Raw genomic sequence first — 108,859 nt, 5'->3', positions numbered from 1 at the left:
TGCCCTTGACCGGAATCGAACCCGGGACCCTTCAGTCCGCAGGCCGACGCTTTATCCACTGAGCCAAACCGGTTTCGGCTGACTATTCATTTTCAAAGTGATTTCAGAAATGGATCTGCTGGAAAACCTTGCATTTTTGTGTAAATCCAAGTTTCTCCTCTGTGGAGAGCGGCTAGAGTGCTTGGATAGGTTCAAGGCGCGGACTAATGAGAGGGCACAGTCCTCTTATGGCAAAGCCACGTGCAAGTCCCAGCTTGGAGGGCAAAGCCCTCCCAGCACAATTAGAGCCAAAGGCTACAGTTGTAAGCTTGACCTCATGGTCCGAACCTGTGGCCCCACGTGGCTGAGTGATATGGGCTGTGGGAGGTGCAGCAAGTAAACAAAGCTGGATCAGGTGCATCTAACTGAGTAGATTCAAAACCCGCGAGAACGTTGTAAGCACGCCCTTACTTTGCCTCGTGGGATCAGGCTATAAAATACAGACTCGCCTTGCAGGCTGTGGCGCTGTTTCTCCATCAGAGAGGGCAGCGTCCCACCCAGACCTAGCTTTTTTTCTTGTCTGTCTTTTCTAAACCCTTCACCCCCTCTCTGGTTCACCCATGGCCGTGCCAGCGAGGCACACTCTCCAGATTCCTTGCCATCTCCAGCCTAGGTCACTGGGATTAGGAAAATGATCTGGGCCTAGCAGGAGTGGCTCGGTTGAGTGTTGTCCTGTGCACTGAAGTGTTGCCGGTTTGATTTCCGGTCAGAGCTCATGCCTGGGTTGTGGGTTCAGTCCCTAATTAGGGCCCATACAGGAGGTAACAGATCGATGTTTCTCTCTCTCTCTCTCTAAACATGTCCTTGGGGGAGGTGAGGATTAGAAAAAAATAAGAAACTGATCTGGGGTCTATTTTTATATATGAAAGAGTTGAGATTATAACCTGCTCTTCAGTGATAACAGGTTTAGGCTAAGGGGCCAGGACTTGGAGATGGCATGGTGGTGAAGATAATGAAGAAAATAAATTTTTTTTAAAATGTCACATCTCACAAATCAAACATTTCTTTCACTGAGGATATTTTTTTTCATCGATTTTAGAGAAGGGGTGGGGGGGAAGCGAAAGACATCAATGAGAGAGAAACATCTATCGGTTGCCTCCCACATACGCCCCAACCGGGTATCGAACCCGGAACCTTTTGGTGCTCGGGACAGCGTTCCAACTGAGCCACCTGGCCGGGGGAAACCCATTTCTTGAGATAGAAATATAACTGTCATCCTTACAGTGTTCTACTCTGTAACCTCATAACTCTGCATATTCTCCCAATGCTTGTTGACACTGAAATTTGTAACACCAGAGAAGTGTTACATCTGACCTCTTAAGGGAAGCTTCACTATAACACTCGGATTTGGGGACGGGGTGGAGTAACAGTTCCTAACTGATGACAGAGGACCCCGTGTGTTATTTCCCTACAACAGGGTATTGGATACTACAGCCTAGTAACCACCCTGTGCTTTTCCTTCAATTCTAATAACAGCGTAATTAATGAGCACTCAGGCAATACTTCAGTTAGGCGAATTTAAATTTTAAAGCCACACTGTGCTTGATCCTGTTTACCCGTTAGTCTTAGGAGCTCACCTAGTTCATGGAAAAGCAGGTGGGGCTGCCTGTTTAACTGGAAACCTGAACACAAGGCTCTTTGAAAAGACTTGACAGAAATGATACCGTAGGGTGGGCCGGTGGGCTGTATCAAGGAATGAGATTAACCCTAACAAGTATTCAAATAGGTTAGCAGGGAAGTGAGGCTATCGATGCTATGCTATCGCCTCCCAAGGCAGTGCTGGGGGTTGTGAGTTTTTGGTTATCACAGTGGCTAGGCCCAGGGTGTTACTAGAACTTTTTAAAATGTAAATATTTTTATTGCCCTAGCCCCGTGGTCGGCAAACTGCGGCTTGCGAGCCACATGCGGCTCTTTGGCCCCTTGAGTGTGGCTCTTCCACAAAATACCATGGCCTGGGCGAGTCTATTTTGAAGAAGTGGCGTTAGGAGAAGTTTAAGTTTAAAAAATGTGGCTCTCGCCCTGACCGGTTTGGCTCAGTGGATAGAGCATCAGCCTGCGGACTGAAGGGTCCCAGGTTCGATTCCAGTCAAGGGCATGTACCTTGGTTGCGGGCATGTCCCCAGTAGCGGGTGTGCAGGAGGCAGCTGATCGATGTTTCTCTCTCATCAATGTTTCTAACTCTCTATCCCTCTCCCTTCCTCTCTGTAATAAATCAATAAAATATATATTAAAAAGTGGCTCTCAAAAGAAATTTCAATCGTTGTACTGTTGATATTTGGCTCTGTTGACTATGAGTTTGCCGACCACTGCCCTAGCTGGTTTGGCTCAGTGGATAGAACCTCGGCCTGTGGATCAAATTGTCCCAAGTTCAGTTCTGGTCAAGGGCATGTACCTTGGTTGTAGGTTCCTCCCCAGCCCCAGTCAGGGCATGTGCAGGAGGCAAACAATGTGTTTCTCTCATCGATATTTCTGTCTTTCCCTCTCTCTTCCACTCTCTAAAATTCAATGGAAAAATATCCTCAGGTGAGGATTAAAAAGAAAATGAAGTATGTGTCTGTCATTAAAAAATATATATATATTTTATTGATTTTAGAGAGGAAAGGAGGAGAGATAGAAACATCAATGATGAGAATCATTGATCTGCCTCCTGCATGCCCCCTGCTGGGGGCCTAAGCATGTGCCATGACTGGAAATCAAACCTTGACCACCTGGTTCATAGATCAATGCTCAACCACTGAGCCACACCAGCTGGGTGATGAGGCCACAGATGTTTGTAATCTTACAGGGACAAAGGATAGCCCCCCTCTCTTTTTGTAAAGGTTTTTTTGTATTTGATTTTTAGAGAGAAGGGAGAAGAAAGCACGAGAAACATTGATATGAGAGCAAGACATCCATCAGCTGCCTCCTGCACACCCCATACTGGGGATGGAGCCTCAAACACCAGCATATGCCCTCACGGGAAATCAAACCAGCAACCATTTGGCTCCAGGGACTGTTGTAGGCAGTTAGACTGACAGGAGCAGAGCAAGGATGATGGGCTAGGTAGGTCACCAGGTGGAAAGGCCCAGGTGCCTAGCATAGGACAATCACCTATAGGGTGGGCTCTCGCCCCAGGGTGACTTTTCTCCCCTAGCATAGCCCTGGTCTTGTGGTTTGGATCCCCTGACCTTTCCGCCCCGGAGATAACATCCATGCCTCAGTTGTATTTCAGCTCCAGGCTCAGAAAAACAACAAAACGAGGCACAGCTGACCTCAGGACCAACTGCATTAATGACCCCCTGCCCTGGTGCCTGCCAATCAATCAGTAGGGACCACACCCTGAAAGGATACACCTGGAAAGCTGCTGAATATTCTATTAAGATCTTCCCCTGGGCCCGGCCTGCGTGGCTCAGTCGTTGAGTATGGTTACCAGGAGATCACAGTTCACTTCCTAGTCAGGACACATGCCCGGGTTGCTGGCTCGATTCCCAGTGTGGGGCTTGCAGAAGGCAGCAGATCAATGATCCTCCCTCATCATTGATGTTTCTATCTCTCCTCCTTTCCTCTCTGAAATCAATATATTGAAAAAAACACAAACCCTTAGGACATGCCCTAGCCAGTGTTTCTCAGTGGTTAGAGAGTCAGCCCGAGGACTGAAAGGTTCTGGGTTCGATTCCAGTCAAGGGCACATACCTCTTGGGTTGAAGCCTCAATCCTCTGCCCTGGCCCTGCCCTGGTTGGAGTCTCTCTCTCTCTCTCTCTCTCTCTCTCATTCCCTTCCACTCTCTCTAAAAACCCATGGGAAAATGTCCTCGGTGAGGATTAACAAGAAATTTAAAAATAAAACCCTTAGGAGGGAGGACCCAGTGCGCTCTTCCTCCCGGGAGCATGCGGGTACCTTTCCCTCCCCCTTCCCTCTCCACCCCGCCCCTCTTCCTCCCTGCCCCAGGCACTTTACTGTTAGCTTCCTCACTCCCAAGCTCCAAGGGCCCTTCCTTTGCCTCCATAATTTGTCTCCCTAAACTCATTTCTTCTAGAAATTACTTTTTCTACCTCTGTGATTTACCCAATACATGTTCTCTTACAATTTGGGTCTTGGCTTTGAATTCTTTCCTAGCCAGAACCCACGTTCCGAGGTTGCTGAACCCAGGTTTGGTCTACCCCACCGGTCAGACACCTGGTGCTTTCCCCCCCCCCCCCCGCCCCCCCCCCACCCCAACAGGACAACACACAACTCAACCAACTGAGCCACACCGGCCAAGACAAGACAGGCCTTCTTAAGAAAGGGTTTTCCATTTCTTTTTAAAAAATGTATTTTTATTGATTTTAGAGAGGAAGGGAGAGGGAGAGATAGAAACATCGATGGTGAGAATCATTGATCAGCTGCCTCCTGCATGTCTCACACTGGGAATTGAGTCCAAAACCCGGGCACAGGCCCTGACTGGGAATCGAACCGTGAACTCCTGGTTCATAGGTCGATGCTCAACCACTGAGCCATGCCGGCCGGGCCATGTTCTTTTTTACTAGTAGAGGAAACATCCACCTCATGCCGTCTGCATTTCCTTTCTCTCCTCCTGTCCCTGGTGCCTTCTCAGGTTTTGTGGCTTGCTGGCACATCCCCCAGAAATACTTAGAGGGGGGGCCCTATGGGGTGGGGGCTTGGGTTGGAGGAAGCCAATCTGCAGTCTCTCCCTGGTCACTCCCGAGGCTCCCCAAACTGGGCATCATTAAGGCTCCCCGTTCTCTCTGGCTGCTGCCTTCTATCCTTTGTCTGCTTAGGTGCATCTCTAACTAAAAAAGGTGAAATAATTTAGTTTATCTTTTTTTTGCTAACAAAAATATACATAAAGATACATTTTATTTATTGATTTCAGAGAGGAAGGGAGAGGGGGAGAGAGAAACATCAATGATGAGAATCATTAATTGGCTGCCTCCTGCCTGGAGATCGAGCCCACAACCTGGGCCATGTGCCCTTGACCAGAATTGAACCTGGGACCTTTCCGTCTGCAGGCCTATGCTCTAGCCACCGAGCCAAGCCAGCTCGGGCTACCTAAAGATTAATTTAAACAACTGCTAAGGGGGGTTTTTGAGGCAGTGTGCTGGTAGCAGAAAGAGCCCTGGATTGGGAGGCCTGGGCTCTGTAATTACCCTAAGTAGTTGTATGACCTTGGCCAATGACCTAACACCATTTTATCTCCTCCTCCAGACCCTTACCTCTCTTATAGTAAGGGAGCCCATGTAGGTGGCCTCCTCAAAAACTATGTAGGGTGTTTTGTGACTTTTCTGCGCTCCCAGGTTAACAAGGGCATTTAGAATGAGAACAGGGAGATGTAGAATAAATCCCAGGGTCTCAGACACGCACTTCATCTAAGAGCTCATGCACCAGTCTGTACATGGTACACATCTCTTTAAGGAGCCCCTTGCTTCAAATCAGGAAGCATGCTAGGAATGACTCCACTCCCTTTCAAGTCTTCAAGACCCTGTCTTTAGGCTGCAGCCTTCGTCCCCTCAAGGCAGCCTGGGGTGGTGTGGAGGGCGGTGGAAGATGCCCCAATTTCCCCTTTCATAGATATTCAGAGAATTAACTGGACACAAGACTCTCGTTTACGTTAGGAGATGTGAATATCGTTTTTTTAAAAAAGAAAATCATCCAGCCGGTGTGGCTCAGTGGTTGAGTGTCAACCTATGAACCAGGAGGTCACGGTTCGATTCCTAGGTTGTGGGCATGATCCCGTGTGGGGCATACGGGAGGCAGCCAATCAGTGATTCTCCCTCATTATTGATATTTCTGTCTCTCTCTCCCTTCTCTGAAATCAATGAAAATATATTAAAAAAGAAATTGGTGCCGAAACCGGTTTGGCTCAGTGGATAGAGCGTTGGCCTGTGGACTGAAGGGTCCCGGGTTCAATTCCGGTCAAGGGCATGTACCTTGGTTGCGGGCACATCCCCAGTGGGAGGTGTGCAGGAGGCAGCTGATCGATGTTTCTCTCCCATCGATGTTTCTAACTCTCTATCCCTCTCCCTTCCTCTCTGTAAAAAATGAATAAAATATATTAAAAAAAAATTGGTGGAAACCACTCAATATTTCATAACCTAGGTTTACATAGCATGAACCTAGGCAAACACTCCTTGGCCTTCTTCCTTGTAAAAGAAAGTTGGGTAACACCATCTCCAGACCCATTTCCTGGTCAAACTTTGTTCAGAGCATCTTCATATACACTACTCATTTGAATCTCACACTATGATGACACAATGCAGTTGTCAATGTCTTCATTTAACAAAAGTGGAAAATGCCATTCAGGTCGGGAAACTGCCCCAAGTTCTACAGGCAGAGGAGGAGGGGATAGAGCAACAAAGCATCCCTGGGGCAACGCTCTCCACTTCCCCTCCTGGCATCTCTTTGGGCTGACAAAGTAACACACAGGTAAAATACGTACCCATTTAATTAAATGTTTATTCAGAGAAAGTATGTATAAAAACTTACAAATCTTAGAACTCAACTATACATGAAATAGGGTGATGGGATGGTCAGTTTTAACATATACGTACAGCATAGCTATTGTTCTTCCCTCTCCCCTTCGGTCCTTATTTCTGGCTCCTGTTTTGTCCCAAGGAAAGACTAATGGACCAATTTTACTGTTCTCAGGCCAATAGAGCAAACTTCAGGTGTTAAAAAAAAATTGGAGACTAATTATCAGTCACGTTTTTTCCCCAACAGTAATTAGGTTTTTTGGTCCTGATTTCTCTTTGCCATTTTTGATGTTTTCAATGAGTGTTGCCAGTAAGCTATTTAGCATTAATTTTAAAAACCCTTAAGGCTCCCATGTTCTGCTCACAGCTTCCCCTATAAGATCCTGTATCCTTTTTCCTGTAGTAGACACACTGATTTAAAAGCAGCAGGTCGGTGCTAAAACCGATTTACCACTGGCAACTGCTAGAACGGCATGTCAACTCTATTCAGAAAGACCATCGACAGAATAGTACTTTCAATCTGATTTTTAAAACCAACACGTTTATCAAAAATGAAAATACAGTACTCGGTTGTTCAACTTTGAAAGAAGCCAGCAGTTCGATAAGGCATGTGCATTAATTCACCTGTCTGTAGCAAGGATCACACGTTTTTCTCTTACAAACACACAAACTCACAGCTTGTCATGTTTTATCCAAAAATTAAGATTGCCATCACATTATTACTATTTTTCCTGTGTTTTGTTCAAGTAGGTTTCTTAACTAATGATTTTCCTTGACTGGACATAATCTCAAAGAATGCATTCTGAAATGAGACAGCTGGAGGATGCATCCTAAGAGTGTTCTCTTGGGTTTAAGGTTTTTCCACACCGAGATTTTGCATAGTAAAGAGCCCAGCTGTGTCTCCAAGAAGCATGCTGTATTTCCTGACATTGTTTTTCTGAGAAGGAAGACACTACCCAGGGAAGGTCATAATTTTAGCTTACCAAATTGCATTCTGGTTGTTTGGTTTTGTTAAATACCCTTCATTAGTTTCAAGCAAATATGCTTTTAAATAATCTAAGACTCAAAACCCATTTGAGTTTATAAGTACTACTGGCTATTATCTTTCCGATGTCCCCTGAATGAAAGCGAATGTTCCAGGTTTATAATGCACAGAGCCTTACGGAGGAGTGGGCGGAGGGGCTGGGGACACGGGCAAGGAGAGGGAAAGGGACCCGGGACCTCTCTGTATCATGCCATGGAGAACGACAGTTCTGAATCGGAAAAGGGAAGGAAGACAGTCCTTGTAAAAAATGACAGTTTAAAAAAGATAAGTAACATTCAGTCTAACAACACGGTTTCCTGTTCCTTTTTAATGCTCGCTAACACGGGGTGGTCGGGTTCCGTGACTTCCGAGTCCCCGCTGCCCAGGAGGATGGACCGCCCTTCGTCCAGGGCGAAGACGTCCGAGTTCTGGTTTTGGCAGGAGTGTTTGACAACCTCGTTGGGAGTCGAGAACGTTTTGTCGCACAGGTTGCACTTGTAGGGTTTGTTAGTTTGTACCAGCATGTTGTCCATCTGACTGCCCTCCTCGAACGTGCACAGCTCCAGGGTCTGCTTGTCCACCATGGTGTAGGTGTCGATGCTCTGGTTGAGGCACACGTGCCGGGCGGCCTGGTTGGCCCTGCAGAAGCTCTTGTCGCAGGTGCTGCACTTGAAGGGCTTCCCCGTGTGAATGTACATGTGCTCCCGCCAGTGGCTCTTCTGGATAAATTTGCGTCCACAGATCGTGCACTCATACTTGCGCCTCTTGACCTCCCTCTCTTGGTCCGCCTGCTCCAAGTTGTCAATGTCCGCAATGTCCGAGGGCGGCGGCGTCTCCGAGTGCTGCTGGCCGTCGATGATGGGGGAATCGGAGATGTGCTGCAGCTCGCTGTCGCTGATCATCCCGGCCTCGGGCACCTCCATGGCGTCTTTCCCTAGGTCCGCGGCATTGCTGCAGAGAGACAGGGGCACGCGGCCCTCCCCGGGCTGGCTGGCCGTGAAGGGCACCCCGGTGTGGATCTGCAGGTGTTCCCGCAGACTGCTCCGGAGGGTGAAGCGCCGCCCGCACAGGTGGCAGGCGTAGTACTTGGGGAAGCTGCCATTCCTCTTCATGATGCTCGGCTTGACGTGGGCGATGGTGAGGGATGTGGGCTGCTCATCAGAGGAAGAGGCTTCCAGGTTGGTCTCCTCCCCGGCGGCGGGGGGAGGAACAGGAGTGGAAACGAGTTCTGGAGACAGGGAGGTCTGCAGGGGGTCCGAGGGAGTCATGTGTGTCCGATTCACCTGGGGCAGATTTGAAGTCAACTGGGAGAGCTGTGTGGCTTCGGGCACCTGCTCCTGGCTCACCCTGGAGGTCTGGGGCCGGGGTTCTCGCCCAAGTTTCTCAGGCATCGGAGCAATCTTGGGGGCCTGTCTCAACTGATGGTCTGCGATCTGAATGCCATACAAGGAGGAAGCCAGCGGGAACACTTGGTCAGGGTGAGAGAAGGCTCCTTGGCTGGCCAGGCTGGCCTCCTGGATCAGAGGGTAAGCGTGTAGGAACTTGATCCCCTGCTCCAGGCGAACAGGGTCAATGAGCTGAGGCGCCATCTTCCCGGTGTACATCAGGTGTAAGAGGTAGCTGAAAATGTCGGGCTGGATGTCGGATGGTTTCAGACGGACACATTCACTGAAAGAAACAAACAAGTAAAAAGTCTGTCAGTCAATGTCAGTAATTGTCTCAAACGATAACATCAAGCCTGAGGAAAAAACAGGCACTTTTTAAAAAGGTGAATGAAGCACGCACATTTCCCATTTCTTACTGTTACTAAGTGTCATGAAATGGAATACTCAGAAGTTTACGGGAATCCATATAATTTAATGTTAATTAGATTAGGAACAGAGAGAAATACAATAAATATATCTTAAAGGACGGAGAAGGAAAAAGTTCATGTTAAACAAATGTGCTATCCTAACTCAGAGTCTTGAAGCAGTCTTTCTCCTAGTGATTTATGTCAGGTGTACCATATCAAATTCGTGTTTTATGGAGAGGATCATTCACTTCCTATCAGTCTGAGTGGCCTGTGGCCCAGTAATGGTTAGGAACCAATGACCCGGCACATCCTTTGGTTAAAGTCTAGGATTCTGTATGGATCCAAGGTCATCCGGCGTTCAACAGGAGACCTTTTTAAAGTAAATCAATCTACCTGATTTAAAAAATGTCTTCATTTCTAAAACGACATGGGGAGCTGGACTAGTAAGAACAAGTGGCTAAGAGCAAGACAACAAAAGTGGGAGGAAAACGAAGCCTCATTCTGTCTGTGTCTGCAACTCTCTGACCTACGTCCAGCAAGACGGTGACGGAGTCGAGGGCCAGCCTCGGCCCAGCTCTAGCGCAGTCAGGTCACCTTCCCGTGCTGCGAGACTGCACTCAAGGGTGGTTGCAGGCCCTGGCCAGGGGAGCTCAGCTGGTTACAACGTCGTTCTGATACTCCAGGGTTGCAGGTTCAATCCCTGGTCAGGGCACATGCAAGAATCAACAAACGAATGCATCAATAAGTGGGACCACAAATCTCTCTCTTTAAAAAAGAAAAAAGGTGGTTCCAGGACAACTCAGTTCCTTATCAAATGTCATCGTCGTCATCATCATCGGAACTGCAGCTGGGCTTTCCAGGAATTACTTCACGTTAACTCTCATGTTACAGATAAGGACCCAGGCTCAAAGGAATGCATACCTTGCTCAGTATCACAGACTTACTAAGTGGTGAAATTGGGAATTAAATCTGGGTCTAACTCCAAAGCCATGATACCAAGATTCCTTAGAGCATTGAAACGATCCTGTGTACAAACACACACACTCAAAGAAACCAATCCTGTGTAGATGAGGCAGATGTGATCATTCCACTTTGACAGACATGGAAACTGAGGTTTCAAACAGTTAAGTAATCTAAGGGAGGGACCTACGGCAGACGTGGGATTGTTGATTTCCAGCTCTTAGATTTCAGTGTTTGCATCACCCCTGAAAAGGCAGCCTGAGTGAAGCTGCAATAGTCAAGAGGTCCCCAAGAGCTCTTCCCGGACCACCAGCAGCGACAGAAGTTCTACTGCATCTTTAGAAACCAGGGAGATACAGCTCTGCATATTATGGGGCACGTGCTATCAGCCACTGAGTGATACACTCTACAGACAATGCATTTTCAGCTCCAAAGACACCTTCCTTAAATGCTTTTAGGTTTTATAATAATTTTAAAAAATTTTGTGAATAATTTCCTTTTCTTCTAAATTTTTTTATTTTTCAATTACAGTTGACACACAATATTATATTAGTTTCAGGTGTACAATCCAGTGATTAGACATTACATAACTAAGTGATCATCCCAATCTCACACCCATTGGACATCATACATAGCTATTAGAATATTATTGACTATACTATTCCCTATGCTGTACTTTACATTCCCATGACTATTCTGTAACTACCAATTTGTACTTCTTAATCCCCTCAACCTTTTTCACCCATTCCCCCAACCCTCTTCATCAAATGTTCTCTGTGTCTGTGCATATTTCTGTTTTATTTTGTTTTTCATATTCAATTGCTGATAGATATGTATTTATTGCCATTTTATTATTCATATTTTTTATCTTGTTCTTAAAGAAGACCCTTTAACATTTCATGTAATATTGGTTTGGTGTTGGTGAACTCTTTCAGCTTTTTCTTGTCTGGGAAGCTCTTTATCTGCCCTTCAATTCTAACAGCCTTGCTGCGTAGATTAATCTTGTTTGTAGGTCCTTGTTTTTCATCACTTTGAATATTTCTTGCCACTCCCTTCTGGCCTGCGAAGTTTCTGCTGAAAAATCAAGCTTACGGTCTTATGGGAACTCCTTGTAGGTAACGAACTTCTTTTCTCCTGCTGCTTTTAAGATTCTCTCGTTCTTTAACCTTTGGCAATTTAATGATGATGTGTCCTGGTGTGGGCCTCTTCGAGTTCATTTTGTTTGGGACTCCCTGAACTTATGTGTCTTTTTCCTTCACCAGGTTAGGGAAGTGTTCTGTCATTATTTTTTCAAATAGGTTTTCAATATTTTGCTCTTTCTCATCTCCTTCTGCACCCCCCGTGATACAAATGTTGGTATACTTGAAGTTGTCCCAGAGGCTCCTTACACAACTCTCATTTTTTTGTTATTCTGATTGGGTGTTTTTTGCTTCCTTATATTCCAAATTGCTGATTTGATTCTTTATTTTTATTTTTTTTTAAAGAGAGAGAAACATCAACATTGCTGCTTCCTGAACACCCCTGTTAGAGATTGAGCCCACAACCCAGGCACGTGCCTTGACCGGAAATCAAACTGGCAACCTCTTGGGTCGACGCTCAACCACTGAGTCACACTGGCCGGGCTGCTGATTTGGTTCTTGACTTCATCTTCTTTACTGTTGATTCCCTGTAAATTATTCATTTCAGTTAGTATATTCTTCATTTCTGACTGGCTCTGTTTTATGATTTCCATTTCCTTTTTTATGCTGTTGAAGTTCTAAGTTCCTTGAGCATCTTTAAAACTAATGATTTGAACTCTGTATGTTAGTTTGATTGCCTCCATTTCATTTAATTATTTTTCTTGTTTTTTTTCACACTCGGAACCTGTTTGTCTCCTCATTTTGGAAGCCTCCAAGTGTTTGTTTCTATGTATTAGGTAGAGCTGTTATGTCTCCCAGGCTTGGTAGAATGGCCGTATATAGCAGGTATTCTGTAAGGTCCACAGCCTCCTCGATCACGCAAGCTAGGCACTCAAAGTGGGCTCCCCACCCCCCTCGTGGGCTGTGTACACCCTCCTGTTGTAGTTGAGCCTTGATTGCTGTTGGCACGTCAATGGGAGGGATTTACTCCCCAGGCTGGTCAGCTGCAAGGACTGGCTGCTACCACCAACCACCGTAGAGGATCAGCTGTGCAGGAGGAGACCACCCCAGGGCAGGACTTCCTTCAGCAGGGCTCTGGTGCCCACTGAGCCTGCCCCTTGAGTGTGTCACTGAGGAAGTGGTTGGGTGGTGATGCTTCAGCATGGTCTGAAGCTGTCCACTGGGTGCCCTGGCTGTGGGGCTTCCCAGGAGGTGTAGGCCAAGGTCAGCTGCTGCCTGTGTTCTGCCCAGAGCCTCCCAGCATGAGCTACAGAGAGATCTGCAGACGGCTATTGGGCTTGGAGGTGCCCAGGAGAGGTCAAACTGTGAACCAAAGTCAGCTGCTGCTAGTGCCAGGCCTGGGGCCACTCAGGAGGTGGTACGGGGCACACTGAGGCCAAATTCTGCTTGAGATTTTAGGAACATCTGAAGCATAAGGCAAGAGAAGCCACTGTGTGAAAAACACTGGGAACAGTGTAAGTGGACCGAAAAGCTGGGTAGGGCAGGGTCTCAGGGAATCACCAGGGCAGGGCTAACAGGGCTCAGCCAGGTTAAGGGAGACTCAGAGATGGTGCCCACCTGCCAGCTCCTGGGGGAAGGGCTCAGAAAAGGAACGATAGCTCTGCCAGCACTGCCACCTGGGAGCACGCAGCCCTCCGGCTCTCACCCTGACGCCCAAGTGTCCCTGGAGCCTGTCGAGCTGCTGCCCCAGCACTGGAGCCCAGGAGTCCGCGTAAGTCTATGCACGGGCCCCTTAAGAGGAACGCCCGAGACTTCAGCAGCCTCTGTCTCCCTCAGCCTCAATTCCTGCTGGTTTTTACAGCCAGGGGTTCTGGGGACTTCTCTTCCGGGCACTGGAACCCTGGGCTGGGAGGCCTGGTGTGGGGCTGGAACCCCTTGCTCCACAGGGGAGACCTCTGTAGCTGAGATATCCAGCCACACACGAGTGTGGGACCAGCCAGTCCTTGTCTCTGCCCTTCCTACCAGTCTCGATGTGGCTTCTTTAAATCCTTAGTTATAGGAGTTCTATTCAGCTAGATTTCAGGTGGCTCTAAATGATGGTTGTTCTGTAGTTTAGTCGTAGTTTTGATGTGGTTGAGGGAGGATATGAGTACGGCATTTACCTATGCTGTCATCTTGACCAGATATAATAATTTTTTATTATACCACTTCTTACTATTATAACTCTTTTTGGCTCCTTTGGGTGTTTTATCTTATTAACAAATAGTTTCCAATATGCTAAACTATTAACAGTATACTCAGCTCTTCTAAATTAAATTTTTATTCTATTAAAAAAAGAGGAAAAATGACTTTAATTGGAATTTGTGACAGAGAAGATTTGAATAATTATTGTATTACTGTATTGATTATGTTTCAAGATGAATGCATACAAATAATCATTTGAGAAATATCTGACTATGAAGTGTGGAAGCCAAAGACTAAAGAATAAGCATAACAACTAGCATCCCTTGAGAGTATAAAGGGGAAGAGTTACATGACCATTAAAAAAAAAGATATACAGATCTTTCATATCTTTACTTGGCCTCTTTTTATAATCCTTTTAAATTATTTACAGTCCTTTAAATAGGAACGAAGACACAGGTGTCTTCCCATTAAGCACAAGGTGAGTGCCAGCAACACTGCGTGTCCTATAACATATCTGGATGCCCTTGGGAAGCTCAGCATTCGGAATAAGGCTTCAGAATGTGGTGACAAACACTTTCATAATGTAAACAGTCAACCCTAACCTGAAGACATAACCAGGGGGAATCCTTCCAGGGCCAGGCAGGGGCCGGTGAACTGGAAACCATAGACCCTTAGGGGTAAAAATCAGCCCCACAAGATATTGGGCACCTCTTGTTCTGCCCACACAGAATATTCCTTCAGGCGGAAGGAGGGCTCAGATAGTGAGCGCTCTGCCTCCCCAGGAAAGAAAAGCAGGGGACAAAATCCGAAACTGGGACTATGAATTTCAGCATCCATGAGAGGTACCAAGCAGAGGCCCTTTTCATGAAAGCTTTGTTGTAAGTTCCGTAACTTCCCCTCATTTGTTATTGTGTAGGTTGTCGTCTGTCCACAGTCTGTGAATGGGGGTGACTGCACAGTGCACATCTCAAATTTTAAAGAACTATCAGAGACTACACACTTTTCACTTTGCTCAAGCGTGTTTTGCGTAGTAACAATGTGAGTCTCTGATGGCAAAGAAGAGATGGGGCTGAGGAGACCCCAGTCTATATACTTCAGCCAGTTCTGGGGCCCCCAAGAGTTGGTGAGAAACCACCAGGACTAGGAAGGGAGGTCCCGGGGGTTACGGCCAGGGCCCAGGGCGGTTTCCAGACATAAACTTATCTTTGTTTCTTCACTGTAATTTTTCCCCTTAAAGCAGAATCACATACAGACACATATAGAAGTTGTTTTGAGAGGGTCCAGCCACCTTTATCCTTGACTGCTTTCCCTCCCAGGCAGCTGCTATGGGCCACGCTGGTCATTCCCAAGTCCTCTGGGAAGATCACAGCCCTCTACAACACGATTTCACCAAGGAGCCTGCTGTGCACATGTCTGTTCGACAGAACACTTTTATGTAGGAAAAACATAGTTTTAGCACAGCTACAAGCCTTCCGTATAAACTTTCACAGTCATTTAAAATTTCATTTTTTCCTTCACATTCTAGTATCTTAAGATGGGCTTAAAGAAGTTTGAGAAGAAAGAATGTCAAATGTTAGACATTGTCAGAAGCTGTACTTATTAGCAAGGCGTGTGTCCGTTGAGAGCTGCCAGCCTGCTGTCCTACATGATTTAAAGCCACTTCCAGTAGCGTTCACAGGACAGAGACACCTAGCGGCAACTACAGATAAAACACCCTCGAAGCCGGGGGTGGGGAATGTCTGGCCAGGATAAGGCCCACCAAATCATTTGGTCTGGCCCCGCCAAGGCATTAGGGGTGAGTTATTTACATGTTTGACCAACTATAACAGGCTAATTTTTAAGTTGATAATCTTGTATGGCCCGAGAATGATGTTATAAATATCCAAATGACCCTTGGCAGAAGACAGGTTCCCCACCCTGCAAAGTGAAAAAACTATGCTCTCAGACTCTCTCTTAAGCAGCCACACAGCAGTTCTTAGTGGCTTGAGAAAAAGGGACTGGTTTTCACCCAGTATTTGCCTTGTTCCAATGAGGTGGGCAGGGCCGCTGTGCGGGAGCCCACATGGCACGTGCCCCCTCTGGTGCAGTAACACACACGATAGCTTAAACTCGGGATTCCTATTTGCACAGACACCATATTCCCTTGTTGCAAAGTCCTTTACTTAAAGGTAAGTTTCTTGCATCTATTTAAAACTCATTACATTGTATTCTTCTACTCCCCCAGAATAAAATCTTCCCCCTTTCAAGATAGGTGTAATTCATTGTGTTGGGGCTTCTAAGTACACATTGGCGCGAGGTCAGTAAGTGAAGCAAGTCTCTGACAGTCAAGTAAAAGGGAGCATCCTTAGAGTCACAAGGTAAAACATCAAGTGCTATTATGTACAAATACCTAAACTACACACTCCGAGGTTAAAAAGGTTTGTAAACCCAGTCTCTGCCCCCAAGAATCATACATATGAGGAGGGGAGGCAAGTACACGGACAGCGAAGGGAAGATGGATAGATCTTACAAAAGGGCCCAGTGCTATGATGTGAGAGAGAAAGACAGCTTTTGATCCTTTCGGTTCATTGGGTTAGGGGAGGGGTGCTGGAGAGGTGAATTGGGAGGGGGGGTGGGCAGAATACGGCCAGCACAGTGTGGTTCAGGTGAAGGGTGGGGTATCCCACTAGGGTGCAGTTGGAGGTGAGGTGGGAAGAAGGTCAGGCTTCAAGCCTGTGGGACTCTGAAAGCCAGAATACGTTATTTTGGTATGCAGTGGGTACCCTCTAGGTTTCCAGTCACAGCAAGTGGATTTCTGATCCAAGGCACACTACACTGAGAGCAATGTTCAGGAATATGAAGCTGACACTAACCTGCAGATGATTATTAGTAAATGGAAGTGAAGAGGGGAAGGGAAGGACTATTAAAAGGTATTTTGAAATCCTGATTGGGAACTAAGATTTTAATTATGGGTTTCTCAAAGATAAAAAATGGGGAAACCAAGAAGGACCTCAGGCAAGGCTTAATTGCGTTTTAGATATGCTAAATGACATAAAAGGAGGAGATACAGTTGTAATTGCCTGGCAGGCAGCCTGGGGCCTTGGGAAATAAAGATCAAGGTCAGAGCTGGAATCTGGTTTTGGGCAGAGGTGAGATCCAGGAGACCAGTGAGCACCCGAGAGAACTGCACACAGAAAGGAAGAGCCCCAGACCAACACTCACCCCAACTCACAGAGGGCAGAAAAGCATGGGCTCAGAGCGACCAAATGCAGAGGAAGAAGCTGAGGAGGGAAGAAGACAGCAGCAAGGGCTGCAGAGGACAAGGACCACAGAGACAGGGGAGCAGAGGTTCTGAGGAAGAGGTGACCTTGGAGGGATGACTTCAGTGGCGTGACGTGGCAGAAACCACAGGGCCCACGGAGAGGAAGCGTGTGGGCTGAGGCCCGTACAAGAGAGGCCGTAGATCACCCTGGAGCACTTCCGTAGTCTAACAGCAGAGCGGCATCGTTACTCAGGCAGACAGCGTGTAAGGAAGCACTGACCCTTCATACACCGGGGGCTTAAACGTATAAAATCACAAGGACAGAATAAAAACTAAGGGATGGGATCTGGGGGCTTGAGGTCGGGAGGAAGAGCCTTTTCCTTAAACAATGAGGGGCCCTCTTCTCCAAGACAGAAGAGATGGGATGAAAAAAAACAACAAGGAAACGTACTGAGCTTGAGACAATTTAAAAGAGGAAAGGAGAAAATTGGGGGAGTGAATGCCATCAAGCTTCTCATTAGAGAAGGAGACGAGGATAAATCCTGGAAGCTGGGAGCTGAGCCGGATTAGGGAGAGGAGAAGATTAATGAGGTCAGGCAGCAGCCGGCTTCCTAATGGGATCTGGACATGCAGGTGACACTGGTGAGGGTCCCTGGAGGGGCTGCTTGGGGCTCCAAGGCCCATGATTCCCAAGTGCTACTGGAATGATGGGTTTAGAAGAAATGGGCTTGGAAAGTAAGTTGTAACCAAGAAGGGTGAGGGGGAAAGTGAGGTCACGAGGAAACTGGGAGCCCAGGAGCCCAGGGACAGGGAGGAGACCCGTGGTCCTGCTGAGGGCAAAGAGCAGGTTCAGCGGGACAGAGGGCCACGAAGTTCAGTCTGCAGTCATTCGATTATCACAACCACGTTAGTTACCTGGTCTGATGGACAAACAACATCTTAAAGTAATTGGAGAATGAAGCAAGAACTGATTTGTGTGCCTTGAAGTACACATCGCCGATGGCAACCGTGCAGTCACACAGGAAACCAAACTCTCGCTGAGCGTTTAACTGTTGCAGGAGAATAAGTCCATGGTTGGCCAAATCCATTTTTTTAAAAATCTGCAAAGCAAACAATTTTTTTTAAGAAAGATGATTCACAAACAAGTATGTGTCCTTACAGTCACCAATAGTAATGATCACAGGTAACATGCCAGGCGCTGCTGAGAACGTTCCCTAAATCCACTCATTTAGTCTCCCAGCGGCCCTTGGAGTAGCTGTCACAACTCCCACTCACAGAGGACGGCACTGCTGGGGATTCGGGGATTTCGGATTTGCCCAAGTTTACAAAGGCAGTTTAAGAGGAGGAGTCAGGAAATTAAGTTTGCCCTCCGGACAGCAAGCATCCCCAGGTCATTTAGTCTTTTAGTTTAGGATTCCAAATGCAAATTTTAATGATCAAATCTCCTTAGAGATAAATTAAGGTGCTGGGTGGGGCCACAGCAGGGGGCGGGGGTGAAGGTCGCACTAAGTTTGGGACTAAGGAAGCGGGGTGGGTGCTCACCCTTCTTTTTGTGGAGGAGGAAATGGGCTTCGAGGTGTAACATCGCCCAGGCCATGGAGCTAGAAGGCAGGAGAGCCGATATTTAAATCTGAGTGTTCTGACGCCAGATTCTAACATCTTCATTCCTCACAGGGCGCCCTAGCAATGAATCCATGTACAGCAGAACGGATTCTAGAGGAGCTGGTTCATCAAAGCTGTGGCGGGCTCCTCCTCAGTCAAACGGCATTTATAAAAGCCCATGACACATAGATCAGCACTGTGTTTAACAGAATACCTAATGCTAGAAAGATTCCTTCTCCGATTGGACCAAGGGAAGGATGTCCGCTTTCACTATTCAACATAGTCCCGGACGTTCTGGAGAGTGCAACAAAGCAGGAAAGGAACGAAAAGGCATTCAGACAGGAAAAGGAAAACGAACTCTCTATTTGCAGGTGACATGATTGTCACTTAAAAAATCCCAAGGGATGTACCCAAACTCCTAGGACTAATAACTGAGTTTGGCAATGCCACGGGATACCATCAAATAAACATAAAAATCAACTAATTCTACATGCTAACTTTGAACTTGTGGACCCTGAAATTAGAATAATTCCATTTACAATCACTAAAAAAAAAAAAAGAAATACAACACATAAATCTAATAACATAAGTCTTGTTTGTTGAAAACTACACGATGCTCATGGAAGAAATAAAAAAAAGATCTAAATAAATGGAGAGACATACTGTATTTACAGTTAGGTAGACTCAACATTGTAAAAATATCAGTGTTTTCCCAAAATGATATATAGATTTGATACAAATTTTATTTTAAAAATATATTTTTATTGATTTCAGAGAGGAAGGGAGAGAGAGCTAGAAACATCAATGATGAGATTGAATCATTGATCGGCTGCCTCCTGGACGCCCCAACTGGTGATTGAGCCTGCAACCTGGGCATTTGCCCTTGACCAGAATGGAACCCGGAACCCGGAACCCTTTAGTCCACAGGCTGACTCTCTATCCACTTAGCCAAACTGGCTAGGGCTTGATACAATTCTTATCAAAATCCAAGTAAGATTTTTTTTGAAGATTGATTGGTTTTATTAAGTGATTCATGAATCAAGCAGCACCTCCATTCAGCAATTAGAGATACCCTCCAAGGAAGAGTTTTTTGTAGACATAGACAGTCATCTAAAATGTATAGGTAAAGGCAAAGGAACTAGTACAGCTACAACAATTTCTAAAGAAGAGTAATGAAGGGGGAGTGTTGTAGGCAGCAGGAACAGCGCCGGTGTCTGACCCTCGTGCTCAGGTACTTGGGTTCTGGCTAGGAAAAAATCCAGAGCCAAGACCCAGCTGTAAGAGAACATTTATTTGGTAAATTACAGAGTTAGAAGTAATTCCTAGAAGAAATGGGCTTAGAAAACAAGTTGTAGAGGTAAAAGAAGGGCCCTTGGAACTGGGGAGTGAGGAAGCTAACAGTAATGTGCCTGGGGCAGGGGGGGAGAGGGAGGAAGGGAGAGCACACTGGGTCCTCTCGTAAGGCTTTAAGGGTGGAGATGTTAGGGGAGGTCCCAGGGGAAGATCTTAATAGACTATTCAGCGGCTTTCCAGGTGTGTCCTTTCAGGGTTGTGGTCACTGATTGATTGGCGGCACCAGGGCAGGGGGTCATTATCCAGTGCAGCTGGTCCTGAGGCTGGTTTTGTTGCTTAATGGGCCTGCAGCTGAAATACAACTTGAGGCAGAGATGTTATCTCTAGGTAGGAAAGGTCAGGGGTCCAAACTGCATGACCAGTGCTATGCTAGGGGAGAAAAGTCACCCAACAGTTGATTGTCCGTTGCTAGGCACCTTGGGGCTTTCCACCCTGGTGACCTTCTGTACCCGGCCCATCATCCTTGCTCTGCTCATGATTCCACAGGAGCAATCAGTGTATTTCATTTCAAGATGTATTATATAAGCTACAGTACTCAAGATTATGTGGTATCGGTGGAGGGATAAACACACAGATCAGTGGATCAGAAAAGAGAACTCAGAAGTAGACCCACACAAAGATGCACAATTGATTGTTTATAAAGGCACAAAAGCAATTCCATGGAGGAAGAATGGAAGAATAATCTTTTTAACAAATGGTCCTGAATCAGCTGAACTTCCATAGGCAAAAGGGGGAGATAGGAGAGGAAGAAGCTTGTCCTAAGACGAACCTTATATAAAAATTAACTCTAAGTGGCGTGGCTGGTGTAGATCAGCTGTTGGGCATGGACCCAGGAACCAAGAGGTCACCGGTCAGGGCACATACCCAGTTTGCGGGCTAGATCCCATGTGGGGGACCTGCAAGAGGCAGCCCCTCAATATTTCTCATTGATGTTTCTCTCTATCCCTTTCCCTTCCTCTCTCTAAAAAATCAATAAAAACATAATTTAAAAAAGCCCTAGCCAGTTTGGCTCAGTGAATAGAGCATTGGCCTGTGGACTGAAGGGTTCCAGGTTTAATTCTGGCCAAGGGCACATACCTGGGTTGCAGGCTCAGTCCCCAGGGGGAGGCGTGCAGGAGGCAGCCCATGAATGATTGATGAATGATTCTCTCTCATCATTGATGTTTCCTCTCTCTCTCTCTCTCTCTCTCTCCCCCTCCTCCCTCCCTCCCTCTCTGAAATCAATAAAAATATATTTAAAAAGAATTTAAAAAACATATTAAAAATAATTTAACTCAAAGTGGATCAAAGACTCACATTTAAGACACCAAAGCATAGCTTTTGAAAAAGAAAAAAGGGAGAAAACCTTTAGAGATCTATGGTTAGATATAGGGTTTTTATACTTGTCATCAAAAATACAATCCATAAAAGGAGAAATAGATAAATTAGACTTTATTAAAATTAAAAACTTTCATTCTGAGAAAATCCCTGTTAAGAAAATTAAAAAACAAAACAAAACGAAGCTAAAGACCAGGAGGAAAAATTTGAAAACCTTTGCAAACTAGCCCTTTGATAAAGAACTAGTCTCAAAAATATATGAAGAATTCTTAAAACTCAACAGTAAAAAACCAATTTGAGTTAGAAAGTGGGCAATAGATTTAAAGAGACCTTGCACCAAAGAGGATGTACAGAAGGCAAATAAACGCAAGAGAAGACGTTAAACACATTAGCAATCCAGAAAGCAAATTAAAACCACATGAGACTTCACTACATACCTATCAGGATGGCCAAAATACAAAGCAATGATAGTACCAAGTGCTGGCAAGGATGCTGATAAACTGGATTGCTCAAACACTGCTGGTGGGAGTGTAAAGCCCTGTAGACACTCTGGAGGGCAGTTAGCAGTTCCTAAAAAACTAAGTATGTAAACACCAACTACCCAGCAGTTACACTCATGGACATTTATTCTAGAGAAGTGACTTTCGCTCACAAAAAAACCACATGGATATACACAGCAGCTTTCTTCTTAATAGATAAAAACCAGAAACAATTCAGATGTCCTTTGATGGGTGAATAAAGTATGGTATGCCCATACAACAAAAACTATTTAGCCATAAGGAGAAATGAACTACAGATACACACAATGGTGAGTGGAAAAGCCAATCCCAATAGGTTATATACTGAACAATTCCACTTATATAACGTTCTTGAAAATCACAGTAATGAGAACAGATTGGTAGCAGAGGGGTGAGGGGAGCAGGAGGGAAATGGGTTCTGCTGTAGAAGGGCAACAGGAGGGATCCCCATGGTGACAGAAATGTTCTGTAGCTCAGCTGTGTCAATGTCAACATCCTGGCTGTGATACCATACTAGTTTTGCAAGATGTTTCCATTAGTGGAAAAAATGATAAAGGGCATATGGAGTTCCACTATCATTTCTTGCAATTGCATATGAATCTATAACTATCACAAAATAAAAAATTTAATTTATAAAAAAGCCCAACACATAAAAATTAATTAGCCAGATGAAAAAAAAATAGATAACTTCAGAATTATGGAAGCTACTGTGGAGAATGCATTACCAAAAAAACTTTAAAATATAGATTTTTTTTTATTGATTTCAGAGAGGAAGGGAGAGGGAGAGAGAGTAACACCAATGATAAGAGAGAATCATTGATTGGCTGCCTTCTGCATGCCCCACCCACACTGGGAATAGAGCCCCCAACCTAGGCATGTGTCTTGACCGGGAGTGACATCCTGGTCCATAGGTTGATGTTCAACCATTGAGCCACGCCGGCTGGGCTAAAGCAAACACTGACCCACAGCAATTCTGACTCAATAGGTTAACCACTCCTTCCTGTGCTAGGGATGAGCTGAGAGATTCAGAAACTAGCAAGTGAGCCCTAAAACGAAATAATACTTTAAGAATCAAACGAAATAATACTTTAAGAGACGGATCAGGTCACAAAGCAAGACTTTGTGTTTTCTACCAAGTTTCATGTTTTCTACCAAGAACTGGATCCACATCGCAGTAATTTGAGTGTAAAGACCTAGATTGCAGTCTCGCTGACGTGCGAACATGGATGGTATGGGTCCGGAACTTGGCTCCCCAGAGTTTTCTGTGTATGTCAGGAAGGTGAAAGCACTCAGATAAGGAAGGAGAGACAGAAAAGGCACGGGGTTCGTGATGAAGGCAGAGACGGAGCCAGGTGACGGCGCCAGGCTGCAGGGTAACCTGGATTACAAAGAAACACCGCTCTACCCTAACAACTTCAGAAGTTTGTCCTCAAGGCTGTGCCCTGAAAAGTGCAGAACGCCGCCTCTTCCACCTCACTAGCCTGCTTTTCTCCACAGAAAAAGTGGATCTTCTAAGAGCAAACTGGGATGAGCTGCTCCGTCACCTGCTCTGGCTCTGATGAAGATATCTACGCTAGGCAGCTTCAGGCGTCACTTCCACCGACAGAAGCTTCAACTGCACGAACACACTGCTATTACTGACGAGAGTGCTATTCTTTACGGAGTGTTTACTGTTATCCATCCATCTCCTGGTGCTATTCATTTAATTTCACATGAACTTATTTGAGCTTTTTGAGGTATTGCTACCTACATTTTATAAATGAGGAAATAGGCTTAGAGTGGTTAGGTAGCTTGCTCAAGATTATAGAATCCATAAGTGCAAATGGTCCCTTTGATGTGTCAGAGCATACAATTGCAAACGTGTTTGTTTATAATTAATGAGAAATAGTCTTGTTATTGCTGCTTTTAAGTATATGTATTTGTAATAAGAGATTCAAATATTATGGACACTTAAAATGTGGGAGCTGTCTACCCACCCCCACCATTTCCCCAAACTGGTGAACACCAGGCATAACTTTTAAAAAAAATTGATTTTGAGAGGGGGGAGAGAGAGAGAGAGAGAGAGAAAGAGAGAGAGAGAGAGAGATTTGTCTTTTAAAAATCAGGCCTAGCCGGTTTGGCTCTGTGGATAGAGCCAAAGGTCCCGGGTTCGATTCTGGTCAAGGGCATGTACCCTGCTTGTAGTCTCCTCCCTGGCCTGGGCCCTGGGCCCTGGACCCTGATCAGGGCTCATGCAGGAGGCAACCAATTGGTGTGTTTCTCTCACGTCGATGTTTCTCTCCGTCTTTAACTCTCTCTTCTACTCTCCCTAAAAAATCAATGGAAAAATATCGAGTGAAGATTAACAAAAAACACACAAAACGAAACAATAAATTAGGTTGCTTTTTTTTCTTGTAGATCTTTAAAATTCTTTGCATACAAGGAAAATGAGCCCTTTGTCACAGCTTTTACTAATATTTTTCTCTTCTGATTTTGTTTTATAGAGATTTTTGACATATATACTTTTGTTTTAATGGCATCAAACTTATCAGTATTTTATAGGATTTTCAGGTTTTGTATTAACAAATATATATCATCTCCTTGGACACAGCAAAATGTATGGCTCCCTCTCATTCCCTGAACTAACATAAGTATTTTATTCAGACCATAAGAATGAAGCCATGATTAAACTGTGAAATGTTTCTTTTCTAAGGGAGTCTACTGGTTATTTTAGTGTTTCAATTTTGGAACCTCTAGAATAGGAAACACACTGACACGCCTTTCAAATACAGAGGGAAGAACACGTGTACAGGAGTCTCAGAGAAGTGAGACAAATGAAAGGAGGAAAAAAGAAAAGAACAGTCGTATGTTCACAATTCACAAGGGGGGAAATTCCACACAGATGGATTTTTAAAAATCGTATTTGAGACATTAAAAAGTCTTTCTCAGGAAGAAAAACAACCACCCTAGACTCTTACATTGTGAATATCCTGAGATAAAGGGATGAGAGGCAGGAGGGAGCAGAAGTGGGAGGAGGGAGGGGAGAGAGGGAGGAGGGGGGGAAGGGGACCAGGCCTGGATTCTAGCTGAAGTGCATCACTGGCAATTCCCACCCCGGCCTGCCCAGCCCAGCCCAGCTGACAGTGCTGCCCTTTTCTAAACCTTCTTTCCTCATCATGGCCCCTTCGTAATCGTTCCCAAGCGGCTGTACTTGCAGAAGAATGCTGCGTAGGCTGAGGAGGCAGCATCTAACCGGGTCCGCCCTGCTCAAGGCTGCCCCCACCTCGTGGAAATGAATGTCTATTCTCCCACCTCCATCAACTGCTCAGCCAACCACATCAGCCCCCTGCACTGAAATGGCTCACCAAGGTCACCCAGGCTTGTTCCCCAGCCCCATGGACTCCACTCTGCGGCACTTAACACCCTTCCTCCTGCACCATAAATTCTGTCCCGGCTTCCTGGCCGCTGTGCTGGTTTGGGCTCGCCTCTGGCTATTCTATTTTAATCTCCATCGACGATTCCTCTTTTGCCGACGCTCCCCTCCTTTGGTCCACAGCCCATTTCTCATTCTGCAGGCTCTTTAGTGATCTGATCCACTTCCACTTGGCTGTCCCACAGGTACCCTTCATTCAATCTGGGTAAAACAACCCAAATCCTCCCCCCTTCCTTCCACCCCCTTTTCTCCGAAAGGACTGTAAAAGCCATAGACCCAAACCTGATCCTTCTGTTCCCCCAGCTTGGTGCCTGGCGCCATCATCCACCCCTTGATCAAGCCAGGAATCTAATCTCAGTTCAGCGTTCAGGCCTCCACTTCTCCCACCCCTCACATCAGTCAGTCACCCACGTCCCACCTGAACTCGACCTCCCCGCTCATCTCCTGTTTCTAGCTCTAGCGCCCCCCTAATCCATCCACAGTGATCTTCCCCGAGGTCAAATACGATGCCTCTATCCTGCTTACAATCCTCCTGTGACTCCCTACTGCCTTTGGGATGAAACCCACATTCCTCAGCATGGCTCACCCAGCCCGCATGACCCGCCCCTGCTGACTCTGCACCACAGGCTCTAGTGTGGACCTCATCTGACGGCTTCCGGACTTGGGATTTCACAGACCTTCTAAAAACCAAACAACCAGCCTCGAAACAGCGGCTCCAACAGTCTGTGGCTACATCTTTATTTTGCAAGAAAAGATAGAAATGCTTGGTAGGGATGGGAGGTTTTTATTTTATTTTTAAAATGTATTTCCGTTGATTTCAGAGAGGAAGGGAGAGGGGGAGATAGAAACATCAATGATGAGAGAGAGTCATTGATCGGCTGCTCGAGCACACCCCACACGGGGGAAACGAGTCCACAGCCTGGGCATGTGCCCTGACTGGGAATCAAACAGTGACCTCGTGGTTCATAGATCGACCCTCAACCACTGAGCTACCCCAGCTGGGCAGGGAGATTTTTAAAAATATAAATAGGTAGAAGGGACATAATGTCAGAATATCTTTCTAAAGGAAGGGCAAGTTTGGCACTAGATTTAATATATGAAAAAAATGGTTTTTTTCACACAGACATCACAACCTAAGGTTTTACTGTATGACATCAAGGTGTGCCTGATTGCTTTCTTTTTTTTTTTTTTTTTAATATATTTTATTGATTTTCTAAAGAGAGGAAGGGAGAGGGATAGAGAGTCAGAAACATCAATCACCTGCATCCTACACACTCCCCACTGGGGATGTGCCCGCAACCAAGGTACATGCCCTTGACCGGAATTGAACCTGGGACCCTTCAATCCGCAGGCCGACGCTCTATCCACTGAGCCAAACCGGTTAGGGCCTGATTGCTTTCTTGATACAAGATTGACCGCTGGGTGACCTCTACGAAGGGATCATTTAGGGTCCCAATTTGTTCTGAAGTCCAGGGATTTATCAAAAATCTAGTTTCACCCTGGCTGGGAGCTCTGTTGGTTAGAGTGTCGTTCCGATGCACCAAGCTTTCGGGTTCGATCCCGATCAGGGCACATGCAAGAAGCAACCAATGAATGCATAAATAAGTGGAACAACACATCCATGTTCCTCTCTCTCTTTCTCTCAAATCAATAAAGAAAAAAAAAGTTTCATGCAAGTATGTTAATAATAGTCACACAACGATGTTATTTCATTCACTTTGGCAATTCCGGATGGATTGAGAAGACGAAGAAGGGCAATTTTCTTTGCCCAGAAGGCTTTGAATGCCCAGGAAATTGCTGGGTCCTAACAGTCTGCACCACTCACTGCCGAGGCCTCGCTCTCAGTGCTGGGCGGCTCAGCAGCCTGATTTCTACAGACGTGGAGAGGGGCCTGCTTGAACAGGGCCTGAGGTCCTCGTGCAGGACGCACACTGCCACCTGCCTCCCTTCCCCAGCTCTACTTGTCCTCTGCAGAAATGTCCCGGTCCCCAGATAAGGAGGCTCTACCTGTCCCTGGGCATCAGTGAACAAGCCAGTTTACATGTGTCTGCCTGATGCTTCCGGAAAGCCAGCACTAAGCCTTATTTATCATTTATTACTTTGTCCATGTGCATAGCAAATGGTCGGGTGTTCAGTATTTGTTAAATAAATTAATAACTACATGTTTGGAGCGGAGAGTGTTGAGTCCCAGTCATGGCTTGGCCTTAGACTAGCTGGGTGATTTGGGGTAAAAGTTCAATTTCTATTGATCTTAGATTAACCTAAAACATTCTCATCAATTTACTGTGCACTACATTTTGGAAAAATATTTCAATTTTAAAATGTCACTTCATGTTAACAATTCAGTTCTGAATAGTGTTTTAGAGTTATGATAATCCTTTACACATAACAGGTAATCCTCAAAACCATGGTAAATCATTTTCTTACTATTAATTATAATAACTTCAGCATTAATTAAAAAATGACCACTTATGTGCCAAGGATCAGTTACCCTCTTTCCAGAAGAAGAAATTTAGACGTAGAGGAGTGAAGTACCTTGCCCACATGCAGGGCTAACTCTTTAAGCAGCAGATTTGGGAAGTGGCCAGCTATTTACTGAGAGCTTTCTAAGGTGCCAGGCAGAGGATGCAATGATACACAGAATACAGAGTTCCAGGGTGTCATCAAGTAAGTGTGCACATTTATAATAGCCAACTCTGATAAGAGCTATCAAAGAAAAATGTAAATAAATATGAGGTCATAAACTGGGGTCTAATTTGGGGTTTAGGGAAGGCTTTAGTGTTTTTTGTTTTTTTTTAAATATATATATTTTTATTGATTTTTTACAGAGAGGAAGGGAGAAACATCGATGAGAGAGAAACATCTATCAGCTGCCTCCTGCACACCCGCAACTGGGCATGTGTCCGCAGCCAAGGTACATGCCCTTGACCGGAATCGAACCTGGGACCTTTCAGTCCGCAGGCCGACGCTCTATCCACTGAGCCAAACCAGCTAGGGCTAGGGAGGGCTTTTGTAAGGAAATGCCAGTTAAGCGGATAAAGAATGAGAAGAGTTAACGGATCAGAATAGAGTATCCCGGGCAGAGGATCAGCATTTGCAAAGGCCCTAAGATAGGAGGGAGTGGAAAGGAGGTCAAAGTGGCTTTAGGGCAAAGAGACAGACAGAGCAGGATGAGGCAAGAGGAGGCGGGAGACTCAGGGCGGTTAAGGATCTTGGTTCCCATCTTAAAGGCGGTAGGAAGCCACTGAAGGGGGTTTCCAGCAGGGTGACATCATTAGATGTCTGCACTTGCAAAGGAACTATGCTGGGGTGGTGGAGGTGATAAAGAGGTGGGCGAGGGGAGACATGGTAGAAGTGGTGCAGAAAGGAGATGACAGACTGGGTGGTGGTGATGCAGACAAAGGGCGAGGGGGAGAGGATAGTTGGAAGATAAATCAAAGGACTGGCCGATGGATTCGATGGAGGAGGATGGGAAGATCCAGGTGTCCAAGATGACTCCTAGGTTTCTAACCTGTGTAGTTGGATAGATTGTGGGGCTCTCCGCCAGGAGAGGGAACCTGGGCAAAACCCCATTTTGTGGGGAAGATCATGAAGTGAGGTGTAGACAGGTTGGGGTTGAGATGCTTTACAGACACCCAAGGAGAGCTGTGCATTACATCTACATGTTCGCGGTAAAGATCTGGAGCTCTGACGCCTTGACTGTGATTTATGTCTGAGAGTCTTGGGAGAAGCCAGATATGTCTGACTCCAGAAGTCACATCCTTAAATCACTATATGATAGTTCAGAGAAGTAAAAACTGTAGAAAACAGGAGTTCATTGAACCGTGGTCTTCTGTGTGTAAATTTCATGCTTTTCTCACTACACTACCTTGCTATAGATCAGTCCTAAAAGTTTTTATCAATACTAGTCACAGAGGGTTGCTAATAAAGCCCCCAGCCATTTAACACTGTTAATGGAACTTAGAAAAAATCTAAATCAGAATAGTGAGCAGAGAACTAAAGTAGAGATGGAGAAGGGAGACAATTCTTTTTTTTTTTTTAGACTATGCATACTTCTTTTGTTTAAGGGAGGCAATTTTTTTCTTCTTTTTAAAAAAATTCTCACCCCAGGAGCCCTAGCCGGTTTGGCTCAGTGGATAGAGCGTCCACCTGCAGACTGAAGGGTCCTAGATTCAATTCTGGTCAAAAGCACATGCTTGAGTTGCAGGCTTGATCTCCAGTAGTGGGTGTGCAGGAGGCAGCTGATCAATGATTCTCTCTCATCGTTGATGTTTCTATCTTTCTACCTTTCCCTTCCTTTCTGAAGTCAATAAAAAAAAAAATTCTCACCTGAGGGTATTTTTTCGATTGATTTTTTTTTTTTTGGAAGAATGAGTGGATGGGAGGAAGGAAGGGGGGAGAGAGAGAAACACTGATGTGAGAGAGACACATAGATTGATTGCCTCCCGCGCGTGTCCTGATTGGGTGGGGATCGGGAATTGAACCAGAGACCCTTTGGTCCTTGGGCAGACACTCTAACCACTGAGCAACCGACCAGGGTGGAGGCAATTCTTAAAAGTGGGTTTTCATAGAATGCCTTCTTTATGCATGTTTAAATGTACGAAGTGGTTTTTCCCTTAAGTAAATTCAGAGACTATAAGATGTCATGTTGAAATAAGTGAAAAACACTTTCCAAAGCCAAATGTAAATGATTGTTTATATGGTGGAAAGCTCTGGCTTTGATCACCAGTTTCCCACACTGATAACGGATACTCCCCAGATGTCAAGGGCTTTCAGCTTCCATCACGTAGCACATGTGGGTTGATCCTTAAGTTACTCAGTTTTTGGAGGTGCAGCTGAATGGAACAAACATAATCGCACTGTATTCTGACAACTCAAGTTCCTCCTTCACTTTCAGTAGAGAAGAGGAGGCCAAAACAGCTTTTGGAATTGATGGTTTACTTTTTTTAATTTTATTGATTTTTACTGATTTTTAGAGGAAGGGAGAGGGAGAGTTAGAAACATCGATGAGAGAGAAACATCGATCAGCTGCCTCCTGCACACTCCCCACCGGGTATGTGCCCACAACCAAGGTACATGCCCTTGAGTAATGTAATTTATTTTAGTATTGAGTATTTAGTATTGGATCCCTTGAGTCCGCAGGCTGATGCTCTATCCACTGAGCCAAACCGGTTAGGGCTTGATGGTTTACTTTTTAAAGATAATAGCTCTCTGAAGATATGAAATACCACTTAGACTACCCATTTCAAGGGCACTCAAAGGTCCTCTGAAGTCCCTGATTTTATTTAAGTGAAGCATATATGAATATTGTAATACACAGCACACATTAGTAACAGAAAAGCACTTCCCACAAGTAAGACTGATTCTTCCAAGTGGTTTAGACCACTTACCAGGATGAAAAAACTGCTTTTTTCAGTATTATTAATAATTAATACTTAAAGGCCCATAAAGTAAACTTGAACGAGCCTGGTCATTTGAATTTTAATATATTTTAAAACTGTATTTTAAAGCTAGGAAATTCATCTTACTTAGTTGTGGTGACAGAATGGTATATATGTATATATTTTAACATTTCTTTAGTCAATCCTCTTCCATAGTAATTAAAAAAGTAGGGCCATAAACGAACCAATAGAACTTACTTTGACTTTGGAAAACAGGAATTTGTAAAAGATTTGTCTTTTCAATTGTATTTTGTTGACATTAAAATTAGTTTTTAATTTCTGAGTGTAAGTTGAGGCCAGTTCAGGAACAGTTTAGGTGTCAAAGAGAAGCAAGTCAGAGATGTATGGTGAATAAAGACTTGATATTAAAGTGATAACTCTAAAGGCATTATGCTACAATCAACTTTAAGGAAATCTACATATGAGCACACAGCAAAATTTAAAACCTAATCTAATTTGCTTATAATAGCCCACCAAAGCAGAGACTGCCTTTTTAAGAATGCTGTATGATTAGTAAAATCAATCTGAAGGAAATATAGTCACCTATAGAAATAGCGCAGTGTATGCCAGAGAAAGGAGCACCAAATGTGTTTTCATTCAAAGGCTTGAGTAATTTATGTTAGTACTTGAGGGCAGGGATTCTCATACTTTTGGGTATCAGGATGCCTTTTTAAGCCCACTTGCGCTAACGTAACACTTTTATTAAAAACATATTATATTTTCCAAAACAACAAATTAGTGAAGTGGCATCTTCTCATAATTTTACACATCTCTTTAGTAGAAGAGAGCTGGGTTCTGCATCTACTCTGCGCTCCACTGACTGTTGTGATATTTGTTTTGGTTGAGTATTTTTTTGTTGTTAATCCTCACCTGAGGTTATTTTTCCCACTGATTTTTAGAGAGAGTGGAAGGGACAGAGAGAGAGAGAGAGAAACATTGACGTGAGAGAGACACATCGATCGGTTGGCTCCTGTAGGTGCCCTCACTGGTGGCGGGGATGTGCCCTTGACTGGGACAGAACCCGCGACCTTTCAGTCCACGGGCCGACACTCTAACCACTGAGCAAGCTGGCTAGAGCTCGGTTGAGTATTGAAGAAAATCCAGCCTAACTCAACTGTATAGTGGGAAAGAGGAATTTTTAATGGCCATTTTAGGTAACTGTGGGTATTCTTTGATACTACCTCAAAATTTGACAAGTGTTAGTTTCTTAAGAGTTGTGTGACCTAAAAATATGTCAATAAATGCTATTTCCCTACTGTTACAGTAAAATTCATTGCCCTATCTTGCGCTTGGAACGGACTGTTTGCCTGCACGTGACTTTTACCATCCATCCACCGATCATTTGGAAGTATCAGCTCATTGCGTTAGGTGGCTCTTCCCAATGTGGACACGTTTTCAGCAGTGAAAAAGGCCAATAACATAATAGCATCATTATGAAAACAGCCCTGAAAGGGCCCTAGGTTTCACAGGGGACCGCAGACGACACTTAGACAACCCCTGTTCAAGAGTCACTTTGGGGATTTGGAGCATCTAAGTGGCGAGGCATGGTGTAGGAAAATACACACACACTTTGAGATGGTTCTCGAGGCCGTTTTGATGCTCACCTTTGCTTGGTGCAGAACGTGGGGGCGCACACCATTTAAAAGAACTGTATATAAAAGTTCTTGTAAAGCAAAACAGTGGTCTCGTAAGTACTGAACCTGGCACATGAGTGCTTTACAAATTCCTACCTCTGCACAGACTGCCTTGAAGTGAGGAAGTCACATGATACACACCTCATGCATGTGAACTGGGGATTATGTATTTGAGCAGATATTGGCCTCTAACTTGGCCTTTGCACCATAAAAAGAAAAAAAAGGTTGTGATTGTCTCGGACTGCCAACTCCTGATAAGTATTCTGTGGCTACTGACTCCATCCCTTAATGACCTATTAGCATTGTAAAACACTGGATCTTATTTACTATTGATTCAAGGTCATATTTTAATTATTTAAGTTTCATTTGCTTATAAGAATTATAACCTATTCGAGCATAAAAAAGGTTTAAAAAAATGTCCTCAATCTAATGCTTAGGATGTTTAACTTTGCCTTTTGTTTCTTCTTCAGGAAATAAAAATTCTCAACTTCCTTTTAGGTTTTCAGGGTCACGCTTTGCAACCTGAAGACTGTAAGGCAGTGGGTAAAACGATAAATGCCCTTTCACCAGGTGCATTCTGAAATGTATGGTACCGTCTCCAGCCAACCAGCAGTTCTTCCTTTACTGTGACAGCTTGGTGCCACACCACCTGCCCAGAGTCTCCCAGTTACTTCAGGGAAAGATGGCTGGGTCTAGAGCTGAGAGACAGGAGATGGCAGGAGGGGTTCCAGGTCTGAAGAAGCTGATCCAAGCCAATGTGACACACCGGCCTTAGATGTCTCCTTCAATTTCCTAACTCTATTTCAGTAATTCTCAAGCTGGGAAAGCATATCCCCTTATGCAGGTACATATTCTTAGAGGGTTGTTTTATAGAATTTTTATATTACAACTAGAGGCCCGGTGCACGACATTTGTGCACTGGGCTGGGGGGGGTCCCCCTCAGCCCAGCCTGCGCCCTCTCGCAGTTCGGGACCCTTTGGGGGATGTCCACCGAGGGGTCTTTAGCGCTGCCACAGAGGGGGGGAGAGGCTCCCGCCACCGCTACTGCACTCGCCAGCCGTGAGCCCAGCTTCTGGCTGAGTGGCACTCCCCCTATGGGAGAGCACTGACCACCAGGGGGCATCTCCTGCATTGAGTGTCTGCCCCCTGGTGGTCAGTGCACGTCATAGCCACTGGTCCTTCTGCCATTCGGTCAATTTGCATATTAGCCTTTTATTATATAGGAAAGTGTAGAATTTGGAGGACAGTGCAGTTTTATTTTATTAATCTTTAAAATAAAAAAGAAACTGTCACTGTGGAAGTTTTTATTCTGAGCTAAAACATGCCTAGTGTTTATTCTCTGCTGCTGGAGTATTTTGGTGGAAGTTTGTGGAGCACCTGTCTATTTGCATCCTCTTTGAAGAGAGGAGAAACTTTAAAACTCCAAAGCAAGCAGTTGGAGGGTACAATAAAGCTTTAGGGGTGGTTTATCTGCACTCTTTACGGACTCCTTCACTGTTGACTATTGGTGGCACTTAACAATGGTATATTACTTCTTGTACTTTGAGATCTCATGATGGTTTCAACATCAGGTCAATTCTTTGGCTAGAAGATAACCTTATGTAAACCACACATTTAAGTGAGAAACACCCAGTTTAAAGGAATGTAGTATTAGTTGTAATCTTTCTTTCTTAAAAATTACCTTTTAATGACTTCAAAACACCCTGGATAGACACCAAGGGTATTTAGAATGGAAAATAAAATTTAATAATTATTTCTGGTTTATAGTAAGTCAGAGAAATGAGGATTTAAAATGTCTTAATTCTGATTTTCTATTGAAATTTCAGGCCTCTCGGATTAAAACGCTAGTGCTATGTACACGCTGCTCCTGAGCTGGGTCGGGGGTCAACATAGATGGTCTGCCCTAGAAAGGGCAGGGTGGCCAAAATTAAGGAAACCCAGAGCACCTTGGGGTTCTGTGAGCCAGTGAGTCTGACCTTGTAATGTTTTATTTCACTAAGACAATAATGTATGAATACAATTGAGACTCACACACTAAGGGAGCCCACTTCATGATGAGCAAAAGAACACTGCAGATGGGTGGGGGAGCTAAGAGTCCTGGGCTATTTCCCGAAGGCATGATTAGTTCAGCAGTTCCAAGTTTCTGCAGTCAATGGCGTAGCAACAACTGTATTTCCCACTCTGCCCGCTTTCTTGCTTGCTCTGCTACCCTTGCTTTATTTCCTACCAGCTCCGAGCGATAAAAACCTTGCTTCCTAGCGTTTTCTGTACTTCCAGTTCTCTTTGCAGCCTTGTTTACACGTTAATGGTTTTGGGGGTTTCACTACACAGAGGCCATTCGGGGCTGGGGAGCAGCCTCAGCACCCCCGACCTCCCTCCCTTTTTCGGAGCCCTTTGGGGTGAGGGCTGTGCTGGCCCGGAGCGCGGCTCGCACGCCGCACCCGCGCCGCGAGGCAAAGCAGCCAGAAACCACAGCACAGCTCTGGGCCCTATCGGGGGCGCACATCGCCCGTGGGCCGGAAGCACGAGGCCTCCCGCTCAGCGCGCCCACACCCGCCGTCGGGGCCGCAGCGGCGCCCCAGGCGGCGCCCCGGAAGGCCTCCGTTTCCCCGGCCCGCAGGAGAGAGGGGCAATGGCCGCCCCGCCGGCTCCGCCCGCTCCAGGGGGCGGGGCCGGCCAGACCCGAGGGGGCCGGGAGGTCCGGGCGCCGCGCACCTCGGCCCGCCCCAGCCTCCAGGGACTGGGAGGGGAAGGGAGGGGAAGGCATGCGACGGGAGGGGCGACGCACTCGGGCTGCGCGGCCCCGCGTGCGCGCGCGCTCTCCCAAGTCCCGCGGAGTTTAACACAATGCCGACGCCTACGCCGTGCGCGACGCCCCGGCCGGCGCAACAGACCCGGCGCCAGGGGCGGGCGGTGGCCAGACTGGGAGCTGGAAGAGCGCGCGCGAGAGCCGGAGACAGCGCGAGACCCAGGGAGGCCGGAAGCGCGCGTGCGCGCCCCCGCCCGCGGCCGGGAGGCGGAGCCGCGGCAGTAGCGGCAGCAGCTGTAGGAGCCGCTGCAGCTGGGAGAAGCGCCAGAGAGGCCGGGCCTGCTCCGGTCGGACCGGATCCCTCCCCTCCCCCTCCCTTTCCCCGCTCCCCTCCCCCAAGCCCACTTCCGCAGCTCGCGGCCTGGCCGCCGAAGCAGCAGCGGCGGCAGCAGGAGGCGGCGGCAGGATTACGCACCTGACAGGCCAACCTCTCGGAGCTCCGGCGCGGGACGCTCACCGGCCGCCGCCGCCAGGACGCACTTCGCGGTGGCGGCGGGAAGGGAGGGACCGGCGATGGGGAACGGAACGCGAATCGCCCCCTCCTCTTTCTCCCTCCCTCCTCCCTCCGATCCGCCACCCGCCCTCTCGGCTTCCGTCCCCTCCCCCTCCCGCAAAGCCCCGGATGGAGCAGCCGCCGACTCGCCGCCGCCTGGCTCCGGGGGATGGTTTTGTCAGGCGGCCAGAGCCCGGCGCCAGGCGCAGCCGCCGCCGCCCCCAGGGCGCCCCTGCCCTCACTTCCCAGAACCGCGTTCCCGAGGGACCCGGGCCCTCCGCCTGCCTTCGCCCGGAGCCGGGCCGGGGGCATTCGTCGCCTTTGTTGCCACCGTCTCCGCCGGAACCGTTTGCGAGCCCGGTGCCCCCCGCCCCTCCGCCTTCCCGGAGCCCGGGCTGGGGGCGGCACGTGGGCGCCAGCCCGGGAACGGAGGCGGTGCGCGCTTACCTGTCGCCGGTGCTGCTGTGGCGCGGGGTGTGGAGGAGGCACCGCCGGGCGGCCTGGCCGTGCCCTGCCCGCCGCCGCCGCCGCCGCTTCTCGCTGCTGCTGCTGCTGCTGCCGCCGCGGTCGGTGTCTCCGGCGGCGGCGGCGGCGGGGCTTTTCCTGTCCGGTTACGTTAAGGTCACATGACCGAGGGAGCGGAGCGACTAGTGCAGAGGCTGCGAGCGGCTCCCGCCGGGGGGGAGGCGGCGAGCGCAGTGGCGGCAAGAGCCCCCTCCGCCCCCCTCCGCCGCCTCCCCTCCCCCTCGCCCGCCTCCGCCTCCGCCTCCTGCTGCTCGGCCGCCGCCGCCGCCGCCGCCTGCAGCGCTCGCTCCTCTGCCGCTCCCACCCAGGCTCCGCGCTCCGCTTCAGCCAAACTTCTGCAGACCATGTGCAGCCGAGGCGAGGAAACTTCTCTCCGCGCATCGGGGCCGGAGGCTTGAGTCACAGCCCCATGTTTACATGCAGGGTTTAGGTAGGAGGACCCGGGAGAGATGCTCGGGGGAGGGATGATGGAGAGCTGCTGGTCGGATCCCCCTGCAGGCTCCTGGTGCTTGACATCTCTCGGCCTGTCCCTCCCTTACTAACCTAAGTTTTAACTTTAGGACTTGAAATGGAGTGGACTTGAGAACCACAGAGATAATTACAAGTCACGAATACCCTTTATCACCAGTGGTAATGGAAAAGTCATACTGGAGTAGAAATGCCAGTTGGTGCTGTGTGTGGAGGTAGAGGTGCTAACAGTCTAGCTGGGTGTGATCTAAGTTTGTGTCAGGATTTAATTTGTTGTTTATTTCAGTCATTGGGTTTTAGCTTTTGAAGCTTTGGTCCAAAAATATCAGTCTGCAAAACCTGTTTGTTACTTAAGAACAGTTCACACTCCTGTTGAGTTTGGTTTCTGGGGTACTGTTGAGAGTGGATTCCAGAGTTGGCCATTCTGTAAATTCAGAGGTCCCGAAACCTTTTAGCAGGGAGGTCCTGAGATGCAAGCGGGCAGGCAAGGGGACTTTGGTAGTCATTCTTAACATTTTAAAGTTTACTGTTGTGTTGTTGCCATTTTGCTAGAGTTTTATATCTTTGGAAGCACCATGTAGTCCTTTGAGGACTGGATTTAATAACTTACATATATAATATTTTGAAGTCTTAAAAATGAATGCTGCTTGATGTTTAGGGGAATGGAGGCAGCAGTTTTCAGGATACTTTGGTTTAAAAGCGTGTTATCTTGGTTATAAGGTCGTTGATTTGTTGTCCAACCCATTTTGGTTGGGTTATAGCCCAGTGCCCTGGCACATAGTTCATAAATATTTAAGGCAAGCTGACTATCTTAAGACAGCTAATTTAACATACAGAAGTGTCCCTTCTAAAACTGCGTTTGATTTAGTGACCCAGTTAGTTATACCATGCTACTGATGACTGCTTCCTTCTGTGAAGACAGAATAGGCAGCGTGTCACTAGTGGTCCAAAAGCGGGTAATAGATTTAGTGCATACCTGCCTTGAACTTCTCTTGTTCTTTGATCAGCTAGATAAATGACTTGTTGAGTGGTTAAATGTCTGCCTACCAAACCAAATTCTGACCCTGATATAAGTATTTCTAGTGCTCTATCACTAAAACATCAAAGTTGGCCCTCAGACTGACATGCCTGTTTCTTGGATTGGCTCTCCAGTTGAGATCTGTTTCATCTGACTAGGAAACTGAAGTGATTTTGATTCCTTAGAAATCATAGTTAAAGTCATAGTAGAAAGTCATAGTTAAAGATCGTTGGGTCCTTAGTTCTTTTAGACCTTGACTCTGAACTTTCAGGTTTATGTGATGGAGTGCTTACATGGAGAGTGAACTGTTGTAAGAGAAACTAAAAAAAAGTGGGCAAAACTAATGCTAAAGTTTTAGATGAAAGCCCTGAAGTAGAAACTTGCCTATGTTGACTCAATTGGCTTTGAGTCAAAGAAACTAAGCTTTTTTAAAAAAATAGACTTTTATTGATTTCAGTCAAGGTAGAGAGAGAAACATCGGTGATGAGAATCATTGATCTGATGGGCTCTATCCTATACACCCCACACTGGAGTTCAAGCCTGCAAGTGGGCATGTGCCCTGATCAGGAATCAGACAGTGACTTCCTGGTTCATAGGTCCATGCTCAACCACTGAGTCACGCCAGCTGGGCAAAGCTGCTTATTCTTAAAATCAGTGAATAGTTTCTCAATACTGCATTTTATGTAATTGTATAAAAATAGACCCATTGGTTATTCCTGAAACTCAATCTCATTCCTAGAGAAAGTGCTGTCAAGGACTGCCCTAGACTTTTCTTCAGGAGCTGCTATTCTTTTTTTATTATTTTTTTATTTTTATTGGTTTCAGAGAAAAGAAGGGAGAGAGAGAGAAACATCAGTGATGAGAGAATCATTGATCGGCTGCCTCCTGCACACCCCACACGGAATTGAGCCCACAACCGAGGCATGTGCCCTGACGGAGAATTGAACCATGACCTCCTAATTCAGTGGTCGGCAAACTCATTAGTCAACAGAGCCAAATATCGACAGTACAACGATTGAAATTTCTTTTGAGAGCCAAATTTTTTAAACTTAAACTTCTTCTAACGCCACTTCTTCAAAATAGACTTGCCTAGGCCGTGGTATTTTGTGGAAGAGCCACACTCATGGGGCCAAAGAGCCGCATGTGGCTCGCGAGCCGTGGTTTGCCGACCACTGTCCTAATTCATAGGTCGACGCTCAACCACTGAGCCACGCCTGCTGGGCTAGAGCTGCTGTTCTTGCACTTAGAAATGGTCAGTTGTTTTGCTGCTAGTTCTCTCAAGGCATAGGCATGCATTCTTAGATTTTGTCAAGTATGCTAATTAGTTTGATTTTTAGTCACCATCAGGTCATAGTGTTATAAGAGATGCTGTACAGATTATATCTGCTTTCTACAACTTGAAGTAGAAATATTTAAATGGATGCATACGCAAAGGTTGGGGAGAAAACTGTCTTTGCAAGGACTAGTGTCCAGGGAAAGCTGTTAGTCTGGTTGTGGGAGAGCCACAAATAACCTGAATTAAGTAATAAGAAAAATAAGTTAAACTATCTGTTTAGTGTTTATGTGCTGATTTTGCATTTGGGAAATACATTTGGCAGATTAGGAGTTCAAAAATAGTTTCACACATTTCCCAAGAAAATCACAGTGCAAGCAAATAAATAATCTGAGTGGATTCATCAAAAGTTGCTATACATAAATACTCTGCAAACTCTTGTAGTGCTGAAAGTTTTGATATGTTTGCTGAGGTACATGAGAAAAATATGCGCTTGCTGTGCCCTGAAGATAGGTCCCGTGAGTCTTGGACTGTGGGCAGAAAGCAATTTAGTAATACTGTACTTGTTTTTCGCAGAAATTTGTGTGTATGCTCAGGTTGAAGATGGAATTTCCTTTAACATTGTTTATTAAAGTAATATACTAATCATTGTGGGTGTCTCCCAGAGCAGCCTTTTCACTACATAATTTTATGGGCAACCTCTTAGGTTTGGACAGTGACATGCTTTTACATGCTACACTTACAAGTCTGCCATGCCTTTTGTGTTTTATATCAAGCTTAACATATACGTCAGAAGATATGTATTTTGAGAGTCTCTTATTTTATTGGTTTGGCTATAAAGTCTATAGAAAATGCTCATTTTATAGTTGGTTGTTGTTGAGACCATATTCCCTCAATAGTTCCTATACTTTAGGGAACATTTTGTCTTAGGTGTAGGCTTGTGGGTTTCAAACTTTTTCAGTTGTGATTCTAAGACATATGCTTTGTTAAATGTACACAAATACATAGAATTGAAAAAACTTTAAGGAACTAGTACTTGTTATCAGTTAAAAACTCAGCTATCGTTTCTAACTAGTTCATTTATTTTTTTTAAAGCTGATTGTGGTGCCTTAAATTGATTTCATCAATCACAAATGGATCAGGGTTCAGAGTTTGAAGATCACTTGTTTATCTCATACAGTTTCTATGGATCAGGAATCTGGGAGCAGCTTAATTAGGTAGGTGGTTCTGGGTCAGGGTCTTTCACGAGGTTACTTACTGTCAATATGTTGACGGGGCCAGAGGATCTGCTTCTAAGGCGGCCCACACTCCAGCGGGTCAATGCTCGCAGTTGGCAAGTCTCAGTATTTTCCCATTGGATTCCTTGAGTGTCCTCACACTGGTGGTGCTTGGCCTCCCCCAGAAAGCGTGAAACAAGAAAGAGCCAAGGAGGAAGCCGCACCATCACTGCCACATGCTGTTAGTTAAAAGCAAGTCACTAAGTTCAGCCTATGGCCACTGGAGCAGTATTAAGTATCAAAGAATTCGGCTTTTTAAATAACCAACACAGTTCTATATTTTTTCCTGTTATGGATGAATTAGGGTTGAACCGAAAGCCTTGCTAAAATTACCGTGTTTAATTCATTTTTTTTCTCTGAGGGCACCTAGTCTCATTCTCTTCTCAATCTTAGAAGAGAGAAAGCGGGCTCATTCATTGTAGGGGAAAAACAACAGTTTTTCCCTGACTTTTGTCATGAATAATCTATGCTAATAAAGATGAGAAAATTGGCTGATTTTTAAGAAATCTTTTCTAAAGAAGTTATAGTGTATAACTGTTGTTCTCTAGTCTTCCAGTTTGCAAGCTTTTACATGATAGTAGTTATACTTTCAACTTTTAACTCTACATTCGGCCCTTCGAGTCTGGATTCAACCTATCGAAAACAGTGTTTTGATCCATGGTTGAGAATCCCTGGTTGGGAAACTGCTCTTGGGAGTGTGAAATACTGTTTTCGATCCATGGTTGGTTGAATGTGGAGATGGCTGGCTTCTTTAGTTGATGTGAAGTCTGTGGATACAAAGGGCCAACTATATTTATTGAAAAAAAATCAGCTTATAGATGGGCTGCGCGGTTTAAAGTTATGTTGTTCAAGGATCACCTGTACTTATTGAAAGAATTGAAACTACTTATTGTTAGCTTCTGATGCTGTCTATATGCTGACCACAAGATTGTACTACTGTTGTAACTATAGCAATTAGCACATTTCCAGAACCTAAAAGATGTTATAACTTAAAGATAATCAGGGTTTGAGTGTAAAGACAACTATACTACTTTCTGCTGTGAAATTTTCATGGATACTGGAGCTAGGGTTTGTTCTAAGACTGGTTTTGACTTAATGGTACAAGGAGCTGGAGGAGACCCTGACACTGGTGGTGTGAGTGAAGCTAGGATCAATTTCTAAGGCCTTCCTTGATTTTTTTTAATCCATTATGCTTTTCTGAGTAATAGGTGGGGATGCAGTAAATTATCTTACACTTTTACTATAACGGATTGGATAATGGCTGCTTTTTTTTTTTTTTTAATATATTTTATTGGTTTTTTACAGAGAGGAAGGGAAAGGGATAGAGAGCCAGAAACATTGATGTGAGAGAAACATCAATCAGCTGCCTCCTGCACACCCCCCACGGGGGATGTGCCCGCAACCAAGGTACACGCCCTTGACCGGAATCGAACCCGGAACCCCTGAGTCCGCAGGCTGACGCTCTATCCACTGAGCCAAACCAGCCAGGGCATGGCTGCTTTTTTCTTTTTCTTTTTTTTTATAAATACATTTTATTGATATTTTACAGAGAGGAAGGGAGAGGGATAGAGAGTTAGAAACATCAATGAGAGAGACACATCGATCAGCTGTCTCCTGCACACCTCCCACTGGGGATGTGCCTGCAACCAGTGTACATGCCCTTGACCGGAATCGAACCCGGGACCCCTCAGTCCGCAGGCCGACGCTCTATCCACTGAGCCAAACTGGTTTCGGCTGCTTTTTTCTTAAATACCTTTCCGGTTTCTCTTAACCACCAGGACTCGTGACAGTTCCCATTCTGCTCTAAAGCACTGGTTGTACCAGAAAATCTATGTTTTGTTTCATTGTGCAGAAGGATTGAGAATGCAGCATTTAAAAATTTCGTTTTGTTAACCCTCTGTGAGGAAATCTCCCTTGAGGAAAGGGAATTTGGAAGAGAGACTTTAAATCCTCTTTAAAAACAGCCAATTCAGAACTCTCAGAATTGCAACTAAATAGATTTGGACTGGAGGTACTCAAAATATTCCTCTTCTCCTTCTCATCACCTCCCAGCACAGAGACACACAGTTTGTAAAGGCAGGGAGATGGGAGTTTGAGAAGGTTGGTTGTGGAAAGGAGAATTGAGTCCCTGAGATTTAGTACTTAGTACATTAAGTGGAGCAAGAGGGTGCTAACGAATTACTTAATATCTGTGTAAGCAGTATAAACGAGTTAGTAGGCTCTAGGTTAGTGGTTCTCAGAGTTTAGTAAGCCTAAGAATCTCTTCGAGAGTTGTCAACAACAGGCTGGTGACTGCGGCCTCAGGCTCAGATTGTGGAACACAGGAATCGGTAATCCTGGACGCCCAGCTGTTTGCTGAAGCAGTGGTCTGAGCACTGGACTTTGGAAAAACTGCTCTAAGTGGTAGAAAGACAGGTCAGTAATTAAAAATAGGAGGATGTGATTATTTTGTCAAAACATAATAATTCTAAAAACTATTGATTTTGTATGGAGAAACATTTCTGCCTTTGACTGCTGCAGTAATCTAGGCACCCCAGAATGCCTGCTGGCCGCTACTTGGTATGTGTAAAATGTGTAGTTTAAAAAGCCTTTTAAACAGTGGAAATATTTATATTTAAACTGCTTTATATTTAAACTAGAGGCCTGATGCACAAGATTCGTGCACTGGTGGCAGGGGAGAGGGGGTCTCTCAGCCCGGCCTGCGCCTCTCGCAGTCCGGGACCTCTCGGGGGGGGATCGGGCCTAAGCTGGTAGTCAGACATCCCTCTCGCAGTCCGGGGCTCTTGCAGTCCGGGACCCCTTGCTCCTTACTGCCCACCTGCAGCGGAGGCGGGAGAGGCCCCCCCCCCCGACCGCCACTGTGCTTGCCAGCCATGAGCTCGGCTCTGGCTCAGCGGCACTCCCACTGTGGGAGCACACTGACCACCAGGGGGCAACTCCTGCGTTGAGCATTTGCCCCCTGGTGGTCAGTGCACATCATAGCAACCAGTTGTATGGTGGGAGGGACACTTAGCATATTAGCCTTTTACACACACACACACACACACACACACACACACACACACACTCTAGAGGCCCAGTGCATGAAATTCGTGCACGGTCAGGGTGGGGGAGGACCCCCTCAGCCCAGTCTGCACCCTCTCCAATCCAGGACCCCTTGGAATCTGGGACCTCTGGCTCCTAACCGCTCGCCTGCCTGCTCGCCCCCAACTGCCTCTCCCCCACTGGCCTTCTTGCCCCCAACTGCCCATAATCGCCTCCCTCTCCCTCTCCCTCTCCCCCCGCTTCCGGTCTGATCACCCCTAACTGCCCCCCCACCCCCCCGCTGGCCTTCTCGCCCTCAACTGCTTCCCCCACCAGCCTGCTTGCTCCCAACTGCCCCCCACTCCCTGCTGGCCTGATTGCCCCCAACTGGCCCCCCCTGCCGGCCTGCTTGCCCCCAACTGCCCCCTCTGCTGGCCTCATTGCCCCCAACTGCCCATAATCGCCCCTAACCGCCCATAGCCCCACCACCATGGCTTTGTCCGGAAGGATGTCCGGAAGGTCTCCCAGTCTAATTAGCATATTACCCTTTTATTAGTATAAACTAGAGGCCCGGTGCCTGAATTTGTGCTCGGGTGGGGAACCTCGGGGTGGTATGCGGGAATCGGGCCCCAGCCTTGCAGCCCCAGTTCATGCCCCCAGCCTCACAGCCCCACCTGGCACTCCGCCTTGGCCTGGTGCCACCCCCTCACCTGCTCCACCATCCCGTGCGGGGCGATTGATCGGGGCTGGGCTCTCCACCCAGCTCCGTCAGTGCCTGGGAGCTGGGCAGCAGCCCTGCTCCCCGCTGCCGGTCGCAGTCTGCGGGTGATCGACTGGGCGATGGGGCCCCACTCACACCCGCCTTGGCCTGGTGCTGCCTGCTCGCCTGGTCCACCGTCCCGCCACTGTCGTGCTCTCCTCGGGGCCCATCAGGGCTGGCAGCCCCTCCACTGCCAGCGCTGTGATGCCGATGCCTACCATGTTTCGAGCCGCCCCCTGGTGGTCAGCACGTCATAGCAAGCGGTTAAACTCCCGGTTGGACAATTAGGCTTTTATTATATAGACTAGAGGCCCGGTGCACGAAATTCGTGCATGGGGTGGGTGTCCCTCAGACCAGCCTGCACCCTCTCCAACCTGGGACCCCTCGAGGGATGTCCGACTGCCTGGGATCGGGCCTAAACAGGCAGTCGGACATCCCTCTCACAATCCAGGACTGCTGGCTCCCAAATGCTCACCTGCCTGCCTTCCTGATTGCCCCTAACCACTTCTACCTGCCAGCCTGATCATCCCCTAACCACTCCCCTGCCAGCCTGATTGCCCCTAACTGCCCTCCCCTGCAGGCCTGGGTCCCCCCCCAACTGCCCTTCCCTGCAGACCCAGTCACCCCCAACTTCCCTCCTCTGCCGGCTGGGTCACCCCTAACTGCCCTCCCCAGCAGGCTTGATCGCCCCCAACTGTCCTCCCTTGCAGGCCTGGTCCCTCCCAACTGTCCTCCCCTGCTGGCCTGATCGCCCACAACTGCCCTCCCCTGCTGGCCATCTTGTGGTGGCCATCTTGTGTCCACCTGGGGGCAGGATCTTTGACCACATGGGGGCAGCCATCTTGTGTGTTGGAGTGATGGTCAATCTGCATATTACTCTTTTATTAGATAGGATAGAGGCCTGGTGCACGGGTGGGGGCCGGCTGGTTTGCCCTGAAGGGTGTCCCGGATCAGGATGGGGGTTCCCTTGGGGTGTGGGGTGGCCTGGGCGAGCGGCCTGTGGCGACTGGCCACGGCCCCCGGCGACCCAAGCAGAGGTCCTGGGATCTGGGATTTATTTATCTTCTACAATTGAAACTTGGTAGCCCGGAGTGGACCAAGCCTTCTGCTCACTCCGTGGAGGCAGCCATTTCTGTTGGGATTTATGTATCTTCTATAATTGAAACGTAGCCTTAAGCAGAGGCCAAAGCAGGCCAGGGCTGCAGAAGCTTGGCTTCCTCCATCGCCACGGGCAACCCTAGCCTCCTGCTCTTTCCAGCTCTGTGGCTGCCCCCATTTCTGTTTGGGTTTATGTATCATCTATAATTGAAACTTTGTAGCCTTGAATGGAGGCCTAAGCCGGCAAGGGCAGGCGAAAAGCTTGGCTTCCTCCATTGCCAAGGAAACCCAAGCCTCCTTCCTGCTTTCTGTGGCTGCAGCCATCTTGGTTGGGTTTATTTGCATATTCGTTCCTGATTGGCTGGTGGGCGTAGTGGAGGTACGGTCAATTTGCATATTATTCTTTATTAGATAGGATGAACCACTTGCCATTCCTGTGCAGGATTCTTTAAGTCTCAGTAATGTTTCTGAACTATGGATTCAAATGGGGGGGCTTTTCCACCTCCATTTAATCTCATCCTATGTGGATTTTGAGCTGAGGTAGTACTGTAATTAAACCCATTATATAGATAAGGAAACAGGCCCAGAGAGGTTCAGTGATTTGCCCAAGGTGATGCAGCTATTTAAGGGGTAGTGGGAGCGAGAATTCAAATCAAGGTTGGTCTTAACCACTGTACTCTCATGAGTGCTAGAAATTGGATAAACTTTGAGGAGTGCTTTCAGAGCCACTGGAGAGTGTAAATTTAAGTAGTGGAAAAGATGTAATTTCTGATGTATCATAAACATTGATATTTAAATATAAAACTATTATATCCTGGCCCAGTGTGGCTCAGTTGATTGGAGGGTCATCCTATACACCAAAAGGTGGTGGGTTCAATTTCTGGGCACATAACGTAGGTTGCAGTTTCCAATCCCCAGTTGGGGGTGTGTGAGAGGCAACCGATTGATGTTTCTTTCTCTAAAAATCAATAATAAAAAACTATTATATCTAATGTATGCAGTGGAATGTATTACCATGAGTTGATGTCCACCATGATCCAATTAAACATAAGTAAATGATTCAAATTTAACATTGATCCTTTTTCTCCCTGGAAACCTATATTTATTAAATTTCCATCACAAAACATTACCCCAATAAACTTTTATGCTTGAAGGCCTTAATTGTTTCTTTGCAATGTATTTGTGTATAAGTTGAAATGTTAAATTTTAATTTGCTATGACCATAGGCACCACATGTTCATGTTTTTTTTATATTAAAATTGTATTATAATGAATGCACTTGAACCATACAGCAAATTGTTTGTTGATATTGGGTTAAGATTTTATTGGAAACTTGCCTTTTATGAAAAAAATTTTTTAAATATATTTTTATTGATTTGAGGGAGAGATGATGAGAATCACCAATCAGCTGCCTCCTGCATGCCCCCCCCCCCCCCCATTGGGGATCAAGCCCACAACCCAGGCATGTGCCCTTGAGCAGAATCGAAGCTGGGACCCTTCAGTCCATAGGCCGATGCCCTATCCGCTGAGTCGAACCCGGCTAGGGTGGAAACTCCCCACTTACTAGGTGGAGATATCATGGTCTCAGTTAAAGGAGGCTTCATTGACCAGTATTTCAAATTGTCCTGTTTGGCTTCCCAAAGGTTTTAACGTATAGGTTAAATATAACTAAAGGTTCTTAAATATAGTGGACACCAAACTCAGATTCAGGCTGGGTGAGAGATGCCTTCTGTACAGTTTTGATGGGAAGACTGATTGCATGTGTGTGCATGGGCACAGCAGTCTTATGGAGGTGCTTATGTGGACCTTGATCTAGAAAGCAGTTACTGCACTATCCAAACCCATGTGCTCCTTGGAACGTCTTTGATGCCCTTGGGGTATAAATACCCCAGAAGACTGCTACTTGAGAACTCTTGCCGTGTGCTGCAAAAGACACCAGGATGGTCACCTTCGCACTGGCACAGCAAATGGAGTCATCGGTAGGTGTAGAGATGTCTGTTCTTCTGGTAGAATACTATGTAGTAGTTAAACAAGTTGCAAAATGACACTGTCCCGATTTTAAATAGAAGAATCCTCTTCATCAATATGTATAGAATGTATGAAAAAGAACATTTAAATTTACTCTGGTGGGACAGTTATGCATAAAAAGGCAAATGAAGATAAGTGCTTTGTTTTTAAAAAAATTTATTGATTTTTAGGGGAGAGGGATACAGAAACGTTGATGAGAGAGAAACACATTGATTGGCTGCCTCTTGCATGCCCCACACTGGGGATCGAGTCACCACCTGGGCATGTGCTTTGACCAGGAATTGAACCGTGACTTCCTGCTTCATAGGTTGATGCTCAACCACAGAGCCACACTGGCTGTACTGCCTGTCTTACTTTATACTAGAGGCCCAGCATGCACAAAATTGTGCGCGGTTAGGGTCCCCAGGCCATCCGCCCGCTCACCGGTCCCTGCTGCACCCCCTGGTCTGCTGTGGTTCCCCGACTGCAGCGTGGCTCAGGTTCCCCGGAGCCTGTGGCGGGGGGGAGGGACCAAGAGGCTGCCATTCCACCCGCTCGCCAGTCCCGCCATGCTGCGATGGGAGACTGCGGGCCAGAGGGGAAGGGCCTGAGAGGTGTTCAGTCCACCTCATGGTGACGGGTCATTTGGTCGTCACGGACACTGGCTTTATATATACAGAGATAACATTCCTGAGTTCCTGCATGGTTTCCTAGCCAAGGCCATGATTGGGATTCCCTGGGGTAGGTTAGTAGCAGTGTCCAAAATCTAAGCCTTAGGCTTTAATGAGTATCTTTGCTTAGATTTCCTAGGTGCTAAGCATACCCAAAGTTCTTTAAATTAAAATCAACGTTTTTCTTTCAAATTATCAGTGTTAACAGTCCCAAACATTAGATTCTTCATAATTTTTATTCAAGCAGCAATACATGTAGAATGGAAGATTATAACTTCTTGATTAAAAAAAATTAAATACCTACTGAATAAGAGACTCCCTCCCCCCCGAACCGTGAACATTTATTTTTGATTGTAGAGCTGAATATGTCTTGCAATAACACTTTTCCTTTGGTCATCACTTGATTATAAAAATACGCGTCCCAACTCAAACATTACCTTAGGGTGAAAAAAAGGAGAGTTATTAATTTCATGGCTAATCACTGGTACAAGCTAAAATGACTCTTCCAAGTTTGCGATTAATGAGGAATTCTGAAGAAAGAGTAAATACGTGTCTTCCCCATGTGGCAGCTGCAGCTCTGCGGCTCAGGCACTTGCTGTGGGCTTTACATTGTATATTTTAAAACGTAGAACTTTTTAAAAAATCAGAATGCATTTACAAAATATTACCACAGTCACTTGAAACTTAACCTCACTTCCAAATACTTAGTGACTGCAACAAAGTCATGTTCTTTCTCCCTAGCATTTTCTTCTCTTTTCAATGAGAGAGAAACATCGATCAGCTGCCTCCTGCACACCTCCTACTGGAGATGTGCCCACAACCAGGGTACATGCCCCTGACCGGAATCGAACCTGGGACCCCTCAGTCCGCAGGCCGGCGCCCTATCCACTGAGCCAAACCGGTCAGGGCTCCCTAGCATTTTCATTGCCAACTTTTCATTTTCATGAAAAGGTGCCTTACCTCTATGGTGATGAGGATGACGATCATCCACTCCAGGCGGAGCGCCCTCTTCTCTGTCAGGTGATTCCGCATTAGATCTGTCAGCTCCATGCAGTGCTGAAGTTTTTCATTCATGACCTGCATTAGAAAAATAGTAAAAATAAAAAATATGGAAATAGTAAAGAATAAAAAGTATCCTGTACTTCAACACATTTAATTCGGCAAATAAGTAACACAGTCACATGCTTCAGAATTGTAAAGGTTCGAAATAGGTATCCAGTGAAAAAGCATCCTTTCAATTCTCGCTCCTCAGTTCTCTCCCCGAAGGCAGCCTGCCAATATTCCCTGTCTCGTGCATCCATCTAGAGACATTTTGTATGCACAGATTGAACTGCAAGAAGTACTTTGCATACTGAAGCTCTTATTGGTCAGGTTTGGATGGAAGATCTAAATATATATTATTTTCTGAGTCCTAGTTTTTTGGTGGCTGCCCATGGATTTTAGCAGTTATGAAAGGCAAACTTGAAACATGGTTCATTCAGCATGTCCTTAAGATAACAGAAACAATGATTAACTACCTTATACTACAAGTCACTGTGTCAAATCCCACAAAACACTTCCACGACCTGCTGCACACTCACCACTAGATGGCAGTGCTTTTAGCGCTGAACTGCAGAGCTTCTGCCGGCTGATGCCTTCCTCAGGTTGGTTGAGGAAGTTCATAGAACACAGAATCTTTGAATTTGAGACTTGAATGTGACCACTGGCAAGTTACACCTCCTAAATCTCTGTGTAGCTCTCTTTTGGAAATTGTTAAGTCTGGAAACATTTTAAGAAATAGTTTGATTCCCCTTGATTACTTATGGGGTGTGCTGAGAATGCAGGTTTGGTCAGTGGAAACTTGAGACAAGTTACAGATGCATGTTTGGGGTTTGACTGAAATGTGTTATGCGCTGTATAATAATAAAAGTGTAATATGCTAATTAGACTAAATGTCCTTCCTTCCGGACAAAGACGCAGTGGGCGGGGACTGAGGCAGAGGCGGCAGAGGCCCCGGCCGTGGTGGCGGGCAGTGGCTGGGGCCAAGGCCCTTGCATGAATTTTGTGCATCAGGCCTCTAGTAAAACCGTAATATGGTGCACTAACATCAACAGCCTTACTAATAAGACCGGGCACATGGAACCACACTGGTAACATGTTTCCAGACATTACAGTCTCCTGGTAGTATCTCTTATGTATAAATGTACAGAGCGATGGTTTTCCTTTTTTCTTCTTCCCTCCCTTTCTTCCTCTTCCTAGTTTTGTTGGCTGCTTGGTCTTGATTTATAACATGCAGCTCATCCAAGCTTACTTCTCTCTTCAAAATACTGACCCGCTCTAACCAGTTTGGCTCAGTGGATAGAGCATCAGCCTGCGGACTGAAGGTTCGATTCTGGTCAAGGGCATGTACCTTGGTTGTGGGCACATCCTCGGTGGGAGGTGTGCAGGAGGCAGCTGATCGATGCTTCTCTCTCATCGATGTTTCTAACTCTCTATCCCTTTCCCTTCCTCTCTGTAAAAATCAATAAAGTATATTTAAAAAAAAAATACTGACCCAACTCTCTGGAGTTGGAATGGGGACTGTCTTTCAACTTTGACTAAGGAACCTACATTTTCTTCCTCTTCCTCCTTATCCTCCAACTTATTCCTTAAGCTTTAGAAATTGTATATATTACCACCACTCCCCTGAAACTTCCAAGCCCCTAATACGAAATCTAACAACTTTTGGTTAGATTCTAAACCTCGGTTGGCTCAAGCGTTTGATACCACTTTGAAATGGATGCTTCCTTTCACTTTCCCTTCCCTAAGAACTAAGGTCTACCGCTCAACCGCCATTCTTTTTCTGAGTCTCCTCTACCTCATCTTGCCTTTGAGTGACATTTCCCAAAGGCCTGATAGTGTCTTGTCCTTCAGTTCTCTACTCTTATGTGATCTGACCTATTCTGGTTTGTGTAGACACTTACCAAATGTCAGTCATTTCTGTCCTACCATCACTACTTCTGTGATACGTGTGTCAAGTGTACTATTAAATTCCAGAAGACTATATGTAGAAATGTTTATTTAAAAAAACTACCAGCGCCATCAATGGAAAACCAGTGCTATGTGAAATAGTACTTGTTGTCTACACAAAACTGAGTCTGATGCCTGTGAAGACGGGATTTGAGCATCCAATAGAGGACCATTCAAGACCCACTAAAACCAAACAAAGCCTTTCTCCTCGACAGTAAACAGAAATGTTATGTGCTTCAGTGTTATCTCAGGGTCCATGTGTCACCTAAGTTAATCTGTTGTACAAGTGTATATCTCACACATTTTGGGAAAGACTAATATGAGTTACTATTTTATTTTTTCTTAAATTTCTTTTTTATTGAATTTATTTGGGTGCCACTGGTTAGAACTATTTACTTTTAAAAAAATACATTTTTATTGATTTCAGAGAGGAAAGGAGAGGGAGATAGAAACATCAATGATGAGAGAATCACTGATTGGCTGCCTCCTGCACACCTCCTACTGGGGATGGAGCTCACAACCTGGGCCTGTGCCCTTGACCGGAATCGAACCTGGGACCTTTCAGTCCGCAGGCCAACACTCTATCCACTGAGCCAAACGGGCCAGGGCTGAACTATTTTCTGATAAGTCTCAAATATAAATGCTTAATCCTGATTTCTCTGCCTGAATTTCTAATTGCCTGTAAAACATCTTTTGGGTTTCCTGCCAGCACCTTAAAATTTAGCATTTCTCAAACTAACACTGACCTACTGTTAAGTCTACCCTCTCGGGTTTCCTATCTCAAATCAGGTCACTATCTTCTCAGTCACCCAGGACAGAAACCTTTAATCTTTAATCCCCACCCCTACAGTTATCTGGGGCTCTCAGAGGCTCCAATCTGTCCTGCTTACCAGTCTTAATACTGGTAACCCCCAGGGGGTTTCCTTTTACAGTGGTTTCAACTTCTCATTCCAAACAGGTTAGATCATGTCAGTCCCCAGCTCAAGACTTTAAACCTCTACCATTGCCTTCATAACATCAAGCAATTCCGGATCATTTAGTCCAATCACACTTTAGTTGATGGCTTCCCCTTCAACCTGGAAGGCACAGCCTTTGTGACACCCCTCCAACCTTCTGCTCCTTCCCCTGTGCTCCGATGGCACTTCATTCTGCCTCAGAGTTATGTTGTCTTCCCAGCACTCTTCCCTCCCGCCCCCCTTCTTTCAGAGAGTTACCATATGATGCTGATCATGGTATCAACAGCCACCTGAAACCCTCCCCAACCTCCTGAGAAGCCAGAGGGTGCACGGGGTAGGTACAGACCCAGGCTCAGACACATGTCCCGATCCTTTGAAGTTGCCAGAGAGAGTGAAATGTCAGTTTGGATATTCCCTCTCCCCACAGCCCATTGTCCCCATCTCATGGAGAAGGAAAGAATGAGGCCAAACTGGTACAGAGTCTGCTGAGGAGGGAAGCAGTCCTGACGACCAGTTTGGGTCTGTGCAGCAGACAGTCCCCATTCCAAACAGCCCTGTTCTGTGGTGTGAGCCAGCACAGCTTACCTTAAATTTGCATTCTCACCTCCTCCTGTCCCCACCTCTCTCTGTGTTGCCATTTTTCTACCCAGCGTTCACAGACAAACACCAGTCATCCTTACTCTTTACTCTCCCTGGCCTTCCATGACCAAGTACTTGATTTGCTTAGACTCAGGATCCTTCTAAGAATGCATCTCTATTCTCACCGTCACTATTACAGTTCCAGACCCCATAGAATTGTTTGAAACTTGAGAACTTCCTTATGGGCCACTAGGCCTCCAAACTCACCAATCTTATCTAGTGTGCAGAGCAAATATCAGGATATGCTTTTACACAAAGAGTTGGAAATTATAGACAGGAAAGGGGAAATCTAGAGATCTGAACAGAATTCAAATATTTCTCCAAAAGCAATTAAATACAGTGTCTTAAATTTAAAGTTTGTCTTCACATAGTTATGCAAATTATAAGCAACACTGTGTCCCCTGTAAAAAGTGCAAATACATACCTTAACTCTACGAGTAATGCTTAGGAACTGACAAGTTTTATCATAAAGTTCTTCCAGGTTTTCTCTGTCCCAGTAGAAATCCGGAGTGATCAAGAAGTCTGAACTCAAGTTTATACGGTGTCTTAAAAAAAGGAAAATCATAACTTTATTTTCTATCTTGAATTAAGAATCATGGTCTCTATTATTTTTTATACTTGGTGCTTTATTGATAATTGCTGATCTTTGTAATATTTCTGAGAAACAAAAAATTTAAAAGAATTTTTAAAATTGCAAACTAATTCAATCTTTACTATTAGTATTATTTATGAAGTAATTCGAATACAAAATGAAACTTTTTTGTTTCTACTTTTTTTTTTACTAAAAAGTTTTACAGCATACCCAAACATTTTTTTTGTGTGTGGATAGGACTTAACATGGCTCAAAAGTAAAAAAGAAAAAGGTAAAGATTGACCACTTTTACTCCTCTTCTTATTCCCATCTTTCCCTCTCTCCTATCCCCTACCCCCTATAGGTAAACAATGTTAGTTTCCCCTGTAGCCTTCCAATGTACGTGTGTGAGAGACATTCTCTCCTAATTTCTGAGACATTCTCTCCTAATTTCTATTTTTACATAAGAGGTTTAAGCTTACTTTTAAATGAAACCTAAGTTGTAGAAGTAACATATAAACAGCTCACTATAAAAAATGAAAAAACCTAGAGAAGGATTCAGAAAAAAAGTGGTAAGGCCTGTTAACCCAACATACAACTCAAATCCTTCAGGCCCTGCAAACGTTGCTGTGTCCTTCCAGACCTTTTTCTGTGCATACACACATGCATGTGTGCACATGTATGTGTGGTATGTACACATATCAAGATGAATCTGGGTATTTATTTTTGTTGGTCTACACAAAGGCAATCATACCATATATAATTTGTGCATGTTTCTATTCACAGATTTACTACATTCCTTTTAATAACACGAGCACTTTTACTGTAAAGAGAAGAAAACTTTGGGTAAGAACAGCAGGACTCTACAGAAACTATTCACAAGGCTAAGCATATTTAGTCCTAACTTCCGAGTTTTGTACAGTAATTGGCTATATCAAATTCTGCTTGCATTCCCAAGACAAGAGGAGGGGCTCTCTCTACCCCACCTCTTAGAGAACCCAAAGCTTAGATCTGCTGTGGGTGCTGGTGGATGCAGCCTGAGTTAGGGTCCCTGAGCTATGAGAAATGCATAGATGACGAAACAGGGACCACCACTCTCCAGACCGAGTATCAGAAGAGAACGTGGAAAACAATCTCAGGTCAATGAACTCTAGTCTCATCCCATACACCAGAGGGGACAAGACACTGAACAAGGCGGCCTATTGAAAACAACGCCGAAGAACAAGATTTCCTTCCCATAAAAGGACAGTAATAATAAACTGGAACATTTAACATCTCTGAAAATGGGAGGCATCTTTAACACCGATGTTCTCTCACCGGTGGCAGCTGTGACTTGAAATGTCAATGCCTTAAACCATTTATTCCCCTTATGCTTTCCTTTTTATGTATGCCCAAGAAAGAATGTGATAGAATTTACACCCAAATAAAACTAAAAGAGCTATTTTAGCAAGTGCAAGATCAGAGTCCGTGATAAAAAAGCACTGTATCACAGCCCAGCCGGCCCGGCTCAGTGGCTGAGCATCAAGCTATGAACCAGGTCACTTCACGATTCCTGATCAGGCGACGTGCCGGGGTTGCAGGCTCAATCCCCAGTGTGGGGCGTGCAGGAGGCATCCAATCAACGATTCTCTCTCAACATTGATGTTTCTATCTCTCCTCCCTTCCTCTCTGAAGTCAATAAAAATAGACATATATATATTTTTAAAAGCACCATATCATAGTTTTAAGTGATAGCACCATCCCTCTCCTGGGGCATATTATGTCGCCTCCATCAATGAAATGTGGTACATAGCTTGTCTGGAGCAATTAGATCTATTTAGCATTATGATGCAGTGACATATTTTTACTGAGAATTCCCATTATCCAAATGCTAGAAGGTATCTTTCTACCTTCAAAGAACATCACATATGCTCTCTCATGTAGGTTTAATGTAGATTAACTATGATCTCTTTTGCACATGTAGACTTTCTTCAGTTTGGTCCTAATACAGCCCACTGCTTCTCATGGGTAAGAATTCTGCATGCTTATAAAGAACGAAATGAAGACAGCTCCAAGTCCCATAAAGGTGCAAATGTTGACTCTTCACTGTAGAACTACAGGAATGTCTTCTTGAGATCATTAAATATATGAAATATTTACTGGGAACATTTTACCTGAGGGCAAAGAGTTCACCCATTTTCTGCATAACTTCTTCATGAGATAGTTTCACTTTCCTCCCAGTTTTTAAAGCCTATTTGGGAGGGAAAAAGAAAACATACATGCGTACACATATATCTGCATAAGAAAACCATAAAGCAAATTCTGAAGCATTATCCAACGTAAACAACATCTCTTGGATAACTGTTTCGCAATCTAATAAAAAATACTTAATCTTATTAGGTAGAAATTTTATATTCCCCTTTTCATTTCCTTTCTTACCTGCATTTTCTACATTATACGTTTCTAATCTTTTATTAAAAATTCAAGACCTCTGCCCTGGCTCGTGTTTCTCAGTGGTTAGAGCATAGGCTCAAGCACTAAAAGGTCAAGGGCTCGATTCCTGATCAAGGGCACATACCTGGGTTTCGTGAACCCTCCCCGCCCCAGGGGCAGAGTTGGGGTGCATGTGCGGGGCGGGGGGCAACCAGTCAATGTGTCTCTCTCACATCAATGTTTTTCTTTCCCCCTCCTTCCCTTCCACTCTCTGAAAAGCAATGGAAAAATATCCTCATGTGAGGATTAACACACAAAAAATTCAGGACCTCTTATCCCAAGTATAATTAGATTTATTCTTCCACAGTAAATAGATTAATTAAAGCAAGCTTGATTTTTAATGTATTTTCAAGTATTGATATAACTATATGCATTTTTCATGCCACTATTTTTTTAAAATATTTTATTGGTTTTTACAGAAAGGAAAGGAGAGGGATAGAGAGTTAGAAACATCGGAGAAACATCGATCAGCTGCCTCCCGCACACCCCCCACTGGGGATGTGCCCGCAACCAAGGTACATGCCCCTGACTGGAATTGAACCTGGGACCCTTCAGTCCGCAGGCTGACGCTCTATCCACTGAGCCAAACCGGTTAGGGCGATGCCACTATTTTTTTTCACAATTCAGCAAAATTTTAATCAAGAAAAGTGGTCATAACCTCCTTCCTTAGAGAGGAAACACTTCACTTTTTTTTTTCTTTAATGCAGTTACACTAAGAATACTGCACCATCAGAGGAAAGTAATTTGAATTTTACACTTAAAAAGTAAAAACAGCCTGGCCGGTATGGCTCAGTGGTTGAGTGTCAACCCATGAACCAGGAGGTCATGGTTGATTCCTGTTCAGGGCACATGCCCGGGTTGCAGGCTTGATCCCTAGAGTAGGGCATGCAGGAGGCAGCAGATCAGTGATTCTCATTGATGTTTCTATCTCTGTCTCCCTCTCCCTTTCTCTCTCTGAAATCAATAAGAAAAGGAAAAAAAAGGAAACTAAAAAGAAAACAAATAGGAAGTTTCTTATTCATCATTTTATATGTAAGTGGGATTTTTTTTCCTTAAAGTATAGCTTTCCTAATGTTTATTATTATTTTATTGTACTCCTAAATATATGGGTATAGTGGAAAATTTGCATTTTTCCCCAAATAGAAATCAATCCTTGAAAGCAAGCATAAAATTGGTATAATTACCTCTGGAATTGACTGAATAGATTCCACAAATTGATCCAGTGATGCTTCCCAAATAGCCAGTTTCACTGGGGAAAAATTGCACAATGGATCATTTCTTTATCATCACCTTCACATTTATACAAAATGCAGAAGGGCACAGTACCTTTCCGCCACGTCAACAATACTCTAAGACAGCGGTCGCCTACCGGTGGCCCACGGACCACTGGTGGTCCGTGAGGTCTGAAAGGTTGGCGAACAGCTGCTCTAAGATGCAAATCTGCTAACAGTTTGGAAGTGAAATTTAAGAACAGTTCATCATAAGGGACAGCACTAAAGTGGCAAAAGATGGAGGGAATGAAGTTGATTTCCAAGCCCTGCTGGCAGTCCAAAGCTACATTTAATAGAATTCCTGATTTTCTAATATTGTAGCTTGGAAACCAGAGAGAATGAGCTACATCCTGGGACAAAGGGCGGCTGCGTAGGTGGGGCCGAGACAGGCTTCTCCGCCCCCTCAATCCCTTGGGGCTGTGAGTACCGCTCAGAAGTGCCTGAGCCCTCAGGGTGGTGTGGACAGGCCACAGTGCAGACTGAGGCCAAAAAATTCTTAAGGAATTTCTACAGTTTCATCAGGTGCTTGGACCTTTTGGAAAAACGGAGAGCCATGTGACCCTCCCATTTCTGTGAAAAACTAGTGTATTTCTCTCCAGAGGCCGGTGCCAGTCACCCAGGGCGGGGCTAGAGACAAGCTAACCATGATCACCACACAGACAGGAGGGAAAACGGGTAATAACTATTAACAATATAAAATGTTTTTGGAGGGGGTAAGCTTTATCCATACAATTAATAAGCAACGAGGAGCTTCAGCACAGGTATTTATATTCTATTTTTCTTTTGCAGAAAAAAAAGGAATGCTAACGCTTTGCTGAGTATGTTATAAAAACATGTACAAATCGTTACTAAATACTTCAACTTCCCTTGGAATGAAAACCATGCAGCCCTTTCTCCGATAAGTAGCAGTAACCTACCTGAAAGGCAGAGAGCGTTTGAGAAGGCGAATTTCTCTAGGATGGCGTCATCCACATCTAGCTCTGCATTTAACCGGATTTCTCCTCGGTGCAGTTTCGACTGCCCCCTGTGTAAAGGGAACATGTATCTTGTCAGTCTTAAAAAGCACTTAATTTTTTTCTTTTGAAAAAGTCACCTTAGAGTCTTTCTAGAGGTCATTTTGGTCATTTGTATCGAGTCTTATAAATGTTCTTATACCCTTTGAATTAAGTAATTCCACGTCTCGAAATTCATTCTAAGTAAATAAAAGATGTGAAGAGGGATGTGTGTACAAAAAACTTCATGGTCCAATGTTTAATAGTAAAAAATTAAGAAGAAATGAAATGTCCAACAGGAGAATGGTTCGTTTAGTATCCCACAAAAGAAGTTCGAGCCGAAACCGGTTTGGCTCAGTGGATAGAGCGTCGGCCTGCGGACTGAAGGGTCCCGGGTTCGATTCCGGTCAAGGGCATGTACCTGGGTTGCGGGCACATCCCCAGTGGGAGGTGTGCAGGAGGCAGCTGATCGGTGTTTCTCTCTCATCGATGTTTCTAGCTCTCTATCCCTCTCCCTTCCTCTCTCTGTAAAATATCAATAAAATATATTTAAAAAAAAAAAAGTTCGAAAGAGTATCGTCGAAAGATATTTAATGCAAAGGAAAAATAATCACAATAAACTGTTAACTGAAAAAAACGTTGACTTGCAAGTACAGACTGTAATTTAAAATCACACCGATGCAGTGTGGGTGGGAGGAAGACGGCAGCTGTGAGAACTACGGGGTCCTGGCCAGTGGCTCAGGTGGTTGCAGCGTCAGCCCATCCATCAACAGGCTGCGGGTTCCATCCCGGTAGGGGCATGTACGGAAGGCAAAGGATGGATGTTTCCCTCTTTCTCTCTCCCTTCCTCTCTAAAAAGTAATTAAAAACGTATCCTTGGGTGATGATTAAACAAACAAAAATAACTTGCACATGTAGAGACCTCTGGAAGGGACTGGGAGATGGGCAAATGGAGGAAAGGTGGGAACATAAACATTGGAAGTGGGAGAAGTAGAGGGTGAATCTTCCCACAGGATGTGAGACAAGAAGAGGTGGACACGGGTGGACGTGCACAATCTGCTCGACAACCTCAGGTGGAGGTAAACAAACAGACAAGGAAGAAGCCAGAGCTGACCAGGTGCTTTGTGAAGGAGCCCAGGCCTCGCCAGAGCTGGGGGAGACAGCAGAGCCAGGAGTCACAGCAGGGCTCACAAAACCACCACGCTGCTGGGCGGCTGGGCGGGTGAGGTGGTCTTACTGAACAAAACCAACTCACTGACGCTGGGGCCCAAGAGTGAAGGACCTGACCCCTCCTTAGACTAACAGTGAGAAAGAGTCCGGAGTGTGTGTGCGTGTGTGCATGTGGGTGGGTGGGGGAAGAGTATCTAGAAGCAACAGTTTGATCTGGAGGTAGAGCACAAAAGGGGGTTCACGGTAACCAGAGCCACAAGGCCAAGTGCTTAATGATTACTAAACTTCCATCAGCTCCTCATTTTGTAGTGTCTCTTAGGTTCACATCCGAATTTAGGTTCAACTACCGCTACCATGGACCCAGGTCCTCACTCGCTGGTCAGGTGCCCCTGAGCAACACAGGAAGCCGGTTAATCCCAATGACAGGGTTTCTGCCAGGATTCAATGACATGTGTGCAAAAAGCACGGAGATCAGTGTTGGCACGGGCAGTTTGTCTTTCCTGGTGATCACTACTCTCTCGTACCCATCCAGGCTTTCAGTGTCTCCTCCTAATGGTCCCGAAGCTCTGCTTTCATCTCTCCCTTTCTTAGTATTCCACCAGACAAGGAACTCCCTGGGAAAAAGACCTTCAACCAGGTTCCTGCTGCCTTCTCTTTACCCCTAACATCTCTCTTCATTACTCCCACCCCTTGCCGAGACAGCCCATACATCTCACCTGGGATAGTATGCCAGGACCCACCCCATTCTACAAGTGGTCCTCTTAGAGCACTCCCTCATTACATTCCTGTTAATGCCAAAAAGATATCAATAGGGAAAAATGGACTCAAGAGAAGACTACTAGGATACTCTGAGGGGTTCGTTCCGATGAAGGCAGACTATTTTACTGATTTAGGTGCTTTCCATTTTGGGGTTAGGCTATCTGCTTGTTTTAATTGATGAGTAGCCCAAGAAGGTAAAGAAGTAGTATTTATTATGCAGGGGTGGGCAAAAGTAGGTTTACTAGTGAGTACACAAAACAGAGTTTGTTCTTATTTATTAATTATTGTATTATTTTCCATACCAACAGCTGTGAACCCACCTTTGCCCACCCTGTATTTTAAAGCTTTGCATTTGTACCAACAACTGTTTTCTCAACACTAGTCTACGAACGAACGCATCTATCGCTTATCTCCCGCTCTTCCCCGGGGTCCCAGGGGCTCCTCCGTGAGCTGGTGGAGGTGGCTCACTCTGTTTTCGTGTAGTTGAGCTCTTCGTTCTCCCAGTGCACCAGCGCGGTCTCATAGGGCTGCACTTCGTGCTTCTCCAGAACCTGCATCACATGCTTCATCTGGAAGGAAAGGAAGATGAAGCTGAAATGACCCGGCTCCTCCGTGCAGCCGACTGACGTTTTCATTACGTGGATGGCATTTCTCCTGCCGTTCAGTTCACAAGGAAAAGGCAATTCACTGTGATAGTCAACTCACCAGGAAGATCTATTCATTTGCCTTTATATTTGGAAAACACAAAAGAGCATAAAGAAGAAAATAAAAATTATCATTATCCCACAACCCAAAGAAAACCATTAGTAAAATTAGTTTGTATTCTTTAAATTTAACTTTTAAAAAATGTTAAGTAACAGACTTTGAAACATTTAAACAGCACAGAGGTCCTGAAAGTGACAATCTCACCCTGCTCTCCTAAACTCCTAATGCCCCCGAGAACCATTGAACTCCGTGCACAGCCTGCCACCTTTTCCCCGTGTGTATGTAGTACATTTACTTTGTTTTTTTTATAGGAAACTAGAGGCCTGGGGCACAAATTCGTGCATGGGTGGGGTCCGTCGGCCTGGCCGGGGATCGGCCAGTCAGGGCCATCTTGCCCAGTCCTGATTGGGGCTGATGGGGGCCGGCCGGCTGGGGAGGGACTGCAGGAGGGCTCCAGGGCATGTCTGGCCCTCTCGCCCAGTCCCTATCGGCCAGACCCCAGCAGCAAGCTAATCTACTGGTCAGAGCATCTTCCCCCTGGTGGTCAGTGCACATCATAGCGACTGGTTGAGTGGTTGACCCAATGGTTGATTGTTCAGTAGGACACTTAGCATATTACACTTTTATTATATAGGATGGGATCATAGTGCGTATAGGAACGTTTTCATGCAGAAACTGCAGTCTGGTTAACCATCCTAAATGTGCACCCATGTGGGGGGTAGTTCTCTCTCCACTAGGATGAAGTGCACATCCATACATGTGTATCTTCATGGCCTTGAGGGAATATTTCTTTAGAAATCGCTAGATCAAAGACATGTACCCTTACAATTTTGGATAAATTTTGCAAAACCACTCTCCCAAATAGTTTTCCAATTTTATTTTATTTTTTAAAAATATATTTTATTGATTTTTTTTTTTTTTTAGAGAGAGGAAGGGAGAGGGAGAGTTAGAAACATCGATGAGAAACATTTATCAGCTGCCTCCTGCACACCTCCTACTGGGGATGTGCCCACAACCAAGGTACATGCCCTTGACCGGAATTGAACCTGGGACCCTTGAGTCCACAGGCCAACGCTCTATCCACTGAGCCAAACTGGTTAGGGGATAGTTTTCCAATTTTAGAATCCAAACATTTATGAGAGCATTCTTCAGCCTTTTACATCTTTGCTACTTCAAATAGCCAATCTGTATCATCTTTTTTTTTTTTTGGTCATTTATATTTCCCTTTCCTTCAGGAAACGCCCCCAGTTACCTCCATGCGTGCATGTGTGTTTACTCTTAGTAAAACTGGAATTATATGAGGTATATTTTTCTAACCAATTCTGTTATTATATTAGTTATAATTTGTAACCTGCTCTTTTAATTTAACTGTATCATACACACATTTTCCACCACTTCCTAGGAATATTTTTTCCACATGATTTTTAAGAGCTGTAGTATATTCTACATTTACTATAGTAGTAAACTTGCAAAAACTCGTAGTATTTAACGAACTTCCTACTATCATGTACTTTGGTTATTTTTCCCTTTTGCTATTGTAAACAATGTGTTGATGAACCTCATGCATCATCCACCATGCATAACTGCAACTGTTTCCTTTGGATAACTTTCTACATGTAAATCGCCGAGTTAAGTATAAAGCTTTGTTGTGTATGCTTAAACTGCCTCTAAAAAGGTTGTATTTTAAAATATATATATATTTTATTGATTTTTTTTTACAGAGAGGAAGGGAGAGGGATAGAGAGTTATAAACATCGATGAGAGAGAAACACCGATCAGCTGCCTCCTGCAAACCCCCTACTGGGGATGTGCCCACAACCAAGGTACATGCCCTTGACTAGAATCGAACCTGGGACCCTTCAGTCCACAGGCCAATGCTCTATCCACTGAGCCAAACCAGTTAGGGCAGGTTGTATTAAACAAATCCTGATTGGGGTACTGGAGAAATTGTTTTAATGCAGGGGGTCTTAATCCAGCATCTAGAAGGGTTCAGGAATCTAGAGAAGGGCTGCGTGTAAATTATTAAAGAGTCCAGAGATGAAACATAAATTTGGAAGGCATTTTGGGGAGTCAGAGAAGACTTAGCTAAAGAAACAAAGTTCTCTCGAATCTCCAGACCCCTTGCTCTTTATTAACACAAATTGTCCTAAGGCAAAGTAGATATACACATCAAAGGCCAAGGTTTGGTATACAGTAGGCATTGTTAGACTGGAGGAACTGCCTATAGCTATTCAGGTGTTTGGCCAGTAGGAGGCAATAACACGTAGATTGAGGTGCCCTCCGCTGTCTGGCAGCAAGCAATCATTTATGCATTCTTTTTAGGTTGGGGAAATGCCCTCAGCCATTCCAGCAGGCAATCCTCAAGGTTCCATCAACTTTTTGATGAAATTTCTTGCATTTATGACATGCTGGAATTAGCTTCTGGTATTGTTTCCTGTGAGTGATAAAATCCTAGAAAACTGATCTAAAAATAAGACTCAGAGGACCAGCTCCGGTGAACTGCGTGTACGTTATTCATTTTGTAGGTTACCATGTATGGAGTATACTTCCTTCTGACTGCAGTGTACCTAGGATTGTTCTGATTCTCCAAAAATTGCTGTATGCTCAGAGAATGCAGGAAATTTATAAGCCAAAATAGAACGTATTTTGGAAGATGAATCTGCTAGGATAAATATGACATAATGCACAGCAAACAAGTTGTAGATTACCTGTTAATTTATCTTCCAGTGGCTCAGATTGTTAAGCGTTAACAATTTATTCTCAGAAAACTATATTTTTATACTTTTACACCTTATTTATACTCACAGTTTTGTCTTTTACATTCCAGAACACAGCAGCTCCTTCCCTAATTTAAAAGAATAAAAGAATCAACGAAGTTAAAGCTAGAATACATCATTTAGGGCCATACATAAAGCCATGCTTGGGTGACTTCTAGATTGTATCCAGAATGCAATTTAAAAATATGTGATTTATTACTGATTTGACATGATGGCTCCTAGCTGGATATGCCAAAACAAAAGCTACTCTTTGAACTCTCAAGAAAACCTGACTCTCAACAATTCATGACTTCTCTCTTGGTTTGCAGGATAAATAACTCTTACTATAATACTATGGAACGACGTACCTAGACTGTTGTATACTTGCTTCAATTTTGATGTACAGAAATCAGAATAAGGACATTTTTGAGACTCGTCTTAGCTCTCCTACAGATTCTGCTATAGGAAAGGAACAGAGGGCCATGCTCTTCATAGCTGTGGAATAAAGAGGCCGAGATGAATGAAAGCCGCAGGCGGCACAGGCACCTGGGCAGTGAGGCCCCCATCCTCACAGTGCGTAAGGCAGAACTACAAGGAAGCCACAGGAGCCTCGGAATCCAGTTCTGGCTTTGACAGAATTTCAGGCCTAACAGCTATAAACGCACTTGTTTTGATTCCTGAAGTCTGCGTGTCGAGCTGTTTAAGCAGTACATAAAAAAGGGAGTTATGGCTCTGGGTTATTGCCCTGGAGGAAGGAAAAGTGGGAATGAAAGCAAGGTAAAAATATCCTGGCCCCCTAGCAGCCTTCAGACATTTCTTAAGCAATGCACTGAGCATCTGGGCTACAAAGATGAGGATGGCCTAGTTCCTATCCTCACGGAACGCCCAATCTGGGAAGACTGGTCCCATCACAATAGCCTGTGACCAGTGCTCTGACTGAATTAAGCAACATATACCTGGACGCGCACCGGACGGACAGTTCCCGAAGGACCAGCAAGCCAGCCAAAGGAGAGAAGGGGAGGGGCAACCAGCAGAGGGCACACCCTGGGCTCAGGGAGAAGGTGGGAGGGACAGGGCACCCTCTCAGAATAAACGGCTAGTAGTTTGCTTGGCTGTGGATGCGGGCCAGTAGTGGGCAATCAGGGTGGAGGCAGGGAGGAGCTTCGTGTTTTGATAAGTTGAGTCACATTCCATAGAACTTTAAGCAGGAGAGGGTAGTGACCAGAAAGGCCTATTGAACAATTATCCTGCCTGTGACAGACTGGTGGGGTGAGGACACAGGCAGGAAGCTTGCAGTAGGCCAGCACAGAGTCTCGGGACGCGGATTTGAGAGGTGTTTAAAGCCACAGCCAGAGCAGGCGTGCAGAGGGTCACTGTCAGGCACGCCAGAGGCCCTGGGCTGTGGCTGCTGAGCACCTGAAACAGGCCTGGTCCAAACTGAGACGCTGCGTTGTGACACACCAGGTCTCAAAGGCTCGGTATGAAGAGAAGAATGTAAAATGTCACACACCTGGACCTGACACAAAGTAATACTGAATGTAAACTATTGCTGAAAAATTTAAAATTATCCTGCCGTACTCTTAGGGGAAAAAAAGAATGTAAAATTTCATTTATTATTGATTACATGTTGAAATGGTAATATTTGAGGTATGTTGAATTAAATAAAATACACTATTAAATTTAATTTCAGGCATTATATGATCTTATTAGTGTTATTCAAAATTAAATTCATCTTTTTTTTTTTTACTTTAAAAATGTGGCTATTAGAAAATGTATTACTGCCGATGAGGCTTGTGTTTGTGGCTTGCATTGTTTCTAATGGACGGCACTGACCTCAGCATTCAAATTCCTCCCACTATTGTACTGGGACTACACGTTGAACTCTGAATTATCTTCAAAGTAACATCAAAAGGAAGATGAGTCATCGACAGAGGCAATGATAGGGCTTCCAGTTATCAACAACCACGGGGGGCGGGGGGGGGGCGTCCGGCCCGCAGGCCGTAGAAGGTCCACAAAATCATTTGGTCTGGCCCTGCCAAGGCATTAGCGGTGAGTTAACTGTTTGATCAAATACAGGAGGCTAATTTTTAAGTTGCTAATTGTGTATGGTCCAAGAATGATGTTATAAATATCTAACTGACCCGTGGCAGAAAAAGGGTTCCCTACCCTTGAACTACAAGGATGAAGACCACATTATCAAAGTTTGGGTTCTTACGGGATGCTCCATGTTTCTGTTCTGCCACTTGTAAGTCCCCTGATTGTGGATAATTCACTTAATTCCCCTAAACCCCGTTTCCTCAGCTGCGACATGGCAATAACAGACCTTTCTCAAATGTTGGGAGGGCAGTATGAAATTATTCTAAGTGGTTTCTATTATCGTCCCCCTTCCCCTCAGCCACTCGGCAGTATGTGACATTAAAACAACCTTTCAATAAAGGAGTAAGTGTGAGCCAGGTCGCAGTGAAAGTGTCTGGACAGGTAAAGCGGGCTAGAACATCAGTTAAAGAGCTGCAGAGGGAGAAGAAGAAAAGGGAGAAGAGGCAGCGGGGCAGGCTGCCTGAGTCTGTAAGCAAGGGCCCCTGAAGATGAATGGAAAATGGATGCTTTACCTGGACTTAGTAAATGCAAATCCAGACTTAAAGAGACAAACCAGGGGAAGATTATTTGCTGCTTTTAAAAATTATTTTACAGGAGGATTTACCGGAAGATTCCTAAAACGGACAAACCCTCCTGGATATAAGAAGAATCAAAGGATACATTTAAATCACAAACTCGCTACTGAGAGGAGGCACACCTGCCCCTTTAAAGACCACATTTCCCGCCCACGCGCCCGCCTCCCAGTGGGGTTCTTCCTTGTCTTACCTGAAGAAGAATATTGTTCCAGGATCACCTTCTTTTGCAGAGTTTTCCACACCCATCACCAAAATATTGGCTGCGTCTGTGATTTAAAGTAAATGACTGAAAAGCTATGTCGCGAGGTGACACAAGGTTTAAAAGGCACCTATAAACGTTTAAGCAAGAACTCATGATCATTTCTTCATACACCATTAAGCACTCTATTAACACGCTGTCCATCTTTCTACTAAGGTTTTCTGAACATGCTCAATGAGCATGAAAAGGCCATAGGAAATTACTTGCACAAAACATTCAACAACCTGTGAAACTGTTAGTGCTATTTAAACCTGCTCATTCATACCCATTTTGATTCAGTAATCACTAGTCCAGTTAATTATTATTAAAGTCTTAGTGTTAATACAACTAAAGCTCAAGAAATAAACTTCTACAAAATTAATTTAAAATAAAATGTGACGAACCATCTATATATTCTCATCCTTTAAATACAATTTTATTTCTAATTTTATATATTAATAATATAATTCTCAAATGCCTAATCTTCCTGAATTTTAAATGATACTGTGTAGCCCTAGCTGGTTTGGCTCAGTGGCTAGAGCATTGGACTCTGGACTGGAAGGTCCTGGGTTCGATTCTGGTCAAGGGCACATGCACCAGTTGCAGGCTCGATCCCCAGTAGGGGGCGTGCAGGAGGCAGCCGATCAATGATACTCTCTCATCATTGATGTTTCTATCTCTCTCCCTCTCCCTTCCTCTCTGAAATCAATAAAAAATATGTATTTAAAAAAAATGATACTGTGTAAATTGTCGGTAAAAAAAAAATACAGAAACAAAGCTACTGACCATTTCAAAGTTAATTATGAGAACTACCACCACAGTCACCTGTAATGTTGACATACTTTAACCTTTTAAATATTATTAAATAAATATCAATATACAAATACTCATTCATAAAAAGTTGTTACAAGTATATAAATATTCTATAAGTTGTAAATATATTAATGTATCAATTAATACACATACTAATATTAATATGTAAAAAGTTATAATTTCTTAACCTCAAATTAGGATCCTCAAAGTTTCAGAATTTCTGCTCGAAGCTAGGGAATTCAGATAGGGACCAAACCCTAAACCACCTTTTTTGGGTGAACTCTAACTTCCCTAACTCCTACAGAGGGCAAAGTTCACCTGAGCAGCCAAGAGCAGCATAAATGGAAGTGGAAGCCTGGGCAGGGAGAACGGTGCAAGCAGCCCAGGTGAGCCGTGCCCAGGCCACCCTGCCCGGCTGCCAAGGGCGACTTTCCGTTTTAGGGGCCCTGGACAGAGCTCCACTTTTCCAAGTCAATTAGCCTGTTTTTGCCATCAAATAGAACAGTCTGTTCAGCTCATCAAGGCTGAGGAAGCATCATGGTATGTGGACTATTTCACGTGGGGTCAATGACTCTTAAGAATTTTCTCTGTAGCAGGGGGTTTTCAACCTACACGTTTTGCTACTTTGAGGTAAATTCATGAATTCCCATCAAAGTGTTCCAAGTTACTTATTTTTTTAATATAGGGCAGGCTATTTTCTCAAGAATCCTCCCTGATCATCTAATATCCTCGGTTAAGGTTATTTTAATATTGTGTTCATCTTTTAACTCATTTTCTTAGTTTTAAAGTCTTGGATTATACTGGTGAATTTTTCTTTAAAGGCTCTCCCCAACATTTCTATAAATTTCCTGGTTCTGCAGAAATACTAAAAGAACATTTTAATGCGACAGCAGTGAACGGCCATGGCCTTCATCATCCAACGTACTGGTGATGCTATGCAGCTTAGTAGGTCTTATTGGTTTTAATCTGAGAACTGAGCTCTCATAAACTACCTTTTAATTTCTTATCTTTGTATGTTGTTTGTATGAAGAGGTTCAACCACCACTTTTATGATGCAATCCTTTAAATAGAACGTGAAACTTAAGCAAATGCAGACTTAAGACAGTATCAGAGGAAAAGTATTTTCTAATGCATTTTAACATACTTGGCCCCAGGTTCAAGAAGATGTACCTCTAGGCAAGCTTGTTACTTCAACATATCCTTGAGAGGCCAGGTCTTGAGAGAGGGCTCCAAGGTGATATTCGTCGGCAGTTGCAAACGCCGTGCAGTGCATCAGGTCCTGTTTGGGCGAGATTAGCATGACAGGGGTTACCGGGAGGCCGAAGTGTCGGCAATGGTTGCTGTCACCTTACAGGCTCCAGCTTGCAAAGCTGGTGTTTTTCCAAACATCTCAAAGACTCATACAAGGGATGTATTAAAGAGGAGGCTGAAGGGCAGCAGGCAGACAGGTTGCTGCTGAGTGTATGAAAGAACTTGCTCCTGCCAGCCAAAACGGCAGGATGGCTATCCGGAGAGGGAAGCCGCTCCCCTACTGGGAGTGTTTCAGGCACAGAGTGAGCGAAGATACAGAGGACTAAGGCATCATGTGGGTGCCTGGGTGACATGTTATTTATGTATTTATTTATGTATTTATTTATTTATTGGATGACATGCTATTCAAAAAGTCTCTCCAACCCCGAGTTTCCATGATTCTTATTCATAGCCACATTATTATTTAAGGTCATTTAATAACTTGCCACTAGCCTGTACAAGCCGAGATTATTTGAAATCTACAAAGGAATTATAGAACTTCTACTCTGGTTAATATTAAACACAGAGTTTCATATATCTGAGAATGCACCCAGGTTTGGTTCCTGCACCGAGTCTCGTCCGTGTGTACACGTAAACATTCATGATTTGTGTCTGTAGAGTACACACATGAAAAGACGGCCCAGTGCAGTGTTTTTCTCAAACTGTCCGTCACAACCCATTAGTGAGTCCTGAAATCAGTTTAGTGGCCCAAACCAGCTTAAAAACAAAACGAAGCAGAATAAAATAGAACATATTAGAGTACACCATTCATAGTAAGGATACATTTTATTTTGTGAAGTTTTCTGTCACTTAGATATGTCTAAGTATGTATACAGGGTCACTATGTATATCCTATCTAATAAAAGGCTAATATGCAAATTGACCAAGCAGCAGAACGACAGGTCTATGACACACACTGACCACCAGGGGGCAGAGGCTCAACGCAGGAGCTGCCCCCTGGTGGTCAGTGTGCTCCCACCACAGGGGGAGCACCGCTGAGCCAGAAGCCTGGCTCACGGCAGCCCTACGGATGACCATCTGCCAGCTTAGGCCAGCTCCCCTGGAGGGCTCCTGGACTGCGCGAGGGCAGGCCAGGCTGAGGGGACCCCCCCTCCCCCAAGGGGAACCCCCTCCCCACCCCAGCACCACTGAGCCAGAAGCCCAGCTCCACAGCAGCCCTATGGATGTCCAACTGCTGGTTTAGGCCGGCTCTGCAGGCCTAAGCTGTCAGTCAGACATCCCTTGAGGGCTCCTGGACTGTGAGAGGGCGGGTGCAGGCCGGGCTGAGGCCCTACCCCAGTCCCCATGCATGAATTTCATGCACCAGGCCTCTAGTATAATATAAAATACGTTTCTCACTTTGGGACAAGGTCAATTAAAATCAAAAGCTATTGGCACAGGTGCTAAGGGTTCAGGCACAGAATTTGATTAATTTTTAAAAATCAGAATAATAATAATGCCTGCCTTTTAGGGTTGTTGTGAAGTTTAAACAAGAAGATCAATGTCCACTACTTAGAAGCCTGAATGGCACAAATGTTCAACATTTCTTATAGTTATTAAACCATCAAAATTTATGGGAGGTTAAAAAGTTTATCAAGTAAATTACATCTGAACATTCACATATTCATAATTTTCTGTTTTAACATCTACTGATCAGAACTTGAGTGATTCTATTCCTTTGATATATATGGTGCTTTAGCCCATCAGGTGAGTCACTAAATCAAAAGTTATTCCTGGGACTCACTCATCTCAGCTCCTTAAGTCTTTCCTTTTCTGTTCCAGTCCTGGTATGAAATTCAAGAAAAGGAGTATATTAATTCCTTCCTTTCTCCCATCAACAATACATTACAATTTTACACAAAATCCAGATTTCTACCATCTTTTGATCAAGCGGAAGACCTGGCAATAATCAACTAGGGTTGAGGAGGGGCGGGTCCCCCAGCCACACAGTCTCCCACTCCCTGCTGTCTCGTCTACGTCACCCCCATTTGGTACCGGCCAGGCCCATCTGTGCTGAAAATGTTCACTCCTTTGCACTCTCAAAAATGCGGCAAGGCAAAGCATTTAATCACCATTTCCAGGAGAAAATTTATTCTGAGTTCTAAATAGTCAGATTATAAATACATTTTAAAACACAACCTGTTTTTCACTTAGCCAATCCGAGGATCTTCTTTGCAGATTTCCTAAAGATTGTCCCATTTCCTTCTCTCACTGTGTCCCATTTAGTTTTGCTAAAAATTCTAGCCAGTATCACATGGCGTATATGGCTTGCCACACTACCTTCTGTATCCTCCTTAACCTGAATCTGTTTAAGTTATGGCTTCTTCTATTAATATGTGATTCATAAAGTTTTTCAGTTTGGCTTGGTCGATATTTTTTCCCCTTTGCTCTTAAATTGCAAGACTATATTTAAATCTCTTTGGTAAAAGGAAAGAGAACTACGAAGTGTCCTGTTTTTGCATTTCCCCCTATTAATTAAAAGTGTTATTACTTTGTGCGAAGCTTTCATTTTCACATATGTCTTTTACTTAATTTTTATAATGAATCATTACTTAGTAAGCATTTTATACATACACGTACATAGTACAAATTTCAGGTTTTAAAATGGGGTCAGCCCTGACGGGTTTGGCTCAGTGGATAGAGCGTTGGCCTGCAGACTCAAGGGTCCCAGGTTCGATTCCGGTCAAGGGCATGTACCTTGGTTGCAGGCACATCCCCAGTAGGGGGGTGTGCAGGAGGCAGCTGATCAATGTTTCTCTCTCATCGATGTTTCTAACTCTTTCTCCCTCTCCTTTCCTCTCTGTAAAAAATCAATAAAATATTTAAAAAAATAAAATAAAAATAAAATAAAATGGGGTCAACAACTTGCTCTTAAATAAATGTGCCAAACAAACCAAAAATAGTTGTTGGATTTAAGACCTAAATTGAGGCCTTCCTATTTTAAAATGTTAAAAAGCAAACAACCCAAAGCCAAGAAAACCACAGCACTTTCCGTTACGGGTTTCCCCCCCGGCCACAGAAAACACGTCCCAGCAGACGGGGCTAGAAAGCTAAACATGATTCTTGTTTTAGCATCACATGCTCTGATGAGACACTTGTCTTAAAAAGGAAAGTTTATTTTGTTCACATTCTGTTCCTGAAGAACATCAGCACATTACAGCAATGCTGCTTCCCTACCATACCATAAGGGGGAAATGCATGTCTTCCCTGATATGTGCAGACTGTAGGTGAACCTTATTACACAGATACATTTTACGTTACTGTTACAATGCTTTCGCTTTCAAGCTTTTTGATCGCACCCTATGGTGAGAAGTCCTTTCATATACACAGTAGATAGGCGTGCATATGCACACACCAATAACTGATACAAAGTTACCCAAAAAATATTTTTTACCTTTACCACTTGTAATGCATTCTGATACTTTCCATATTCCATTTGATTAAAAAAAAGTTAACAATCTATATACCAAAGGGTTGTGGGTTTGATTCCCGGTCAGAGCGCATACCCACGTATTGCAGGTTTGATCCCTGGTTGGGGCGCATGTGGGAAGCAACTGATAGATGTTTCTCTCTCTCTCTCCCTTCCTCTCTCTTTAAAAGAAAAAGAATAGAAAAAAGTGGTTTCACTGCTCATTTCTTCAATAGAAATAAAAGAAGTAACAACCCACTAGTTAAGTTTACAATACACTGTGGTGTTGGTCTGAAACCACGCCTGGGCACTCCAGCACTCCGTGCGCATGCGGGCTCCATGCAGCTCAGGGCCGGGGTCCTTATGCTCTGTATTCTACTCCTAAGACGGGACATGCCAGCGGCACTGCGGTCGCCACGATAAATGATGAGCCAGTGGATGGGGGTTGATATCTCAGTAGGTCATGATCTCTGCCAATGAGACCAGGTAGAGGTGATTCCGAGAGAGAAGGTGATGAACCTCATTCCGTCAATTGCAAGTGCATGCTATGTGGCAGAGAAAATGGGCGAGCTCAGGAGCACTCGGGGAACGAGACAAATCACGCCCGCTTTCTGGTACAAAGGAGAGGCCCTCCTTATCTCGGTCGGTCCACAGGGGCAGAAAGGGCTAGAGCTCCATGAAGGAGACGAGGGGCCCTGCACTTGGGGCAGATAAAAGCCAGCCTTCAGCCCCAGGGCTAGGACCTACTCTCATCTCAAGACCGTGTTCACCTATGAAAAGTAAGATCAGAAAACAATGTTCCAAAATTATATTATTTCAATCACTTTAGAAATGCTTTCAGAAATGCAAGTTTTTCTATTATTTTCCTGTGCTTTTAGAGAGACAACATATTGTTTCTGTTTTTGCAAAACCCCAACTTAAGTCACATCTATTATGTTACACTAGAGGCCCGGTGCATGAAATTCATGCAGGGTGGGGTCCCTCCGCCTGGCCGGTGATTGGAGTCAATCAGGGCCATCTCGCCCATTCCCAATCGGGGCCGGTTGCTGGGGAGGGACTATGAGAGGGACCGCGGGAGGACTCCAGGGCGTGTCCGACCCTGTCTCGCCCAGTCCCGATTGGCTGGACCCCAGCAGCAAGTTAACCTACCAGTCGGAGCATCTGCCCCCCTGGTGGTCAGTGCACGTCATAGCGACTGGTTGGTCAACCACTTGGTGTGACACTTAGCATAGTAGGCTTTTATATATATAGATAATCTCTCCTACATAAGGCCCTTATGACTCCTGAAATTTGGTGATGGAGGAACTTATTTCTCGTAAGACATTTTTATGTCTTTCTTTTTTTCTCTGTTAGACGACAAGAAATATATAACTCAGGATTTCCTCCTTTCTTTAATCACTGGGCTTTGCAGAACTAATGAATTAGTTATACCAGGTACTTGATAATCTTTATATTTCTGTCCATGTCAATTGTTTGCTCTATTGTAAATGTAATGCTTTTATTACCTCACTTGACACTGTATTAAATTTTGAAAATCTACTTCAAATCCTTCCTTGGAAACAGAAGAAAAGTCCTATAGAAAAATAAAAAAATGGAATTCAGGATAATTGCTCCCAAATCTAAGGCTAGCCCAGAGAAGTAATGCCTCTTGGATATTTTATAACCGACAACAACAAAAAAAGTGACATCTTTGACCTTGTCAGGATCTTCATAAGAAACCTGCTTATGCTCTATGCTGCTAGATAAAACAAAAGAAAACAGGGAGGCCCTAACTGGTTTGGCTCAGTGGATAGAGCGTCGGCCTGCAGACTGAAAGGTCCCAGGTTCGATTCCGGTCAAGGGCATGTACCTTGGTTGTGGGCACATCTCCAATAGGAGGCGTGCAGGAGGCAGCTGATCGATGTTTCTCTCTCATCGATGTTTCTAACTCTCTATCCCTCTCCCTTCCTCTCCGTAAAAAATCAATAAAATACATTAAAAAAAAGAAAAAGAAAAAAGGGAGTTCATCTTCCTCTTTTTGTATCTGCCATGAATTCAGGTTTTTATGCTTAATTTCATCTCAGACACTTAGATACTGGATTTCCTGGACTATCACAAAGTTAAATAATATAATAAAAACATCAGCCCTGACCGATTTGGCTCAGTGGATGGAGCGTCGGCGACTGGGGGACGTGCACTGAAGGGTCCCAGGTTTGATTCCGGTCAAGGGCATGTACCTTGGTTGTGGGCACATCCCCAGTAGGGGGTGTTCAGGAGGCAGCTGATCAGTGTTTCTCTCTCATTGATATTTCTAACTCTCTATCCTTCTTCCTTCCTCTCTATAAAAAAAAAAAAAAATCAATAAAATACATTTAAAAAAAAACAAAAACAAAAGAACAAACAAACAAAAACATCAGGAGCTAGGAAGAAGAAATGGTGAGAGAAGTTCACCGTAGCTCTTCCATCCTTTATATCCTGGGTTCAGAGAGGCCGTACAAGAATATAAATAAAACCAGAATCCAAAATAAACATCATTCGTCGATGCCTAACTTCGTAATCTAAAGATGAGTAAGGAGGGTCTGTAGATCTTCTCAAAGGAAGCCCACAGCCCAGTAAAAAAGCACCACAAGCCCTAGCCGGTTTGGCTCAGTGGGTAGAGCATCAGCCTGCGGACGGACGGACCACAGGTTCGATTCCAGCCAAGGGCACGTGTCCTGGTTGTGGGCTCGATTCCCAGTAGGGGGAATGCAGGAGGCAGCCGATCAATGATTCTCTCTCATCATTGATGTTTCTATCTCTCTCGCGCCCTCCCTTCCTCTCTGAAATCAATAAAAATATATTAAAAACAAAACAAAACACCCACAACAAAATTAAACATGCTTAGGGTCCACTCAGAATTGAGATGTTCAGACAGACATTCTAACCTGTTTCTGATAGATTCAGCAGGCCTGATCAAGTTTTAAATATTCTATATTCCTTTTAAAATAAAAACCTCACCCAAGGATATGTTTTTATTGATTTTTAGAGGGAAAGGAAGAGAGGGAGGGAGGGAGAGAGAAGGGGAGAGGGAGAGAGAGGGAGGGAGAGAGGGAGGGAGGGAGAGAGAGAGAGAGAGATATTGATTGGTTGTTTCCTCCTGTACACCTGACCAGAGATCAAACCCGCAATCAACTGAGCCACCTGACCAGGGCCACATTCCTATTTTTTAATGATGAGGAATACAGACATAAAAAAAATCTCTTTGCCTCTTTTCCATCCTTTCCAACTTAATAAACATTTAATAAGTACAAGGCACAGTCCTAGTTATTATGCAAGATAGGAAGGTTAACAAAGGGCTTGATCCTGACCCTAAATATTTCTCATTTAGAGGGGAAATGTGATTATAGCTAATACATTCCCATATACCTGGTAACAGAGAACAAAAATACCCCTTCAACCTTCTAAGAATTAAAAAGCAAAAACCTTCCCACTGCCTTTTGACTTGACCTTGCCACCTCATGTCACCACCCCACCCCTGCAGTCCCATGGACTAAAGAATGCTTACTGCCTGCACAGTTACTGAAAATTATTTTTAATTTAATAAAGAATTCCTTCAGTTTGATTTTGTAAAAATAGGTGTTTTTTCACGGGACCATTCCTAGACTGCATTTAATACTAGTCTTCTTTTTCAAAGTTTCCTTAGGCCAATAACTAACCCTTTTGTAAACTATACTTATACATTTAATCGCCTATAGCAGTGGTCGGCAAACTCATTAGTCAACAGAGCCAAATATCAACAGTACAACGACTGAGATTTCTTTTGAGAGCCACATTTTTTAAACTTAAACTTCTTCTAACGCCACTTCTTCAAAACAGACTCCCCCAGGCCGTGGTATTTTGTGGAAGAGCCACACTCAAGGGGCCAAAGAGCCGCATGTGGCTCGCGAGCCGCGGTTTGCCGACCACTGGCCAATAGTTTGTCTTTATATGTCTCACTGATTCTTAACATTAAGATTTTGATTCCCTTTGGCTTCAAAGATCTTGATGGAAACATCTGCTGAGCTGTGTGCGATCCATGCTAGCTTAGAGAGGGAGCGATTATTCCTCACCCGAAGGCCCCCTCCACGTTTTTACCTCGTTCACGGACAGAGCTGGAAGGTTGGTCCTGGACGGCTGCCGGGTCCTTGAAGGTTTTAGCGGCCTCTTGATCTGCGGAAAGTCTTGTTTAGGAACAAGCGTGTCTGTTGACGTAGATGAGCAATGCCTCTCGATTATTTTTATAAACCACTTAGGACCTAATCGATTTGGCGTGTGAGTCAGCCGGTGAGTGCCCCAAGACGTCCTGGCGGGGAGGTGCGCCTGTCCACCTGGGCAACGTGCAGTGCTGAATGCAGAGGGCAGGCTTGTGTTGGGTGCGTTCGGGTTCGTTTCCAGGACCTGGGACTCATTCAAACCGATGGCTGCGGTATCAGGGAAGAACAAACCCCAGGTGTGACTTCTCGCCAGGACGCTGCGTGTTGTGCCCTCAGGTTCCTTAAGTGGTTTTCCTGTTTGACGAGCCAGTCTTTGGCGCTGACATGCTTTTGATAAAACGCAGTGAGATCCGGCCAGGGCATGGAGCAGTCTGGCTGACATGACCACATCCCAAGCTAGAAGGAAAAGAATTCAAAGTTCAAGTGTTGTGGTGGTTGTTTTTTTTAAAGTTTCAAAAAATACATAATATTTTCCTAGGTAACAGGCATATTTCTGTAAAAATATTTGCAAAACAGACATCTTAACCTAAGTCTAGCAAAAAAAAAAAAAAAGGTTACAAAACAGATACAAGTATTTCTGCTACTTTTCCTTTAATCAACCTTTGGCCTTTTTTTCTGGAAGATTACAAGATTATAAAGCTGACAGGACAAGGGCCTTAAAAAAGAAACAGAGCTGCGAGAACGCTCCATTTACTTCATTAGCATATCTATTATTTAAAATCTGACCTTATAAATTCCTTTATTCAAAATGTATGCAGCCTTTACAATGAGCTGGGGTCGGGCATGCTTCCAAGAAAGGACAGGGTCCCTGCCATCGTGGTGCCAACAGTCTCCTGGGGGGACAGGATTTCCATCTGTTCACTGTGACTCAGCGGAAGGCCCTAGACCAGCCGTGGGCAAACTATGGCCCGCAGGCCGGATCCGGCTGTTCTATCCGGTTCTCTTGCTCTCCCCTCCGCTCCTTTACTTTGAATTTATATTAGTTCACACAAACACTCCATCCATGCTTTTGTTCCGGCCCTCCGGTCCAGTTTAAGAACCCATTGTGGCCCTCGAGTCAAAAAGTTTGCCCACCCCTGCAGGCCCTAGCATAGACCTACTCCAAGGCACTGAGAATCACGCAGGAGCTTGCCCCATTCTACAGGGAGAGTCAGGGAAGGCTCCCAGGAAGATTTAAGCTGCTACTCGAAGGGGAAGGTGCTTTTCAGGTTGGGGGTGGGCATGGCAGTGAGGATACGGGATGTCAGACAGACAGACAGACAGACAGACAGACAGACACATAGACAGATAGACACACTTTCTTTTCACATAAAGAAAACAGACTACATAAGTAATTTCCCCTATTATTTATAGTATATTTTTGTTCTTTCAAAGTAAGCCTGTAGTAGGCAATTGATATGTTACAAAATCACACGTTAGGTGTGGAGATACACGTGGGAGTCAATGGTAGCAGGATTCACAGTTTAGCAGGGGAAACAGACACATTAATGTTGTGAGCACTAAAGCACAAATTGCTGTTGGCCCTGGGAAGGGAGCATCTGGGGTAAGGCGTGGGCAGGACAAAGTCAGAGGTGACATTTGAACTGGGTCTCAAAAGGGCAGAGGGATCAGCAAATCAAGCCCCCTAGGTACACAGTTCTGTTTACCTGACAAACAAGTGCAACTTCAGGGGAGGCAGGAGTAAGCTGCCTCAGAGATCAGCACTGAAAAGGAGCCAGTGGCCAGATCACAAGCCATCCCAGCGTGTTTCTGTGGGTAGGGGCAAGCCAGAGCTTTCAAATGTGAGACTCACAGGGCCAAAGGATGTTTAAGAAACGTATCTTCGGCCCTAGCTGGTTTGGCTCAGTGGATAGAGCATCGGCCTGCGGACTGAAGGGTCCCGGGTTTGATTCTGGTCAAGGGCACATGCCCGGGTTGTGGGCTCAGTGCCCAGTGGGGGGTGTGCAGGAGGCAGCTGATGAATGATTCCCTCTCATCATTGATGTTTCTATCTCTCTCTCCCTTCCTCCCTGAAAAAAATAAGGAAGGAAGGAAGGAAGGAAGGAAGGAAGGAAGGAAGGAAGGAAGGAAGGAAAGAAAGAAAAGAAAGAAAGAATCATATGGAAAATAGGAATGATTAAGCTCTTCTCCCCTCTTCCTTCCATGCCATTTATTTTTTCCTCTTTACTGGCACATTCCTATCAGCATACAGCGATGCTTTAATTTCTCCCATCTTAGAAAAACAACTCTCCCCTGACTCCATCTTCCCTCCCACATACTGTACCTTTTCTCTGAGCTCCCTTCCTCTCGGAGTTTTATTTGCTGTCTCTGACTCCTCGTCTCCAATCAGGCTTTCATCCCCACCTCTTTACCACTGGTCAAGGTCACCAATGACCTCCACATTTCTAAGTCCAACAGGCACTTCTCAGTCTTCGGTTTACCTGACTTGTCAGCAACATCTGATGCAGCTGCTCCCTCCACCCTCCGGGAAGCAGCTTCTTCCCTAGGCTTCTAGGAGTCCACACGGGCCACTTACCTACCACACTGGTTGCATCTTTGGTCTCTTTTGCTGGTTCCTCAACCCCTCAAGAAGGGAATGAGCTAAGGCTCGGTATTTTCCCCACTTCTCTTCTCTATTCTCAGATCTTGGTGATCTCACCCAATCTCATGATCTTATATACCATCCTACCCCTTAATGAATATCAAAAACTTACCTCTAAACCACTCTCATTCACATAAAAAAATGTAACATTCTCAAAACTCAGTTTCTGAAATCTTCCTACAAATCCTATTCTTCCCACAGCCTCTCTCCCCCTTTCATGAAATAGCAATCACATCCTTACTTTGTTAAAGCCCAAACCTGGAGGCCACCTCGGTTCTTCTCTTCATTCTCTATACCCAATCTGTCCGCAAACTCCACTCGCTTTATTCCAGCTAGTTCTTACCACCCTGGTCCAAGTTGCTATCTCTCCCAAAGGTTATTGTAATGGCCCCATATCTTATCCTCTCTGTGTCTGTTCTTGAACCCCTACAGATTCTTCTCAACACAGTGACCAAAGTGATCCTCTGAAAACTCAAGTCAGATCACATCTTTTCTTTGTAGAAAATTTGACAATGGCCTCACATTTCACTTGAAATAAAAGCCAAAAATCTTAAAATAGCTTGTATGGCTCTGCATTCTCTGGCTCTGTAGCACCCTAAAGTCTCCTACAGCTCTTTCCCTTGCTCCTTTTGCTCATCACTCTGGCCTCTGGATCTTTGCATTTACTGTTTCTTATGATCTTCTCCTAGGTCTCTGCAAGCCTCATTCCCTCACCTTCTCCAGACCTTGGCTCAAACGTCTCCTACCCAGTGAAGTCTTCCCCAACCACTTCATTTAAAATGCAGTCAGCACCCAGTCTCTATCTTCCTCATCCTTATAGTTCTCCATTGCATTTAACATCCCTTGCATACCTTATATTTTCAGTTTATTAACTCACACAACACATGTGAACAGAGTTCCTATCATGTGGGAGACACCGTCCTACTTGCTGAAAATACAGGCAAACGGCTAAAAATCCCTATCTTTACATCGCATTGGGGTGACAAGACAACAAACATAGTAAATCAGCAAAATGTATATTAAACAGTGACAATGCTAGAAGGAAGAATAGAAGAGGAAGGGATAGATTTGTCTCTCCTTTAAACTTCTGCGGGTTGAGATTTGTCTTTGGTTCACAATGTCCCCTTGGCCATGGTGCCCAGCATACATTAGGCATTCAACTCCTATTTTCTGTATGCAATACAAAGCAGCTACCCAGTTCTTGGGCACATTTTCTAAGCAAACAGTATCAGCTGGGCTACGGTTCAATGGCTAAGTGACCTTAATCTATGGGAACATACCTTCCAATTCCTTAATTTCAAAGATATTTTACCTTCGCAGTTACCGCTTTGCACTGGCTCAAAAAAGCGTCCGTAAGTGTTTGTGGATTGAGTGCTTTTTACTCCCAGCTAAGTGGACCAAAGATCACCGTTCTGGGCAGAGCACCACAGCGGTCCGGTGAAACCCGTGACGCGAGAGGTGCAAGGCCGGCGGGGGGCCGCTGCGCAGGGCCACGCGAACTGCTAGGGCAGGCAGTGCACTAACCTCTCCGCCGGAAAAGAGGGCCGGGCTGCACAGAAAAGAGAGTTGGGGCGGCAGCTTCCCCTTCCCCAAAGCCAGCCCACTCCTGCACTGGGCCTCTCCCAGCGCCCGGCGCTGCGCAGGCGCACAGAACTCCGGGCCCGGCAGAGCGCGAGCCTCCCGGTCCACGTGACTGCCCGACCACGTGACCGCGCCGCGACCTTTTCCGCTCCCTGGTCCCTGGGACCTCCCGGTGCCTGCTGGCTTCCGCCTCCCGCCCGCTTCCTTATTCCGCTTCTCAGGTCGCCCTCCGCTGTCCCCGCCTTCGTCCCCGGAAGATCTCCACGTTCTAGAGCCGGCCATTGTTTGTCTCTCCCACGGGCACCCAATAAAGTTTCTTCGTTCAAAAGCACTTTTTTTCCTCCGCGACGCGGCCTTTCTCAGCTCCTCCTCTGCGCCGGCCCCGCCTACCTTCCTGCGGCGGGTGAGACCCTAGCGTTGGCGCGGGGAACGCCGAAGGCGATGGCGGGCTCTCCGCCGCCTCTGTCGGGACAGGACGAAGGGTCGGTGTCTCTTGCCTCGCCCAGGCCCCCCGCTCTTTTTCCTCTTCCCCAGTTTTGCGTGAAGCCGGGCCTCGCCGGGAAGCTGTGGGTAACCGGCGGGGAAACCGCGCGGGCGGTTCAGTCCTGCCGGCGGGTTCCGCTTCCCCGGGCGGCTGGCTGCGCGGAGGCGAGGGCGAGGCGGGGCCGGGGCGAGTCTCCTGCTGCGGCCGCTCGCCCGGCGCCACACTCGGGTCGCCGGCTCCACACACTCGGGTCGGCGTCGCAGCATCTTCCTGGCGGGGATTCGTGGCCTCTCCTTACACGGGAACGGACTGGGCGTCCCGGCTGAAATTCACCCACCGAGCCCTGCCGTGATCGTCCAAGCGTTGTCCGACGCTCACAGTAATCGGCCCTGGACAGTCCACTTGTCCGTAAAGGGATTTGTGCTGCCTTTTCACTCCCGCATGGCTGCCTTGAGAGTTTTCATGCCCCTCCTGCCCTTCTCTGGGTACTGCAGAGCATGGCTGTAATGGTTCAATAAACGCACTTTCTTTGGGGGAGAGGGGGCGCGAGGGAGGTGGTGGTAAAAATTCTCTGTAAAAGGCATCTCAGATTGATCGAGAAATGTGTTTTCTTCTAGAATGCCGATTAGATTAATGCATAATCCTGCCACTAAAAATCCTGCTAGGTAAAGTTGTGGACACCGTAAAAAAACAACAACCCCATTTGTATAAATTGAATGGTCACGTTTATATTTGAGTTACGCCCTTATTCCAAAATATTGCAACACACAGAACACGTATAAGAAAGTGACCTCACCGGAGTAGATCGAGGCCTGAGAGACACCCGTGGGCCCAAATTTAAGCGGCCACTTAGGTGGTGCGACCCTGAGGGGTGTTTGCTTCCTGTTTGAGCCCTGGCGCCTCTGGCCTCACCGGAGCCCTGACCCGAGGGTGCCTGGACCCGGAGGGTGCCTGGACCCGGAGGTGGCCTGGACCCGGAGTGCAGGCTGCGGAGGAAATTTAGTTGCTGGGAAAATAGTGGGACGTACTTTACAGCCAAGTACAATTTTCAAAGGACTCTCACTTTTTGTATCTGCTGCTTTGGAAAATTCAAGTGTCAACTCATGTAATGTTCCTTCTCTTTCCCCCAGGGAATTAGTAGTGTTTTAAAAAACATTTTAAAATTGATTTTAGACAGGAAGGGAGAGAGAGAGAAAGAAACATTGATTTGTTGTTCCTCTTATTTATGCATTCCCTGGTTGATCCTCGTATGTGCCCTGACTGGGTATCAAACCCACAACCTTGGCATATTGGGATAACACTCTAACCCACTGAGTTACTGTGCCAAGGCCTCATAGTGATTTTTGAAAGTTAAATTCTGATTTCAATGGTTATTGCACATATTATAACCTAATCACGTTAGGTTACTCAAAGTAACACAATCAGTGTTTTCTGATTTTTTAAAATTTATACTTAAAAAAATGTTCCTATCGATTTTAGAGAAAAAGGGGAGAGGGAGAGAGAAACATCAACATGGATATTGGCTGCCTCCTGAACACTCCCCCCCCCCCCCCCCCCCCCAGGGATTGGGCCTGCAACCTGGACATGTGCCCTGAGCAACCTCTTGGTGCACAGGTCAGTGCTCATCCACTGAGCCAAGCCAGCTGGGCATCTGTTTATAGTTTCATAGTTGTCTTTGGAGGAAACCTGAGTTCCTCAGGGTATAACCCAATATTTAAAAAGTTTCAGTAAGATATTTGAGTTTTTATATTTATTTTTAAATCGATTTATAGCGAGTCAGAGAGAGAAACATCAGTGTGAGAGTGAAACATCCATCATCAATGGGTTGCCTCCTGCACGCTCCCTGTCTGGGATGGAGTGGGCGATGACCAACGATGTGAGCCACACTGGCCAGGGAGATAGATATTTGCGTTTTCAGAAGTGCAATGATCCCAAGTTAAAGTTAGAATAGGTGTTTGGGCAGAGGTGTTTACGAAATGATTGTGTCAACTTTCTCCCATGCAAGTACTAACCAGGCCCGACCCTGCTTCCGAGATCGGGCGCGTTCAGGGTGGTGTGGCCTTAGACTTGTGTCAACTTTCTTTGTTTTTACTTTGTCTCTGATGACCTGAAGATATAAGTGAATTGATCAGCTAAGTTTTGTGCTAAAAACTGCACAGAATTTCACTACTTCCCAAAGTCTGCTTTTTTCTAATTGTGTGCTGTATTTTGTTATATATTAAATGATAATCTGTAAATCTTGGTTTTTGTAGGTCTAAACTCGACTATGTTTAATTTTTAAATGCAAATATACTCAAGTTTTTCCTTATCTCTAGCTTTCTTTGACACTATTAGGAAACCACTATTTTTTTAATTTTTTAATTTTTTGATTGGGAGTGTGAGCTGGTGACATGCCTTAATTTTGCTTAGGGACAGAACAGGATGGAAGGAGTCATTGTGCAGGTAGAGAAGGCAGCAGGAAAAGCCTTTGAAAAGAATTAAAATTGGCTAAGACAGAGAAAAGAAAAAAGCAGGGTCATAAATATCTTTGTTTTTCTAATACATTCGTGTCTTCCAAGCCATTTACATCCACGGCCTTGTTCATCTAAGTAGATGATGTCACTTCACTTAGTAATTGACATGGGAGGAGAGCCTGTTTGATTTTTAGAGTAATTCTTTTTTATTTTTTTCTGTCCTATCACATCGTTAAAACTAGTTTCTGATTAAGGAGAATAAAAGTAATAGACCGGGAAAGGTAAGGATTTAACAGATTTCTGGGGAGAATCTGGGGTTAGAGGCACAAAGACTGCCTCGCTTTGATGACATACCAGAGAAGTTTTCAGATTTTCCTATGTCTTAATATAGTGGTAGCCAGTCAATGCTGATTTTCCATATAATGGTTGTATGAAAAGGAATTTTAATTTAAACGAGTTGACCCAGAAACTGAAAGATGACCCAATCTAGTATCAATGCTACTAAGTTATACACTATGTATGTGATTCTTTCTTCTAGGTCGTTTGCATATCTTACAATTAAAGACAGAATACCACAGATCTTAACCAAGGCTATTGATACGTTGCATCGACATAAAAATGAAATGTTTGAGAAACATGGAGAGGTATGAAATGTATTTGAACTTTAATTATTTTTGTAAATCTTTAATAAACATACTAAGCAGTTTCCCCTCTTTGATAATGGTCATTCCACTTGAAGATAATGAGGGACTCTAGTTATTAGATGAAACTTAAAAAAAAAAAGGCAGAATAGATAAGGCAGGATAATGTTGATATGAGATCTGTGTGTGTGATTTGATTTTGATCTTAAGTATTCTAAATTTAAATGTTTATAATAGTTTGTAAAGACATAAGATGTAGTTTTGTAATATAATATTTCTTTCCTTCTTAAGTTTAGGTCCATAAAAATGTGCTACCTTAGAGGAATTATTCATGTATAGGTATTTATAAAGTAAATATAAATTTTAATTATTTATGTATAGACTAGGAGCCCAGTGCGAAATTGCGCACTGCCCACCCCCCTGCAGACACCCGAGCCTGTCCACGCAGAGCTCCAGCCCACCTGGCCCCGCCCCCAAACCCTCTGGCCGCTTCAAGCCCCGCCCTCAGTCCCTCGAGTCCCCTTGGGCTGGTCCCGCCTTCTCTGAGTGCCTCCCCACTTCCGCCCTGTCTCTGGAGCAGCGCCGTGGCTCCGCCCCGTCATGGCCCCAGAAGAGAGTGTGGAAGCCTCCCGCCTGCTGCGCTGTGCTCCTTCCCCTGGCAGGTGGGCCGCGGGGCACTCGGAGTGGGAGCGGTGGATGGCGAAGGACTGGTGAGGGGGCGCTCTGGGCTCTCACCCCTGCCCTCCCCAGCACGGGATGGTCCCGCCTCCTCTGGGCGCCTCCCTGCTTCCGCCCTGTCTCCGAAGCAACCCCCCAGCTAATATGCTAATGGTCTGGTCGTTACCCTTTATGGCGTCCTGACCATTAGCATATTAGCTCTTTATTAGCATAGATTATTTTTAATATATGTAAATGTTTCTTTCATATTTCTGTAGAAAGGCATAGAAGCTGAAAAGAAAGCAATTTCTCTTCTTTCTAAATTGCGGAATGAATCACAGACAGACAAACCAATTGTCCCCTTGGTTGCGAAGTTTGTTGATACTGACATATGGAATCAGTACCTAGAACACCAACAGAGTCTTTTAAATGACAGTGATGGAAAACCAAGATGGTTCTACTCACCGTGGCTGTTTGTAGAATGCTACATGTATCGTAGAATTCATGAAGCAGTTATCCAGAGGTAAGTATATAACATCAAATAAATGTTCAGATAATTTATGCTTTTTTTGAAATTATAAAATGATAAGTTTAAAAATAAAAACCAGTGGAAACATGAATTTAGTTCAATAGATATTAATGGCACAACTGGAAATGCTGCAGATGTTACCACTACAGTCGATTCTTGGTGATTATAATCCACATGCCCAGAGTAGACATAAGATTGAATAACTGAAGGAGGAACTAATTAAAAATTCTTATAAAAACTTATTTTTCTTCATGAGGAAAAGAAATTATACTTATTGTGAAAAAAATGTTAATTGATCCTCACGCCGTCGCAAAGATGGCGGCGCCCACAGCCAATAAGGAGGGAATATGCTAATTGAGTGTCACACCCTCAAAGATGGTGGTGCCCACAGCCAATAAGGAGGGAATATGCTAATTGACTGTCACACCCTCAAAGATGGTGGCACCCACAGCCAATAAGAAGGGAATATGCTAATTGACTGCCATGCCCTCAAAGATGGCGGCACCCACAGCCACAAGATGGCAGTGCCCAGTCCCCTCAGCCCTGCCGGGGCGGCAGGTGCGCGGCAAGGCCGGGCCCACCCCCAGGTAGACCCAGCCATTCCGTGCACCTGCCTCCGGAGTCCCCCAGCCCCCTCAGTCCCCCAGCCGCCCAGGGCCGCCCGAGGCTCAGGTAACCAGGTAACCAGGGCCAGCCGAGGCTTGTGCTGCCGGCAGTGGCAGCAGCAGAGGTGTGATGCGGGCATCGCCTTCCCCTGATAACCAGGTCACCTCCTGCCCCTGAGGGCTCCTGGACTGTGAGAGGGGACAGGCCAAGCTGAGGGACCCCCCCCCCCCCAGTGCATGAATTTTCATGCACCGGGCCTCTAGTTTATTATAAAAAAGGGCAAAGATAAACATTTGTTTTATTTATAAAACTAGATTGTATGTCAGTTAATTTGGTATAAGGAATCAATAGCACAGAGAAAATAGAAGACATTTTTAAGCTTTTATTAAAGTGTAATGTACATACAGACCAGTGCACATCTTAACTGTCCAGCAACTTTACCAGAACATGCTTGCGTCCCTAGTGTCCAGACCAAGAGGCAGACCCTTCCTAGGACTCCAGGAGCCCCCAGGGATCCCCTTCCATTCACTACCATCACAGCCCCTCAAGGATAACCACTGCCTTGATCTGTGTTAGTTTTGCCTGTTTTAAAATTTCATTCCAATGAAATTACATGGGATGTAGTTTGGTATCTGATTTCTTTCATTCAACATTGTGTTGCTGAGATTCATCCCTATTGTTTGCATATAATTGTAAATAACTCATTTCTATATAGTATTGCTATATATGAACATATCACAATCTTTTTAGCTCTTCTGTTGTTGATAGGTATTTGAATAGTTTTTAGTTTGAGGTTATTATAGAGTGCTGCTTTAGAGGGAAGGTGAGGGAGGGTGGGTAGGTGGGAAGAGATCAACCAATGAACTTGTATGCATATATGCATAACCCATGGACACAGACAATAGGGTGGTGAAGGCCTGGGGTGGGGGGCTAGAAGGGGTCAATGGGGGAAATAAGGGAACATGTAATATTTTCAACAATAAAGATTTAATTAAAAAAAAGAGTGCTGCTATAAACATTCAAATACGTGTTTTGGTGAACATACGTGTGTACTTTTGTTGGGAATGTACCTAGGAGTGAACCACCAGGTCATTGTGTATGCACATATGCAGCTTTAGTAGATTCTAAAATAGCAAACATTTAAAAATCAGAAATCATACATAGTGATGTGAGTTTACTCTCTTAAATACAAGAAATAAAGCTCATTCTTAATATGAGGTGTGACTTTAAACTAATGAACGATTTGTTAATAAAAAACTAGAACAGCCCAGCTGGTGTGGCTCAGCGGTTGAGATCTATTGAGGGCTCTATCTCCACTAGGGGGCGTGCAGGAGACAGTCGATGGATGTTTTCTCGCATGGGTGTTTCTGTTTCTCTGTCCCTCTCCCTTCCTGTCTCTCTAAAATCAATAAAAAACATATTAAAAAAAATAAAACACTAGAACAAAGGTTGGGAAAGTTTTTTTTGTAAAAGGCCAGTTAGTAAATATTTCAGACTGTGGGGCCACATGTCTGTGTTGAAACTACTCAGCCCTGTCGCTGCAGTGCGAAAGCAGTCCTGGACGCCACATAAACGAATGAGCACGGCTGCGTTCCCATTAAACTTCGTTTATGGACACTGGCATTGTAAGTTCATGTGTCACAAAATATTGTTTTGATTGTTTCCAACCATTCAAAAATGTAAAACCATTCTTAGCTTGCAGGTCAGACCCAACAGGTGGTGGGCTAGATTGGGTCTGCAAGCTGTAATTTGCCGACCCCAACGCTTGAGGCTATGTATCCAACCAGTTTTATTTGTTAAGTCACCCGGAGAGACGGATTTATTTCAGTAGTGCTGCCGTTGCTAAAAACACCTTTTCATTCCTTGGAATTTCTTTCAGAGCCAGTTTACAAGCCTCACAATGAATGTGTCTCATTATTTTTTAGTCACTCCTCATTTTTGACCAAAAATGTTTTACTCCATTTGATTGATACGCCTCATTCTACTGACAATGCTCTGAGTGACTTTTGGCTGTCTCCAAAAAGAAATTAACTCCCAAGGGTGAAGATAAGCGATCACCGACAGGACCTTTAACCCTGTGCCACAGGTTCTGAAGGACATTCCAAAAGTGCTTTGAGCAACGGCAGCATCTTTGGAATAAGGGTGCACTCCCAAGGTGCTGGTGCCGGAAGGAGGCAGCACCCACTTGGATTATACCGTCTGGTATGTTTTTGTTTTTACATCAATCCCATTAACTCAGTCATACTGTTTTCACCCTAAGGTAGCTACCTGAGTAGATATAATGTACCCTAACTTAGAAGATCAGGTCATCTGAATGTCTTTACAGTTGATTCGGTTTAGGCTGTTCAGTTAGTATTTATATCTTCGTAGTTATGTTTTTTGTAGGGCAATAATCATTTGATCTCATTGGACAGCACGAGGATGGAGCACATCATGGCACATATATTGCCATTGGTCACAGTCAGCTTGGGAGTAAAAGTTACCAAAAAAACACACACCAAAAAACCAAACATAAACGGTCAAAATAGGTCATTATAATAAAACTTTCATTAGTATTATCTGCTTTATCGAAAGTAGTCATTGTGTTCCCATAATGCTTCTATGTTCGAATCTTAGTGTTTACTACATTACATTCAGATATTCTGTTTCTATCCATATGTTTGTTATTTGGAATCCAGCCACATCGAGCACCCAAAAAATGTTTGTTAAACTGAAGCAGTTGTCTTAAAATTTTATTTCTCTTTCTCCGTTTGCCCTGGAAAGGGGGTAAATAATTATGAATATGGTCACTAATTATTTAATACTTCCAGGGTACTTTTAACAGTTAATTAAAATGAGTTTGGGGGATTTTGTGTACTTTGATTATCATTTTTGTGTAACTTGACCTATGTTATATATGGTGTCTGTTACCTGTCATTTAAAATACACACACACACATATATCAATAATATATATATATATATCAATAATATATATATCAATAATATATGTGTGTGTGTATGTGTATGTATGTATGTGTATGTATATATATATATGTGTGTGTGTGTGTGTATATATATATATATATTTCAGAGGGGAAGGGAGAGGGGGAGAGAATCATCAATCGGCTGCGTCCTGCACACGCCCTGACCGGGGATGGAGCCACAACCTGGGCATGTGCCCTGACCGGGAATTGAACCTGAGACTTTTTGGTGCTTGGGATGGCGCTCAACCACTGAGCCACTCCAGCTGGGCAGTTACCTGTCATTTTTGAGACCAAAGGCTACTATTCTCTTTCCTTTAAAGAATTGCAATTACTCAAATGTGTGGGAAAAAGATGCAGAGTTATATAAATGTTTCATTTACGTTTTTCTCTCACTTTAGTCCACCAATTGATGACTTTGATGTATTTAAAGAATCGAAAGAACAAAACTTCTTCGAGTCGCTGGAATCCATCATGGCTTTATGTATTCACCTGCGAGAGCTGATGAAAACAGTTGAGCACCTGGATGAAAATCAGCTGAAAAATGAGTTTTTTAAGCTTCTTCAGGTAAATGTGATCGTTCATCTCCTGAGTATATTTGTGGAGTTAAATGGTTAAAAAACAGACTGGTACACATTTAACAACAAAGCCTGTGTAGACATTGACATTTTAGTTATCATTGATCATTTATCATTTTAGTAGTAGTGTTATTCAAGAGATGACAATCCATTTAATCTCTGAAAATGGGTTTTGCAATCTCTTCTACTGCACCTGCGGGTGATGCTCGTGGCTTCGTAGCTTCTGTCATTCTTGAGATAATACTTCACAGTCATTTGGTCGGCCCAGCCTGACTTGGCCTTCAGTGTCTGCTTTGTCGCTTATTTGTGGTTGGACCTGAGCAAGCGACTTCATTTCTCTGAGCTTTAGTTTCTGCGTCTGTTCAATGACGGTGGTATTGAACACCTCATAATTTGATGTGAGAAACTGGATTCATTCCCGTGAGTATTGCACAGAGTCCGGAACACAGAATGTGCTGTCGTCATCATCAGGTAGAAACTGTCCTATTTAATCCAGTCTCATTACACTTCTTCATCGAGCTTGCATAAGTTTAGTTTTAAATTCTCATTCAGAACATCCTTACATTTATGTTACTAGGTTCGGAACTGTTTGAAAACCTGTAGTTGTACACAGTAGTTCCCCAGCCCCGACTGCCTAGGACAAGTTAGAAACATTTCCAGAAGGAGATGTCGAAGATGTTATGAAGAGAAATAACGCAGGGAAGGGGCCCGGGAGTGTTGGGGGAGGGAGGCCATATTGAGTCGGGAAGGACCTGCTGAGACCGGGCCTTGGGGGAAGGCCTGAAGCGGGTGAAGCAGCAGATCACAGGCATGTGTGGGGTGGAGCCTGCCGGGGGTGTGAGAACCCGAGAGGGAATTCTGCAGGAAATGAGAGAGGAAAGAGGAGGGCCTGGAAGGGCCACAGAAGGCAGAGTAAGCAAAGGGAAGGACCTGGGTTTGATTACTAGAATGAAACGGGAAGCTAGTAGAGGGCTTGCATCAGAGGAGTAACATTAAATGACTTCTTTCAAGGATTACTTCAGGAAACAGACCAAAGGGGCTCAGGGTAGAACCTGGGAGATCTGTTATTAAAATGACTCAGGTGAGGGGTGACTGGTCCAACTTAGCAGCATAAGAGGTGTTAAATCTCTCAAGATTCTGACTATACTTTGTAAGTAGAGGCTCCAGACAGGTTGTGGGACGTGACAAAGTCCTGATGGAACTTATAAGGCAAGCGGAGTCAGCTGAGTGATGAAGAGGGAAAGCTGTCAGGGTATTGTTAACTAGTGAACCCAATTATCTTGTCTCCTCTGAACTATTCTTTATGCTTAGCTTAGAATTAAGAAAAGAAAAGCAGCACCTCACTCATTATCCATAGCTCGGTCATTCTTTCACAGCCTTTTTTTTTTTTTTTTTAAATATTTCTTTATTGATTTCAGAGAGGAAGGGAGAAGGAGAGATAGAAACATCAATGATGAAAGAGAATCATTGATTGGCTGCCTCCTGCACGCCCCCCACTGGGGATCGAGCCCGCAACCCAGGCATGTGCCCTTGGCCGGAATCGAACCTGGGACCCTTCGGTCTGCAGACTGACGCTCTATCCACTGAGCCAAGCCGGCTAGGGCCTTTCACAGCCTTTGAATATAATGTTTTTCATCCCATGAGTTTAATAAATTGTGAGGAGGAGGAGGACCAGGCTGTTTTCTGTCACGTGCTTCGGCCAGCTACCCAAAATTGCTGCTCTGCTCCTCAGTAAAGGAGCCCAAGCCGCCCCCGTCACTGTTCACGAGGACCAGCAGGTTAACTCCCTACAAGGAGCGCCAAGCTGTTTCAGTCTGTGGGAATATTGACCTGTTCGTAAAACCATAAAACTCCAACCCTGCCCACACATTTCAGTGTCTACTCTAGCAAACATTGTTCTCGATGACAGGCCTGTAATGGTGAGAAAAACAGACCAACCCTTGCTGTCATAGAACTTGTAGTCTTGAGGGAATATAGACAATCAAATAAGGGCACAAATCAATATAGACTTAATCACGGACTGGAAATATGCAGGAGGCCAACAGAGACCCTGACCTCAGCTGGGGAGGGCCACCATCTACACCAGTGGATGCTTCTTTATCAGAATTGGACTTATGCCTAAAAAAATGTGTGTAAGTATGTGTGTGTGTGTGTGTGTGTGTGTGTGTATTCATTTAATCCTTTAAAAATAGTATTCTGGTTGGAACATGCATTTTCCTCTTATTTTGAATCAAACAAGAGTAGAATCTGTTTTGGCTAATATTTATTGAGTACTTCTATATGCCAGCTATTGGATACATTACTTACACCCGTTATGTCAATTCTCGCAATAACTCTACGAGATAAATACCATTTTAATCTCATGTTTCAGTTGCATAACCTGAGCCTTGGGGGTGTGTATTTACCAGTGGTTATTAATTGGAAATGCAGGGATTTGAGCCCAGGGCTGCCTGCTTCCAGAGCCTGCACTCCTACACATGTACTTTTAGTTATAGCTTTAAAAAAGGTTATATGCCATTTCCCACAAAATAAGCTTGAGTATTGTTTCAATTTAAAGTAGAATAATAGATTATTAGAGTTGGAAGGGTCTTTAGACTAGACATCAGCTTGTCCAATTTCTTTATTTTGTAAGTGAGAGAACTAAATCCTAGAGAGACTGGATTTACTCAAAGAAATTGAACAGGTTTTTTTTTTGGTGGGGGGGGCTAGGAGGAAAAAAGTCACTTATTTTTCTCTTGACACTGAATTATAAAGTACACTTTGTAGCTTCTTTTCGGATCTTGTTCTTATATCTGCAAGATGCAAAAATTTCATTCTGATTAAATGATTATGGGTCATTAAAATCATTCAAACCAGTTTTTAAAATTTCACTACATACTGACCAATTAAAAGTTTCAGTGTTTTACCTTTTTTAAAAAAATAATGTTTTTTTATGATTTTAGAGAGAGAGGAAGGGAGAAGGAGAGAGAGAAACATCAACGTGAGAGAGAAAGAAACATTGATCGCCTGCCTCACGCACACCCCCTACCAGGAATCAAGCCTGCAGCCCAGGCATGTGCCCTGACCGGGAATCGAACCTGAGACCTTTTGGTGCAGGGGATGATGCTCAACCAGTTTAGCCACGAGGGCCAGGGCTGATTTACCTTTATATACAATGTCATGCAAACATAGTCTTTGCATTATTAGACAAAGTGGATTTGATGGACGTTTTGTAGAAATGAATTTTATGAATACTTTTAGCAGGCCTTCCCCCGACATCCTACATGTTAGTTTTTGTTGGTTATTCAGAAGAAGGGTAAATGTTTTGTACTTTTTCTTTTTCAGATTTCACTGTGGGGAAATAAGTGTGATCTGTCTCTATCAGGTGGGGAATCCAGTTCTCAGAAGACCAGTATAATAAATTCTTTGGAAGACCTAAAGCCTTTCATTTTAGTGAATGACATGGAACATCTTTGGTCATTGCTTAGCAATCACAAGAAAACAAGAGAAAAAGCATCTATTGTTAGAGTGGATATTGTTCTGGATAATTCTGGGTTTGAACTTGTTACAGATTTAACATTAGCCGACTTCTTGTTGTCTTCTAAATTGGCTACCGAGATCCATTTTTATGGAAAAATGATTCCATGGTTTGTTTCTGATACTACTATACATGATTTTAATTGGCTGATTGAACAAGTAAAATATTCTGATCATAAGTGGGTATCCGAGTGTGGGGTCAACTGGGAAAACTATGTTAAGACGGGCAGATGGGTTTACCATGATCATATATTTTGGACACTGCCTCATGAATTCTGTGCAATGTCTCAGGTTGCTCCTGACTTATATGCTGAACTACAAAAGGCACATTTAATTTTATTCAAGGGTGATTTGAATTATAGGAAGTTGACGGGTGACAGAAAATGGGAGTTTACTGTTCCGTTCCACCAGGCTTTGAATGGCTTCCATCCCGCCCCGCTCTGCAGCATCCGCACGTTAAAAGCGGAGATTCAGGTTGGTCTGCAGCCTGGGCAAGGTGAACAGCTCACAGCCTCTGAGCCCAACTGGCTGACCACTGGGAAATATGGAGTTTTTCAGTTTGATGGTCCACTTTGACTTGATTTTGGAACTCTGAGTTGTGTAGAAAGATCTGACAGGCAATAGTCATCCTCAGAGAAGCGGTGTGTGAATTTAGTCACGTGACTGCTTTGCTTTAGCTCTGAGCAGCTGGGCTTCTTGGGGCTCAGTTACATACACTGGATGCCTTTTTCTTTGAACATTATACATTGTTTTGGGGATAGATGGGTTAAGCTAGTTACTACAGGTCTTTGCATTTATGTTGGAATCAGTGACGTATTTCAAGTTACATGCAGAATCAAATGGTTTTCATGAACTTATTTTTAATTGGGCAGAAAGCAATATAAGTGAATAAATACACTTTTTAAATACTATACTGCATGGTATTTAATATCCTAGGAAGCATGGAATTTTATTCAACTTGATTTGGGGCTCTAGAAATAAGGGCTTTGTGAAAATATACATCTTAAATATGCTTTGTAAAGAGGGGCATTTTTTACAACTGTGATATTTGAACACATGAAAGTAAAACTTACCTCATAAGTGAAATATACTTTTGATCTTAAGTTTTATTTAATTTCAATTGCCTGTTTCATTTGCCTGCATTTGGATTTTGATTGACCTTTGGAATGGTAGGGAGCACAAAATTGAACAGAATGAAATAAATGATATTTGAAGAAAAATGTAATACCTTTTGCATTCTATTTGTGGTCAACTGAAATATATTTTAACATGTTTTAAATGAACAGATTTTTAGATTGCTTGGCAGTTTTAAAATATTCTTTAGATAGACAAGATTCTTGTGCATTGAATTTGGAGAACTACCAACAAGTTGAATCTTTTTTATATTCTTACATATTTATTGGTGATCACCAGTATTAAAAACAATATGTTTCAGGTCAGTTTGTTTTGAAACTGAAATTGGAAATAAACCTAGAAATGTTTTCTTGCACTAGAATAATAAAATTAATTGTACTGAGAGTCACATTGGTTTTATTTTCTAGTGGGGAAAGTCAAGAAAGGAAGATTTGAAATGAGGTGTATATATAATGAATAAACTCCATAATGTATACTATAGATGTTGTCAAAGCAGTTTTTAAATTGTATCATTAAATAAAATTATATTGTATGCGTTGATCTATATATATAAAAGGCTAAGTATCTATCCGTCCGATTGGTAGCTATGATGCGCACTGACCACCAAGGGGCAGATGCTCAACGCAGAAGCTGCCATGATGCACGCTGGCCATTTAAAAATAAATGGCACCACGGACCTGGCACCGACCAACCAACACTTGGCTTCCCCCAAGTGGGACACAGGCCCCGCCACCACCCTGGAGCGACACCCCACCAAATCGCAGCCGATGTCAGGATCCCATGGTGCAAAATGCAACTCACAGCCCAGTCCAGAAACGGTGGCTGGGGCTGGGTAATGATGTCATGTAGCAATGCCCGGCTTCCTCTCCCTAGTGACTGGCATCCTTGGCGTTTCTTCAGCCCAGGAACACGACTTGCTTTATAGCCAGGTACAAACATTTTACAGTTTAACCAAATGTTTGTGTAGCGTTTTCCTGTTCTTCATCTCATTTGATCCTCACAGAAGTCCTGGAGAACGTAGATAGGAGACTCGGTAGAATCCTATTTTCTTTTCATTAGCAAGACACGAATAATGATATTCAAATATTTCTTCTAATGAATTTCCTTTCAATGTGCACAAGTCCGTGCACCAGGACACTGGTGTTTATATAAAGCTGCATATTTTGAATGTACTTTTTCCTTATCTACATGCGTTCCTGCTACATGCTGAGCATATTAGAATTATTTGCAGACACTTGACATAAGTTAGAGCACAAGTGTACATTTGTGTCATTTTTACAGTCACAGTGTGAACTGTGGTATAATATATTACATTTTCCAAAGCACTGGATGTTTTATATTTTTACCATGTTTTATTAACATGAAATTAGGATGTCTAAGGAAGTGGTTCATCCCCTCCTACAAGCAAGAGGACAAGGAAGCAAACTAGAGGAAGCAAGAAAGGTACCCTCTGGAAGAGGAAGTCAAGGTTGCATTTAAACATGTTTAGCAAGAGAAAGCCCTCCTATAGTTGCACTAGTTGATTTTTTTAACCAATTTTTTTTTGAGATATGGTTCACATACATGATTCATCCATTTAAGTGGATAGCATTTTAGTATATTCACAGGGTTGTGCATCCATTACCAAAATCTAATTTCAGAACATTTGTATCACCCCTGAAAGAAACCATGTACCCACTGACAGTCATTCCCCACTCCCCTCTCAGCACTTGGCAACCAGTAGTCTACTTTCTGTCTGTGAGTTTGCCTATGCAGATATGAACCATAGAATATTTGGTCTTTTGGTGATTTTACCTATGCCAAACATACAGGCCTTGGTGGGGTGTCGCTCCAGGGTGGTGGTGGGGCCTGTGTTCCACTTGGGGGAAGCTAAGTGTTGGTTTGGCCTATTTCTTTTCAAGGTTCATGAGATGCAGTGTGTGTCAGTACTTCATTCTTTTTTATTGCTGAATAACACTCCATTGTATGGCTATACCACATGGAAAATCCATATTTGTCCATTCATCAGTGGACAGACATTTGGTTTGTTTTCCACTTTTTTGAGAATAATGCTATTATGAACATGTACACTTTTTTTTTTAAGTACAATTTTCAGTTCTCTTGGGAGAAAGTACTAGATCATATGGCAGCTGAGTTTTAACGTTTTGAGGAAGTGCCAAACTGTTCAAAAGTGTTTACAACATTTTACATTTCTACCAGCAATGTATGAGGGCTCCGATTTCTCCACATTCTTGTCAGAACTTGTTATTGTCTGTGTTTTTTATTTTAGCCATACTCCTGGGTATGAAGTGGTATCGCATTGTGGTTTTGATTTGTACATTCTTAATGAGTAATGATGTGCATATTTTCATGTGCTTATTTGTGATTTGTATGTCTTGGAGAAATGCTTTTAATTCCTTTGTCCACTTAAAATTAGATTTTATTATTGAGTTTTAAGAGTTTGTTCTGCTTACAAGTCTCAGATACAATTTGCAAATGTTTTCTCCCATTCTGTAGTTTGTCTTTTCACTTTCTTGATGGTATCATTTGCAACAAAAAACTTTTTTTTTAAAAAATATATTTTATTGATTTTTTACAGAGAGGAAGGGAGAGGATAGAGAGTTAGAAACATCGATGAGAGAGAAACATCGTTCAGCTGCCTTCTGCACACCTCCTACTGGGGATGTGCCTGCAACCAAGGTACATGCCCTTGACCGGAATCGAACCTGGGACCCCCGAGTCCGAAGGCTGACGCTCTATCCACTGAGCCAAACCAGTCAGGGCTGCAACACAAAACTTCCAGATTTTGATGACGTTTTCTTTATCTGTTGTTTCTTTTGTTGCAAAACATTGGCTTTTGAACTGCTACTTAACATCCTTAAGGGCCACTGAAGTGAGGGACCAAGGCACCCAGTGGACAGGGCTCTGCCTACAGCCCTTTCCCGCTCCCACACGTGTTTCTATTCCAGCAAATTTGGCCTCTATGTTTGGCGTAGGCACAGAGTAGCATGATGGGGAAAGCTGAGACTTCGGGGACGGGTTTCCCAAAATGGCATCTGCGATTGTTTCAACTGCTGACACCATACTTGGTTAAGTATGAAGTAACTCCTGGATAAAGCAGCTCATAAATTTTATGCAATATTTTTTTTATCAAGACATAGATTCAATATCAGGTGTATTATGGAAATGTAGATGAAGGGCAGGTAAATCAATAGAGGATGGTGGTTTATGCTCCTTTTTGATAGAACAGCAGATGGACAAAATTTGTAGGGATTATTTATTTATCTATTTTTAAATTTAAATTTCCCCCCATTGACCAATCCCACCCCCCAGCACATGCCCTCACCCCCTCTACTGCCTGTGTCCATTGGTTATACTTATATGCATGCATACAAGTCCTTTAGTTGATCCCTTACCCTCTCCACCCCCGCCACCCTCCCCTGCCTTCCCTCTGAGGTTTGATGGTCTGTTCAATGCTTCTTTGTCTCTGGATCTAATTTTGTTCCTCAGTTTATGTTGTTCATTAGATTCTACAAATGAGTGAGATCATGTGATACTTATTTTTCTCTGACTGGCTTATTTCACTTAGCATAATGCTCTCCAGGTCTATCCATGTTGTTGCAAATGGTAAGAGTTTTTCGTTTTTACAGCAGCATAGTATTCCACTGTGTAGATGTGCCACAGTTTTCTAATCCACTCATCTGCTGATGGGCACTTAGGCTGTTTCCAAATCTTAGCTGTTGTAAATTGTGCTGCTATGAACATAGGGGTGCATATATCCTTTCTGATTGGTGTTTCTGATTTCTTGGGACATATTCCTAGAAGTGGGATCACCGGGTCAAATGGGAGTTCCATTTTTAGTTTTTTGAGGAAACTCCATACTGTTTTCCACAGTGGCTGCACCAGTCTGCATTCCCACCAGCAGTGCACGAGGTTCCTTTTTCTCTGCATCCTCGCCAGCACTTGTCGTTTGCTGATTTATTGATGATAGCCATTCTGACAGGTGTGAGATGGTACCTCATCGTCATTTTGATGTGCATCTCTCAGATGATTAGTGACTTTGAGCATATTTTCATATGTCTTTTGGCCTTCTGTATGTCCACTTTCAAAAAGTGTCTATTTAGGTCCTTTGTCCATTTTTTTCATTGGATTTTTTATCTTCCTTTTGTTAAGTTGTACAAGTTCCTTATAAATTTTGGAGATTAGGCCCTTATCAGATATAACATTGGCAAATATGTTTTCCCATGTATGTAGTGGGCTCTTGTTTTTTTGTTGATGGTTTCTTTCGCTGTGTAGAAGCTTTTTATTTTGATGTAATCCCATTTGTTTATTTTCTCCTTAGTTTCCATTGTCCTAGGAACTGTATCGGTAAAGATATTGCTATGACATATGTCTGAGATTTTGCTGCCTGTGGATTCCTCTAGTATTTTTATGGTTTCCCATCTTACATTTAAGTCCTTTATCCATTTTGAGTTTATTTTTGTGTATGGTGTAAGTTGGTGATCAAGTTTCATTTTTTTTGCATGTATCTGTCCAATTTTCCCAACACCATTTATTGAAAAGACCATCTTGACTCCATTCTATGCTTTTGCCTCCTTTGTCAAATATTAATTGAGCATAATGGCTTGGGTCGATTTCTGGGTTCTCTGTTCTGTTCCATTGGTCTATATGTCTGTTCTTGTGCCAGTCCCAGGCAGTTTTGAGAACAGTGGCTTTGTAATATAGCTTGACATCTGAAAAAAAAAAAAATAAACCAAACAAACAAAAAACTGGGGGCAGTATTTTGTGTTTGATAAAACACAATACTGCTTTTGAATTCCTGTTCAACCTCAAGGTCATGTTTCTATCAAAGATCCTTCACAAAAGGCGATTTCAACGCTGTTCAAACCCTTTACTTACATTTTCTGAAAATTGTAGAGTGGTTTGAAAACAGTGCAGAGTTAGATTAATTAAAATTCCCCCTCCCACCCGTTTTCCTAACAGCTCTCTCTGCCCTGAATCCCACTGAGCCTTGTTGGGTGCTTCTGCCTCCACAAAGCTTTTCTCGATTCTAGCTTCTTTCTTTCTTTCTTCTTCTTCTTCTTAAAAATATATTTTTATTGATTTTAGAGAGGAAGGGAGGAAGAGATGGAAACATCCGTGATGAGGAAGAATCATGGATTGGTTGCTTCCTGCACGCCCCACACTGGGGATTGAGCCTGCAACCTGGACGTGTGTCCTGAGCAGGAATCAAACCATGACCTCCTGGATCATAGGTCAACACTCAAACCTTGAGCCACGCTGGCCAGACTACTTGCTCCTTTTTTTTTGGACTGGGGTTGAGGGTCAGGGACACTGAACACTTGTACACATGCTTGTCTTAGTACCTAGATAAAATGCTTGTCATGTCTGACTCAGTAAAGTAAGCAATACGTGACATCGTGGAATTGTAGAAAATGAACAAAGCAGAGGGGGAAACAAGAACATAATCCGACCACCTCCAAATGTTCCTGTTAAGATTTTGGTAAACGTATTTCTAAGTTTTTCTTCATGTGTAGACATATTTTTTACATTTCTAGGATAAGAGAGCAGGATCATACTGTTTAACATTTTGTTTTTAACTGAAGTATGTTTTCAACTCCTAAAGTTTTTTTTTTTTTTGGTCTGGCTGGTTGATTTTTTATTATTGCTGTCATTTTACTTTTATAACTTTTTCCTAGTTTAGTGAACTAATAAGTGTTTGTGTTAGACTTATGGCCCCAAATTCTCACTATTGAACTCCTAGCTTAGGAACTAATTAGTAATTTGTTCCTGCTGAGGGGATAAAGTGTTTTGTTTTGTTTTGTTTTTTTCTTGGATAGCAGTATGACCTGGGGTCAGTAATGGTCCAAGACTCATAAATCCCTGATTTCCTGTTAACTGTGTGCCCTAAGTCACATTCTCACCATTTTACTGGAAAAGGAGAAGTTATTTCTGGTCAAATTGAACTATATTCAATCTCAAATCTGGGTTTCCCTAGAGTCCTGCTGAAAGATAGCATTCTGGCATCCTCTAGTGGCCACCTGGATATTCCCTAACCGCATCTTCCCCTTCCTTTGTAAACGAAAGGCAGTAGTTACTGTTCGTTGCTTGTGGAGCATCAGTTAGGATATGCTGAATACCCGTCCCCCTCCCTGCCCCCCATTAGAGACCTCCACTCACACTGTCCTCCTGCCTTCCTGCGTTTCTGTGGTGGGTCACATTTCCCCCTTTCAGTGTATTTAATGTTCATCCCATTTTCAGATCTTTTAGAAAGTAGAAGGGAAGATTGGTTCTTATGGAAGACACTTCCAAAGTATTGATTCTCATTAGCCATACATTTTGGGGGGCAGCCTCTGATGACGATGACGGTGTCTTCAGGAATTTGTCCCCCCCCCCTCCCAGGAGGTGCTCAGTGAATGACTGATAGGTGACGAATTCCAGCATTTAAAGTAACTTTTAAACTTCTGAGGTGATGCTGTTGAAATTGAAGCCTGAAGGATGAAAAGGATCTGCTAGAATCGTGGTCGGCAAACTGCGGCTCGCGAGCCACATGCGGCTCTTTGGCCCCTTGAGTGTGGCTCTTCCACGAAATACCACGGCCTGGGTGAGTCTATTTTGAAGAAGTGGCGTTAGAAGTAGTTTAAGTTTAAAACATTTGGCTCTCAAAGGAAATTTCAATCGTTGTACTGTTGATATTTGGCTCTGTTGACTAATGAGTTTGCCGACCATTGTGCTAGAAAGCCTGACCAATTAGGTCAATTAGTACTGATTGAATGGATTAGGAAATATATAATTGGGAGTTTTCCATAAATGTGTGCCTCTTTGAATACTGTTTTATTCCTTCAATATTGTGATCAGCTTCCCACTTGTTAGAAATTCTTTTTTTTTTTTTTTTTTTTACTGTTTCTTGAGCCATCACTTTTATTTTTTATTTTTTTATTTTTTATTTTTTTTAAATAAATCTTTATTCAGATTATTACAATTATTTCTCCTTTTTCCCCCCATAGCTCCCCTCCACCCCTTTCCCACCCCACCTTCTGCCCTTACCTCCCCCCCACTGTCCTCATCCATAGGTGTATGATTTTTGTCCATTCTCTTCATGAACCCCCCCCATACCCTTTTCCCCCTGAGAATTATCAGCCCACTCCCTTTCTATGCCCTTGATTCTATTATATTCACCAGATTATTCTGCTCCTCAGGTTTTTAATTCACTTGATTTTTAGGTTGGCTTGTTGATAGATATGTATTTGTTGTTCATAATTTTTTCTCTTTACTTTTTTCTTCTTCCTCTTCTTTAAGAATACCTTTCAGCATTTCATATAGTACTGGTTTGGTGGTGATGAACTCCTTCAGCTTTTTCTTATCTGTGAAGCTCTTTATCTGCCCTTCAATTCTGAATGATAGCTTTGCTGGGTAGAGTAATCTTGGTTGTAGGTTCTTGTTATTCATCACATTGAAAATTTCTTGCCACTCCCGTCTGGCCTGCATAGTTTCTGTTGAGAAATCAGCTGACAGTCGTATGGGTGCTCCCTTGTAGGTAATTAACTGTTTTTCTCTTGCTGCTTTTAATATTCTCTCTTTGTCTTTTGCTCTTGGCATTTTAATGATGATGTGTCTTGGTGTGGTCCTCTTTGGATTCCTTTTGTTTGGGGTTCTGTGGGCTTCCTGGACTTGTAAGTCTATTTCTTTCACCAGGTGGGGGAAGTTTTCAGTCATTATTTCTTCAAATAGGTTTTCAGTGTCTTGCTCTCTCTCTTCTTCTGGCACCCCCATAATTCTGATGTTGGTACGCTTGAAGTTGTCCCAGAGTCTTCTTACATTATCTTCAATTTTTTGGATTTTTTTTTTTGCTTTTTGCTTTTTCGGTTGAGTGTTTTTTGCTTCTTTGTATTTCAATTCTTTGACTTGATTTTTGTGTTCCTCTATTCTGTTTCTGGGTCTCTGTATAATATTTTTTATTTCAGTCAGTGTATGTTTAATTTCTAGTTGGTCCTTTTTCATATCTTCGAGGGTCTCGTTATATTTATCGGCCTTTTCTAGGATATTCTTAAAAAGTCTTATAACGGTGGTTTTGAATTCTATATCCAGTCGTTTGTTTTCCTCCATTTCTTTCGTTTGTGATCTGATTCTTTGACCCCGCATTTTCACTGAATCCCTGAGTTGGTAAGGTAGATATTTGTGCTAGGTTTCCAATATGGCCCAGTGGGTCTGCTTCCCCAGTTAACCTGAGGTGGACACTCTTGGTGCACCCCTTTGTGGACTGTGTGTACAGCCTTGTTGTAATTAAGTCTTTATTGTTGTTGGTATCACTGGGAAGAATTGACCTCCGGGCCAGTTGGCTGTAAGGATCAGCTGTGTCTATGCTGGGAGAAGCCCGGTGCTGGAGACAGCCTTATAGGATTAGACTTGCCAAATTGCAATAGCCTCTGTGCTCAGCTTGGATGGGGTGGAGTCTCAGTCTTGGCTTCCTGTCAGCCCCGCCCCTGCGCGCATGTGCGCTTTCAGTCCTCCGCCTTCCCCAGCTCGAGTCTCCGCCTGAGAGTCCAGACTCCCCCCACAAGAGCGTGGGTCCCCAGGGGCTCGCCTGGAACTGGGGTTCACTGCAGTCAGAACTGGGGCTCGGTGCAGTCAGAATCCTCTGACTCCCCTCCACTAGGGAAAGCCTGTGGCAACCCCCGCAGCCTTTGTGCGCACTGGCGTGGCGCGTGTGCGCACTTTCAGTCCTCCGCCTTCCCCGGCTCCTGAGTCTCCGCCCGAGAGTCCAGACTCCCCCTACAAGAGCGTGGGTCCCCAGGGGCTCGCCTGGAACCGGGGTTCACTGCAGTCAGAACTGGGGCTCAGTCAGGATCCTCTGACTCCCTTTCACTAGGGAAAGCCTATGGCTACCTCCGCAGCCTTTGTGCGCACTGGCCCGTGTGCGCCTTCAGACTTCTGCCTTTCCCAGCTCGCGGTCCGAGGCTTCCTTCCCCCTTCCGCCAGAGGAAGTCAGCCAAGCTCTCAGCCGCCCTTCCTCTCTGCGTGCACAAAGCCCCTTTGCCGTACCTCCAATTCTCTGTGAGCTTTTCTCCTTCCTTCTAGTTGTAGAATTTTCACTCAGCCTGCTTTCCTGTGGTTCTGGATGGTGTCCGTTCTGTCTTTTAGTTGTAGTTTTGAAATTGTTGTGCGAGGCAGCAGTTTAGGTGTTTACCTATGCCGCCATCTTGGTTTTCTCCCCACTTGTTAGAAATTCTTAAAAGTGATTTTTAAAGTGGCTGTAACATTTCATCATATAGCTAGATCATATTTTCTTTTGCTATGTAGTTTTCAAAACGTTTGCTATTATAAAAAAAACTGGAGTGAACATCTTCAGGCAACTTAGTGCCCACTAAGATTTTCAAGTCTTCAGTGACTGTGAGTCATTTGAAGCCACCGTCCTAGAAAGGGTTTGTATTAACACTATTGAGTAACTGCTTTATATGAGAAGGGAAGTTGCTTTTTTCCTTACTTAAAAAATTCATGCTATACTGTATACCATACTGATGACTTTCAATTCTGCTTGAGTTCAATACAAAGTTTAGGCACAAGGGGGAGATCCTTTAGCACCATAAAGCGGCTAGATTTTTCTTCTGAACTATTTACTACAGAGATTTCAGTAAGAAATGCTGGCAGAGTGTAATTTTCATTGTTGACTGCACACATTCCTGTGGTTTCAACTTTCAAATCGTTACGCTGGAGCCAGGGTTCTGGCATCTGCCGTGGTAAAACACAGGTCAAAGACAATACAGTTGTGTCCTCATGCTTTTGTTGGCTGAATTTTTTTGTATATGTATAATACAACAAAACATTGAAGTGGTTTATTGTAGAAGTATATCAAAACACGTGAATTTGGAAGCAAAATTAAAATTCAGGAAAAATGGAAGAGAAATAGCATTGTAACAATGTAGAAAAGTCACGCAAGAAAAAACTTAGTAAGAAAATAAAAATGATTTCTTTCTAGTCCAGCCAGTGTGGCTCAGTGGTTGAGCATTGACCTATGGGCCAGGAGGTCATGGTTCCATTCCCAGACAGGACACATGCCTGGGTTGTGAGCTCCATACCCAGTGTGGGGTGTGTAGGAGGTAGCCAATCAATGATTCTCTTTCATCATTGATGTTTCTGTTTCTCCCTCTTCCTTCCTCTCTGAAACCAATAAAAATATATACAGTTTTAAAAGATTTCTTTCTATTTGCTTATAATCTGTGCTTGAAGGAAAGAAGCAATACTATCTTTGTTTCCTTATTTTATAAATTTTAATACAGCAAATTAATTTCTACTACGATTGAAAAAATTTAAAGGAACCAATATTCCAATTCTATTGCACATTTAAGAAGGTACAAATTGAGCTTGGTTTGTCTCCAACAGAGAGATTCTACTGGTGTCCAGGGCATTCAGCAGACAGAATCCAGGTGGCCTGAAAATGGGTGGGGAACATGTCATCTTTATTTTTATGAATATTGAATTGAAATTTAATATTTCCTTCCATTTTGAATATGGGCCACGAACCTCAGCAATACTAGCTGTACCTGTACCTTTGTCACTTGTAGAAACCACAGGTCTTTTCATACGATGTCACAGTTGTTTTAGCTATTTTGAAATACTGTTATCACTGTCAAAAATTTAGATATCTTATTTGGAGAAGTTTATGGCATGAAAGCAAGTTAAGAACACCTCTTATTTTTCTCCATTTCTTTCAATTTTCCTCCTTTACTTTTCACAAAGTTGGTGAAAGGCATGTTAGGTTTATTTTTATTTTTTTATTTCTTGCAGGAAAGAGAAGACACTTTATACTGTCTTTTCTGTTCCCATCTCACACTTCACTTAATACTGATGGGCACTTAGGCTGTTTCCAAATCTTAGCTATGGTAAATTGTGCTGCTGTGAACACAACGGTGCATATATCCTTTCTGATTGGTGATTCTGTTTTCTTGGGATACATTCCTAGAAGTGGGATTATTGGGTCAAATGGAAGTTCCATTTTTAATTTTTTGAGGAAACTCCATACTGTTCTCCACAGAGGCTGCACCAGTCTGCATTCCCACCAGCAGTGCACGAGGGTTCCCTTTTCTCCACATCCTCTCCAGCACTTGTTGTTTGTTGATTTGTTGGTGACAACTGTTCTGACAGTTGTGAGATGGTACCACATTGTTGTTTTGATTTGCATCTCTCGGATGATTAGTGACTTGGAGCATGTTTTCATATGTGTATTGGCTTTCTGAATGTCCTCTTTGGAAAAGCAGGCTCAATATTAAGTGTTTTATTCATAATGTAGCATAATATTCTCATAAAAATCCTGAAAGCAATTTTTTTTTTATTCCATTAAGCATATAAAAGCACCGAGTCTGGGTGATTTCAAGTAACACAAGGCTACTCAACTAGTCAATGCCAGAGCCAAAGTTTAAACTTCTATCTGCTGGACTCCAACACTCAAGTTATGGCTCTTATTTGAAGTTACTATGTCATTAGCATAACTTGTAACCATGTAATTCAATTCTTTTTAAAAATGAGTAAATTTACTATCAATGGACATATGAGCCCTCAGATTATGTGGATAATAAGCCGTATTATGAGTTAATAAATATTTTGAAGTCTCTGTAGAAGAAAATATCAATTTTATGCTTTATTTTTTAAAATATATTTTTATTGATTTCAGAGATGAAGGGAGGGAGGGAGGGAAGGGGAGAGAGAGAGAGAAACATCAGTGATAAGAGAGAATCATTGATTGGCTGCCTCCCGCATGCCCCACCCTGGAGATCGAGCCCCAAACTCAGGCAAGTGCCCTGACCAGGAATCAAATCATGACCTTCTGGTTCATAGGTTGACACTCAATCAGAGTCATGCTAGCCGGGCTCAACTTCATGTTTTAAAATGATTTGGGGTGGGGGCGGCTGAGAATATATTATTTTTCTGTATCATTATATTTCCTATCATTGGGCACATATGAATTCATGGAATTTTACAATAGGCTGAACACCACATTGAGAAAGGAAGTCTTCTGCAAAACCTTTGATGTAGAGGGCTGAGCATCAGCAAACCCAGTAATGAAAGGATGCCTCTTATGTTTCATGCCACCAACCAGCTGAAAAACAGTGGGTAGTTATTTTGAAAGGAAATTATTCTTGAGAACAGATGGAAGTGATTTGACAAGAATGAACTGGCTCATTCTTCCAACCAAAAATTGTTTTTCTGTCTTGGTGCAATCTAAAATTTGTTCATATAAATGATTACCCTTCTTGCCCAATCTTTGATAGCATTACTGATAAGTCATTTAAAATTAAATGAGGCACAATTTTATATTAATCTGTAAAAGTATGCTTTAATTCTGTATTTCTAGTTCCTTTCTTATCAGTTCCCAAATGGAATGTGATTTGAATGGCTGAAACCCTAATCATGGAATCTTAGAGAAGACCCATCAGTGACTGTCCATTATTGAGGTAAGTTCCTGTTCAAAGAATTGCTAACATGGGCAAGGGATCTGAATTTCAGTTCCAGCTCTATTACTAATTAACTATGCGATTTTTAGCTAGGTGTTCAATTATTCTGCTACTTAATGTCCTTATACATAAGCGGAAACTCACTTTTACCTCTGTCTCTGATCTAATTTCATGATCTAATTGTCTGTGTGTGTTTGTTTTTTTGCCATACACAAAGACAGGTAATCCTACTTATTCTTCTGGCACAGAAGTTGGTATTTTGCCTTTATGGAAAATTCTAATTCCTTCTTTCTACATTGTTTAGTCATTTTTTCCTTCACGGAAAACTCTAGTTTTCCTCTATATTAATCTCTGTTTAACCCATTGAAAGATTGGCTGATTTCCCTTGTGATTCTGATGTATGAGATGATGATCCCTGCCTCTTTTTGCTGATACCATTAATTTTATTTTAAAAACCATACAAAAGTACTATAGAGCAAATACATTCAAAAGTTATTTTTTTGAGGTAACATTTGGCCTAACCCCCCAAACATCTTTTGAAGAAACTGTGTACTTGGCTTCCTGTAGAGTCTCCTGTGCCCCCACCCCAAACTCCTGGCACCATAGATCTGTTGTTTATGCTTATAGCTTTGTCCTTTCCAAAATGTCTTAGAAATGAAATCATACAATACGCATCTTTGGAGATCGGCTTCTTTCACTCAGCGTAATGCCTTTGAGATTCATCCATGTTACTGTGTGTATCAGTATTTCAAGAGACTCTGAGCCAGGAAATAAGGCTGTAAAAACAAGCCATGGCTTGAGAATGTTGGGACCTAAATGTTTTTGAGCTGGAAAGAGTAATAATCAGTTTCTACAAATTCTCTGGGGAATTCATTATTTTATTTGTTTTACAATTATTCACTGAGCAACAATTATGTCTTAGGTACTGTGTTCAGTGTTTGGGATATAATAATGAACAAACTAAAAATCCATCCTCCAGGAGCTTACAGTCCAGTGAGGGGAAACAAACAAGTCTATGAAAGATTTCATGTCAGGAAGTGATGTGTCCTGGGGAGGAGAGTGGGGGAAGAAGAGGCTATTTTAGACAGAGTGGTCAGGGAAAGCCACTTCAGCAGGTCAGATTTTATTACAGAGCCGAATAAAGCACACGAAGTAGCCATGCAGCCATCTGTGAAGTGAGGGGCCAGCAGTAGGGAAATACGGCTGTGAAGGGCCCTGGGGTGGGCACGTGCTTGCCGTGTTTCAGGAAAAACAAGGAGGTGTAGACAGAGCATTGGGGAGACTGGCCAGGTCAGGTGGGGTCCTGAGGACCATGGAAAGGACTTGGAGTTTTTATTCCAGGTGTGATGGGCAGCCTTTTCCAGTGAGGCCTTTCCCAACCTACTAGTATCATCAGGTACTTCTAGATGGTAATTGTGGCTTGTTTACCAAGTGAAATAAAGGCAGTGTGCACTCATAAACCCGTGTGTGGAGTCAGTGCTGAAACCTACAGACATCTGTCCCTGGGGAGGCTGAGGTGTTTGCTTCTTCCAAAGATGATTAGCTGTGTACTTGGCTTCCTGTATCTTGCTTCTTCCTTTTCTTTCTCTTTTATTAGAGGCAGTTTTATAGACCAAGGGAATTTATGGCTAGTAATGCAAGCTTATAAAGAGGGTATTTTAATTGGGGTCATATCAGCGAATCAGCAGAAGATAAAATCTCTTTCCAAAAATTAGATTATTTTGGTGATGATGTTGAGAGAGGAGTAGATGAGGATCACTTACAGGTATGTATAGGGTTGGCTCAACCTCAATTAGTAATAAAAGGTAGCCTGGTCTGAACCAAGAAAGCCATTGCAGTGTTTTTGAAGACTTTTGTGAAAACCTCAGCGGGCAGTTAGAATCAGTCCCAAGAAGCCAAAGCAGTGCATGAGGAACAGTCTTCGCTCTCAACTTCCACAGACCTTTTTTTTTTTAACAAGGATTATTTGTTGCTTTTTGAAAGAAAGTTGGCATCCTTTGAAAAGAAACCTAAAGCATGTCTAAAGTGGGGTTAGGAAAATCCCACACTCCCCCACCCAAAGCCATAAGATTTTCCAAAATAATAAAGACATTTAAAAGATCCAGAAGAAGCTCGGTGTTGCTTAATTTAGAAGCCGCATTTGCTTTTGAAAGTTGATTTTAATGGAATGTTTGGCAAATTATCATATTTTGGGGTGGAATTTTTAACATGGGTCCTTCAAAAACTCCAACTTGTGGGAGCAAAAACGAACCTGAAAAAAAAAAGCCTTTATTTAGTAGTCCTGCCTGGACATACCGTGACCTCAGGGGCCCCTGGGCCTCTGCTCTTGAACACTCCAACACGTCCTGGGAATGGATGAGGATTCTGAGTGAAGACGAGGTTCCTGGGGATGACTTCGTGGCCACAGGCTTGCAGGCATTGAGGGTAGAACCTTGCTCTTAAAAAATTTGAAGGCGTACTTATTAATTTAGGCGAGAAATAGAGCTGTCACAAATGGACAAGACATTAACATTTGAGGTCCCTCACTACCCCCCGAGCCCCCATTGTGCAGTGGCCTCACCTGTGATTATCATATTCTTTTTTGTGTACGTGCTAATGTATTCAGTGAAGCACAGTGCTGTTGTGGCTGAAGAAATAGTCTTTATAAGGTGTTTGCATATCTCTGCTTTGGTTTAATCAAAGGAGGCCAATTGATTCCTAAGTTCTTGGAGATGAGGCAGCTCTGTTGCTTCAGGTAGACCACCTGCACCCCCTTTCTCACATTCTCATTTTCCGAAGGTACGGAAAACGCTTTAAGAATTTGTTCTCATACGCTGAGTAGTCAAAAAAACCCTTTTTTAAGCCTATGATCTTCCAGAGTTTTGAGTAACTTAGAATAAGAGTAAACACTCAGGTTTTCGAATCTTTTTTTGTAGTGTCTTGTGCGGGAATGTTCTATTCCGTGTTTGTGAGTATAATGTTAATAGCTAACACTTCTGTACACACTTCGTTCCAGATTCTGTACTAGGCACTTTACATGCATTAACGCATGCGATCCTTGAAACAACCCCAGGGGTTAAGAACTGTTATTACCTCTGTAGTACAGATGGGGAAATAGGCCCAAGGAGGTGGACAAATTTTCCCAGGATCACAAGGCTAGGAAATGGCAAAGCCAGGATTTCATTCCTGGCAGCCTGACTCCAGGATCTGGCCATTTAACCACTGTTTGAAGGCCTCCAAGTCCAGGGATAAATTCAAGGACTTCTAGTATTTCTTAAAAAGGACAAGATCTCTCACTGTAATAGTCAATATTATTTTGTATTAGTTTAAGGTGTACATCATAGTGGTT

General features: G+C 44.0%; 3 protein-coding genes across 9 annotated transcripts; 1 reads left to right on the top strand and 2 right to left on the bottom strand.

Moving 5' to 3' along the window:
- Positions 1-6,455: 6,455 nt before the first annotated feature.
- Positions 6,456-36,048, bottom strand: ZBTB2 (zinc finger and BTB domain containing 2). 4 transcript variants are annotated; one of them, XM_080664810.1, is made up of 3 exons: positions 35,796-35,922; positions 17,685-17,869; positions 6,456-9,181 (listed from the first exon to the last, which is right to left on the bottom strand). In XM_080664810.1, the coding sequence occupies exons 2-3, from the start codon at positions 17,855-17,857 to the stop codon at positions 7,810-7,812; spliced, it is 1,545 nt and encodes a 514-aa protein (XP_080520936.1). In that variant the 5' UTR covers positions 17,858-17,869; positions 35,796-35,922; the 3' UTR covers positions 6,456-7,809. The 4 variants fall into 4 exon arrangements, with proteins under 4 accessions (XP_080520936.1, XP_080520935.1, XP_080520938.1 ...); XM_080664809.1 differs by lacking the exon at positions 35,796-35,922 and adding an exon at positions 35,271-35,712; XM_080664812.1 differs by lacking the exon at positions 17,685-17,869 and having other exon boundaries at positions 35,796-36,048.
- A 10,919-nt stretch (positions 36,049-46,967) lies between these two features.
- On the bottom strand, positions 46,968-79,718 carry RMND1 (required for meiotic nuclear division 1 homolog). 3 transcript variants are annotated; one of them, XM_080664815.1, is made up of 12 exons: positions 79,487-79,718; positions 75,263-75,777; positions 67,642-67,750; positions 65,611-65,686; positions 62,798-62,837; positions 59,756-59,856; positions 57,284-57,390; positions 56,280-56,344; positions 54,777-54,853; positions 52,477-52,597; positions 48,430-48,546; positions 46,968-47,906 (listed from the first exon to the last, which is right to left on the bottom strand). In XM_080664815.1, the coding sequence occupies exons 2-12, from the start codon at positions 75,761-75,763 to the stop codon at positions 47,874-47,876; spliced, it is 1,347 nt and encodes a 448-aa protein (XP_080520941.1). In that variant the 5' UTR covers positions 75,764-75,777; positions 79,487-79,718; the 3' UTR covers positions 46,968-47,873. The 3 variants fall into 3 exon arrangements, with proteins under 3 accessions (XP_080520941.1, XP_080520940.1, XP_080520939.1); XM_080664814.1 differs by having other exon boundaries at positions 79,275-79,619; XM_080664813.1 differs by having other exon boundaries at positions 79,243-79,603.
- A 127-nt stretch (positions 79,719-79,845) lies between these two features.
- Positions 79,846-93,194, top strand: ARMT1 (acidic residue methyltransferase 1). Of its 2 annotated transcripts, XM_080664068.1 has the most exons (6): positions 79,940-80,025; positions 83,019-83,124; positions 83,702-83,783; positions 84,057-84,301; positions 88,277-88,442; positions 91,778-93,194. In XM_080664068.1, exons 2-6 carry the CDS (start codon positions 83,099-83,101, stop codon positions 92,543-92,545), a joined length of 1,287 nt encoding a protein of 428 aa, XP_080520194.1. In that variant the 5' UTR covers positions 79,940-80,025; positions 83,019-83,098; the 3' UTR covers positions 92,546-93,194. The 2 variants fall into 2 exon arrangements, with proteins under 2 accessions (XP_080520193.1, XP_080520194.1); XM_080664067.1 differs by lacking the exon at positions 83,702-83,783 and having other exon boundaries at positions 79,846-80,025.
- The last annotated feature ends 15,665 nt before the right edge of the window (positions 93,195-108,859 follow it).

Source organism: Plecotus auritus (genome assembly GCF_963455305.1).
Source record: "Plecotus auritus genome assembly, chromosome: 4".
Classification (NCBI taxonomy): Eukaryota; Metazoa; Chordata; class Mammalia; order Chiroptera; family Vespertilionidae; genus Plecotus; species Plecotus auritus.
The sequence above is the reverse complement of the archived record's forward strand: the minus strand, read 5'-3'. Positions and strand labels throughout refer to the sequence as shown.

Excerpts from the sequence above, each read along its gene's own strand:
- ZBTB2 (XM_080664809.1), bottom strand. The coding sequence starts at position 35,660 with ATGCCCCCGGCCCGGCTCCGGGCGAAGGCAGGCGGAGGGCCCGGGTCC. Across the intron at positions 17,870-35,270 it reads CCGAGAGGTTGGCCTGTCAG|ATTTTTAAAAAAATGGATTT; the intron begins GTGCGTAATCCT and ends TTTGCTTTGCAG. Across the intron at positions 9,182-17,684 it reads TTGTTTGTCCATCAGACCAG|TGAATGTGTCCGTCTGAAAC; the intron begins GTAACTAACGTG and ends TGTTTCTTTCAG.
- ARMT1 (XM_080664067.1), top strand. The coding sequence starts at position 79,985 with ATGGCGGGCTCTCCGCCGCCTCTGTCGGGACAGGACGAAGG. Across the intron at positions 84,302-88,276 it reads CATGAAGCAGTTATCCAGAG|TCCACCAATTGATGACTTTG; the intron begins GTAAGTATATAA and ends CTCTCACTTTAG. Across the intron at positions 88,443-91,777 it reads AGTTTTTTAAGCTTCTTCAG|ATTTCACTGTGGGGAAATAA; the intron begins GTAAATGTGATC and ends TTTCTTTTTCAG.
- RMND1 (XM_080664815.1), bottom strand. The coding sequence starts at position 75,763 with ATGTCAGCCAGACTGCTCCATGCCCTGGCCGGATCTCACTGCGTTTTA. Across the intron at positions 59,857-62,797 it reads GGAATGTAAAAGACAAAACT|ATGAAGCATGTGATGCAGGT; the intron begins GTGAGTATAAAT and ends CTTTCCTTCCAG. Across the intron at positions 56,345-57,283 it reads AAACGCTCTCTGCCTTTCAG|TGAAACTGGCTATTTGGGAA; the intron begins GTAGGTTACTGC and ends ATTTTTCCCCAG.